Source organism: Bufo gargarizans, chromosome 1 (assembly GCF_014858855.1).
Source record: "Bufo gargarizans isolate SCDJY-AF-19 chromosome 1, ASM1485885v1, whole genome shotgun sequence".
Lineage (NCBI taxonomy): Eukaryota > Metazoa > Chordata > Amphibia > Anura > Bufonidae > Bufo > Bufo gargarizans.
Window position 1 is genome coordinate 653,674,270 of NC_058080.1, and position 121,896 is coordinate 653,796,165.

General features: G+C 44.5%; 1 protein-coding gene across 1 annotated transcript; it reads right to left on the reverse strand.

The window, feature by feature from the left end:
- Positions 1-24,651: 24,651 nt before the first annotated feature.
- On the reverse strand, positions 24,652-118,642 carry LOC122935705 (V-type proton ATPase subunit S1-like protein). Its single transcript, XM_044291555.1, has 7 exons — positions 118,536-118,642; positions 88,815-88,861; positions 88,482-88,540; positions 85,576-85,811; positions 55,257-55,307; positions 30,721-30,964; positions 24,652-25,446 (listed from the first exon to the last, which is right to left on the reverse strand). Exons 1-7 carry the CDS (start codon positions 118,625-118,627, stop codon positions 25,120-25,122), a joined length of 1,056 nt encoding a protein of 351 aa, XP_044147490.1. The 5' UTR covers positions 118,628-118,642; the 3' UTR covers positions 24,652-25,119.
- Positions 118,643-121,896: the final 3,254 nt, after the last annotated feature.

Consider the following 121,896-nt stretch of genomic DNA (forward strand, 5'->3'; position numbering starts at 1 on the left):
TATATAGTTTATTGCTTGTTTCACATTTAGTAAGGGTGCTTTCACACTAGCATTTTTCTTTTCCGGCACTGAGTTCCGTCACAGGGGTACAATACTGGGAAAAAACTGATCAATTTTATCCTAATGCATTGTGAATGGAGAGCATTCTGTTCAGTATGCATCAGGATGCATCAGTTCAGTCCCTCTTACATTTTTTGGCCGGAGAAAATACCGCAGCATGCTGCAGTTTTCTCTCCGGACAAAAATACTTAACACTTGCCGTAATGCCGTATCCGGCATTAATTTCCATTGAAATGCATTAATGCTGGTTCTGGCCTCAAGTGTTCCGGCAAAACGGATCCGGTTTTCCAGTCTGCGCATGCACAGACCTTTAAAAAATGCATAAAACAAAATTACCTGATCCGTTTTTCCGGATGACACTGGAGAGACAGATCCAGTATTTCAATGCATTTGTCAGACGGATCCACATCCAGACCCGTCTGACAAATGCCACCCATTTGCGTCCGGATTGCTGGATCCGGCAGGCAGTTCCGGTGACGGAACTGCCTGTCGGAATCCTCTGTCGCAAGTGAGAAAGTACCCTTAAAAAAACTGAAATAAATATTCCAGGGGGACATAATATTCACTTGATTTGGGGAAAAGTCATCCTCATGCTTTCAGATTACCTGAATGTAAACTAGTATTAGGGTGAGTTCACACATGCAGTAGGTTTTTAGTGCTGTTTTTCAGCAGTTTTGCATATTTAGTGGCGGTTTTTACACCTGACATTTTTGTTGTGATGCCAGTACCGTTAATGGTGGTACAACCATAGGTAGTAATAATGAGGAAGACAGTGGTAAGGTACAACTAACAACTTTTACTTTGGATGTCTTTTGGTTGCAGCAGTACAAATATGCAGTCTCTAGATGGTACAGAGTCAATTCTGCAAATCCACTGTTTCTAGGCTTTTTAGGTTTCGTGGTTTTGGAGCAGTGGGTTAGGTGTACCTGGTTCCTTTAGATGTGTTGGATCCTATTCCTTGTCTTTCCCTACAAGCTGAATATTTTAGACAGGAAAACTCAACTGTCTCTTAGGGCTGTTTCACACGAGTGGATGCCGTGCGTGACATCCGCTCCGTGAATGACAGCCAAGACCCGATGCGGTTGCAGAAGCACGGAGGAGTAACATGATTGGCAATGCTCCGTGCCTCTCTGTGATCTCTTTACTACGAAATCACAGTGAGATAAAGCTGTCACTGTGATTTTGTAGTAAAGAGATCACAGAGAGGCACGGAGCATTATCAATCATGTTAATGCTCCGTGCTTCTGCAGTCTGCATCGGGTCTTGGCTGTCATTCACGGAGCGGATGTCACGCACGGCATCCGCTCGTGTGAAACAGACCTTAGAAGTTTAGTGTGGCTGCTTGAAGCTATAAAAACTCCACCATGCAAAGATGTCTGTGGCCCTCAATAATGGCTCTTATCACCGATGAATTCCTAGGAATGCTTGTTTCTTTTCCAGGGAGGCAAACTCTTCTCCTACTGGTCAGGGATGCAAGTCTATAGTCCAGCTACAGAAGAAAAACGCTCTTCTGCGCCTCACATCTGAGTATCACCTCCTAGTGAAGTTGGCTCCACTCACTAATCTGTGTTATGGAGTCTTCACTCGATCTTTCCTTCCACTAATCTGATCTGACTACCTCAGATCTGCTCTCTTCTCTGACTACATTTTTAATCCTCCCTCACTTGGCCTGACCTAGGTACATATATAGAATCTGAACTATATCCCCATCTGGTGGTGGAATGTATAAATTACACCTAATAGGCCTGTTAACAGGTATTTTGCAGATACATAAATGCAAAGTTATACATTACAACCTAGTGCTTTTAATAATGTGAAAAGTGCTTTTAAGCAGTGCCCATTTTAAGCAGTATTAAAATCATTGGTGGGCAGTGCGCCCCCCATCGTTGGTGGCAGCGACAGTTCCTATCGGAGTCCCAGCACTGTAATGCTGGGGCTCCAATAGGTTACCATGGCCAAAGACGCTACTGAAGTCCTGTCTGGCTGCCATGGTCAGTTAATCAGCAGCATTATATTTACATGCGCTGTGACCGCCCGGCGCTCCTTCTTCTTGTAACTAACAGGTCTGTGCGGCGCATTACTTATGCTTATAGCAATGTGCCGCACAGACCTGTGAGTTACAAGAAGAAGGAGCGCATGTAAGTATAATGCTGCTGACTAACTGACCATGGCAGCCAGACAGGACTTCAGTAGCGTCCTGGCTGCCATGGTAACCGATCGGAGTCCCAGCATTACAGGGTGCACTGCCCACCAATGATTTTAATACCGGGGGGGGGGGGGGGCGCACTGCCCACCAATGATTTTAAAACCTGGGAGGGGGAGGGGGGCACACTGCCCACCAATGCAAACATTGTAGAAACATTCCCGACATCCGACCTCTGACAGGGAGCTGCGGCAATTAACCCCTCGGGTGCCGCGGATGGCAGCGCCATGTCAGAGGTGCGTCCCCATCACCATGGGAACGCCTCAGGTTTAGAATATACCATCTGATCGGAGTTTTCTCCAATCCGATGGTATACTTATTAACATTGGGGATCTTATTGGGGCTGTTAGCTGAGGTCTGATTAACATTGGGAGTCTGATTGGTGGTCTGACCTGAGGTGTAATAAAAAAATATTATTTTCCAGAGCAGCTTGGAGAAAAAAGGCCTCACAGTCTCCCACACTCCTTCTGCCCAGCCAAGCCTGTCAGCACCCCTGAGGCCAAGCCTGCCAGCACCCCTGAGGCTAAGCCAGCCAGCAGCCTTGAGTCTTCAGAACTGTAAGTAAATTATATATAAGGGGAGCTTATAATATAAAAGAGACGAATTACGCCTGAACAGACATATAGCGCAAATTCCAGTTTTTGTTTACGTTTTATGTTGCACTGAATTTTCTGTGAAATATTTATATTTATTTATTTTATTTATTTTTTTATTTTTTGGGGGGGTCGGGGTGGCAGTGGATCTTGGGTGAGTTCCCACACTTTTTTTTCCCAGGACTTGACCCCTGCTTATCTGTAAACTACTAATAGGCCACATTCTTATCAGTAAGATAAGAACTGAGCTATAATGGGTGTTCGTAATGTCAGGGAGCAGAGATAAGGAGCCCATCAGCTCCCCAGATGACAGAAAAGAGAGGAAATCCAGAGGCTGCTACTACAGCATCTCGACTATGTACAGAAAAAAAAGCCTCCGTGTTTTTAATAAAGACCAATTGAAAAAATAATTAGAACAATGCTTGCAACGGTCACGCATACACACACACAGGGGGAGGATAATGACCACTGCGCTCCACCCTCACCCCTGGCCTTGCCTACTTGCCTCACGAGTCCTGATGACAGGGGACAACTGGGCGGCAGTCCCTAACTTAGAATGCGTGTGGGAAGGACAGACAAGACAAATAACGGATAGTGAACGGACCGGGTCAAAACCAAGAGGACAACGCAGTACAGAGGGATAAGCAAAGAAAGGTCAGGAGAAGTCGGGGTCATAAATACCAGGAGAGTCGAGAAGTACCAAAAGAGTCCGCAAAGAATAGTCAGGTGGAAGCCGAGGTCAATATACCAGGAAGGATGCGCAGTACAGGAGGAGCAGGCAAAGGATCGTCAGGGAACAGGATCAGGTAAGTACACAGGTATCCAACAACTGCCAGGAACCTAAATTAACAGGCAACCTGTGGCCAGCAGGCTGCCTGTATTTATAGTGGGGAGTGAGGATCATGTGACGTGGCCAGCGTCACATGACCGACAGACCGACCAGTCGAGCACCGAGTGATCAGCTCGATGACCGACAGACTGACCAGTCGAGCACCAAGTGATCAGCTCAGCGCTCAAGGCAGACCTAGGAGCAGGGAGCCTCCCAGCTAGCAAAGCTGCCCTGGGAACGAGGTCAAATACAGATCCTCGCTCCCGAAGCTAAGCAGCAGGTCTGCGGCTGATGGGAGACCAAGTGCGCCTTCGGCACCCCATTACAATGCTATAATTAAAAAAAAATTGCCCCCAAAGGTGTACATGGCCTTTAAGGTCTATGGGAAGTATAAAATGAAGGACACATTAGCTGTCATTTCTTTGGTATGGCATGCCCTGATGTGTAGGGAATGTGCAGTGAAGTGAGGTGTTCATTGGCGCATGTTCCCAATGCCACTGGAGATGAGTATCTTGGTACGTTGCAGTACATTACACACTAAACTTGGATAATGGCAGCTTTGGGACTCAAAATACTAGCTGCATAATGGCATGTTGGTGGTTTAGTGGCCCCCCCAAACCAGGTGACAGATTTCCATTAATTAGGACTCAAAACTCACATACAATTTAAATGATAACTCTACTTTACATTCTTCGTGCGCGGTAAGGGCGGGCAAAGGAGAAAATTGCTGATGTACCTTGCAGAATGTCTTCCCCGCTGTACCACGTGCAGCAGCAGTTGTTCCAGTCCTGCCACGATACCGCAGCCCTATGCAGTGAGGGATATAGCAGAGCGCTATTGGAGCAATTGATAACGTCACTATATAAAGACTCAAAACTTCTTACAATACCCATATCTTTATAACTACAGAAGCCTTTACCTTAACCCCTGGTAGGCTGTTTCATAGGTCTATCACCCTTTGTTGGTAAAATGGTTGTCTTATGAGTACCCTCCTCAATATATAGACAGTTCTTCTGTCTAACCAACTTAATGTGCCATGAATGAAGACAGTTCTGTAAAGTCGTCTCTTATTCTGATGAAGTCAAGTGGTCCATGGATTACTTGGACAGACATTCTTCTGAGCAATACTACTTTTCTTCTGTAGCAGTCAATGCAAATGGCAATGTCTGGCCAATGAAAGCTTCCCATGGGAAAACCAGATGATGCATGAAGGAGGTTGTCTCTTGGCATATATGTTATTAATGTCTCATAGGTGGTGATTGTACCACTAAAACCCCTACCCATTAAAATAATGGAGTTCCCATGATTTTCATTTTGCAACTAAAGGAGGCTGGTTGCTGCAAGTAGGAAGTGAAGCTGGGAAAAGCTATCACCACATATGTATACAACTGCCCAGCTAGTAGAACATCTTGTATTTTATGGTCATGTATAGTATATCCTGTAGATATGCTGTACATGTCTTTGGTTTGTCTATAAGAAAATTAGATTTTATATGTCATCAGGGGCGTAGGTATAGGGGGTGCAGAGGTAGCAGTCTCTACCGGGCCCAGGAGCCTGAGGGGCCCCAAAGACCCTTGTACCACATGAGAAGACACCTGTTTTATAGAAGGTGCATGCTGGTCAAGTTACACCTCTGGCTGGATGGAAGGTGTTAGGTCAAGAATTTGGCATGGTGGGGGGTGCAGTTAAATTTTTTGCCATAGGCAGCAGGAAGGCAATGTACTTCCCTGCCCGTGGCCACAAAGCAATGAGGGATGGGGGGCCCAAGCTAAACTCTTGCACCAGGGCCCATGAGCCTTTAGCTACACCCTTGTATGCCATTATATAATTTCTACAGGAACAAAAAGTAATGATCACATACTCTATCTGACGAAAAGTATTAGGACACACCTCTCAAACATTGAAAACAGGTGTTTCATTCAGTCCCATTGCCACAGGTGTATAAAATCCAGCCCCTAGTCATGCAGTCTGCCTTTATGACATGGTTTGGTGTTGCAGGTCCCAAACTCATTTTTAAAGAAAATCCTCATTGAATTTGACCTCCCTCAATACACCTTCTCCTCTGTCTATAAAGACATACTGCATAGCTATATAATTCTATGAATTTTGAAGTAGTGATGGATGAAAGAATTACTGAATAAATGAATGAATTAATGGTGTCTGGGCCCTTCACCTGCTTCACTATGAGATCACTGAGAGCAGGGAAGCAACTGCACATGATAGTCCACCACTGAATGCAGAAGGTGTACAAGAAGGATAAACACTAACAGCAGGTGGCGCTACCAGAGAAAAAATGAACAATATTTTTATTGCATCATGCATATTGCAGTAATACTTCATTTGCCCTGTTCATTGCATATTCAATTTCATAGGATTAACCCCTTTAAGAGCAATTCCAACCAAGAAATGTTCATTTACATTGTACATTCCCAATGCTAGGATGCGGAATGGAAATACTATTTAAGATAAATGACTTATTTATTAATGCCATATGAAACATGCAGTATATAAATTTCACAGGCTACACACTGCAAACAAAGGGTCGCTGTCCAATGTTTTAAGACCTAATCAAATAAAGATGAAATTCCTTATCGGTAGTTAATCACGTATTTCAATGGGCTTCCAGTACAAGCCAGAAATTCCCACAACATACCATACATAAAAACCACCGATATGTGGAAGGAAGCCAGGGACCTAAAATGTGTGGACACCGGTGACACAATTTGATGAAATGGTTGATATCAGATAATAAGCGGCAATAGCCTTGACTCCACATATCATACTGTTCCCACCAACTACTTACTGGTAACGAAATAACAGTGAGCAGCTGCCTTAAATAGGTCACATTAATAACATTAAGACAACAAAAGTAAATGGAAATTGGCCTTCATCTGCTGTAATGCCTTGCTCTGTCCCTAAATTAAGATGTTAGTTTTGGGTGTATTACACTGAGAAAGTAGCCAAGTGTATGCACTCATTATACCGAAAGAGCGATCTCAGCTGACAGCAGTGGAAACATGGAAAAAGTAACTGAATCTAAACTATATACTGGTTTCTAACAGTCTATTACCACACATTGTAGTGCCCAAACAAGAAACAGTTGGGGCATGGCTCCATTCATTAGATGTAGCAGAGATATGCTTAAGGCCGTTGTGTCACCATTAAATTGTACTTTAACATAATTCAGCATGAAAAACGAGTAATTTACTCTCTGTTGCAAAAATTCTTAATTTGTGCGATATTTCCTTTACTTAAAGAGCTTATCCAAATTGTATACATTATACTTACCTGCTCTCCAGCGCCCGGGTCGCTCTGGATCCCTGCACGGCCATCGCGCAGATCAAAATATCCGGAGACGGGGGAGCAGCCAACAGCAGGCTGTGACTGGGACGAGCCCCCTTGAGACTGGTCACGGTCACGGCCTACTAATGGCTGCTCCCCCGTGTCGCTGGATGTTTTGATCCGTGTGACTGGAAGATGCAGCGGCGGCTGTGTGGGGATCAGAAGCAATGCAGGTGCCCAGGGGGCAGATAAGTATAATGTATACGAGGGACTCGGGCATTGGGGAGATCTTTTAGAATGTGGATAACCCCTTTAATTATAATAGTGACCCGTGGTGTTTAATCTGTATAGTAATGTGCATGCCCATTTACTGGGGTGGTTGCACATGCTCAGTTCCATCTTTCAGCTTCCACTGGTTATATCTACTGTCAAAAGGGAGTCTGTCACAAAAATGTGGCCATCAGGACATCATAAAAGCATTATCACCATGCCTTTATGTCTCCTGGGTGTTTATTCCATGTCCAGGAAAACCACTTTAATCCCTGAAAAAAACATCTCTCAAGTGCCCAGCTGGGCAGGGAGCCGCCCTTCCCCACAGTCTGCTCCTTCTGCACTACACTGTAGCGTGTCTATAACCGGGGGAGCGATTCCTCCGCATGCGGTCCGCAGACAACGGCAATCCCCAGCAAAATATGAGTACAATGGAGGATGCCGACGCGGACTGCATGCACCACAAGAAAATCTTACACAAAATGATACATTGTGCAGATGAAAAAATATATACATACACAAATCACTGCAAAAAATGCACCAAAATGATACGCAACTGACAATACTAGCTAATTCCTCAGGCCGAGGTTAAAAGCTGAGAACTTTGCCAATATCTTCCAGTCAGGAACATATCGGAGCCCCTCATGCACCACGCCACGGTGTCTCAGCACGCATGGGGTCCTACCACTAAACTGCCCGTGGTGTGTGAACAGGGTCTGAACAGTGCAATTACCTCACAGCCAGGCTCTCACATGCCTCCATAGTGGTATCACCAATGCACTGTGAGGTAGAATAAAGCTGTGAGCTGCACCCACAACAGACCATGTGACACAGAAGCTACCAGGTGCAAAAGAATGTTACCAACAAAATAAAGTGCAATGATGCTCACCATAATGCCCCTGAGTAGTAATAATTCCCCTAATTATATGTGCTAGTAAAAAACATGTCCTTTTATAATGTGTATCAGTAGAAATAAATATCCCCTTATAATATGTGCCAGTACAAAAATACCTCCTTATAATGCAGGGGCAGACATACCGCCTGTGCAGCTGGTTCAGCTGCATAGGGGCCCAGCAAGGGAGGGGGCCCATCCCAGTGCCAGTATCACGATCGGCGTAACTGTCACATACGTGACACGGAGGGAGGAAAAGAGGGAGGCCCTGCCCTAGTGAGAGGGAAGGTGGTGACCCCTGACTCACCTTGCGACTGGCGCCTGGCTGCCCTGTCGTCCCTAGACGGGTTCCTCACCCGTACGCCGATCACGTGCCTAAAACCCTGGCTTTCCCTAGGATGAGCCCTAGATAGTGAACAGGGCGGTGGGAACACTAGTCCGCTCCACTAGCTCTAAAGGAAAACACCAAGGGGAGGACAGACAATACAAACTAAACATATAATCCCAGGAGGGCAACAACAGGAGACAACAAAAGCCCAACAGGGATCCGGAGGGTAGCACTCTGGAACAACAACCAGATTCTCAGCTCCAGTGGGTCAGCATAGATGTCCAGGCAGGAAGCTCTATAACTGGCAACAAGAGAAGTGTGAGAGGAGAATATAAGGAGTTTGGGAGTGGCAGACAAGAAACAGCTGAGGAGGAGAAGCTACGGATCCCTGAGTGAGACAAAAAGGATAGCAAGGCAAACACAGAAAACAAACACTAAGAAACACCGTGATCTTTAGACATAGAGTGCGCAGCCACCCGCTGCGACTTCCTGACCCCGGGTATAACGGAGTCAGACGTGGCTCTTGACACCCTCGTGACAGTACCCCCCCTTTCACGAGGGGCCTCCGGACACTCAGGACCAGGTCTCTCCGGATGAGAGACATGGAAAGCCTGAATCAACCTGTTGGCGTTTACCTCTGACGCTGGAACCCACATTCTTTCCTCGGGACCGTAACCCCTCCAATGCACCAGATACTGAAGAGAGCGGCGGACCCGACGAGAATCAACAATTCTGGATATTTGAAACTCCAGATTACCATCCACAACAACAGGAGGAGGTGGCAGCGGTGATGGTTCTAGAGGTGGAACATACTTCTTGAGCAGCGACTTATGGAAGATGTTATGGATCTTAAAAGTCTGAGGTAGCTCCAGGCGAAAAGCCACAGGGTTAATGACGGCTACAATTTTATAAGGACCAATGAACCTAGGACCCAGTTTCCAAGAGGGAACCTTCAACTTAATATTCCTAGTAGACAACCACACATAGTCATTCACTCCTAGGTCCGGACCTGGCGACCGTTTCTTATCGGCCATGCATTTGTATTTACCACTCATATTTTTCAAGTTAGCTTGCACCTTCTGCCATACCGATGAAAGAGATGAAGAAAACCGTTCCTCTTTGGGAACCCCAGAAGACCCCCCCTCTTTGAAAGTACAAAATTGGGGATGAAAACCGTATGCACCAAGAAATGGTGACTTGCCAGTGGATTCCTAACGGCGATTATTTATGGCAAACTCGGCTAACGGTAAATATGATGACCACACCTCTTGGTTTTCAGACGCAAAACACCTTAAATATGTTTCTAGGTTTTGGTTGGTATGCTCAGTCTGTCCATTCGACTGAGGATGGAAAGCTGAGGAAAAGGATAAGTGTACCCCTAAACGGGTACAAAAAGCTTTCCAAAACTTAGAAATAAACTGGGTTCCCCGATCCGAAACCACATCGGAAGGGACCCCGTGAAGCTTCACGATTTCACTGATAAACACCTGAGCAAGAGTCTTAGCATTAGGAAGTGCGGGTAGCGCAATAAAGTGTACCATTTTGCTAAACCTGTCTACTACTACCAAGATAACTGTTTTACCCGCAGACAAAGGTAAGTCAGTGATGAAATCCATTGATAGATGTGTCCATGGTCTATTGGGGATGAAAAGTGGCAATAAAGACCCTGCTGGACGTGTATGAGAGACTTTCGCGCGTGCACAAGTAGAACAAGTAGACACGAAATCTATTACATCCTGACGCAACCTTGGCCACCAAAAACGACGAGACAATAGCTCCAAGGTTGATTTACTACCCGGGTGCCCAGCAAGTGCCGAATTATGATGTTCCTTCAATAACTCAAGACGCAGGTTTAACGGTACAAACAATTTCTCTGAGGGGCAAGAGGCCGGGGCGTCCCCCTGGGCCTCTAACACCTTTCCCTCTAGAACAGAGTGTACAGCAGAGACAACCACTCCTCTTTGTAAAATAGGTACCGGATCACTAACATTACCCCCTCCAGGGAAACTACGAGACAATGCGTCTGCCTTGGTATTTTTTGCCCCAGGACGATAGGTGATTACAAAGTTAAATCTGGTAAAGAATAGCGACCACCTAGCTTGTCTAGGGGTGAGACGCTTAGCCGATTCTAGGTACAGAAGGTTTTTGTGATCCGTAATTACCGTGACGGGGTGGATTGCTCCCTCTAAGAAGTGACGCCACTCTTCAAACGCCAGTTTAATCGCCAACAGTTCCCTATTTCCAATATCATAGTTCTTTTCTGCTGCAGATAATTTTTTGGAAAAGAAAGCGCAAGGACGCCATTTGCCAGGAGACGGACCCTGAGACAATACAGCCCCCACTCCCACCTCCGACGCATCAACTTCAACAATAAAAGGCTAGGAGACATCAGGTTGAATTAGGACAGGTGCCGAGGTAAATCTCTCTTTTAGAGAGGAAAATGCAATTTTAGCGGCGTCAGACCATTTAGAAAAATCAGTCCCCTTCCTAGTCATGTCAGTAAGGGGTTTAACGATCACTGAATAATTTGTAATAAACTTTCTGTAGAAATTTGCGAAACCCAAAAACCGTTGTAGAGCTTTAAGGTTCTCAGGAAGATCCCAATCTAAAATTGCCTGGACCTTCCCAGGATCCATACGGAAACCTGAAGCAGATAATAGATATCCCAGGAATTGTATTTCCTGAACGGCGAAGACACATTTTTCAATTTTCGCATATAATTTATTCGTCCGTAGGACCTGCAGTACTTGCCTGACATGTACTTCATGTGTTTTCAGATCAGCCGAATAAATTAAGATATCATCTAGGTATATGACTACAAACCTGCCGATGAGATGACTAAAAATATCATTAACGAAATGTTGGAAGACAGCAGGGGCATTGGTCAGACCGAAAGGCATGACTAAATTTTCGTAATGCCCCTCAGGGGTGTTAAAAGCTGTCTTCCACTCATCCCCTTCCTTGATACGAATCAGATTGTAGGCCCCCCTAAGATCAAGTTTGGAGAACCACCTAGCACCCGCAATCTGATTAAAAAGGTCAGGAATGAGAGGAAGAGGGTATGGGTCTCGGACGGTTATTCGGTTTAGCTCACGGAAATCTAGGCAAGGACGCAGGCCCCCATCTTTCTTTTTAACAAAGAAAAACCCTGCAGCCACGGGTGAAGAAGAGGGTCTGATGTGTCCCTTGGCCAGACTCTCGGAGATATAATCTTTCATGGCTTGTCTCTCGGGACCCGAAAGATTATACAACCTGGACTTGGGTAATTTTGCACCGGGAATCAGGTTAACCGGGCAATCATAAGGACGATGAGGTGGTAGCTTCTGACAACCCTTTTCAGAAAAAACGTCCTCAAAGTCCGAAATAAATGTAGGTAGGGAAGCTATGGAGGCGATTAAGCAATTGTTATTTAAGCAATTCTCTCTGCAATGCTCACTCCACTCCAATATCTCCCTGGCCTGCCAATCCACCACTGGATTGTGCGCTACCAACCAGGGAAGACCCAATACCACAGGAGAGGGAAGGCCCTCCAGAACGTAACATGAAAGACGCTCCTTATGGTGGTCCCCTACCCGAAGATGTAAGTTATGGACAACGTGAGTGAGGTTTCTCTGAGACAGAGGAGCAGAGTCAATAGCGAATATGGGAATGGGTCTCTGCAGCGTACAGAGAGACAAACCCATAGTGCGGGCAAAATGGGCATCTATCAAATTTACCCCTGCACCACTGTCTAGAAAAAAAGAAATAGACTCCGTCTTAACACCAAAAACAATAACCGCTGGCAACACAAATTGAGATGTTCGTATGGAGGAAACGTATACCCCCCGGCTGACATCCTCCGCACAGCCTGGGGTTAGTAGTTTTCCGACGGTCTTTTGTTTTTGGGAAAAGGAGGGACAGACATTAATGAAATGACCCTTCCCCCCACAGAAAAAACAAGCCCCCCACCTACGGCGAACCTCAGGAGGACGGACCTGAGGAGAAGTTCCTCCTAGCTGCATAGGCTCATCCAAGTCAGTACAGACTAACTGCTGCTTGGGAGAGGTTACCGATTGCTCAGGAATTTTCGATCTCTCCCTAAGACGTCTATCTATCCTGATAGAGAGGGACATAACAGCATCAAGGGAAAGGGGGGTCTCATACAGCGCCAGCGCATCCTTAACCCTTTCAGATAACCCAGAGCAGAACTGACTCCTGAGAGCCGGGTCGTTCCACTGAGTATCCGTAGCCCACCTGCGGAACTCTGAGCAATATTCCTCTGCTGGCCGATCTCCCTGTAGGAGTCTCCGTAACTTCGACTCAGCCAGGGCGACACGGTCAGGGTCATCATATATGAGACCCAAAGCCCCAAAAAATCCCTCCACTGACCGGAGAGCCTGGGAACCAGGGGGTAACGAGAACGCCCAGGATTGCGGGTCCCCCTGAAGCAGGGAAATAACAATCCCCACCCGCTGTTCTTCATTACCTGAGGAGTAAGGGCGCAGCTTAAAATATAATTTGCAGGCCTCACGGAACAACACAAATTTGTCCCTTCCCCCAGAGAATCTGTCAGGAAGAACAACCTTGGGTTCTGTAACAACCTGGTTACCCATAGCAACCGCTGGGCTTACGGTCTGCTGCATTTGCTGCTGCTGTTGGAGGACAGACGCCTTCAATCCTGCCACCTCCAAAGACAGGCCTTGAAGCTGTTTTGCCAAAGCAGCAATAGGATCCATATTGGATTCTAAGTAGAGAAAAAAAAAAAATTATATATATATATTTTTTTTTTCTCAAAAATAAATAAATAAGGGCCAGTTATAATATCACGATCGGCGTAACTGTCACATACGTGACACGGAGGGAGGAAAAGAGGGAGGCCCTGCCCTAGTGAGAGGGAAGGTGGTGACCCCTGACTCACCTTGCGACTGGCGCCTGGCTGCCCTGTCGTCCCTAGACGGGTTCCTCACCCGTACGCCGATCACGTGCCTAAAACCCTGGCTTTCCCTAGGATGAGCCCTAGATAGTGAACAGGGCGGTGGGAACACTAGTCCGCACCACTAGCTCTAAAGGAAAACACCAAGGGGAGGACAGACAATACAAACTAAACATATAATCCCAGGAGGGCAACAACAGGAGACAACAAAAGCCCAACAGGGATCCGGAGGGTAGCACTCTGGAACAACAACCAGATTCTCAGCTCCAGTGGGTCAGCATAGATGTCCAGGCAGGAAGCTCTATAACTGGCAACAAGAGAAGTGTGAGAAGAGAATATAAGGAGTTTGGGAGTGGCAGACAAGAAACAGCTGAGGAGGAGAAGCTACGGATCCCTGAGTGAGACAAAAAGGATAGCAAGGCAAACACAGAAAACAAACACTAAGAAACACCGTGATCTTTAGACATAGAGCGCGCAGCCACCCGCTGCGACTTCCTGACCCCGGGTATAACGGAGTCAGACGTGGCTCTTGACACCCTCGTGACAGCCAGCACATTTTTTTTTTTTTATCTTATCATATTTTTAATTCCCTCCACCTTTGGTGTGGAGGTTGGGAGGGGGCAGAGTTTTTGGGAGGTCGGGGGGCCTGATTAGCACTCACTGCAAATCTGCTGCCAGATTGTGTCTACACTCCATAGCTGAAGGACCTTCGATGACATCATAGTCATGTGATCTTTTCAGCAGTGGAAGTGGAGGTAGGACTGTTATAGAAGATTGGTGGGAGATGACTGGTGTTATTTACATGGGACTGGATATTTTAGAAGACTGGAGAGTAAGGAGGAGTGATGTTATTTACAGTCAGGTCCATAAATATTGGGACATCCACAGAATTTTTACATTTGTGGCTCTATACACCACCACAATGGATTTGAAATGAAACGAACAAGATGTGCTTTAACTGCAGACTGTCAGCTTTAATTTAAGGGTATTTACATCCAAATCAGGTGAACGGTGTAGGAATTACAGCAGTTTGCATATGTGCCTCCCACTTGTTAAGGAACCAAAAGTAATGGGACAATTGGCTTCTCAGCTGTTCCATGACCGGGTGTGTGTTATTCCCTAGTTATCCCAATTACAATGAGCAGGTAAAAGGTCAAGAGTTAATTTTAAGTGTGCTATTTGCATTTAGAATCTGTTGCTGTCAACTCTCAAGATGAGATCCAAAGAGCTGTCACTATCAGTGAAGCAAGCCATCATTAGGCTGAAAAAAAAAAAAAAAAAAAACCCATCAGAGAGATAGCAAAAACATTAGGCATGTCCAAAACAACTGTTTGGAACATTCTTAGAAAGAAGGAATGCATCGGTGAGCTCAGCAACACCAAAAGACGTTGCTGAAAGCAACTGTGGTGGATGACCGAATAATTATTTCCCTTGTGAAGAAAACACCCTTTACAACAGTTGGCCAGATCAAAAACACTCTCCAAGAGGTAGGTGTATGTGTGTCAAAGTCAATAATCAAGAGAAGACTTCACCAGAGTAAATACAGAGGGTTCACCACAAGATGTAAACCATTGGTGAGCCTCAAAAACAGGAAGGCCAGATTAGAGTTTGGCAAACGACATCTAAAAAAGCCTTCACAGTTCTGGAACAAGATAGACAGATGAGACCAAGATCAACTTGTACCAGAGTGATAGGAAGAGAAGAGTATGGAGAAGGAAAGGAACTGCTCATAATCCTAAGCATACCACCTCATCAGTGAAGCATGGTTGTGGTAGTGTCATGGCGTGGGCATGTATGACTGCCAATGGAACTGGTTCTCTTGTATTTATTGATGATGTGACTGCTGACAAAAGCAGCAGGATGAATTCTGAAGTGTGTCGGGCAATATTATCTGCTCATACTCAGCCAAATGCTTCAGAACTCATTGGACGGCGCTTCACAGTGCAGATGGACAATCACCCAAAGCATACTGCAAAAGCAAGAGTTTTTTAAGGGAAAGAAGTGGAATGTTATGCAATGGCCAAGTCAATCACCTGACCTGAATCCGAATGAGCATGCATTTCACTTGCTGAAGACAAAACTGAAGGGAAAATGCCCCAAGAACAAGCAGGAACTGAAGACAGTTGCAGTAGAGGCCTGGCAGAGCATCACCAGGGATGAAACCCAGCGTCTGGTGATGTCTATGCGTTCCAGACTTCAGGCTGTAATTGACTGCAAAGGATTTTCAACAAAGTATTAAAAAGTGAAAGTTTGATTTATGATTATTATTATGTCCCATTACTTTTGGTCCCTCAACAAGTGGGAGGCACATATGCAAACTGTTGTAATTCCTGCACCGTTCACCTGTTTTGGATGTAAATACCCTCAAATTAAAGCTCAGTCAGCCGTTAAAGCACATCTTGTTCGTTTCATTTCAAATCCATTGTGGTGGTGTATAGAGCCAAAAATGTTAGAATTCTGTTGATGTCCCAATATTTATGGACCTGACTGTATATGGGACTATGTGTTGGAGGGGGGTGAATGAGGAGAGTTAAGTTATTTGCATGGGACTGTAAGGAAGAGAAGTTATTTACATGGGACTGGAGGGAGAGGACTGGTGTTATATACATGGGAATGCATGGTATAGAAGACTGAAGGGAGAGGAGTGAAGTTATTTACATGGGGCTGAATGGTATTGAAGACTGTAAGGAAGATAGGTTATTTACATAGGACTGTATCATATAGAAGGCTGGTGGGAGACGACTGGTGTTATCTACATGGGACTACATGGTATAGAAAACTGGAGGGAGAGGACGGGCATTATCATTTATGGGGGCACTACAGAGATGATTATAACTTAAGGGGGTACGGCAGGAGGTGGTACAGGGGGCACTGCAGGGAACATTATAAATACTGTGGGCCGTGGTGGAGGGCATTACTACTATTGAAGGCTCCATAGAAATGCCTTATAGATTATAAGAGCTGTGGGTTTGGTGGACCAAGTAGGTCCAAAAGAAGTGGACAGAGTAACGGGCGCAAATCCACAACCAATGGTAGAAAACAATTTGGTTTATTCAGGACTTCCGAGGGTGGAGATTCTTGTGTGGGCGACTTCACGGCTGATCTGTTGCCATTATTTGTTGTCCATATTTGTGTCAACTTCTGTCGTTCCAGTAAACGATGATCGCAGTAATCCATTAGTATGGCTCTATCAAAGTAATTGTGCTATATCCGAGACCTAGAGCAGCCGTATCTCAGAGTCAATAATAAGTTACTAACTCTTTACCTGAGAGACTCAGGGGAATACAGCGGTTATAGACAACAAAAAGAGAAGGCGCTCATAGGGTGAGTATGTAAATAATTATTTCCCCTTTCTTACGGAAGGTAATATGCTCACCTGTCAGAGTTGCACCAATTGGGACAATGAAGGCTAAGTACTCGTGAGGGTTGCCGCCGGCTTTGTCCAAACACCCTTCGGTCTGTGCCGAACCGCCGATCGGGTGAGTATGAGAGCTGTGGATTTGGTGGACCAAGTAGGTCCAAAAGAAGTGGACAGAGTAACGGGCGCAAATCCACAACCAATGGTAGAAAACAATTTGGTTTTCTACCATTGGTTGTGGACATGCTTTAGTGCTGCCTTAGCCTGTAAAATGGCTAGTGCAGCACTCAAGCTACCCATCAGTGCCGGTCTGTGTTGGGCCCATGTTCATATATGCCTGCATTATTGAGAAGAAAATAATAATATTTGAATATATGCAAATTATCCTCTAGGAGCAACAGGGACGTTACCATTACACCCTGCTGTCTCTGCAACTGCCGCTCCCTGTCTACTTTGACAGGGCTTGGCAGTGAAAATGTCATCCCATGTTAAAGTGCAGAGGGTGCGGCAGTTACAGAGAGAGCGGAGCCTCTAGGTGTAATGGTAACACCCCCGTTTGTATATAATAAAACATCATTTTTCTCAGCAATGCAGGCACATAAGAACATGGGACCAACACAGAGGCCTTCAGCTGCCAAGCGCACATGTAACAGGTCAGTCCTTTAGTTGTCCAAGTGTATGAGGGAGTCCTGAGGGATAGCTGAAGGCCTAGGAGCATTTTACCATCAGCTATGGACTTCATTGGGGGGAGAAAGCTGGCACTAAAGTGCCTAGGGCAGCATCAAATCTAAATATGGACCTGGCTCCACAGGAGTAGCAGGATGTAGTGTCAGACATCACACTGCTGGTCTGTGTAGGCGGAGGAGCGGTGCGGCCGGGAATCTGCTGTGCTCCTACTCCTACACAGACCAGCAGAGCATGTGTGACACTACATCCTGCTACTGCTGTGGAGCGCCAGCGGCTGAACTGTGATCATGAGGAACTAGGTGAGTATATTTTGACTTCCTGTGAAGGGGGCACATATCTGACCATTACTGCTGTGATGGGGCACATATCTGGACATAACTACTATGTACTGGCACAAAGGGGGAATAAATACTATGTGGGGGCATTAAGGGTTCTGGGTGTGTATAGTTATGCTTTTGGCAGAGTTATAGGCATGACCTAGTATGAAAAGAATATATATGCATATTGTAAACATATTCACAAGATGTTTTTTATTTGCGCATATATGTTTATATTTGTATGTGTGGTTTGGGGAGGGGGGCAGGTACATCCTTTGCACAGGGGCCCTTTGCTGCCTGCGTCTGCCCCTGTTAAAAATTCCCCCTTATAGTATGTTCCAGTATGAAAAATACCCCCTTATAGTGTGTGCCCAGTACAAGAAATAACACATTATAATGAGTACTAGTGCAATAAATAACCCCCTTATAAAGTGTGCCAGTACAAAAATGACCCTTATAATGTATGGCAGTTCCTAAAATACTCCTTTATAATGTGTGCCAATATAAAAATATCCCCTTATAGTGTGTATTGCACTGAGAGCAGCGATATAGTTGAATATTGATAAGCGCTTCAACAATGTAAGTGCTTATTGCCCACGATCCTGCCACAGCCCCCACTTGTCCCAAGGTGGTGCCGCCCCAGGCAATCGCCTCACCTTGCCTCATTGATGGTGCACCCCTGCTTAGCAAATGAACTCCTATGTTAGCAAGATATAGCATATACTGTTCCAAGTACCTACTAAGAAAGAGATGCATACAGTTTTGTCCAGTAGCCTGGAAATACAGTAATGTGTTACCAGGGTTGGACTGGGGTTCCTTGGGTCCACTAGAGGAAATTACTTTGGTGACCCAACCCCTATATCATCAATAATTCTAATAGGTTTTGATTTACATAAATATACCCTGATGGCAATTCATTGTCTATAAAGGGAGCTCCAAATGTTTTGTTTTATGGACATTTGGGGCCCACTATAGTATCAGAGCCTGGACCCTCCGGGGGATCCTCTGGTACTCTAGTCCAAAACTGAGTGTTACATGTCTATCCTCATTATTATATAGTAGTTTAAAATATCTATAGACCAGATTAATCCAGTATTGCAGAATGTCCAGTCCCTGGTTCTGATTTTTTCAACATTGGAGGCATTGGGACATTACATTTTTTGATCCATAACTGAAACAAACCAATGACGCATGGCTGTGTGCATGATATTACTGGTTCTTTTTATAAACTGCACTTTTATATGCTTCAAATTTTAGCTGTAATGGACATAGTTAGCGTGACATACTTGCCATAGTGACACGTTTGTTTTTGTGGTCCCTGTATTTCATTAGTGTAACTAGTATATAAATTACGTAAAAGACCACCAAAGTTGTCACAAATGTCATTTATGGATGAGCAGAATGATTGCGTCCCATCTTTTATACATGTCCCTGTTCTGTCTTGTACTGTGATCCGTTTGTTGCTAATAAAAGATTTTTTGCTTTTGCCATTTAATTCTCGCAGTTCATTTGACAAACGAAAGGCAGCACAAACTGCTGAGTACTACTGCCATCTTGTGGTGTGTAGGTGTAATGACCACAATTAGTCACAGCTACTGTCAAAATACTTATATGGTCACCTGACAGGAAAATAATTGAATGTTTTACTCTGTTATGCGATAATTATAGCTGTGGTATACCAAACAGTTTTTTTTTATCCTGTCTGGACTGTCAATATAGTCAGACTGTATCAGACTGTAGAAATCTTATTGCAGTTACTTCTTCTATTGAATGAAACATTATACTTTTTCAATATAAGATGTCGTTTTTGTGAGACCTAACCGGGGCAGGTAAATGTGGTGTAATAGCAATAGTAACCACCATTACAGCACTTGCCAGTTTACATAAAGCCATTCCTTTCTCATACATGGCCATCTCCTCTCTTGCTTAAAGGGGTTCTCCAGGAATTAAGAAAATGAAAATACTTAAATATTACTTTATTATAAATATATTCCCAAATACCGTTCATTAGCCATAGTGGCTTATTTGTCTGGGGAGCAATCATCAGGGGAAATAAAATGGCCGCCGTCCTATTAGTACACACAAAACCTGTCCTAATCACCCAGGAAAACAAGTTACTTCACACCACTGTGCCAGAGAGCTGCCTCATCCTCCTCTCTGTTTGTTAGGGATTATGATTCTGAATACAGTTGATAAAATTAATCTCTGTAGGTACAGAGTTCAAGAGGGAACATGAAGTACAGAGAGGAGGGTGGGGGTAATGAGCAGTAGCACTTGTATGCAGTCTTCATTACCATACCCCGTCTTGTCCGTCCTCTCTGTACTTCATGTCTCCTCAAGAACTCCATTCCTACAGAGATTTAGCTAAAAATCAGCTGTATTCAGGATCATAATCCATGACAAGTAGAGTAGAGAAGAGACATGTCCTCCTGTATAATTAGGACAGGTTTTATGTGTAGTAATAGGACAGCGTCCATTTTGTTTCTCCTAATGACTGCTTCCTAGACAAAATGACCCTTTATAACTAATGAAAGGAGAAAGAGATAAGTTATCTTGAAACGCATCTTTACATGGCCATGTACTAAAAACTTACTGTCAAAGAAGCGCAGTATCCTTTTATTCTACTCACGAAAGTAAAGATTAGAAACAAACTCTCACGAGAACTAGGACGAGATCCCGGCGACGCTACAAACCGAAGCTAACGCCGCCAGAGTGGAGAGCGGTTGAACTGTGGGACGCCACAGTAGGAATCTCCGTACACAGATCAAGGTGGACCAGCGAGGCATACCGTGAATACAGATATAATCTGGACAGACTGAACTGGGACTATACAGAGATCATATCTCTGATACAAAAGGTTCTGCACACGTGGGTTGACTACATTTACCGTACGGTTGGAACCATATGTATGGTGTGCTCAGGCTCCTGAGAGAGTCGATACAGAAGGACGGTCCGAACACTGTTCAATGTGGAGTTATATATCTATCACCTGAGGTCCTGTATGAATTTAACCTTCTTGAAGAAAAGAATACGTTGCCCGGAATCTGTATGTGTTGAATTTATATTATAGGTCACCTTTAATGAGTATTACAATTTAAAACACAGCTGTGTATACGTCGTCCAAGGTAGGATTTCGCTCTACCACATTAGCTGTGATCCATAAGAATCATCCCTATCGGGAGGATACGGATGCAGCTTCCTTGATATAGCGAACCTTGGAGGCAACGTTTTCGTATTTTCGTATTATTGTAAGATTCTGGTCTCAGATATATCCATATTGTCCATTTTTATATATTTTTATTTATTTTATTTAATGTATACATGTTGACGAAGAGATACATTTCATAATAAAAATTTTACTTTATTCCACGTGATCCTCAATTGTTCTGAGTGCCGGTTCAACTTTTCAAACTTTTCACATTCAAGAACTAGGGGTGTTTCTTCCAACCTGAGCACCAGTCGTGGTTATCCAGAGTGAGCCATCTGTTCATCGTTTACAAATAAGTATTTGGGAATATACTTATAATAAAGTAATATTTAAGTATTTTCATTTTCTTAAATCCTGAAGAACCCCTTTAAGCCCCTCATACACATTAGCTTATTGTTGGCCGAACCCGCTGACAGTCTAATGTATGTGGGGAGCTTCTGACATATGTCGGGGGTGAGAGGGATCGGGAGAAGTTAAAGGGAACCTGTCACCTCTAAAAAACATCCCAAGCCAGCAGCAGTACCTGAGAGTAGCCAGCATCGTGTTTGTAACAATCATTTTCTTCCTGCAGACAGATGAAGCAAAAGCTTTAAAAACGATCTTTAATGCCCTGCCAACGCGCTTCTCTAGTCAGGCTTGATGTCACGGAGGCAGCGGCCTCCTTGCTTTAAGTCACGGTAACCACGCCTCCTTCCCTGCCCCTTCGCTGTGACTGACAGTCGGCAGTTTAGCAAAGCCATCCGAACTGTCATGCATGAGCGCTGTCCATCACAGCAAAGGGGCATGGAAGCGAGCGTGGTTACCGTGACTTGAAGCAAGGAGGCCGCTGCCTCCGTGACTTCAAGCCTGCCTAGAGAAGCGCGTTGGCAGGGCATTAAAGATCATTTTTAAAGCTTTTGCTTCATCTGTCTGCAGGAAGAAAATGATTGTTTTTGCCTGATACTTTTGTTCTCCTAGGTAGGACATAAGCCACCAGGAGTATTTGGCACAGTGGCTTTCTCCACTCTCCCCATTAAAAACACGTGTACATTCAGCGGAGCTGTGTATAGGGGAGTCAGGAGAGATAACTGTTGTCAGAATGATGGTTAGCCTGACAGCTAATGAATGTGTACAGTCGTGGCCAAAAGTTTTGAGAATTACATAAATATTGGAAATTGGAAAAGTTGCTGCTTAAGTTTTTATAATAGCAATTTGCATATACTCCAGAATGTTATGAAGAGTGATCAGATGAATTGCATAGTCCTTCTTTGCCATGAAAATTTACTTAATCCCAAAAAAACCTTTCCACTGCATTTCATTGCTGTCATTAAAGGACCTGCTGAGATCATTTCAGTAATCGTCTTGTTAACTCAGGTGAGAATGTTGACGAGCACAAGGCTGGAGATCATTATGTCAGGCTGATTGGGTTAAAATGGCAGACTTGACCTGTTAAAAGGAGGGTGATGCTTGAAATCATTGTTCTTCCATTGTTAACCATGGTCACCTGCAAAGAAACGCGTGCAGCCATCATTGCGTTGCATAAAAATGGCTTCACAGGCAAGGATATTGTGGCTACTAAGATTGCACCTCAATCACTAATTTATAGGATCATCAAGAACTTCAAGGAAAGAGGTTCAATTCTTGTTAAGAAGGCTTCAGGGCGTCCAAGAAAGTCCAGCAAGCGCCAGGATCGTCTCTTAAAGAGGATTCAGCTGCGGGATCAGAGTGCCACCAGTGCAGAGCTTGCTCAGGAATGGCAGCAGGCAGGTGTGAGTGCATCTGCACGCACAGTGAGGCAAAGACTTTTGGAAGATGGCCTGGTGTCAAGAAGGGCAGCAAAGAAGCCACTTCTCTCCAAAAAAAACATCAGGGACAGATTGATCTTCTGCAGAAAATATGGTGAATGGACTGCTAAGGACTGGGGCAAAGTCATATTCTCCGATGAAGCCTCTTTCCGATTGTTTGGGGCATCATGAAAAAGGCTTGTCCAGAGAAGAAAAGGTGAGCGCTACCATCATGCCAACAGTAAAGAATCCTGAGACCATTCATGTGTGGGGTTGCTTCTCATCCAAGAGAGTGGGCTCACTCACAATTTTGCCATTTTATTTGATTAAAGAATGGTACCAAAACACCCTCCAACAGCAACTTCTTCCAACAATCCAACAACAGTTTGGTGAAGAACAATGCATTTTCCAGAACGATGGAGCACCGTGCCATAAGGCAAAAGTGATAACTAAGTGGCTCGGGGACTAAAACGTTGACATTTTGGGTCCATGGCCTGGAAACTCCCCAGATCTTAATTCCATTGAGAACTTGTGGTCAATCCTCAAGAGGCGGGTGGACAAACAAAAACCCACTAATTCTGACAAACTCCAAGAAGTGATTATAAAAGAATGGGTTGCTATCATTTAGGAATTGGCCCAGAAGTTGATTGAGAGCATGCCCAGTCGAAAAAGTCCTGAAAAAGGAGGGCCAACACTGCAAATACTGACTCTTTGCATAAATGTCATGTAATTGTCGATAAAAGCCTTTGACACGTATGAAGTGCGTGTAATTATATTTCACTACATCACAGAAACAACTGAAACAAAGATCTAAAAGCAGTTTAGCAGAAAATTTTGTGAAAACTAATATTTGTGTCATTCTCAAAACTTTTGCCTTTGGCTGGGAAAGGGTTGAAAAGGGCACCCTGAAAAAAAACAGTTTTCTCACATCTGTGCTGAAGACAAGAGACAGTCTTGTAGCCTAACACCAGGGGCAGATTGTGAACTTAAAGTGGCCCTGGAAAAAATACTAAAAGTGGCTCCGTTTTGTTGTCGGGTCCAAATTGATGGAAGGCAGGGTCAGCAATACCATATTGTGGCACTCTATACCACCCCAACAAAGCCAAATACCGCAGTCCACAAAATACTGCTGCCAGCAGCACAAAATACATCCCCAAAAAATACCACTGGCCGTCCGCCAGGACATTTTCCTGTAAGGTCTAAGGCCAATCTGCTCCTGCCTTACACTGAGATCTACTAGTTCCCATTGTAGATTAGATCATGATCGACCATCTGACCACCAGGCTCTAAAGTCTGAATATGAACAAAGCTGTGAAATGAGCTCTCCTAGTGTAATACTTTTGCAATATGGTGGTGCTGGAAGGGTCTTGTGCTCATATTTTGTTAGTTTATATTTTCCTGCCCTCCATGACTTCTCCTCTGTAGGATTACTGTGTCTTCAAGGTGTGCAGTGCTTCTTGGAGTGGTTGATGTCCCCATTCGATACTGAAAAAGCTGTCTGTGGAATGTAGACAGCTGCTATAACAGAGGTGGACAGCAATGGTGTGAGAGCTACCAAACTAGTTGTCAGCAATATGGATTTCATGGAGCCTCTGTCTCCTTCTTCACATTAGATGCTGCTATGGTCCACCTTTAGTACAGCAGCCAATACACCATACCTACACCCATAAGGACGAGGGTAAGTTATTAGGAGAATCTAGAATTCTAGCGAGTAGAAACCCCCAACTTTAGTGCTCTATACAGCACCACACAAGGTGAGGAATATGACCCTAGTTTCACATCTACTCCAAATAAACTTTCATGATTAGAACTCTTTTATTCTTGTTCTATGAAGGGTCTTGAGATGAAGATACAAAAAGACCATTGTGGAGCTGAATTAAACAAAAGCCAATGAGAGAACACATAGTACCCAGTGTATTTTTAACTTATTTGGATGCTCCTACCCCACTTTATTAGAACGCAGACAATCCCTTTAACTCTAGCCTTATGCTTTCCTAGCATTCTATATTTTGCTTGCGGTCACATGAAGCTTTTGCATTTTTGTACATTCATGTGCTTCATGTGATTTTCACTGGGAAGGCAAATCACGTTCATCTTATGCGACCAACAACCAGATTTTTATTCACCTCATAAATTATTTTTCGTTGGCGGGGACGTGGCTGTCATGATTACCTTTACTGTTTTTGATTCACAATCTAACACATCACCAATATACTGTGGGCAATAAACATCGTTGTGACAAAATGCTCTGTAGTTTCACAAGAGTCTTTCAGGGTCTTTGGTCTCCGGAGTTACTGTGTTGCACAAGAGTTTATTTTATAAGGTCTTTATCTGGGGAGTAATTTCTTGGAAACTGTGTTTAATGTGAAATCAGAATAAGAGAAATACACAAAGGGGAACAATGGTCAATTATAAAGCTAATGAGAAACAGATGCAAACTGCTGAATGCTTAGTCTACAGTGCTCCGGCTGTCTTAGCTCATAGTATTCCTGTCCGTTGCCTCTGAGGGGCTCCCTCTCATCTTCCAGGTAATTGTCCTTCATTTTAGGAAAATAGGTGGCAGAGCATTTCCTCTGATAGTGTCTGTCCATTGATTTCAAATGTATCAGCATGTGGAGTGCGTAGGCCAAAACTAACAGAAGGATAAGTGACATGACTAGACCCATAAGAATTGCTGGTGAAAAGTAGGTAGTACAGTCCTTGGCATATGCAAACTCTCCGGCTTCAATGAGAAATCCCTGTATCTGGAAAACAATAGCAGAAATGTAAAGAATTATAAAAAAAAAAATATTGACATTGATGGGTCTCATACTCAAAACAAGAACATTCACTGAACCCTAATTTACTTAAAAAAAGGTTTGTGAATGTAACTTAAAAGGGTATTCCAGCTTTTAGATACTGAAGATCTATCCTTAGAATAAGGTCATCCTTATCAGATCGGTAATGGTCAGACATCTTTCACCCCCACCGATCAGTTGTTCTCATCACCTGCCACAGGGGCGTAGCTAGAAATACATGGGCCCCATAGCAAAAATAATTTTATGGCCCCCCCCCCCAGTGCCATCCACAGATCCCCCTCCCCTAAACAGTGCCATCCACAGATCCCCCTCCCCTAAACAGTGCCATCCACAGATCCCCCTCCCCTAAATAGTGCCATCCACAGATCCCCCTCCCCTAAATAGTGCCATCCACAGATCCCTCTCCCCTAAATAGTGCCATCCACATATCCCTCTCCCCTAAATAGTGCCATCCACAGATCCCCCTCCCCTAAACAGTGCCATCCACAGATCCCCCTCCCCTAAACAGTGTCATCCACAGATCTCCCCCCTAAACAGTAACATCCACAGATCCCCCTCCCCGACGCTCACAGGAGCACATTTATAAACTAATCAGTAACTTGAACTTTAATCATTGACATTTCTGAATGCTGATCTCTTTACTTGGATTGGATACCTTACTCTGTCTTAGCTCTGATAACGGTACAGCAGGCAGTGCGGGCGGGCAGCGCTCACTCACTGACGTCACGCGCCTGCGCCGCCTAGTGGGAGGAGCAGGCGGGTGACGTCAGTGAGTGAGCGCCGCCCGCCCACACTGCCTGCTGTTACCGTTACCAGAGCTAAGACAGAGTAAGGTATCCAATCCAAGTAAAGAGATCAGCATTCAGAAATGTCAATGATTAAAGTTCAAGTTACTAATTCGTTTATAAATGTGCTCCTGTGAGCGGCGTGGCCCTGTATATTCTGACCCCCAGGCAAGCGTCTCTGTCACCATGGGAACGCCTGGGGGTTAGAATATACCATCGGATTTGAGTATTCAGGCTCACACTGAGAGTGTGAAAACTCAGATCCGATGGTATATTCTAACCCCCAGGCAAGCATCCTAGTCATCATGGGAACGCCTGGGGGTTAGAATATGATCGGATCTTCCTTACTCAGTGGCCTGGCTGGAGCCTCCCCAGCCTCTGTGTCGGCCCGGCCCTGCGTGCGCCTTGCTTCAGTCCAGTCCTGACTCCTTCTCCCCATCCAGGCCCGAGCCGCGGACCGCCCGCACCCCGCTCGCCCACTACACTAGTGTAGTGGGCGGGCGGTCTGCGGCTCGGGCCTGGCTGCCTGTTTGTAGTGTGTAAAAAAAATAATTAAATAAAAATAAAAAAAATCAACAGAAGGCGGCCCGGACGGGCCCCCAGTGGCGTAGGGCCCCATAGTCACTGCTATGGTTCCTATGGCGATCCCTACGCCACTGACCTTGCCAGCTCCAAATGGAAGTTGAACTAAAGTACGCCACCATGGTCACTACACAGTGCATGGAGCCTTCTGCTGCCATCTAAATCCACTGTTTAGTTTCTCGGGGCTACCAAAAATAGCTGAAAGGTGAGGGTTGAGGAGGTGTTAGATCCCCCCACTAATATGACAATGGAATACTCTTTTACTATAGATTCATACAAGGTGGTCAAGGACAGTGAGACCATTCTGCTGGCTTATCTTAACATCACAGTTATTACTCATTGTTCCTTTGGTCCAAAACGTTATCATTAACTTTCTAGGGCTAGAGACAAATGGATATGATTAAAGTGAGGTCAGAAACTTTTACACCAATGGAATAAAAGTGATTTTTTTTTCAATCCAGTGTTAATCATCTGTTTTATCTGTCACTGAAAATATGTTCCATCGTGTCAGACATACATAGAAATTAATGTAACTTTCTAGTGGACAAGTTCATTGGGTTGTCACCTTGGGAATTTTTTTATTTATTAGAAAGGTACACCAACAATTATCTGATCACAGGGTGTCACACGACTAAGACCCACAGTAACTGGCAGTAAACTGTGTGGGAACCTGAACGCCATTGCTCAATTCTCTTGTGGGACACCTCAGGGAAAATTAAGCATTTCACTATGCCCATTGAAATGAATGGCATGTGTAACACATCCACAGGTCTTATAGCGAGAAAGTTGTTCTTTTAGACGCTCTTTGATCTGTCTACTAGATGACTGGCCTGAACAGCCTAATTCTATTAATTCTGAATTTCATTTTCTGGACCACACAGCTGGACACATTGCTGTGTAGTAGAACTGCGATGAGAAAGGATTTCTGTGGAAATCTTATTCACATCACAGATAATATATTTGCATGAATACAAATAATAGATATTCGACTGTTATTTGGATTGCTGGAAAATATGCATTTTATTCTTACAAGATTGTCTGACTTAAAATTAACTAAACTGCAGGAAAGAGGTAAAAATAAGAAAAAGAAGTTTGACTGCTACAGCCAAGAAGATGGCATTATGGCTGCAATAGCAGGAAGGATCAGAGCGCCAGCGCGGAACTGAAGGTGTGAACAGGTAAGTATAACTTGTTTTATTATTTTAAATATTTCCCTGCTAATTGGCAATTTTTGATTTTAACTCGGACAACCCTTTTCATCTTGATTTTCTCCTAAAAAGTATGATTCATTTAAGATATAATATTAAAATATTTAGCATATAACATAGGTGGTCTTAATATAGACATTCAATGTGAGATTGGTGGGGCTGGATCAGACCCTCAGTAACCACACTGATCAACTGAAATAAGGGGCTTCATCACTGCAGTACCAGACGCCATGCTGTCCATGCCCATGTGACTGTGTGCAGTACTGCTACTGCAGCTTAGCTTTAGTCAAGTGAAATGGTGCTAACCTGCAGTACCAGACACAGCCACATGGACAGAAGTGGAGCTGTGCTGGGTACTGCAGTGAAGAAGCCTGAAGGCAATTTCTTTTTTTTTTTCTTTCTTCCCAGCATTACAATGTGCAAATAAATATGTTCAAGCATAAAGTCGGGCAAGATAGAAGAAAAGTGCTTTAGGGATTAACCCTTGTAAAATAGATAAATGATATGACAAGTGATAGACAGACAGGTAGGTAGACAGACAATAGACAGATACATTTATAGATAGATGCTATCATAGACAGCTACACCAGATAGTTCCAGTAGATAGACAGTTGATAGATAGATAGATAGATAGATAGATACAGACATACAGTGAGGAACAGAAGTATTTGAACACCCTGCGATTTTGCAAGTTCTCCCACTTAGAAATCATGGAGGGGTCTGAATTCACATTGTAGGTGCATTCCCACTCTGAGAGACAGAATTAAAAAAAATATTCAGGAAATTACATTGTATGATTTTTAGAAAATGTATTTGTCTTGCACTGCTGAACATAAGTATTTGAACACCTGAGAAAATCAGTGTTAATATTTGGTACAGAAGCCTATTTGCCTGTTTGCAATTACAGAGGTCAAACGTTTCCTGTAGTTCTTGACCAGGTTTGCACACACTGCAACAGGGATTTTGGCCCACTCCTCCACACAGATCTCCTCTAGATCTGTCAGGTTTCTGGGCTGTCGCAGAGGAACACAGAGTTTCAGGTCCCTCCAAAGATGCTCTATTGGATTTAGGTCTGGAGACTGGCTAGGCCACTCCAGAATCTTGAAATCCTCCTTTGGAGCCACTCCTTGGTTATCCTGGCTGTGTGCTTCGGGTCGTTGTCATGTTAGAAGACCCAGCCACGACCCATCTCCAATGCTCTGACTGAGGGAAGAAGGTTGTTGCTTAAAATCTCACAATAAATGGCCCCATTCATCCTCTCCTTAATACAGTGCAGTCGTCCTGTCCCCTTTGTAGAAAAGCACCCCCAAAGCATGATGTTACCACCCCCATGCTTCACAGTAGGGATGGTGTTATTGGGATGCAACTCATCCTTCTTTTTCCTCCAAACACGACAAGTGAAGTTTATACCAAAAAGTTCTACTTTGGTCTCATCTGACCACATGACTTTCTCCCATGCCTCCTCTGGATTATCCACATGGTCATTGGCAAACTTCAGACAGGCCTGGACATGTAATGACTTCAGCAGGGGAACCTTCGCATGATTTGAAACCATGATGGCGTAGTGTTCTACCGACAGTGACCTTTGAAACTGTGGCCCCAGCTCTCTTCATGTCATTGACCATCTCCTCCCTTGTAGTTCTAGGCTGATTCCTCACCTTTCTTATTATCAGTGATACCCCACGAGGTGAGATCTTGCATGGAGCCCCAGTCCGAGGGAGACGAACAGTCGTCTTTAGCCTCTACCATTTTCTAACAATTGCTCCAACAGTTGATCTATTTTCACCAAGCTGCTTGGCAAATGCCACGTAGCCCTTTCCAGCCTTGTGGAGGTCCACAATTTTGTCTCTGGTGTCTTTTGACAGCTCTTTGGTCTTGCCCATGGTAGTAGTTGGCGTCTGACTGACTGTGGGGTGGACAGGGGTCTTTAAAGAGCTCATACAGGTGCTACTAAGTTAGATTAATGAGTGTGGTAGAGGTGGACTTTTTAAAAGCACAGTAACAGGTCTTTGAGAGACAGAATTCTCAATGTTTCTCAGGTGTTCAAATACTTATGTTCAGCAGTGCAAGACAAATAAATTCTTTAAAAATCATACAATGTGATTTCCTGAATTTAACTTTTTTATTCTGTCTCTCAGAGTGGGAATGCACCTACAATGTGAATTTCAGACCCAGACCCTCCATGATTTCTAAGTGGGAGAACTTGCAAAATCGCAGGGTGTTCAAATACTTCTGTTCCTCACGGTATATGAAAGAAAGATAGATTAGATAGACAGACAGACAGATAGACGAGAGTTGCATTTTTCCAGGAGTAATCTCAGGATGTCTCTCTGTCAGACACAGACTGATATTATGTGACAGAGTTGGGCTATAGAGGCGAGACGTTCCTGATGACAATCCTCTCCGCTCATGTCATTGCCTCCAGAATACATCTGTGCTATCAAGGCAGTCTAGTGCAGGGACGTTCTGTGTGGCAGATATGCCTGACACTTGTGACATCATTAATCTAGAAAGCCTCAGGCTTTCAGCAAGTAAAAGTAGAAAGTACATAATACTATAAACTTCACTTTATTCCCCTCCTGTTATTTGCTGTATACTTTCATGCTCTTGTTAAAGTAAATCTTTTATGTCTGCTTTTTTATTACCTGGAAATCCTGGAACGTGACATCCCACAGCCGCGAGCTGTTTTCGGCGGAGCTGGGGACTAACAGCGCATCGTATTTGTGTAGGCTGCTGACATGCTGACAGTGGTAAGAATAGCTGACGGGAGCAAATATTCTGGAGGTGCTGAATGTTGCTTGCACAGAATGGTTAAGAAGTATCTGTAAGCTTTGCAGTTTGTACCAGTTCTGCACGGACAGCTTGTAGTAACTTTTTACTAATACAAATCTAAAACAAAAGAAAAATCAAATCTGACTATACACAATACATAATCATATATATAACCAGTAAGCTGGGGCATGTGGAGGACAGTTTTATAACTGACTATGGGTACTTTCACACTAGCTGCAGGACGGATCCGACAGGCTGTTCACCCTGTCGGATCCGTCCTGCCGCTATTTCGCCGTGCCGCCGGACTGCCGCTCCGTCCCCATTGACTATAATAGGGTCAGGGGCGGAGCTCCGGCACAGCACGGCAGTGCGCAGTGAGAGGCTGCCATACTAAAAAGTTGGACATGCAGTAATTTTAGTCCAGCGGCCTCTCGCTGCGCACTGCCGTGCTGCGCCAGAGCTCCGCCCCGTCCCCATTATAGTCAATTGAAATGGAGCAGCAGTCCGGCGGCACAGCGCAATAGCGCCAAGATGGATCCGACAGTACCCGCATCTGATCCGCAAAAATGCAGAACGGATAAGGACCCATTTTGCGGACGTGTGAATGGACCCTAAGGATGGTGCATACCCCCTAGTTCCAGTGAAGGGGTTGTCCGGGTTCAGAGCTGAACCCGGACATACCTTCATTTTCACCCAGACAGCCCCCCTGACTTGAGCATCATAGCAGTTCATGCTCCGATGCTCTCCTTTGCCCTGCGCAATTTAGGCATTTTCCAGAGTTCTGGTGACGTACTGGGCTCTCCATGGGGCTGCATCTGCAAAACGGCTACCAGGTGCAAAAGAATGCTACCAACAAAATAAAGTGGCACATTCCATACACATAAGGACAAAAACTCATGGGTGAAAATGCTCCAAACCCAGACACTGTAGCGTGTCTATTACCGGGGGAGCAATTCCTCTGCATGTGGTCGCAGGTATAACGGCAATCCCCAGCAAAAAATGGAGGATGCCAGGGCTGACCGCATGTGTATGGAATGTGCCACTTTATTTTGTTGGTAACATTCTTTTGCACCTGGTAGCTTCTGTGTCACATGGTCTGTTGTGGGTGCGGCTCACAGCTTTATTCTACCTCACAGTGCATTGGTGATACCACTATGGAGGCATGTGAGAGCCTGGCTGTGAGTTGATTTCTAGCACTGATTCAGACCCTGTTCACACACCACGGGCAGTTTAGTGGTAGGACCCCATGCGTGCTGAGACACCGTGACGTGGTGCATGAGGGGCTCCGATATGTTCCTGACTGGAAGATATTGGCAAAGTTCTCAGCTTTTAACATCGGCCTGAGGAATTAGCTAGTATTGTCAGTTGCGTATCATTTTGGTGCATTTTTTGCAGGGATTAGTGTATGTCCGGGTTCAGCTCTGAACCCGGACAACCACTTATAAGGGAAGCTGTCACCTCTCACCTCTCCTGACATGTCTGTTTTAGTAATTACTTGCATTCCCCATGGAACATATATATTCTTATGTGCCATTCCTTTATTATTCCTTCTAGAAGTTATGGATTAATCGTTAGAAGTTTGCAATAAAGGCCCAGAAGGGTGTTAACGGGGGGAGGCACCCCCCTCCTGTTAACACCCATCTGGACCATTGTTGCAAATTTCTAGCAATTCATTCATTAAGAAGTATGTGTGGGCAAAAGATGAGAGACAAAAGAGAACAATTGACAATGACACTAATAGTCATGAAGTCCATTTAAAATCCTGGAACTGAAGTATCAGCAGAATTTCAAGGAATGTTATTGCACAACCAGAACTTTAATAATAATACGTCCAGAGTGTTTGAAAGTTCATTGGCAGTAAAATGATAAAATAAACTGTTCAGCCATATAAAACCATGATTTTATAGTTAAAGGGGTTGTCCGGACTTTTAATATTGATGACCTATCCTCAGGATAGCCAGACAAAAAGGGAGGGGGAGTGGACAGCACTCCTAGTAGCCAGCGGTGGGTGCACCTTTCCAGAGAAAGTGGTAAGCTTTCCCGTAATCCACAGATAATACAAAAATATAAAAAAGAGATGATGGAGACAGCACATCCTAACCTTGGTTATTTTATTCCAGATGCAACGTTTTAGCTAAGAAAGGCTCTATAGACTTTATTTATAACCAAGATTAGGATGTGCTGTCTCCATCATCTCTTTTATATTTTTGGACTATCCTCAGAATAGTTAATCAATATCAGATCGCTGGGGGTCTGACAACCGGCACCCCCGCAGATCAGCTGTATGAAGGGAAGGCGAGAGCAGTGTTCACGCGCCATCTCCCTTCTCTCTTCCTAAAAATTTGCCGTAAACCTGGAGCACTTGGTCCCAGAATTTGCTTATAGTAGGGCAAGACCAGCATATACTGTATGTAACACGTTTCCCTCCTCCTGTCCACATCTCCAACATAAGATGGATACATTAGGGAACATTCGGTGGAGAGTCGTCGGGCAGTAATACTACCTGGAGAGAATCTTAAAATTATTTTCTTTTGCGTGGGCCGCTACGGACAATCCATGAGAGAACGCACACATTTTGAGAATGTCCTCGGTGAAAAAGTGAGTTGTAGGTCTACTTCCCATTTTCAATAATAGGGAGCTACATCTGGGCTGCTCTGGTCCAGTAGAATCTTATACATCTGTGATAACAGTCTGAAGTGAGTGTCGGGTTTTATAAAAAGGGTGTCAAAGTCCGTCAAGTTATGACAAAGCTTTTGGCTGAGTAAGCTATTTAGGTATAATCTCAACTGAGCATACATGAGCCACAGAGAGCCTTTAAGTCTCTCATCCAGATCAAGGGATTCGTAGGACACTACTTTTGCATTCTTCATGACATCACGGACCCTGGGATACGAAGATCTATTCAATATTAGGAACCCATCTACCCTTAATCCAGGGGTGATTGCAGGATTGCCCATGAGGGGCGTCATAGGACCTGGTCTCTGTGGTATCTGAAACTTCAGGACCCAGCTGTCCCATTGAGTAAGAGCATGATGAACTAGGAATAGCCATTCCTCTAATGGTGGTCTATCATCCTGAGTCGCCCATGGAGCAATGAACAAGTCCATCTAGGAGAATTCTTGTTCCAACTGGACCCAGAGTATCAGAGATGACCTATTAGACCAATTTAAGATCTGCATGAGGATCGCTGAAGCATCGTATACTTTTAGGTCTGGCAGTCCCGCTCCCCCTATACTTCTGGATTTGGTCAATACATTAATGTTTATCCTAGGTTTGCTCGTACCCCACACAAAGCGTGTTATGGCTCTGTGAAGAGTCAAGAAGAATCTACCTGGTATACAGATGGGTATTGTTTGAAAAAGATACAAAAATCTCTGTAAGATATCTATGTTGACTATACTCATCCTGCCAAACCATGACAGAGATTTCAATGAATATCTCTGCAGACCTTCTAGGGTCTTCCTCTGCAATGATAAATAATTGAGCGGATATTGTAGGTGTAAGTGAGTCAGAATCTGCAACCCTAGGTAGTTAAGGATCTGAGTCTGCCAGCGAAAAGAAAAGTTGCTCTGTAAAAGGAACACATCAGTTGCAGGGAGCGATATGTTTAGCATTTTTACTTTTGGTAAGATTAATCTTGAAGTTGCTGAGTTCACCAGTAGGTGGCAGCAACTCCATTGGCAAGCTACTAGTTCCAGTTTAAAGTATCTAGGCTGGAATGGATCATTCCAGATTAGCTCCCCCTCTGTGAGCAAAGTGGGCTGTTCCCGCATCCTGCAGCATGGGTGGAGAAGGAAGTTAGAGTTAGTGTAGCCCACCCCCTGCTAGGGGTAGGGTGTGTGTGTGAGGAGTTCCCCTGCATAGGGAAGACCGCAAGTCTCGGCTGAGACTTGATTATATACCCAGTCTGAGCACTTTCAGCCTCAGCTGGATGAAGAAGCAGAAAACCACAGACAACCTCCAGAGTTCCAGGAAGAAAGCATCCCCTGAGAAACTATCTGTGAGTTAAGTCCAGAGACCTAGGAGAAGCCATTCCTCCTCAGCTAGTCTGTCCCCATAAAGCAGAAGTTACAGAAAAGTGCAGAAGATTAATTTGTACAGAGCTACCAAGCAGACGACTTATCCTGCAAGTTCCAAGTTTAAAGCAGAAGCACTCATTCCTGCCAATTATTGCTAAAACCTGCTGGGACCAGAGACCAAAGCTGTATACTGCTTGGATACAAGTTATCTTCAGTAAAGAAACGTTTGAACTTCATCTAAAGGTCTGGACATCATTTACTCTGCAAAATTCCTCTATTAATCACTACACTCAAATTTATTGCAAGTGAGCCAGGAGCCAGCCGTACCCAGGTAGGAGACACCATTGACACAATTATCACTATCCGATAGAGACATTTTAGGCCATTGCACCACTCTGGCATTCCTAATCTGGGACGTGCGTTATAACACCTTGGAAGGGCCCTGGGATAGTACCCGGCGCACGCTGCAAATGGCGTCACGACACATGCAGAACTTTAACCACCCTTATCGTGGGCCTGGCCATTGCACTAGTATACCATTAGCTCTTACTCTAGCTGTGGGGTTGGTGTAAAGGGCGCAAACTTTATCCACAAAGCTAGGCCCTAATCCTATTTGTAACCTATCGAATGCTTTTTCAGTATCTATTGATAGGAGACACAAAGGATCCTGATGACTACGCGCCCTGGAAATAAGATTAATAGTTCGAATGGTGTTATCCCTAGCCTCCCTGCCTGGCACAAAGCCTACTTGATCTCTGTGGGTAACCTGCGGAAGCACTTTGCTGAGGTGATTTACTAACAATTTAGAATACATTTTGATGTTGCAATTAATTAACAAGATGGGTCGATAATTATTGCAGACGGTCACATCTCTGTTTATTTTCGGGATCACGACTATGGGGCATGTGTCTCTAAGGCTTTTTTAGGAAAAGGGCAGGAAGGGGAGATGCTATTAAATACCTTAAAAAGGAAAGTTACAAGGAGATCTTGAAATTTCTCTAAAAAAGGTGTGGTGACCCCATCCGGGCCTGGGCCTGGGCTCCCCCCCCCCCCCCCCTTTACAGAGGTCAAAACCTCTTTAATCTTTATCTCCTAGAATGCCTCTTCCATTGTAGAGCTTACCTCTCCAGAGATTGAGGGCAGCGCCGTTTCTTCTACATATGTTTTAATACGGTTGTCTAAGTCTGATGTCTGCATATCAACCAATTGGCCCCTGATGTTATATAGTGATTTGTAATATGATTTAAAGGCCTCAGCTATTTGGCAAGGATGGTGAACTGATGTGCCCCTCGTATATATAATAGTGGGAATGTAATTCCCTTGCTGATGAGGATGTATGAGTCGCCCTAGGGCTTCTCCAGGTTTATTGGAGTTTTCAAACAGGTAACTGCGAAACCTTTCGGCATTTCTACAGGTAGATCTTCTGAAGCTGATCTCTGGCCAGGGTAAGCTCAGTAAGGATCCCAGGGTCCAGTGACTGTTTGTGTGAATACTCTAAAGCAGTTACTTGGGACAATAACTGTTGTACTTTGGCGCCCCGCTCCCTCTTGAGTCTAGCTCTATTTTGAATAAACACCCCTCGTAGTACACATTTTAGTGCCTCCCATTGCAGAGAAAGAGCCGTAGGATCTGATGAGTTATCCATTATGAAACCCTTAATGGCGGATTCCAGATCACCCAAACACACACTGTCACGAAGGAGAGCCTCATTTAGGTGCCAAGTCCATTCCCTAGCCACCAGGTAACTCAGGTAACTCCAAAGATAGGAATATTGGGGAGTGTTCAGACCAGAAGAAAGTCCCTATATGTGTGTTTGGGTGGAAGGCCAATGTACGGTGAGAGATCAGGAACATGTCCAGCCTACTGTATGATTGGTGGGCTGAGGAAAATTAGGTGTAATCTCTGTACTTAAGGTGCAAAATGCGCCAAACATCTACCAGTTGCCTAGAGTGAAATTGCCAAGCTAGGAACCATTGATTTGCCTGTGGAGGAGTCCAACGAGGGCTCCATGGTCATATTAAAGTCGCCCCCTAGCAATACGATCCCTTCAGTGAAGGCGTCTAATTTGGACAGAATACCTGTAAGTACTTTACTTTGTCTTAAGTTCGGAAAGTATAGGTTCCCGATGGTGTACATTCTCTCACGGATCCTCAGCTTCAGAAAAAGGAACCGTTCACATGGGTCTGCCTAGACTCTAAAAAGGTATACGGCAGAGATTTATGCAAAGCAATAGAGACCCCTTTCGACTTAGAGTCAGGATTCGTACTGTGAGCCCAATAGGAGTAGTATTTAGAGTATATACCCGGTATATGGCCTTGCTTAAAATGTGTTTCCTGTAGCAAAAGAATCTGCACCCTCTCTCTGTGCATGCCGTATAAAACCGTAGAGCGTTTCTCAGGAATATTAAATTCCCTATACATTTAGTGAGGAGAGTCTGACACCAGGTGGAGCCATAGTCATGGATGGAAGGGTGAGGTAGGGTATGAAGGGGTGGTTCAGGAAAAGTAAGGATTGAAACAAAGAAAGAAGTGGAGGATATTAAAAAAAAAAGGCTCAAGAGACCACTTATGTGCCCTTACAAAGTGTGAAAATTCTGAGTTAGAAAGAGAGAAGAAGAAAAAAAAGAGAAAAAAAAACGAGCAATGACAATATGGTGTCACTGGTCCTGTGCAGTATCTGATCAGCACAGAAAAATACTCAAAACAAGTAAACAAAAAAGAGAAGAGAAAAAACCCTCTGTGGAGAGGATTGTGACGTCTCTAACTAAGTAGAGACGAGTTCCTAAATAGGAGACGGACTTCCAATGACAGAGCAAAGGAGCCGCCCCGAGGCTGGGACACCGGGTAACAAAACAGATACTTAACAAGAAGAATATCAAAACCCCACAACCAGAGCCACCAAAAGGGTGATGTGTCCCTGAGGGCTGTAGGCCAGGGACACGCTAGAGGACCAAATAAAGAGAAACAAAGAAGAAAGCAAACATGTAGCTTAACGATAAAGGATAGGAGCTCTCTTCCACAAAATCTTCAGATAGTTTCAGGTGGGTTGGGTAGCGCTGCTGTGTCGCTGTAAGTTGCTCCTAGGTCTCCCTGTAGTAGAGAACGAGAAGGTAGTGGAGGCACACCATGCCAATCTGGTAGTTGAATTATAGGGAGATCCATCGCTGTGAGGAACGCCATCAAATCATCTGGGTCTCGCAGCTCAATACGTTGACCATTCTTGCGAACTACTAGCTGAATTGAGAAACCCCACATATAGGGGATATCATTTGCTCTGAGGAGGTCTGACAAAGGTTTGAGGGCTCTCCTCTGGGCCAAGGTGGAGCGTGACAGATCTTGCAGTATTGTTACAGTAGCCCCATCAAAGTCAATGGTAGAAAAGTTGCGGGCCTTTCGCATTATTTCCTCCTTAACTGCAAAATAGTGGAGACGGCAAATTACATCTCTGGGTTTGGAGGAATCCGGGTTGATGGGAGCCAGGGTTCTATGAGCTCTATCTATCTCCAGGTGCTCAAAGACTGGTTTCTCCAGTATGGTGCTAAATAGGGATCAAATCCTCTGTTTTGGTAGATTCAAGGAGACCTCTTATTCTAACATTATCTCTCCTGTTGCGGTTCTCTATATCATCATGTAGGCATTATAGCTGGCAGATATGACGGTCTCTAGTTTCTCACTGGGCCATCAATTTATCTACTTTAGCAGCAGTATGATCATGCATGGAACCGACCTCCTCAACCTTCTCCTCTATAGCTTGCACTTTGGCTTTCACCGCTGATAGCTCCTGTTTTCTAATCTCTCCACAAACTTCTCCATTTCTTGGTGTGTCAGGAGCAGTTTCATATGCTCTTTCCAATCCCACTGAGTATCGGGGGGGGGGGGGCCTCCGACATTTTAGCAGAATCAAGCGCCCTTGCAGTACCTGAGTGGAGCTGTGAGGCCGGGCTGGCACTCCAAGATGGCGGTGACCGCGTGGGAGAGAACTGCGGTAAATGATCCAGCGGCGCTGATGGGCAGGCCCGAGAGGACTTCGAAGTAACACGCTCTGGTGTGCAAGTATGTCTCACTGATTCAGCGGTCGGCTCTGCTGGTGTCGGGGCAGCAATAGGCTGCTGGGATGGGCAGAAAGGTGCGGCACCTGGATTGCAGCCTGCTGTGGTCTCATCTTGGGCCGATCCGGTTGTGAAGAAGCGGTGAATGCTGCTTTGCTCCCCTGAAGTCCCTGCTGAGTGATTGCCAGGGAGGGACTCTTTTCTTGTCCTCACCATTGGTACTCTCAAAGGGCTCTGGAGCAGGCTAGTATGGAGAATCTCTGTGGTGCATGATCACTCTGCCATAGTCAGGCAACGCCCCCAACCACTTACTTTTAGTTCATGAGTGACACACTACTGAAACCAGCAGGTCTGTGACTACTAGAGAGGGCAGCATAAAATTGATCACAGGTTCCCTTTAAGTGATGGGTATAGGATGTTTTTTTTTATTGTATTGAAGTGCTTGAATTTATTAGAAAATCATGGGTTTATATTGCTGAAGCATTTAACTTGTCATTTTACTGCCAATGAACTTTAAAACACGCTGGAAGTATTATTATTGCTACGAGTTGTGGTTGTGCAATAACATTTCTCGAAATTCTGCCGATACTTCATTCCAGGATTTTACATGGACTTCATGATTATTAGTGTAATTATTCCTTTAATCCCCAACCACTTCCAGTGCTGCTGTTCCAATCCTTTACTCCGGTCTGCATTTAGCCAGCTGCAGCAGGGATGTGTCCATATACCCCACACGACCACTGCAACCAATCACTGAGGGCACTGGATGCTGCAAGCATTTAAACAAATCCCGAGGGGGAAGAACCGGAGCAGCAGTGCTGGAAATGGCCAGGAGGACCACAGGGGAGGACCTGAGCAGCAGTGCTGGAAATGACTGGGAGGACCGTGGGGAAGGACCAGAGTAGCAGTGCTGGAAATGACCGTGAGGATCAGAGCAGTAGTGCTGGAAATGATTGGGAAGACCAGAGCAGCAGTGCTGCAAATGACTGGGAGGAACCTGGCAGAGGACCAGAGCAGGAGTGCTGGAAATGACTGGGAGGACCGTGGCGGAGGACCAGAAGAGGAGTGCTGGAAATGACCAGGAGGACTGTGAGGGAGGACCAGAGAGTGCTGGAAATGGCTGGGGGTTAAGTGGCGAGTACAGGATCTTTTCTTACTTTATCACATTTAATGGCTTTGGGAAGATTTCAACCCATTTAATTAAATGCTGTTATCTAAGATAATAATGTCGACATAGCAATAATAGCATCAGAGCCTGATGGAAGAGAACATGTAAAACAAGACTTAACTGTCAACTGTTCATTCAATTTCAGGACTGGGCCTCATGCACATGGATCAGTGTTGTACAAATCCATTATATGGAGCCCAAACTACAGTACACCTCCATATGCCATGGTTTTATTCATTTCCAATGAATGTGGTATGTACGGAGATAATCATTGCTTTTATGGGAAAATTCACCACCTCACAGTTAGGGTCGTTTCTAGAGGCGGGCGAGGGGTGCGACCGCACGGGGCGCATCCCTCATGACAGAAGATGGGGGGCGCAGTCAGCAGGGCCCAGCACCGGAGGGGGGCCCTTTCTGTCCGGAGGCCATTGTGGAAGCGCTCATCTCCAAATTCATCTGTATCGCCGTCCTCAGGACAGCGATACAGATGAATGGTGTGGAGGAGCAGGGGTGAGGCGTCTCCCTTGCCCCTTCCTCTGATAGGCTACATGCCTGGTGCCTGTAGCCTATCAGAGGCCAGTGCAGGCGGCGCAATGACGTCATCGCGCCGCCTGAGCCGTACAGAGCAGGACACAGGCCGGAAGAGGCCTGCATCGCATCACTGACCGCAGCATAAGGTAAGTGGAGCAACGGAGCGAGGTGCAGACAGTAGCGAAGTGCATCTTGACTTGGGGGGAAGTATGAAGGCAGGAAGGGCTTAATTTATGGGAGATTCGGGTCAGGAGTCTGATTGGTAGTTGAGGGGGGCGGTATTAGTTAATTTTGCAGGCTGTATATAAGCTGTGATAGGGGTGGGACTTGCAGAAGTGTCCGGGGTACCTGTGAGTTGGGAGCTGTATGTGAGTAGTGCTATGTTCGGTGTAGTATTTGGTAGTAATGGCTTCCTTAGAGGATTTGTTGGCTGCGGTTAGGGCAGCGGCAGAACAGCATGGTTCTGCGTGGCTGCAGAGGAACTTTCAGGCGGCTTTGGAGGCGCAAGCTGCGCCGACAGTGAGGAGCAGCTTGCGACCCCCCAGGTGCGGCAACGCTTGAGGAGCCCCATCAGGGACCCTCCGCTGCGGTCGGTGCTGAAAGGGTTACGGCCAGCAGTCGCAGCGGGAGGAATCCTGCGCAGCGTTAAGTGCCCGCAGGAGAGGGTCGGGGTAGTCCTTGTCTCCTCTCTCCTTCACAGTGGGGGGGGTCGCGGAGTGGAGCGGCGTTACCCTCGCAGGATGTCCCCTGTGAGGGACGGGTGCGTCGGGCCTTACCTGGAGCGGTGAGCGGGAGCCTGGCCAGGAGGACGTCGGCTGTTGCGGTCTCACTGACCAGTGGTGAGGGCCTGCCAGTGGGGATGGTGACTAGGTCGGAGCGGGTGGCGCCGCGGCCTGTATCTGCGGGCTTCTTCCTGCCATAGTAAAAACAGGACGGGCGGGACAGCGACGCCAGCGGTGAGGCCTGGTACTGCAGGCAGGAGGATAAGGGGAGGAGCGCTGGCTGTGGGAGCCGGTTTGGCCCCGCCCACAGTGCAGCAGGTTGAGCCAGCAGCCTCAGGGATACATGGTGCAACTCTTGGCTGTATGACCGGGGAGTCGTGTCCTGTGAATTTGAGGAAGAGGCCAGGGATGTTCGGGGACGGCGGGCACCTTGCGGTGGGCACTTGTACAGCGAATCATCGGAGCTGCGACCCCGTCTTTTGGACATCGATGAGGGTCTTCTGCCGGAACTGTCACTGGAAGAAGGGGAACTCAACCAGGAAGAGTGAGAAGCGGACGACAGAGCGGTGGACGCAGCAGGCATCTGTCCGTTGACGTCTTCATCACCGGTCGGAGCTACGCCGAGTGGAGTTACAGCGCAGTCTGCGGCTGCTGGGTGGATCCCCCAGGGACAGCCAGGTGAGAGGAGGTCGAGTAAGGTTCATGTGTTGGGTGGGGGTGGGGTTGCATTTGATCAACTGTGCAGGACTGGGTCGGAAGGTTTAGCATAGGAATTGTTGTCGGGCATGCTGTCACTCTTGTTGCGTTTGGGGTCAGGGGCGGTCACATCTCCAGCTGCAGTATGGGCTTCTGCGCCGGCGGTGGGGGCTGGGGAGCGCGCTAGTGTGGTTTCTGTGGTGAGCGCGCCTGCTGCGGCGGCTGGGGGAACGTCAGGAGAAGCGGAGGTGAGCAGGGGTGGGAAAGGTAAGGTGGGGGAGGATGTCAGGTTGGCGGACGCAGCAAAGGGGGAGGTTTATGTCTGCTTTGAGGGGCCATTGGGGGCCCATTTGAAGCCTGAGGTCCGGGAGAAGATTTGGAAGGACGAGTTTGTAGAAATATTTTCGTTGCTTCCATTAGAAAAGTTCCATTTGGATAGGGTCAAGCCTGAGGAGAGCAAAAGAGAGGAGGAGGAGGAGAAGTGGCGGTATAGACTTATACCGCGCACTTTTTCTAATTGGCTGCAGGCTTTCGCTATTTTAGCAAGTGTAGTCGGTGAAAAGATGCCCGAACACTGTTAGGCACTTTTTTGCTATATGGACGCGGTGGGGGAGGCATACCGGACATACGGGGGGGGTGGCTTGGCTCCAGTATGACGAGCAGTTTCGCCAAAGGAAGGTGGTCCGGCCTGGTATTCGGTGGGACCATAAAGACATTAGCCTTTGTATGCGGCTGATGGCAAAAGGGGGTAATCAGCCCTTTCGGGGTGAGGCCGGTGGTTCCTCGGCAGCGGATTCCAATAGTGTAATTAAAAAGGGATGCTGTTGGCAATTCAATGAGGGGTATTGTAGGTATTTGGCCGATTGCCGGTTCAAGCCCGAATGCTCAGGTTGCGGAGGTGCCCACAGCTTGTCGCTGTGGTTTAGGCGCAGGAAAGGGAAGGGATACAAGGCTGGGCAGAAGAGGGGTGACTCCGGTGAGGGTGGACGAGATGGAGCTGTTTTTAAGGAATTATCCAAATAGGGAGGCGGCGGAGTTGTTGCTATCGGGTTTTAGGGATTGTTTTAAGATCCCGTGTGTTTCGGAGGGTTTAGGAGTCGCGGCTCGCAACTTGTCTTCCGCGTTGCAACGTCTGGAGGTGGTTTTGGATAAGATTGCGAAGGAAGTGGCGGCTGGGAGGATAGTTGGTCCATTTGCGGAGTGTCCTTTGCAGGATTTGTGGGTGTCACCGTTGGGGTTGGCCCAGAAAAAGGAGCCGAACAAATTTCGTCTAATTCAGAATCTGTCACTTCCTGCAGGGGGTTCAGTTCACGATGGTATCAACGACGAGTTGTGTTCTGTGTCGTACACGTCGTTTGACGAGGCGGTGTGGTGGGTGCGCCGTTTCAGGGGACTTTGTTGGCAAAGACGGATATTGAGGCAGTGTTTCGTTTACTGCCCATTCATCCGGATAGCTTTCATTTGTTGGGTTTTAAATGGGTTGGGCAATTTTATGTTGATTGTTGTTTGCCGATGGGCTGTGCTATTTCGTGTTCCTTGTTCGAAAAGTTTAGTTCTTTTTTTGGAATGGGTGGTGAAGCATGAAGCGGGTTGGAATTCGGTGCTGCACTATCTTGATGATTTTTTTGTTTTTGGGGCCAGCAGGGTCACGGGTCTGTTCGGTTTTACTGCACACTATGGAGCGGGTGGCGGCCAGGTTTGGGGTCCCGTTAGCACCGGAGAAAACTGAGGGGTCGGCTACCTCTGTTAAGTTTTTAGGTATAGTAATCGTAAACTGTCTGCTGAGGTGCGGGCAGATTTAGTAGTTTGGGAGCGTTTTTTGTGTGAATTTAATGGTCGTTCCATGTGGATGGAGGAGCCAATTTTTAGTGTAGACTTGGAACTGTTTACGGATGCGTCGGGTTCTTGTGGTTATGGAGCGTATTGTCAAGGGCAATGGAGTTCAGGTCCGTGGCCAGAGGAGTGGGCAGTGGCCGGTTTACTGGGTAACTTAGTGTTATTAGAATTGTTCCCGATTGTGTTGGCAACTGTGGGGGGACTTGTTCAGGAATAAACGGGTGCGTTGCGATGTCCTCTATGGCTCTGGAGCATGGCCTTGGGGTCTCATCAAATCTGATTATGCGGTCCGTGAGTAGGAGTACGTAGTCAGCTTATTCTTATGTGTGGTCTCAATGGGAACGGTTAGTGGATCAGGTAGAGGGTGGCGTGGTAGTGGAGGACTTGCATTTGTTACTGGTGTATTTTGTAGGGATGTCTTATAGTTCAGGTGTCTCTTTCTCTGTAGCTTCAAAAAGGGTTGCGGCTGTGGCTTTCTGGTTGCGTTTGCACGGTTTGGCTGATGTGTCCAGAAGTTTTTTGGTGAGCCAGGCGTTAAAGGGATATAGACGCAGTGTAGTGAGGACAGATACTCGTCGTCCAGTTTCTTTTAGGGTGTTGCAGGATTTGTGGGATGAGGTTGGTGTGGTGTGTAAGTCTTGGTATGAGGCGTGTTTGTTTCGAGCTGCGTTTTCTTTGGCCTTCTTTGGTGCCTTTAGGGTCTCCGAGTTGGTAGCCAGCAGTCGGGCGCGAGGTGGGGGTTTGTGGCGAGAGGACATTAGTTTTAGTGATGAAGGTTTGCGATGTGTGTTGCGTAGGTCAAAAACTGACCAGGAAGGCAGAGGGGTGGTCATTTTATTGTGCCCTTTGTGTGTGTCAGTGCTTTGCCCTGTATGTTGCGTGGAAGAGTTTTTGTCTTTGGGGCCAAGTGTGGGGGGGTCTTTGTTGGTGCACCAGGATGGAACGGCCTTGTCTTGTTTCCAGTTTGTTGCGGTATTCAGGAAGTGTCTAGCTGCGGCAGGTTATCCGGCCAAGGAGTTTGCGTCTCATTCCTTCAAAATAGGCGCGGCGACTGAGGTGGCCAGACAGGGTCTAAGTGATGAGGCTATTAAGCAGATTGGCCGATGGGAATCGGCATGTTTTCGGGCGTATGTTCGTCCTCATATGTTATAAGTGTTGGGTTTACTGAGCTGTGTTTTGAGTCATTATGTCATTTGTATTAGTTGCACGTTAAGGCATATTGTCAGGACTCGAACCCGTGGCCAGTCATGTCCCAGGCGGTAGCTCTACCCACTAGGCTACCGTCTCTCCTTGGACTATTCTCTTGCTAACTTCTAACTACCTCTCTTGTCCTTGCCTTGACCTGCTGATTATTCCAATCTCTTGCACCTGCTACTTCCCTATAAAACCCAGCCCTTGAACCCAGCCCTTTGCTGGTTATTGTGCCTCCAAGCCTGTAGCAAGCTTCCTCTCTGCTCCTCCACCACTATTGCTGTTTTACCCTCGTTGCCAACCCGGACCGTTTGACCTCGCTGATTTGCCGCCTGCATTGACTCACTGCTTACCACCGACCACGCCTCCGTCTACTCCTGCTGTTACCTCGCTGCCCTCTCTGCTGCCGACCCGGACTGATCGACCACGCTACCTGCCTTCTGCTTCTGCGGGCCATTGCCACTGGACTCCATACTTCCAGCTCGGGTGTCCTCTGACTCAGGTGAGCCTCAATTGACACTACCAACAGAATAACCAGCCTAAAAAAAAATGGAGTCCGTAATGGCCACCCTGCGCAAGCAGGTGTCTGAGCTGCAAGAGTTCGGCACCACCTACCAGGAGAAATTTTCACTACTCCAAGGCCAGGTACAGAGTCAACAGGGGGAGATCATTGAGCTCCAACGGCAACTCCTGGACGTACGCGGCGCGGCTGCAGACACCCGCATGCCACTACCCTCGAAATTCAATGGAGATCGTCGCCAGTACCGGGGCTTTCTCAATCAGTGCCGTATCTACTTCCGGATGCATCCGGCCCCCTTTTCCACGATAGCTGTCTGCTGCACGATCTGGATGTTTTCATCACAGCTATGAGCCAGGTCTTTGATGACCCCAATCGTTGTGTGACAGCTGAGGCAAGACTACACAGTCTTCGACAGGGAAGACGCTCTGTCGCCGAGTACGCCGCCGAGTTCCGCCGCTGGGTCTCAGACACCAACTGGAATCCAGCTGCTCAAAGGAGCCAATTTCGGCGAGGTCTATCGGAGGCGATCAAAGATGAACTTGCCAGACTTGAAGCCCCGGATTATTTGGACGACTTCATTCAGGTGTGTGTCCGTATTGATCAGAAGCTCACCGAGAGAAGGAAAGAAAGGCTCTGGTTCCAAGGCGACAGACCCACTTACTCTTTCTCCTCTACTACCCAGCAGGTCGCCCAACCTCCCATTGAGCCGATGCTGGTTGACGCAGTGCGCAAGACTCTGTCCGTAGCAGAAAAAGAACGACGACTGGCCGAAGGCCTCTGCCTCTACTGTGGGGAGCCAGGGCACATTGCCATCAAATGCCCCAACAAATCCCGCAGAACCATTGCCGTCACTAAACTGCGAGAGCAGTGGCAGGCCGCAACCCCACCGGTGACGGCAGAGACAACTGAGTTAGCAGCCACCGGGTCCCACTTCACCATTCCAATTGTCATTACCATCGGGGATCGACGACTTCTCTGTTCTGCAATGCTCGACTCCGGAGCTGGCGACAATTTTATGGATCTAACTTTTGCTCACGAGAACAACATTCCGCTTGTAACCAAGACAGCCCCCATCGATCTGGAAACAGTGGATGGGTCTCCACTCTCCTCGGGACCAGTTACACATCAGACCGCAGATTTACAGCTCCACATTAAAACCGACCACCACGAGACGATCCACTTCTCTTTGATTGCCTCCCCCAAGTTTCCGGTGATCTTGGGCATCCCGTGGTTAGCCACTCACAACCCGTCGGTGGACTGGGAAACCCGCTGTCTACAGTTCACATCCGAGTTCTGCTCTTCGAACTGTCTGCATGAACCTGCTTCCCCAATGCCCAAAGAATCTTTCATCTCGGAACCAACTGTCAAGGAGCTGTTGCCTCCACAATATAGCGAGTTTCAGGATGTCTGCGACAAAAAAAACGCAGACAAGCTGCCACCGCATCGACCATACGACTGCCCAATTGAATTATTACCTGGGGCTGAAATACCCTTCGGCAGCATCTACTCCCTCTCGGAGCCTGAACTCAAGGCCCTGAAGGACTACTTGGACGAGGACCTAAAGAAGGGCTTCATTCGACCCTCCACCTCCCCTGCGGGAGCACCCTTCTTCTTCGTGGAGAAAAAAGACTCCTCTCTACGCCCTTGCATTGACTACCGCAAGCTGAATGATGTTACGGTAAAAAACCGTTACCCTCTCCCCATGATTTCGGAACTTCTCGAGAGACTCCGGGCAGCGAAGGTGTTTACGAAGCTCGATCTTCGAGGGGCCTATAATCTGGTTCGCATTCGCCCCGGGGATGAATGGAAGACCGCCTTTCGCACACGATACGGACATTTTGAATACCTAGTTATGCCCTTCGGACTTTGCAATGCCCCAGCCACTTTCCAACATTTCATTAATGACGTCCTTAGGGACATGCTAGATCTGTTCGTAGTGGTATACCTGGACGATATTTTAATTTTCTCGGAAAATCTCGAACAACATCGCGAACATGTCCGCAGGGTGTTACAAAGACTCCGCGAGCAGTCTCTTTACATCAAGCTCAAGAAATGCGAGTTCGAACAGACCACCACCCAGTTTCTCGGTTACATCATCTCCCCGGAAGGGCTGAGTATGGATCCTTGGAAAATTCAGGCTGTAATACATTGGCCTCCCCCTAAGAATGAAAAGGAAATACAGAGGTTTGTCGGCTTCGCCAACTTTTACCGAAAATTCATTCGGAACTTCTCAAAAATCGTTACTCCAATTACCCAGTTAACCAAAAAGACTGTGCCCTTTTCCTGGACACCCGAAGCACAGGAAGCCTTCACCAAGCTCAAATCCCTCTTCACGTCTGCTCCAATTCTGATCCATCCTAATCCCGAACTGCCATTCACAGTCGAAGTGGACGCTTCCGACACCGCAGTAGGCGCTGTCCTATCACAACGTACGGGAGAAAAGATGCTTTTACACCCTTGCGCCTTCTTCTCTCGCCAAATGTCCCCCGCAGAAAGGAACTATGACATCGGGAATAAGGAATTGCTGGCAATCAAAGATGCCTTCTCGGAGTGGAGACATCTATTGGAGGGGGCCATCAATCCCATAACTGTGTTTACTGACCACCGAAACCTCGAATTCATCCGTTCTGCCAAGAGGCTTTCCGCCAGACAAGCCAGATGGAGCCTTTTTTTTTCTCGATTCAATTTCATTATCACATATCGCCCGGGGTCGAAGAATGGCAAAGCAGATGCCCTTTCCAGGATGTTCTCTGAACCTTCACAGGACAACAAGGGCCAAGCCAGCATTCTACCTGAGAAAAAGGTCTTGGGAGCTACCTACCCAAAGGAACTCCTGGGGTCAATCAAGAAGGCTTATGAAAAGGACCCCTTCCTCACCCACCCAGCAGAAGACGTCAACCTCACCCTCAAGGGTGGCTTCTGGGTATACCTGGATCGACAACTGTACGTACCAGAAATGGCACGGCTCGAGGTACTAAAATATAACCACGATACCAAGTTGGCTGGCCATCCAGGTACAAGAAAGACCCAGGAACTCCTGTCCCGCTCCTTCTGGTGGCCGTCATATAAGGAAGATACTAAAAGGTTTGTCTCCTCATGCACGGTCTGTGCCCGCAACAAGACTCCCCGCTCTTCACCCGTGGGGCTGCTGCGACCACTCCCCATCCCCTCCCGCCCTTGGGGTTCAATTTCTATGGACTTTGTAGTTGACCTACCCCCTTCAAAAGGGATGAACACCATCTTGGTTGTCGTGGACCGCCTTACCAAGATGGCGCATTTCATCCCCTGCAAGGGCCTACCCACCGCCAAACAGATGGCTGACCTGGTATTGCGTGAAATCTTTAGGTTACACGGGGTTCCGGATGATGTGGTCTCTGACCGAGGAATGCAATTCACCTCTAAATTCTGGAAAGACTTCTGCCTGGCCCTTGGGATCACGGTAAACCTGTCCTCCACCTTCCATCCCCAGTCTAATGGGCAGACAGAGAGAACGAACCAGACCCTCGAGCAGTACCTACGTTGTTTCATCACTTATTTGCAGGATGACTGGTTGGATCACCTTCCTACGGCCGAGTTTTCCTACAATAATGCGGAACACAGTTCCACTCATTACAGTCCTTTCTACGCCAACACTGGCCTGCATCCAGCTTTCATCCCACGCCTGCCCATCACTTCCACGCTTCCAGCTGTGGCCGAACGCCTGGCAAATTTACAAGAGGCACAAGAGAACATTTCCAATAATCTCCTTGAGGCTCAGAGACGCTTTAAGCGGGCGACAGACAAACATCGTAGACCCGCTCCGGACTTTCAGATAGGAGATCAAGTGTGGCTCTCCACAAGAAACCTAAGACTGAAGGTACCTGCTCAGAAACTGGGCCAAAAATACTTGGGGCCTTTCCGGATCTCTGGTCGGATTAATGAAGTCACCTTCCGACTGGACCTCCCACATTCCATCAGGGTGCACCCAGTCTTCCATTGCTCTCTTCTCAAGCCGTTTGTAGAGAACACCTTCCCTGGCCGCCATCCTCCCCCCCCCCACCACCAGTAAGGGTACAAGGCGAAGAGGAGTACATTGTCTCTAAGATCCTTGACTCCAGACTCCACCGGGGCAAAATCCAATACTTGATTTCCTGGAAAGGCTATCCTCCAGAAGACAACTCCTGGGAACCGGAGGAGAACATTCATGCCCCCAGACTTGACAGGGAGTTCCATCTGAGTCACCCAGACAAACCTTCCCCTGCAGTGCCCGGAGGTCACCTTGGAAGGGGGGGAGTACTGTCAGGACTCGAACCCGTGGCCAGTCATGTCCCAGGCGGTAGCTCTACCCACTAGGCTACCGTCTCTCCTTGGACTATTCTCTTGCTAACTGCTAACTTCTAACTACCTCTCTTGTCCTTGCCTTGACCTGCTGATTATTCCAATCTCTTGCACCTGCTACTTCCCTATAAAACCCAGCCCTTGAACCCAGCCCTTTGCTGGTTATTGTGCCTCCAAGCCTGTAGCAAGCTTCCTCTCTGCTCCTCCACCACTATTGCTGTTTTACCCTCGTTGCCAACCCGGACCGTTTGACCTCGCTGATTTGCCGCCTGCATTGACTCACTGCTTACCACCGACCACGCCTCCGTCTACTCCTGCTGTTACCTCGCTGCCCTCTCTGCTCCCGACCCAGACTGATCGACCACGCTACCTGCCTCCTGCTTCTGCGGGCCATTGCCACTGGACTCCATACTTCCAGCTCGGGTGTCCTCTGACTCAGGTGAGCCTCAATTGACACTACCACCCTAACACATATGTTTACAGGGTCATCATCGTGCTTGGCGTAGATTCTGAGACATTCCTATGTTTACTGGGGTGCGTTGCGAGCCAACGTGAGGAGAAATGGAAGGCAATTGGGGTTCCAGCGTGAGGAGTTGCAAGTGCGGTGGATAGGTTTGCAGGGTCTCTTGTGGGGTCGGGTGTTACCTGAGTTCCATGCCTTTGCTTTGTTGGATAGGCCGCCCGACATTTTGGTTTTACATGTGGGTGGTAACGATTTAGGTGTTTGCCGGTCTAGAGATGTGATTCGGGACATCAAGCTGGACCTATTGCGGTTGTTATGCAATTTTCTGGATTTGTTGGTCATCTAGTCTGAAGTGGTGGCTCGAAGGTCATGGTGATTTGCGAGGTCAGTGGATCACATTAACAGGGCGCGGGCAAAGCTGAACAAGGAAGTCGGGCTAATTGTGCGTCGTCAGGGTGGATTTGTGGTGCGGCATAGAGAATTGATGGCTTCATCGCCTCAATTCTTGAGGGCCGATGGTGTGCATCTGAATGATGTGGGTACGGATTTGTGGGCCTTGGGGATCCAAGAGGGTTTGGAGACAGCCCTGAAGGTGTGGCAGGACGTCCATACATGAGGTGTCACCTATGTTCGTTTGTGGCAGGTTAATGGAGGGTCCTGGAAGGCAATTCAATGTTTGAACAGGTGCATGACACGTTGGAGCATGCATCTCAGGAGGTCGGTAAGCCGATGGCTGGGGCTCCTGTTTGGGCTAAAAGGCCTACAGGCATAGATCGAGAGGTAATTTTGGAGGATTTGGTGCCCTTGGGTCGGTGACTGTGGCTGAGGGTAAGGTGGAAAGTCAAGTGGAGATGGGAAGTGAAGAACGCAGCTTGCTTTGGTTTCCTTCTAGGATCCTTACACAGTGTTGGAATGTTATTGCACTTTATTTATATATTATGTGTTCACTGTTATGATTATCAGTATTAAAAGTTGGTGGAGAATGTGGTGGTTTTAATAAACAGGCTGTTACAGCCATTTATACCAAGAAGTCGGTCTCAGAGTGTTAATTTCGGGAAGAGGGGGTAAGGGGCGAGGGTATTTGTGGGGTTGGTCGGGCAGCTGTCTTAAGTAATCTTACATCCCAATAAGTCAGTGGAGCAACGGAGCGAGGCGCAGACAGTAGCGAAGTGCATCTTGACTTGGGGGAAGTATGAAGGCAGAAAGGGGTTTATTTATGGGAGATTCAGGTCAGGAGTCTGATTGGTGGTAGAGGCGGGCAGTATTAGTTAATTTTGCGGGCTGTATATAAGCTGTGATAGGGGTGGGACTTGCAGAAGTGTCCAGGGTACCTGTGAGTTGCCCACCCACCTGCCCATTGTTAGGTAGCTACGTCAATGGTAGTAGGGGCATGTTAATGGAGGGTCCTGGAAGGCAATTCAATGTTTAAACAGGTGCATGACACGTTGGAGCGTGCATCTCAGGAGGTCAGTAAGCCGATGGCTGGGGTTCCTGTTTGGGCTAAAAGGCCTACACGGGTAGATTGAGAGATAATTTTAGAGGATTTGGTGCCCTTGGATCGGTGACTGCGGCCGAGGGTAAGGTGGAAAGTCAAGTGGAGATGGGGAGTGAAGAACACAGCTTGCTTGGGTTGCCTTTTAGGATCCTTACACTGTTATTGCACTTTATTTATGTGTTATGTGTTCACTGTTATGATTATCAGTATTAAAAGTTGGTGGAGAATGTGGTGGTTTTAATAAACGGGCTGTTACGGCCATTTATACCAAGAAGTCGGTCTCAGAGTGTTAATTCCGGGGGGGAAGGGTAAGGGGCGAGGGTATTTGTGGGGTTGGTCAGGCAGCTGTCTGAAGTAATATTACATCCCAATAAGTCAGTAAATGTGTTTGTTGTTTTTATTATTTATAGTATACTGTGGCAAGAAGGGGCCCTATATACTGGCACAATATGGAGGGGCACTATGGATAAGAGGGGAAACACTATGGGGGCCACTATAGAGAAGAGGGGAAGCACTATGGAGGCCCTATATACTGGCACAATATGGGGGGGCACTATGGAGAAGAGGGAAAGCACTATGGGGGCCCTTTATACTGGCACAATATGGAAGGGGCACTATGGACAAGAGGGGCAGCACTATGGGGGTCCTATATACTGCCAAAATATGGGTGGGCACTATGGAGAAGAGGGAGAAGCACTGTGGGGGGCTCTATATACTGGCACAAATAAAGGGGAGCACTATGGAGAAGAGGGTAAGCACTATGGGGGCCCTATATACTGGAACAATATGGGGGGGCACTTTGGAGAAGAGGGGACACATCTACTGGGGGCCCTATAGCCCTATATACTGGCACTCATGGGGGCTCTATGGAGAAGTGGGGGGTAAAGGAGCACTATGGGGGCATTTACTGGGGGCCCTATTTACTGGCACGCATTATGGGGGGGGGGGAACTATGGAGAAGTGGGGGAGAAGAGCACTATGGGGGCATTATATAGGGGCATTTAATACTAACAACCATTTTGGTGCCACTTTGGGGAAGGGGGAGAGGGGCATTATGGGGGCAGCTATGTGGGGCAGTATATAGGGGCATTTTATACTGGCACATTATGGAGGACACTATGGGGACGGGGGAGGAGCACTATGGGGCATCTTCTGGGGGCACTATATAGGAGTCTTTTATACTGTCACAAATTATAGGGGCACTATGGGCACCTAAGCTCAACTGGGGGCACTAAGTGTTTTTTCTAGTGGGACACAGTACGGATCATTGGAACACATGAGGGCATTCTGGGGACACAACGGGGCATTTTTTGCACTGGCGCACACTATAAATAGAATTATTAATACCGGGGCATTATGGTGGGCTGAATTACAACTAGGGGACTATGGGAGCATTATTACCGTACTTCTGGCACACAATTACTGTTGGGGCACTATTGCTACTAAGTGCACTTTCCTATTGCCCATTAAAGGTGCAGGGTGTGAATCCCGCAACACAAAAAGAGTTAACTCTGCTCTGAGACTCCCAATGAATGTGTTAGTTTATTTGTTCCTTTGTTCTATTGTGTTAGTGATGTGATTAAAATAGCTGACTCTAGGAGTAGCCGCTTCCGGGGTAGAGAAGTAGATCACCCCATGATATACTCAGGAGATAATCCCATCACATGTGTCCTCTCTCTCACTATTCTTTCATTAAGACACTAGGGAGGGGATGTTTGTTTGCATGCAGGTCCTGTTCTACCCTTCTTGAAGTCTGGGCTCATGTTTGGGGGATTGGAGAACTACACTCTGGGGATTGCTATAATCATTATACTCTCCAGAGTATAATCCGTAGCTCTTGTAAGAGCTGTTCCTGTTCCTGTTTCGCTGTCTGGAATAAGCAGAGGTTCCCCCACTGGAAGCTGAATCCTGGTCATGCCCAGGGCGGGTGGAGGACAGCGAACTCCAGCCAAGCTGTAATGCTGGAAGTGCGGACTACAGTGCTGATGGTGTCCGGTGGAGTGCTTGGAAGTACTCGGTGAGCACTAGGAAGCATCGATTGGCGGAGGCAGCCAGTCGGGTGCCAAGCAGTCTGTCACATTGGTGGCAGCAGTGGGGTGACATCCTAGGAGTATAGAAGCATCCTTGAGACACCGTTCATGGATTTATATTTTGGGCACCCATTCAGCGCCCCTAGCTACAGCAGTATGGAATCAGCTAGTTCCCAAACAGCGTTCCACTACAAGGAGGAGGATTACCCGTACTGGAGGGATGCAGTCCGGAAAGGCATATGGCACGAAGCCCTGGAGGACGTACAGCGTCAGTGGGGCGAGAGTCTCCCAAGTGAGGAGCAGCGGTTGCAGATGCGAGTGGCCCTGCGAATGCCCCTCCTGGGAGATCAGTTCCTGGATGAGTGGGTGACAGAACTCGTGAGCCTGGTATAGAAGGAGATTTGGCTAGACGACACCTACCAGGCACTCTAGTGGTACTCAATTCGGCCTTCCCCCTGGATGGCTGAGCACAACAGGCCTGAGGGTGAGGATTACGATGGCTCTGGCATGTTGTTTAAGGCCTTCGCAGAACCAGAGTTCGGAGATGCTGGAGAGCCCTGATTCTGCGATATCTATGACTACAGGGATAGTATGCATGATTGGGCTACAGCGAGAGAGGTGAGACAAGACCTGGCATCTCTAGTGACAATGGAGCGCGAGTTGGAGCAGGATTACCATTACCTCCTCAGCTCAATTTGGCCCCAATATACACTGCAGGAGAGCTGGGTGGTAGTCTCAGACCTACAACCCTACAGCTGGGAGACCCGACTGAGGTATCCCCTGCTTCACTACCAGCTGCGGAGGTAGGGGACCTCATAGACTGGTCCTGGGAGGACCCCCAGTCGGCGGTTGGAGATGGGACTGAGGTCTCTCAACCGCACCTACAGGGATGCTGGGAAGCTGGCCCAGATCCCCAGCAACAGCCAGAGTTCCAGAGAGTAGGTTCAGTCGGTCCTACTCCCCAGCGGGAGAGGGTTTCCCAGGGAGAAGAGGTAGCTGACCTCTGTCCCCAGCGGCAGGTGTCATTCCAGGGAGAAGAGGTAGCCGACCTCTCCCTTCAGTGGCAGGTGTCGTTCCAGGAAGAAGAGGTAGCTGACCTCTCTCCCCAGCAGCAGAGCTACAAGGTAACAGCTGATAAGCGGGGGAACAGTTTTGGACCCCCGCAGATCTGATACTGATGACCTATCTTCAGTAGAGGCCATCAATACCAAAATCCTGAAAAACCCCTTTCATCTGATCATTCTACAACCATGGAAAAGTCATAACCTTTTCTGTTCTGTGGCTAGACAAATTCAAATTGTGCCACTGTGACTAGTGAGAGAGACAAGACATTACATACAGATAGCATAATTAACGAATTACACTGATTTTACCTTAAGGCAAGTCCTTTTAAATGCCCAACCTTGAGAAACTTCAAGGTAAGCCTATAAAAAGGGAAAAAACAAAAGTCAGTAGAGGGATTAATGTACAGTAGGTTCAAAAAATATAAATTAGGGGTGAGCGAATCGACTTTGGATGAAACATCCGAAGTCTATTCGCATAATACTTTGAATACTGTACGGAGCTAGCTAGAGCCTTCACCTATTCCCAGTCCTCCGATACTAATGAGAACTTCCATAATGGAAGCGCTCATTAGTATTCACCCCTTAAGATGCAGTGACATTTTTTTCCCCACTTTGGAGGGAAAAACATGCGTCTCATGGGGCGAAAAATATGGGTATATAAAATTTCTAGTCACTCGCCTTTCCTCAAAATCAAAATACTTAAACTATAAAAAAAATCAATATCATGGGCATCGCTGAGTGCGAAGACGCCAGTACTATTAAAACATTTTAAAAAGACGTTAACGGGGAAAAAATTGATGTTTTTCATCATTTTACCTCCTAAAAATATTCATAAAAAGTGATCAAAAAGTCATACACACCCCAAAATGATATTAACAAAAACTACAGATGGTCTCATCAAAAATTGCAGTTTTTTTTTTATAATTCCATCCCATTTGGAATGTTTTTCCAGCTTCCTATTACATACTATGCAATATTAAATGGTGCCATTAGAAAGTACAAGTTGTCCCGCAAAAAACAAGTCCTCATTTGGATATGTGAACAGAAAACTAAAAAAAGAAATGATAGGGTGGCTCACCCCCTATGTGAACAAAAAACTAAAAAAGTTATGGCTCCGGGAAGGCAGAGAGCAAAAAACTAAAACTCAAAAACTGAAAATTGCTGCGTCAGGAAGGGTTTAAAGGAACATTTGTTTTATGTTGACTCCATACCCTTCTGTCTGCGGAGGAGCAGCAACAGATTGAACGACCTGATATGTCAGCTGTGAACCACCTGACGTTTCCTGAGCAGGTATCATTGATGACTCTGGAGTCACTGCAGGATGGTAACCCACCGCAACCCAAGGTGGAAGCTTCTGCTATTAAAATGGATTGCATTTCTAATTTTGACTATTATCCCATTTCAACACATTCATCAACAATGGACTATTTCAATCTTTGTGGAAAAAGAACTGAAAAGACTGAAACGATTTTTCAAGTTATATGGGCATGATAATGTAACTAAAAAGAACGCCTTGCAAATAGAAAGTAATCACTGTGCTGCAGATGAGGGGTTATCCGTAGTTATTTTTCATCAGGGGTCAGCAACCTTCGGCACTCCAGCTGCCGTGAAACTACAACTCCCAGCATGCACATTTGTTCAGCTGTTCTTGTAACTCTCATAGAACTAAAAGGAGGATTCTGGGAATGTTAGTTTTAGAACAGCTGAAGTGCCAGAGGTTGCTGATCCCTGTTCTAGATAGTGGGTTATGTGAAATGGAGATTATGAAACAACCTAGGCCTGTTTCACACTTGCTTTGTTTTTTCTGGTATTGAGATCCGGCAGAGGAAATTTTTTGCATGTAGTCCTCATGCTTTCTGAATGGAAGAAGATCTGTTCAGAATGCATCAGAATGTCTTCTGTTCCGACGGCATTCCGTTTTGTGACTGGACATAAAACCGCGGCAAGCTGCGTTTTGTATCCGATCATAAAAACGGAAAAAAATTGATCCGGCACTGAAAACAATGTAAGTCAATGGCAATGGATCGTTTTTTTTTTTAGAAGGATAATTTTTTTTCTGTTTTGATTTCACACATCTGCATCATAACAGAACAGATGAATCCTGATGTGCAAAATCACAATGGATCCGAAACATTTAATTTTGGTATTGAGAACTTTTGCTGGATCTAAATACCAGAATTAACAAGGCAAGTGTGAAAGTAGCCTTAATGATTGTGATGTTTATAAGAGTTTATCCACAGATCCCACCTCTGACATTAGGACCAAATATCTTGCACTTGTACAGGAGGATTTAGATTTTTTTTTTTTTATATACCAAATTTAAAGAATATTTGGAGTTTCCCTTCCCGGTGACACTAATATTCCATGCATTACCCAAAGTACACAAACAAACCTTCCCTCTACCATTTTGCCCTATTATATCTAGGATAGGTTTGTTATTAGAAAGGTTTGGGATTTGGCTCGACAAACATCTCCATCCTATCGTTATTCAAATACAAGGTTTGAATATGTAACAATGGCAACCTTGATATATGTGGATTATTGTGATATCACTTTGCTTTATACTGCAGTCCCCCATGAGTTGGCCTTAGTTGCTCTAAGAGATATGCTTGTCAGATATATATGGCAATACATGACATAAAATGCCCCCCCCCCCCACCCAAATTAAATTACCAGCATTTATAAATAGACAATAAGTGATAAGCAAATATATATTTGCTGTGTTTGTATGAGGGGAGGCGGGGTCTAGCCTTTATAAGACTCTGCTTTTCCCCCTCTCCTCACCAGCGTCAGCTCGTTTGCGGCTGGAGGTGCACATCTGCGTCACTTCCTGGTATCGGTACTTTCATTTTCTCAAGCAGCAGCAAAGCTTGGCGTCGGCATTTTCTACCCTAATACTTCGGCAAGATAGCGGTAAGATCGGGGCTGTACGGCCCGCGCACAGGGGAGAGAGAAGGGGGGTGTTCAGCATGCGATCATACGAAACCTCTGCTGTTTTCATTATCGGCTTTTCTCTGCTGTATCATGTTCTGCTGACTATCTCCGGCATATAAGGATCTCTGCGATTAGAAGCGGCTGCGTATTTATCTGACACGCACGCATCCAGGTCATATCAGCTACGATTTATTTTAGAGTAGGGTAGGTTGGGTTATAGCCAGTAGTAGTTAACACTCTGTTTATGTATTTAGTCTTATAGCTGTTTTTGGCATCCAGAAGCAAACAACAGGTATAGTACTATTGTGGTAGTCTTCCACAACTCACGTGTGATAAAAAAAACCACATAGCTTTATATGGGACTTGAATATGTCTGATAGGTCCACAACTACGTTATAGCCTGTCATGACTATAGGCCACACGCTACGGTACGCATGTTACGTCCTAGATACACATAGCTGTCCACATGTCTGTCACGTCCACAGATACGTTAAGTCCTGTCACGACTACAGGCAACGATTCGATACGTCTGTCACGACTACAGATAGGTTCAGGTCCTATCATCACTACAGGCGATGACTTGCATGCCTCATTTCACTGTCATGGGTCAGCCGGTACTCGCTGGGTGCTTCACAGTAAGTTCTATGGTGTCCACATCTTTCAGTTCTGCCGCTGGGGGGGCTGTAGGGTTGTTTGTGTGCTGGGTACGAGTCACGTGTGCAGATACGATGGTTCTTAGCACGTTTTGGCTTAGGTAAATTCAGGTGGTGGGTTTTTCTGTTCTACATTAACCATGTCATGTTTTAGTTAAGATGTCTCAAGAATCCATGGTGGGCGACACTTCATCTTCCCGTGCAAGCGTGGCATCAGGTTCAGCAAGAGACTCCAGACAGTCGTTAAGATTATGGACAGTGCCCAAGTTGATGGCAGAGCTGCCCAAAAGAGGCATCCCATTCCCAGCATCCGCAAGGAAGGCTGAACTCTTTCGTTTGCTGTCCTCAGATCCGGCGGGCCAGAGTCAGGAGACTGTTTCCATAGCTACCATCCAGAACTGCACTCGGCCATGTCGGACTTTCAAACTAGATAAGAGTCGGTCTAAGCTGGCAATATAGCTACTCGTTTGATGGCACAGAGTGTGGCGGGGTCTTCTAATTCCCGCAATAGTATAACTGGTGGGTCAGGTCTAACACCCTCTATAGTACCTTTTCATTTTATTCCTGCCAACATTAGGCAGGATATAATTGATGGCAAGGATGTTAATTTAGCATCCTTGCTAATAGCAGCACATGATGCAACAGACAACAAAACCATAGTCTGTGGCGAGGTTTCGGTTGTGCTCAAATCCAAAGACGTGCGGTTGAACAGGAAACTCAGCATCCCAGAGTTTGTTTTAGCTTTCAGCTTATATAGGGATGTTGTTTGTTCAGGTAATTCTCTGCGCAGGGAAGAGTTAGACCTGTATATGTACAAGGTGGTGGATTTGGCTTATAAGTATGGTGGGTCAGCTTTTTATGACTATCACCGTTCTTTCTCAGCAAAAGCTGCAGCGGCGTTGGCTCGATTCCAATATACGGTGGATTGGTCTAATATTGATACAGAGTTATTCTGTAGACACTTTGCCGGTCTCAAAGCCTCAGCCTGCTCCAAATGTAATTCATACTCGCATATGACGGACTGGTGCTCAGTCGGTGATAACCCAGCTCTGTCACAGGCTAGTAGTATTCCTGGGCCGTCAGTCAGCCGGGCTACATCGGGGTAGACAAGTTGGGGCGACCCATCAAGTATTTGGGCAAATCCCAAATCTGTAATAACTTTAATTTTGCGGTCTGTCATTTCAACCAATGTAGGCTATTGCATTTATGTGCTATATGTTTCAGAGCCCACACCCGGGCATTTTGCCCACAGAGAAACCAGGAACCAGCATGACTAGGGATGGTGAATGTCGACCTCCTTCAGTCTTTTTTAGGTTCTCATCCAGATACCAACTGGGTGCATTTCATCATTAAGGGTTTGTCAGCAGGTTTCCATACAGGTTTTCTGGCTCTTCCTCAGTCCAACTATGAATGTAAGAACCTACTGTCAGCCTCGAAGGATCCCAAAGCCGTTTCTCAGCTTATTCAGGCCGAGCTGAGTAAGGGGTATCTCATTGGGCCATTTGATCAACCTCCCTTTGATTGTTGGAGGATTAACCCAGTTGGTGTAGTGGCTGGCAAATTTTGTAATAAAAAGAGGCTAATCTATGACCTGTCAGCTCCACATTCTTTACCGGTACCTAGCCTTACTCATTAATTCCTTCAGAGGAATTTTCAATGAAATATGCATCCATTGATGAAGCTATTCAGGTTATTCGCAGTCTGGGTAAGGGAGCTTGGCTATCTAAGGCCAACATTACTGATGCCTTGTTGCTCCCTGTCCAACCAGAGTTGTGGCAATGGTATGGGATTAAGTGGTCAAATAAGTACTACTTCGCTAACAAATTGAACTTTGGTTCAAAATCTAGCCCCTGGATTTTTTACCAGTTTGCCATAGCCCTGCATTGGATACTTCAAGACTTGTTCCGGGTCAACCACGTAATTCACTATCTGGATGACTTTCTGTTAATAGAATCCCTGAACCATGCGCCTCAGGACCTACAGGTGCTGCAAGCAACGTTTGCAGATCTCAGGGTCCCCGTTGCCCCACACAAGGTGGAAGGTCCTGATACTACCATCACGTTTCTCGGCATTTGCTTAAACACTGTTAAGATGGAAGCTAGTCTCCCGCAGGACAAATTGATTAGAGTTATGGAGACAGTTCACAAGTTAGCATGCGTCAGGACTGTCACCAAAGCAGATCTCCAGTCACTGCTTGGCATGTTCAACTTCGCTACACGCATCATTCCACAAGGCAGGTCGTTCATCGCTAGACTATTGAAGCTGTTAAAACATGCTCACGATCAAGATAGCCTGGTAGTCATAGATCAGAATGCGATGGCGGATTTAGTCATGTGGGATGAGTTCCTGTCACAGTGGAACGGCATATTGGTATTCGTTCCGTCAGTTTCAAGTGAATCTCCAGTAGTTCATACGGATGCCTCATCCTTACTAGGCTTTGCATTTATTTCCGGTCATAGGTGGATGGCAGACCAATGGCCAGCGGAGGTGGTTAGGTTGGCGGGCTTCACCAGGTGTTCCTCATTATTTGAGATATACCCGCTGGTGGCGGCAGCTCGGGTGTGGGGCCCACTATGGAGGAATCAGTCAGTGCTCTTCCTGACAGATAATGAGGCCTTAGTAGAGATACTCACCAAGGGTAGATCGCCTCCGCTTAGATTATGTCGTTTGTGAGGAGACTCGTATGGTTATCACTTCAATATAATTTCCATATTATATGCGATCACATTAGGGGGCAAGCTAACGTAGCGACGGATGCTTTATCTAGGGGTAACCTGTCGTTCTTCTTTCAGGTCTCTCCACAGGCAGACCGCACACGGGCAACCATTCCCAAGTTCGACCAATTAGTGATGGACTAGCGGCTCAACTTACCACTGCTAGGTCTCTTATGACTAGATCGCTAGCCGATAACACCTTAAGGATGTATAAGAAAGCTTGGGCGTCATTCTGTGATTTTAAGAGAACGCACCCGTCGTGTGGAGCAGGATATGTATCTTATCTGATGGCATTTGGTGCATTTTGCCACTCACACCTGAAGCTGTCTTACAGTACTATTAAATCATATCTCGCCGGGATACAACATCATTTGTATTTAAAGCATCCCCATCTACCATCATTGTTTTCTGCGCATCCTATCAGAATGTTACTGAGGGGTATACAGAAAGGCTCTGCTGTCACCCATCCTTCCCGGCAGCCATTTACAGGGAAGGACGGATGTTCAGGTCCTTGTCTCATATGTTGCAAGGATATCCGTTTGGTGAATATACTAGCTTACTGATGAAGACAACCATGTATCTGGCTTTCTATGGTTTCCTCAGACCAGGCGAATTCACCTGCGCTTCGAGCTGTAAAAATTATCTGAGGAAGAGTCAGCTCTCTTGGGACGGGTCAAGTTACATTCTTGCGCTAACCTCCACAAAGACGACACGCCCAGGACAGCTGACTGAAGTTAAATACTTTCCTACTGTCAGAACCATTCGAGAGTGGTTACAGTTTATTAAGGAAACCCTGGGTGAGGCACATCTGCTTTGGTTAGGTTCTGCTTCTTTGAGTTGCACAAACTTGCTCAAATTCATTCGCATTTTGTTGAGGAACATTGGTGTCGACCCCAGCTCGATTACTGGGCATTCTATGCGCATCGGGGCGGCCTCTGCCGCATCTAAGCACAATGTCCCGGTACATGTAATTAAGAAGTTAGGCAGATGGAAATCGGTCTGTTATGTCCGATATATACCAAACCCGCAGGTTGAAATGTCTAGTGCCTTCAGTAATCTAGTATTGTAATTGCAAATAAACATGTAACATTTAAGCTATGTTTGTGATTTTTGGCCCCTTTAGCCTACCCTCCGTATAGCAGTCTCAGCACACCTCTAACGCTTTAGAAGTAGGTAGGTAGGTCTCACATATATAGAAGACCCGAATACAAGTGGTAAGCAAATATATATTTGCTGTGTTTGTATGAGGGGAGGCGGGGTCTAGCCTTTATAAGACTCTGCTTTTCTCCTCACTAGCGTCAGCTCGTTTGCCCCATCCTCCCAATCCCATTATTACAACAACTCATTGGGGGTGGGCCCCTTTAGCCTATCCTCCGTACAGCAGTCTCGGCACAACTCTACTGCTTTAGAAGTAGGTAGGTAGGTCTCACATATATAGACAACCCGAATACAAATACACAGACTAGAGAGTGGAGGTAAAATTGTCCATGGCCTGTTTATTTAAAAACCAAACTTTACTAAACCAATTATGAGCCTAGTCATAAACTCTGACTCAAATAAAACATAACCATACATCAGAGTCCATCCCATCATGGGATGACTATCTTTAAACCACCCATCCTAATTCCATGACCAAAACTCAGCCAAACTGGGGTGGGTGGATGGGAGGTGCGGCAAAAAGGTGAACCAGTCCACAGAGCTCAAACACTTATAGACCGCACCCAAACCACCTCCACCAATTAGACCTCTGTTGCCAGGGTCCAGGTAACCTTACCCGGAGCCCCGGGACACAATTGGTCATCTAGCTTGACCAATAAAAAGGAAGTCACTGAGCAGAATCAAACTTCTGCCCAGTGACCTTGACAAAAGCAGGAAGATTTTCCCTCCAAAACCTTGGCTAAAATTAGCCTTCTCATCACTAGGCAGACTATCTCTAGCCCATGTGCACCCCCTTAATGTCTGGGGTCCTTTCATTATATTCTGATGTTCTGCGTGAGTATATTTTGGATGTCTCTATTTTTTTGTTTACTCAGGCATAACTTTTTCACATTTAATGATCAATGCTTTTTACAATTTTACCTTTTTGTTTCTTGGTAGGAAAGTTGTTTCATTTTTTTGGGGAATAGCCTCTTTGTCATGGATATTCAATGGTACATTCATTTTATTAATGATTTTGGAGCTGTACGCCATCAACTATAACTGACCTGGTTACATATATGAATAATAACTCTTGCAATCCCAAAATTACAGCACAGTGGTCTGAGCAGGCCATTTCGTTCTTAGATATATGGCTATCTGGTAATTGTAGTACAGGTAAAATGGATGCCTCAGTGTACAGGAAACCTATAGTTGGTAACTCAATTCTACGTGCATCAAGTTGCTATCCACCTCATATAATAAGTAATTTACCTTTGGGCAAGTATATACAAGCTCGCCTGTATTGTAAGGGTATTTTTAAGTATTGATTGGTTCTGTCCCCTTTAATTTTGTCTCTTTTATATTACATTTAGTATTCTGTGTAAGGATAGTCCTTGTAACTCCTTGTAATGTAGTACCCATCCCCCCCATTGTGCTATTTTAGTGAGTGATCTCAGAGACATGCATGATGCAAACTGTATGAGGGGCTGATGGAAATAACTGTGGTCTGCACAGATAATTAAGGGGGACTTCACTTGGAACTTCATCCTAGGTAGGATGTAAGTATTTATTTGCCCTATTTCTTATACAGTTGGGTCCATAAATATTGGGACATCTACACAATTCTAAGATTTTAGCTCTATACACCTCCACAATGGATTTGAAAAGAAACAAACTAGATATGCTTTAACTGCAGACTGTCAGCTTTAATTTAAGGGTACGGATGGAGCAGAGTTAACACTCCTGTTTTCTGAGATTTCTGAGTTGTGTTATCCAATCTAAGCAAACACCTTCAATTGCTTTTCAATGGCTTTTGTCTCAAGATAACATGATGAGTTAAAAAATTTGAGTTAAGAGCTGGAGTGCTAACCCTGCTACATCTGTATTTACATCCAAATCAGGTGAACGGTGTAGGAATTACAAAAGTTTGCATATGTGCCTCCCACTTGTTAAGGGACCAAAAGTAATGGGACAATTGGCTTCTCATCTTTTCCATGGCCAGGTGTGTGTTATTCCCTCATTATCCCAATTACAATGAGCAGATAAAAGGTCCAGAGTTCATTTCAAGTGTGCTATTTGCATTTGGAATATGTTGCTGTCAACTCTCAAGATGAGACCCAAAGAGCTGTCACTATCGGTGAAGCAAGCCATCATTAGGCTGAAAAAACAAAACAAACAGAGAGTCAGCAAAAACATTAGGCATGGCCAAAACAACTGTTTGGAACATTCTTAAAAAGAAGGAATGCATTGGTGGGCTCAGCAACATCAAAAGACCTGGAAGACCACGATAAACAACTGTGGTGGATGACAGAAGAATTCTTTCCCTGGTGAAGAAAACACCCTTCACAACAGTTGGCCAGATCAAGAACACTCTTCAGGAGGTAGGTGTATGTGTGTCAAAGTCAACAATCAAGAGAAGACTTCACCAGAGTGAATACAGAGGGTTCACCACAAGATGTAAACCATTGGTGAGCCTCAAAAACAGGAAGGCAAGATTAGAGTTTGCCAAATGACATCTAAAAAAGCCTTCACAGTTTTGGAACAACATCCTATGGACAGATGAGACCAAGATCAACTTGTACCAGAGTGATGGGATGAGAAGAGTATGGAGAAAAAAAGGAACTGCTCATAATCCTAAGCATACCACCTCATCAGTGAAGCTGTCACAGTGGGGAATGGGGGAAACCCCCTACCGTGTGGTTTCAAAGGGTAAAAGGGGATTAGCCTATCCAAAAGGAGTAATAAGGGAGCAGGTCATCTCCTACAGCGTCCCTAATCCTCTCCCTGACTCCTCGCCGTATGCACAGACCCCAATGGTAGGACGGCTCATACTCTGGATTTCTAGAGACCCTGAGTCGCCCTGGTAATCCCTCACCAAGGAGCCGGGAAGAGACCACCTGTTCATCCCAATCATGGAGGAACAGGAGTCTCTGAGGCCAGGCTGCAAGGAAAGGGGAACACATACAGAATATGGAGTTGGCAGGTAAGCAAAACCCATAACACACCTGCCACAGCCACACTGACTGGAACGCGTGCACAAGTGCTGCCATCCACACCAACATTAAAGGACACAGCACAAACCACAACCACACAGGAACCCAGGACATCCATAGTTGCAGTAAGCGTGAGATAGGGGAATGTCTAGCAAACATGCTGGACGCCAAACATCACCAGCCATGTAACACAACACAAGACAAACAACACCCTGAACATAACCCACGCAAACCAAAAGATAAGAAGGGAAAGAGACACCATAATAACATCAATGACCACAAGGGTGGCCCTCACTGGACAGATGTAAAAGCCAGGAACAGTGAACCACCAGCATACACCAAGGCTGGAGGAACCCCCAGAGCTTCAGGCATCCAGCAGAGGTTAAATAGCCAAAGTAGCCACACCCACGCACACATAAACCCAGTGTTCACAAAACACTAGGAAGGGAGTTAACCCTTCCAACACCAGACAGAGGAAGGAAGCCACTTAAAGGGGAAGTGCACACACAAGCATACCAAACCACACGTTACCACCGGCAACAGCATGCATGGCAACCATGTCACGGCAATCGCCCAGAAGGCCGAGACACTGCCACTGCATGCTCTCACAGCAAAACGGGCAACTGCAAGTGGGGCAACTGTGTCTCAGCGCAAACCAAAGGCCGTGACAGAAGCATGGTGGTGGTAGTGTCATGGAGTGGGCATGTATGGCTGCCAATGGAACTGGTTCTCTTGTATTTATTGATGATGTGACTGCCAGTGTTTCGGGCAATATTATAAGCTCATGTTCAGCCAAATGCTTCAGAACTTATTGGATGGCGCTTCACAGTGCAGATGGATAATGACCCAAAGCATACTGCACAAGCAACCAAAGAGTTTTTTAAGGGAAAGAAGTGGAATGTTATGCATTGTCAATCACCTGACCTGAATCCAATTGAGCATTCATTTCACTTGCTGAAAACAAAACAGAAGGGAAAGTGCCCCAAGAACAAGGAGGAACTGAAGACAGTTGCAGTAGAGGCCTGGCAGAGCATCACCATGGATGAAACCCTGTGTCTGGTGATGTCTATGCGTTCCAGACTTCAGGCTGTAATTGACTGCAAAGGATTTGCAACCCAGTATTAAAAAGTGAAAGTTTGATCTATGATTATTGTTCTGTCCCATTACTTTTGGACCCTCAACAAGTGGGAGGCACATATGCAAAGTGTTGTAATTCCTACACCATTCATCTGATTTGGATGTAAATACCCTCAACTTAAAGCTGACAGTCTGCAGTTAAAGCACATCTAGTTTGTTTCATTTCAAATCCATTGTGGAGGTGTATAGAGCCAAAAATCTTAGAATTGTGTCGATGTCCCAATATTTATGGATCTGACTGTACACCCTGTGGTGTCGGTCCTGTGTTATAACGTGGTAGACAGCCATGTGTTATAGCATGGTCGACCAGAATCCTACCCCATATTGCATATGTAGGCTAGTGATGATTATTTACTTTTTGTTATTCTGTATGTGATTTGTCTGTTTTATCTTATATTTAATCACACTTAGTAAAACATGTATTCACTTAGTTCCACAGAAGCTGAGTGCAATAATATTGCAACTAAGCTTTCACAAAGAAACTTCTATTTCTCAATTAAAATAAGCAGAAAATATAGCTAAACTTAGAATTAGAAAGGATTTTTTACGTCCGTGCAGCAAACCTAGAGACCCCAATCATCAGCAGATAGGTCCAGTCACTTTTAGTACCAGTTCTAGCGCTGAATACCCCAAGGTGGTTAGTTATTAAGAAGTATTTACTAGTACTATATAAAGATGACTTACTCTACAACATTCTACACACAGGTGTGCGTTTTGTTGCCAAGAGGCCCTGTACTATTGGTAACAGAATATCCCCTAGTATGTATAATGTGAACAGGCATCTAACTAAATCAGATATATGGTTACATTTTAAAAAAAAAATCATTCAAAGGGGGGCTCAATAGATGTGCAAGTTTACAACCAAAAGTGATCATATAGTTTCTTATTCTACAGGATTTCAGGTTAAAATTAACTCATTTATAATTTGTTAGTGTACCGCTGATCATGTTATGTCATAGGTTGCGTTTCTTGTAGGATCTAATATGTAGGTTGTAAGACCACTCCTCTCACTCAGTGTATTACTGTACTGCAGCGGCGGCACGAAGCGCACTGCTACCAGTCCGGTATCTCACGGACCATGTTCCATGGACGTGTGAATGAAGCCTAACCAGACTCTTTCTGCATCTACCTGTTTTCAGCAGTTACATCAAGGGAATACTGATACTTTTTTTTCTTTCTGTTAAGACATTTGTATGATATGTGCCTGTTATAACTCACTTAAAACTGGTAAGTGCACACCCCACCCTCATTACCAATTTCAGAGACTTCATATATGTAGATTTTATACCTAAGGTAGGTATGTGTGCGTATGAGTTAATGCTGGTATGTCCTGATTTCTTCTATGGATGATCTGAAGCTGGGCCCTGCAAGACTTTGCCTCTGCCAAAACTACTGCAAAGAAACTTCTCAGTGAGGTAGTCTGCAGGTATAGAGCCCCAGAGGTGAGTGAAAGTGATCAGGGTACATAGATCACTGGAGATGTGTTGAGAGCAATTATTGACAGCTTAGGTATCTCACAAGCATCCCACACACCCTATCACACTCAAAGCAATGGAAAAGGGGAGGGGCTTAAAGGAAATGTGTCATCTGATAATGACCTAGTGGTTAAATCACATTTGTATGTTTAACATAATTTTAAAGAAGTTTTGATTATGTAATTTCTTATTTTCCTTGTCAATATCTATATTTTTGCACTGGCCACTATGCCTATAGTAATAATAATAGGCCCCACATCTTGGTCTATACAGATCGCTTTACTGCAGTTATCTACCATTCTAAACCTGCCTGTAATGATATGGAGATATCACCTCTGTGTATAGATAAATCAGGATCTTTCTGTCACAACCATGGTCATGGTCGTGACTCCTGTATCCGCATGCTGTTGCCTGCGGTCTGGTTTGGTTGTTCAACCACAGATGAGGGCCGCTAGTATGTTGCCTCACTTGTGGTTGCCGCTGGCAACATGTAGTTATTTCGCAGTTTAGGAGCCTGAGCTGGTGCTAGGCAGCTTGCTGCAAAGTGCATGCGGTTGCACCTGGCAACCTATCTTTGTTAGGTGTGTCTTTTGTATGTCTGGTGTGCACAGGGTTTTAGTTATGTGTGCACTTTCTCCTTTAAGTGGCTGTCTTTCCTTCCCTGGTGTGAGAAGGGTTAATTCCCTTCTGTGTGTGTGAACACTGGGTGTGTCTGTGTGGGTGTGGCTACTTGGGCCTATATAACCTCTGCTGAGAGCAGTAGTCAGAGGGGTACTTCAGCCATGGTCTGCTGGAGTCGTCCTCCTACTTTATACCATCTGCCAGTGAGGGCCACCCTTGTGGTCATAGATATTTTTATGTTCAGTTGATGTATTCCTTTTGTTATTTAATGCAGCTATGGATCTGGGTTCCTGTGTGTGTATGTGTGTTGGCTGTGTCTATTTAAGTATGGTGTGGACATCTGCGTGTCAGCACAGGGATCCAGTCAGCAAGGCTGTGGCAGGTAGGTAGAACTAGTGCAGTTCACCTGCCATATCCATAGGTCTGTTTTTGTACCCCTTTTCCTTGCAGCTTGGCCAGTGAGACTCCTGTTCCTCCGTGCCTAGGAGGAACAGGTCGTCTTACCCTGCTCCTAGTTCAGGGCCACCCTGAGGGCTAGCAGGGACTATTAGGTTCCGGTGTATGAGCCCTCTCACCATCAGGGTTGGCTCATATGGTTAGGATTCAGGGTCAGGTTAGGGACGCGATAGGAGGTGACCTGCTCCCTAATTCTGTCATCCTGGCCGAGCAGCCAATAACATCTTCTGGCATCGCACGGCTGAGGGTTTTCCCCATCCTCAGCCGTGACACTTTCATTCACAACAGGTGATTGCCAAAGTTCATCTATTCTTTCCTCTGCACAGGTCTCAGAGCATGCCTAGAAAACTCTCCCACAGAAGTCAATAAGGTCACCTCCTGACCATTGTGTCTATGGTCCATGAGGCTGCCATAAAGCAATTTTTTTTTAAAAGCTTTATAAATCCTGTTAAGAACAGCTCAGGCAAGATGCTCGACCCCATAATCATGTTCAGGAAATAGAATTAAAAAATCTGCAATCAGAAAATAAAACAGATTAGATAAGAAGGAAGTGTGTTACTATCTGGTAAATTTTTTGATGACACATTTCCTTCAATGGGACTCTGAAGTTAACAATCCAGAAAGCCATGGACTGAGTGCCTCCCCATTGCTCTATTTGCAGTTTGCACTGCTCCAAGCAGGAGCACTGGTTGTCCACTTATCAAGTGTTGTTTGGGAATGTTCACCGGATGGGCCTGTACTTCCCCCAGCAGTTGCAGGCCCAGAACAGGGACTTGACTGCTTATGTTTTCGCACTGCATGGTCAACTTAGTAGAATTCACAAAAATGTATTTTCTTCCATTCTGGACTCAGACTTAAAAGAGGGGACCCACCGCTCAACTGTGGAGATTGAAAAACGTCAGAAAATGTCTGGATCCCTGATCTGACGGCCCATACCAAGTCCTGCTTACTACAGAGATGTCTGATAGGAAAGGCCTCTTGGATTCACACCAGCCATTCGAACAAAATTCTGAACCCAGAAGCAGAACTATGCCAGCTTCGATTCCCTACATCTTTGCGCAACTAATTGCTATTTGTGTGGCCATTAATGAACATTTAGTAGGTTATTGGGACAATAAGTTTGTGACTTATCATCAGTCACGTTTATTTAATGTGGCAGATTGCTGAGTCTGCACATACGTATCAAGGCCGATTCATTGGCCTGAATTTGTGGGAGGGGCGCCCTGCCCTATATCTGACACGCACCTCTCACCACAGGGGACGGACGGCAGCGGTGTTCCTGTTCCAGCCGGCGGCGTCAGCATCTCCTAGGCGACAGAACATCACTTCCGGTCAGCGCTTCCTCCTGCAGTCCGGCGTCCTGTTCCTCCTCGTGCGGCGGGTAAGTGGCTGCTGCCTCAGCGCAGCATCGGTTCGATAGTCCAGTCGGTGGGGTCGGTCCCTCTAAGGTATGAGAGGGACATCCTCACACCGGAACGGCAGTCTGGCAGCACGCCCCGCTCCCACGTGACTTGCACGCAGGTAGCAGGAGTCAGCGGGACTCTGTTCATTCAGGTACTCATGTCAGTTTCATTCATCTGCTATGGGGGAGACTTGCAAGGGGCCAAGGAAGGGGGGGGGGAATTGTTACGGCTATGAACGTACTCTATGTATGCATTGTGTTCTCAGGGATTACAGAGGAATGCAGAATTGCTTGGAAATATAAGGTTTATTCCTAACCAGAATTTCTACGCCATATACTCTGATATCATGGAGCTGGATGCTCCACATGGATACAAGCATGAGAAGTTTCAGTCACCTAGCTAGTGTGATGTGCTGACAACTGTTCACATCAGTCTGGAAAATCCAAGCTGTGCATGTGTCGTTCAGCTTGGCAATGTTACATGTGGGGGGGCAAGACCCTTCACATTGCATGGCATTTTATTTCATTTTCTGTTTCAGATTGGCAGGATTTCTCATTTGCCTGTCTTCATGCACTTGTCGCAATTTGCTTTTGCTGCATAGATAGCCGCCTTGGCATGGGCCCGTCAGCCATTCAGCCGACTCCGCGAGACCCCACGGTGATGCCCTGCTTATTCAATAGCGCATGCACGTAGGGGTACAGCTCACGGATGGCTGGACACCTGGGGGGTCACTCGCCAGGCAGGTCTTGGCAAATCTGACACTCGTGTCTCGTTGCTCAGCTTCGGGCCACTTGAACGCAGGCGCAAGCGGTTGTAGTGAGAAAAAAAAAAAAAACTTATTCTGTTTAATTCGTGTGGACAGGTCTATTCCACGGTTGATTCCTTGTTCTTCTCATATCGGCATCGTGTCCCGTTTCGGTAAGGTCCTCTTTCTTTGGCTTCACTCATTTTTTCCACTGTCACACGTCTCCTTTTTCACCGTGCCTCAGCTGTCAGGTGGTCACCAGGGTCAGCTACCTTTCTGGCATGACTGTTTCTGCAGTGGCGGTGGTGGTGTCAATTCACGGGTGTTAGTCAACTAGTCGCTAGACTGTGATAGTGACGTTCCGTCATTTTGCTTGTTTTGACAGTCTGGTCATGTCTCACGTGTCAGATATCGTGGATGCTTCAGGCGAAGACTTGGGTTCCAGGGCATCGGAATCCGGCAGTATTCCGTCTCTGCGCAATTGGACTGTGCCCAAACTCATGTCCGAACTAACCAAGAGAGGCATTCCTTTCCCAGCCGCTGCCCGAAAGGCGGAATTGTATCGGCTACTGGTGTCCACCCCTGCAGAACCTAGCCAGCAAGAAGTCTCCATGGCCACGGTTCAGACCTCCTTGACTCAGCTCCACGTCTTGCTGAATAGTCTGACCTCCTCCGTGTCTGGTGTACAATCCAGGTTGGAGTCAGTGGAGTCTAGGGTCGCTGGCTTATCTTCACCCGCTACTCTGTTACCAGTCACAACGGCACCTGTTGCTAGTACCTCAGGTAACTTTGTTACAGTGCCCAATGTCACTCCAGCCCATTTCATCCCGGCAAATATCAAAAAGGACATCCTCGATGGCAGAGACGTGAACCTAGCCTCCCTGTTAATTGCCACTCGTGACCTATCGGACAATAGGGTCATTGCGTGCGGCGATGTTTCTGTCTTCCTGAAGGGGCGCGATCTCAGGCTTAGTAGGAAGTTGACGATTCCAGAGTTTGTACTTGCCTTTAGTCTCTACCGAGATATCATCTGTTCGGTGCGACCGGATAGGAGAGAAGAGTTGGACCTGTATCTGTTCAGGGTCACTGAGTTGGGCTACAAATACGGAGGCTTCGGGTTTTATGACTACCATTGCTCATTTTCCGCGAAGGCGGCAGCAGCGCTCAGTCAGTTCCAGTTTACCACCAACTGGGCCAATATTGACACAGAGATATTCTGTAGGAACTTCGCTGGGCTAAAAGCCCTGGCATGTTCGTCGTGCCAGTCTATCTATCACACAGGGGAATGGTGTCATAATGCCGCGAATGCCCCGAGGTCCAATCCTTCTCCTTCTATCCCAGGTCCATCGGCTGTTGTCCAGCAGAATTCTGCTGTAGACAAACTCGGCCGTCCAATCAAGTACCTGGGCAGGTCGCAAATCTGCAACAACTATAATTTTTCTGCTTGCAATTATAGTCAATGCCGTCTGTTGCACATTTGCGTCAACTGTTTCCGAGCCCACCCGAAGGTTGCCTGCTCATTAAAAACGGATAAACATTGCATGAGCGTGGTGAATGTAGACCTCCTGGAATTTTACTTGCAGGGGCATGAGGAAGCTTCTTTTCGCGACTTTCTTGTGTCAGGTTTTACTAGTGGTTTCCACACAGGTCTTGTGGCGTTACCGGATGACATCCACGAGTGTAGGAACCTACAGTCCGCATTACACAACCCCGGGTCCATAGATAGACTCCTTCAGTTGGAGTTAGACAAGGGTTACATCATCGGCCCCTTTTCAACATCCCCATTCGAACGCTGGAGGGTCAGCCCCATAGGGGTGGTCACGGGAAAATTCAGCCACAAAGAAAGATTGATTTTCGATCTGTCAGCGCCTCACGGGTTACCTACACCCAGTCTGAATTCACTCATTCCAGCTGAGGAGGTCAGCATGGTATACGCCTCCATCGATCAGGCTATTGCACTTATCCTTGCTACAGGCCCCGGGGCGATTCTGTCCAAAGCGGACATATCAGACGCTTTTCAAATTGATCCCGATCAGGCCACTTTGGCGGTGGCACGGGATCAAGTGGAATTCCCTTTATTATTTCGCCACAAAGTTGACTTTCGGATCCCGTAGCAGCCCTTGGATTTTCGATCAGCTGGCAAAAGCCTTGCATTGGATCCTCGAGAACAGGTTTTGTTGCAAACATGTTATACATTACTTGGACGACCTTTTGCTGATCGAATCTCCACAGGGCTCGCGGCGTGATCTCCAGAGCCTCTTAGCGTGCTTCGCTCAATTAAGGATCCCCGTTTCCCCCAAAAAAGTGGATGGTCCTGCTACCACCATCACCTTCCTGGGCATTGTGTTGGACACAGAGAGCATGTCAGCTAGGTTGCCGGAAGACAAGTTGGTCAGGGTCCAGGAAGTCATTCACAGTTTCGTCACTGGTAGAGTGGAACTGCAATCGTTGTTAGGCATGTTAAATTTTGCGATGCGCTTTATTCCTCAGGGTAGGTCTTTCGTAGCTAGGTTGTTACCACTCCTCTCAGCAGCCCCCTGTCAGGATAGTCCAGTGTTCCTGGACAGTCAGGCGCTAGCGGATTTAAGCATGTGGGACCACTTTTTGAGTCATTGGAATGGCGTGTCCATGTTTGTTCCGGCGGTCTCACACAACTCCCCCGTCATATTCTCCAGCAGCAGGGTGAGCACTGGTTTCGCTGCTATTTTTGGCCCCCATTGGCTGAACGGGGCATGGCCGGGGGAGATGTGCCAGGCCACAGGAATTTCCCAGTCAACGGAGGCAAGGGACTTGTATCCCGTGGTGGCGGCAGCTCATGTTTGGGGTAACCATTGGACAGGCCGTACCGTGATCTTTGTCTCTGATAGCTCCTCCACCATGGACATCCTTGACAGTGGCAAATCCAGGTCTCAACTGGCCATGTCCTTGATGAGGCGTCTGGTACAGTTGTCGCTCCTACACAATTTCTTGTTCTGTGGCTCCCTCATACATGATGCGCAGGTAGTAGCAGTTGACGCCCTAGCTAAGCGGAATTACTCTTTGTTTTCTCAGGTTTGCCCCGAAGCCGATACATCAAGAACCCCGCCTCCTCGTCCTGCCGCGCTCATTCTCAGTTGAACAAATACTTAGCTACGGCCCATGGGCTGTTTGCCAGGTCGCTCTCGGCAAATACCACCAGGGCGTACAACACCGGATGGCGGTTGTACTGCAAATTCCAGCAGGAACACGCCCGAGGCGGTCTTGATCATATTGACTTCATACTGTCGTTCATCGGGTACTGTCATGGGCACATGCACCTTTCACATGGCACCGTCAGAACTTACCTGTCAGGGGTCCAACATCATTTGTCCCTCTCCCATCCAGAGAGAACATCGTTGTTTTCCAGTCACGTGGTCAAGGCCACGTTGAAAGGTTTAGAGAACAGTACCCCAGGTGTCAGCTCCCGTAGACAGCCCATTTCCGGCCCAGTGTTCAGAGGCATGTCTGATTTGTTAGATTTAAGCCCTTTCGGGGTTCTACAAAGCTTGGTACTCAAAGCTGCCATCTATTTGGCCTTTTACGGCTTCATGAGGCCAGGAGAGTTCACCTCATTGTCACTTAGTGGCCCATTCCTAGCCCGTCGGCAGTTGGTCCCCAGCCCAGAGGGCTTTGTCTTGTCTTTACCTGTAACCAAGACCTCCCAGTCAGGCCCCCCTACCCAGATCAAATTCTTCCCCACGTCACACAAATGGTGTCCGGTCCACGTCTTGCAGGAATTGTCAGGGGCACTGGCCGATCGCGGCACTAACACCCCTCTGTTACCCTTCGGGGCAGCAGCATTGTCCACCTCTCAATTCATAGCGCATGCACGTATACTGGCGGTAAATTTAGGTTTAGACCCCCTCACGGTGTCAGGACATTCGTTCAGGATAGGGGCAGCCTCGGCCACTTCCAGGAATCAAGTGCCAGCACACATTATCCGTAAGTTGGGCCGGTGGCGCTCGTCTTGTTACAGCCGATATGTTCCAAACCCTGTTAGTGAAATTTCATGTGCCTTTCAGAGTTTGGCGTTGTAATATGTCAATAAACACGTTTTGTATTTCATGCTGGGTATTTGGCCTCTTTCAGGTGTACTCTCGACGGAAGTGGTTATGGCACAACTCAGACCGCTAGTTCTGTTGTGGGTGAATAAGGGAGTAGGTTCTTTCACGCATAGCCCCGGCCACAAGTATCAAGGCCGATTCATTGGGCTGAATTTGTGGGAGGGGTGCCCTGTCCTATATCTGACACGCACCTCTCACCACAGGGGACGGATGGCAGCGGTGTTCCCCTCCCAGCCCGCCCTTTTCTTTTACTCTCCTACAGGGTATGCCCTCTTTCAGGTGTACTCTCGACGGAAGCGGTTATGGCACAACTCAGACCGCTAGTTCTGTTGTGGGTGAATGAGGGGGTAGGTTCTTTCACGCATAGCCCCGGCCACAATTACTAGTTTCATCTAAAACAATGCTGTACTTGGTTGTTCTCCTGGGAGAGGAAGATTTTCTGCCTTATGCACTGGTTTTTCTCTTTAAGCCCAGTGGATGAATACAAGTGGGCCTCTCCTCCCTAGTGGAAAGCAAATTTACCACAAAGAGCCAATAAGAAGTTTTAGCAGTATAGAGATGTGGATGAGGTGTCAAAGTGAGTTAACATCTCTAACAAGAAGGTGGAAGACATAGAATTCCTAGTGAAGGTTAGTTTGTCCACCCCCTTTTCAAAAAAAAAGTAGCAAGTATAGTATAAAACCCATAAAAAGGCACAATTTTTGCACAAATGGCGCCTGTGCAAAAAAAAAAATGACTTTTTGACACCAGGGGATTGCTGACATCTATACGTGGCACTAGAGAGGAGCACTATTTTGCATATTTTTTCCCAGTAAGTTTTGCCCTAAATAATTTCTCCCCCTAAATAATTTCTTCCTCTAAAAGGAGAATCAGAACCTAGTTTGTCAGTAAAGTAGAACATTTGTATTTACATCTACTGGCTGAAACCTGTAGAAACCTAATATTTCATGTAGCTCAGGGATGCTTAACCTGCGGCCCTCCAGGTGTTGCAAAACTACAACTCCCAGCATGCTCGTACAGCCTACAGCTATCGTCTAACAGCAGGTCATGGTGGGAGATGTAGTTTGACAACAGCTGGAGGGCCGCAGGTTGAGCATCCCTGATGTAGCTGATTGTTATAATGCTTCCAGTCTGAGAAGTTCTCTAGGAGATAAATATCTTGGACTCCATGCTGACAGTTTATTATACCTCCTCTTCCACACTGTAGCAATCTATCAGGACAGGAGAAACATGTGTGCAGCTTTCTACAGTTAAAGGGGTTGACCACTCTGTTAGCACTTAATAAAACCGCAAAGAAAGTAGGGAAATAATGCACTTACTAATATATCTTCTTAAGCCGATCTGCCTGATTTCCTTGCTATTGGAAGCCACGCCCCCTCCTGTCCTGCTCTCACCGCGCCCCCTCCTGTCCTGCTCTCACCGCGCCCCCTCCTGTCCTGCTCTCACCGCGGCCCCCTCCTGTCCTGCTCTCACCGCGCCCCCTCCTGTCCTGCTCTCACCGCGCCCCCTCCTGTCCTGCTCTCACCGCGCCCCCTCCTGTCCTGCTCTCACCGCGCCCCCTCCTGTCCTGCTCTCACCGCGCCCCCTCCTGTCCTGCTCTCACCGCGCCCCCTCCTGTCCTGCTCTCACCGCGCCCCCTCCTGTCCTGCTCTCACCGCGCCCCCTCCTGTCCTGCTCTCACCGGGCCCCCTCCTGTCCTACTCTCACCGCGCCCCCTCCTGTCCTGCTCTCACCGCGCCCCCTCCTGTCCTGCTCTCACCGCGCCCCTCCTGTCCTGCTCTCACCGCGCCCCCTCCTGTCCTGCTCTCACCGCGCCCCCTCCTGTCCTGCTCTCACCGCGCCCCCTCCTGTCCTGCTCTCACCGCGCCCCCTCCTGTCCTGCTCTCACCGCGCCCCTCCTGTCCTGCTCTCACCGCGCCCCCTCCTGTCCTGCTCTCACCGCGCCCCCTCCTGTCCTGCTCTCACCGCGCCCCTCCTGTCCTGCTCTCACCGCGCCCCCTCCTGTCCTGCTCTCACCGCGCCCCCTCCTGTCCTGCTCTCACCGCGCCCCCTCCTGTCCTGCTCTCACCGCGCCCCCTCCTGTACTGCTCTCACCGCGCCCCCTCCTGTCCTGCTCTCACCGCGCCCCCTCCTGTCCTGCTCTCACAGCTGCCTCCCTTGTCCATCCCTGCTTCTGCCTTGGAGGAGCTATCTGGTCCATGCCTGAAGGAGTGCTGCTGTCTGGGTCCTAGAAGCACCATTCTTGTATCAGAGGTGCCTTCTGCCTCTCCTGGCTGTGCCGGGCTGGAGTGGCTTAGCAGGAGGATTCCTAAAAGCTGAGATAAAGGAACTTTTGCAGAAGGAAGGGAGACTGAGGAGAAGCTGTGAGGGCTGATAGGAGCTCACTGTCTGCACACTCAGCCCTCTTTGTATCTCCTGTACTGAGAGCAGGGGCATAGCTAGAGGCTCATGGGCCCTGGTGCAAGGACACCCCTCCCCCCCCCCCCTTCCCTCAGCACTGGTGCACCTAGCTTTTCTGCTGCCCAAAGCAAATATTGAAATGTTAAAGGGGTTGTCCTCTTTTTACTACTGATGATCTATCCTCAGGATAGGTCATCAATATCAGATCAGCCGGGGTTCTCCGGCACCCCCGATGATCAGTAATTTGAAAAGAGGGCAGCGCTCATATGAGAGCTGCTTTCTCTGTTCTGTTCACCTGCTCGCCCTAGCATTTGCAGTCATGAGCAGGAAAACAGAGCAGAGAAAGCAGACAACCCCTTTAAAGACATGCTTGGAAAACATTACATACAGCGCTACAGAACATGCAGGGTAATACAGCGGCCCCATATGCAATTCTTACATTCAGTGACTTCTCTTCTCTGATGTAGATATTCTCTTTCCTCTTCTTCTCATTGCGGACAAGAAAAGGACATGTTCTATTTTTTTCGGGAAGAATGGAATTGCGGACCCGGAAGTGCGGGTCCGCAATTCCGTGTCCGGGCAGCACATCGTGCTACCCCATAGGAATGAATGGGTCCGCAATTCCGTTCCGCAAAATGCGAAACAAAATTGCGGACGTGTAAATGGACCCTTATACTGTATATACTGATGTGTGACCCCCACCACTTTATACTGTATATACTGATGTGTGACCCCATCACTGTATACTGTATATACTGTTGTGTGACCCCCATCACTGTATACTGCATATACTGATGTGTGACCCCATCACTGTATACTGCATATACTGATGTGTGACCCCATCACTGTATACTGCATATACTGATGTGTGACCCCATCACTGTATACTGCATATACTGATGTGTGACCCCATCACTGTATACTGCATATACTGATGTGTGACCCCATCACTGTATACTGCATATACTGATGTGTGACCCCCACCACTGTATACTGTATAAACTGATGTGTGACCCCCAACACTGTATACTGTATATACTGATGTGTGACCCCATCACTGTATACTGCATATACTGATGTGTGACCCCCACCACTGTATACTGTATAAACTGATGTGTGACCCCCAACACTGTATACTGTATATACTGATGTGTGACCCCATCACTGTATACTGCATATACTGATGTGTGACCCCATAACTGTATACTGTATATACTGATGTGTGACCCATCACTGTATACTGCATATACTGATGTGTGACCCCATCACTGTCTACTGCATATACTGATGTGTGACCCCCCCATCACTGTATACTGTATATACTGATGTGTGACCCCCACCACTGTATACTGCATATACTGATGTGTGACCCCATAACTGTATACTGTATATACTGATGTGTGACCCATCACTGTATACTGCATATACTGATGTGTGACCCATCACTGTATACTGCATATACTGATGTGTGACCCCATCACTGTATACTGCATATACTGATGTGTGACCCCATCACTGTCTACTGCATATACTGATGTGTGACCCCCCCCATCACTGTATACTGTATATACTGATGTGTGACCCCCACCACTGTATATAGCAGGGATGGCCAACATGCGGCTCTCCAGCTGTTGCAAAACTACAACTCCCATCATGTCCAGACTGCCTACAGCTATCAGTCTACAACAGGGCATGGTGGGAGTTGTAGTTTTACCACAGCTAGAGAGCCGCAGGTTGGCGATTTCTGGTATATAGAGATCCGTGACCCCCTGCACACAGTATATAAAGATGTGTGACCCCCTGTACATTGTCTATAGAGATGTCTGACTACACTCGTTCCCCCTTTTTCCCCAGGTGAAGGGTCATATATTCATAGATGATTTCTAGGCTGTCAGCTGGGAGTAAGTTATGTGATGATCGACTGGATGCTCCTCTGTCAGCAGATCGATTTGTACACATTTATTCATCAGAGTTCTTGTGCAACAAAGGTTTGTCGCCCCCCCCCCCCCCTTCCCCGCTTTTGATCCCCATCCTCCAGCAGTCCGTCCATCTAAAGAGAAACATATGTGTGGGACGGGTAGTGACCTCTCTTTACTGCTGGGACTGGGGTGTTCCTTCTATTGCTATGTCTGTACAGCTTACTGCTGGGACTGGGGCATTCTTTCAATTGCTATGTCTGTACAGTGCAGAGAGCACTTTAAAGTGAAGCCCTCTCCTGGGCACTTGTAGGAGCAGAGCCTTGCAGAATAAAACTTCATATACACACTACTGATGATGTAAAAAGCTCCAACAAAGGTATGTTTCTTATGCTTTTCCAAACCCCAACCTAGTGCTGTTTAGCATGATCAGAACTGCTGATAGACACCCTAGATATCATTTTTCTAACCTGCTGGGACTGGGGTGTTCCTTCTATTGCTATGTCTGTACAGCTTACTGCTGGGACTGGGGCATTCTTTCTATTGCTATGTCGGTACAGCTTACTGCTCGGACTGGGGCGTTCCTCCTATTGCTATGTCTGTACAGCTTACTGCTGGGACTGGGGCGATTCTTCTATTGCTATGTCTGTACAGCTTACTGCTGGGACTGGGGTATTCCGTCTTTTACTATGTCTGTACAGCTTACTGCTGGGACTGGGGTATTCCGTCTTTTACTATGTCTGTACAGCTTACTGCTGGGACTGGGGTATTCCGTCTTTTACTATGTCTGTACAGCTTACTGCTGGGACTGGGGTATTCCGTCTTTTACTATGTCTGTACAGCAGTTATTTACTGATGACTGAGTTTTTGATAATGTCTGAGGGGCTCTTGTCTCTATGGGAACAGAGGTGGGCGGAGATGTCATGTGAATGCTCCCCTCAAGATGCTTGCTGCAATGCATGCTGGGATTTTTACTTTCCTTTACAGCTGCTCCTCCCACACATCTTGTCTAAGCAGCTCCTCCAGGGAAGCATGTCATGGTGAACAGGTTAGAAAAATGATATCTAGGGTGTCTATCAGCAGTTCTGATCATGATAAACAGCACTAGGTTGGGGTTTGGAAAAGCATAAGAAACATACCTTTGTTGGAGCTTTTTACATCATCAGTAGTGTGTATATGAAGTTTTATTCTGCAAGGCTCTGCTCCTACAAGTGCCCAGGAGAAGGCGTCACTTTAAAGTGCTCTCTGCACTGAGCTTCAGCACAGCCCCAACCCTCTGTTCTGAGTGACAAATATAGTATCCAATCAGGAGACCAGTACATCTGTTACTTAGAGCAGGGAAGAGGGGCTGTGAAGCAGCTCCATGCAAACAATACTTTACAGAAAATCTCCACCTAGTGAACTTGTAGGCGGAGAATTTGGCAGAATAAAACTTCAGACTCACACTACTTCTGATGAGAAAACTCCACAAAATGTATCTTTGTCATGCTCTCCCTAGCCCCCAACTAGTTCTGGCAGCAGTTCAACACGGGCAGAGCTTCTGACAGATTCTCTATAAAAAGCACCTGTCCGCATGATTAACCCTTGATTCTAAGTAGTAGATACTTATTTGTTATGCAAATTAAGACGTTAGTGCATGGGTGAGACCTTGCCCCTCAGTGGAACACCCGTGCTGGCCACACCCCTTGGTGCACTAAAGGCCTCACTTGCGTCAATAATTAAAGTCTTTTTTTTTTAAGGGTGGGTGTTGCAACCGAATCAATTTTAATCAGCAGGATCAACTCTATAAGGGCAGCATGCATGGTTAAACTTTAAATGGATTGGTCTTGCTGAAGGTGCTCTTTAAGGGAATAAATGTATTAGATTTTGCTTGTCAGACATAATTCAATAATATTATTTAACTCCTTAAGGACTGGGCTTATTTTCACCTTAAGGACCAGGCCATTTTTTGCAAATCTGACCAGTGTCACTTTATGTGGTGATAACTTTAAAATGCTTTGACTTAGGCTACTTTCACACTAGCGTTCGTCGGTCCGCTCGTGAGCTCCGTTTGAAGGAGCTCACGAGCGGACCCGAACGCAGCCGTCCAGCCCTGATGCAGTCTGAATGGAGCGGATCCGCTCAGACTGCATCAGTCTGGCGGCGTTCAGCCTCCGCTCCGCTCGCCTCTGCACGGACAGGCGGACAGCTGAACGCTGCTTGCAGCGTTCAGGTGTCCGCCTGGCCGTGCGGAGGCGTGCGGATCCGTCCAGACTTACAATGTAAGTCAATGGGGACGGATCCGTTTGAAGATGCCACAATATGGCTCAATCTGCAGGCGGATCCGTCCCCCATTGACTTTACATTGAAAGTCTGGACGGATCCGTACGAGGCTATTTTCACACTTAGCTGTTATATGCTAAAATAATGCAGACGGATCCGTTCTGAACGGAGCCTCCGTCTGCATTATTATGATCGGATCCGTTCAGAACGGATCCGATCGAACGCTAGTGTGAAAGTAGCCTTATCCAGGCCATTCTGAGATAGTTTTTTTCGTCACATATTGTACTTCATGACACTTGTAAAATGGATAAAAAACTCATTTTTAGTTATAAAAAATACAAAATTTGCCAAAAATTTGGAAAAATTTCCAAATTTCCAAGTTTCAATTTCTCTACTTCTATAATACATAGTAATACCTACAAAAATAATTATTACTTTACATTCCCCATATGTCTACTTCATGTTAGGATCATTATGGGAATGACATTTTATTTTTGGGGGTCGTTACAAGGCTTAGAAATTTAGAAGCAATTCTTGAAATTTCTCCGAAATTTTCAAAAACCCACTTTTCAAGGACCAGTTCAGGTCGGAAGTCACTTTGTGAGGCTTACATAATAAAAACCACCCAATGACCCCATTCTAGAAACTACACCCCTCAAGGTATCCAAAACTGATTTTACTAACTTTGTTAACCCTTTAGGTCTTCCACAAGAATTAATGGAAAATAGAGATACAATTTCAAAATTTCACTTTTTTGGCAGATATTCCATTTTACAATTTTTTTTTACAGTTACAAAGCAAGCGTTAACAGCCAAACAAAACTCAATATTTTTGGCTCTGATTCTGTAGTTTACAGAAACACCCCATATGTGGTCGTAAACCGCTATACAGGCACACGACAGGACACAGAAGGAAAGGAATGAAATACGGTTTTTGGAAGGCAGATTTTGCTGGACTGGTTTGTTTACACCATGTCCCATTTGAAGCCCCCCTGATGCACCCCTAGAGTAGAAACTCCAAAAAAGTGACCCCATTTTAGAAACTACACCCCTCAAGGTATTCAAAACAGATTTTACAAACTTTGTTAACCCTTTAGGTGTTGCACAAGAATTAATGGAAAATAGAAATACTATTTTAAAATTTCACTTTTTGGGCAGATTTTCCATTTTAATTATTTTTTTCCAGTTACGAAGCAAAGGCTTAACAGCCAAACAAAACTCAATATTTATGGCTCTGATTCTGTAGTTTACAGAAAAACCCCATATGTGGTTGAAAACTTCTGTACGGGAACATGGCAGGGCGCAGAAGGAAAGGAATACCATACGGTTTTTGAAGGCAGATTTTGCTGGACAGTTTTTTTGACACCATTTGAAGCCCCCCTGATGCACCCCTAGAGTAGAAACTCCCAAAAAGTGACCCCAATTTAGAAACTATGGGATAGGGTGGCAGTTTTGTTGGTACTAGTTTACGGTACATATGATTTTTGGTTGTTCTATATTACACTTTTTGTGAGGCAAGGTAACAAGAAATAGCTGTTTTGGCACCGTTTTCATTTTTTGCTATTTACAACATTCATCTGACAGGTTAGATCATGTAGTATTTTTATAGACCAGGCTGTCACAGACGCAGCGATACCTAATATGTATACTATTTTTTTTATTTATGTAAGTTTTACACAATGATTTCATTTTTGAAACAAAAAAAAAGAATGTTTTAGTGTCTCCATAGTTTGAGAGCCGTAGTTTTTTCAGTTTTTGGGCGATTATCTTGGATAGGGTATGATTTTTGCGGGGTGAGATGACAGTTTGATTGGCACTATTTTGAGGTGCGTATGACTTTTTGATTGCTTGTTATTACACTTTTTGTGATGTAAGGTGAAAAAAATTGCTTTTTTACACCGTTTGTATTTATTTTTATTTTTTTATGGTGTTTACCTGAGGGGTTAGGTCATGTGATAATTTTATAGAGCAGGTTATTACGGACACGGCGATACCTAATATGTATACTTTTTTATTTATTTATGTAAGTTTTATCCAATAACAGCTTTCTTAAAACAAAAAAAATGATGTTTTAGTGTCTCCATATTCTGAGCCATACATTTTTTATTTTTTGGGTGATTGTCTTAGGTAGGGGCTCATTTTTTGTGAGATGAGGTGACGGTTAGATTGTTACTATTTTGGTGGGCATACGCCTTTTTAAATGCTTGCTGTTGTACTTTTTGTGATGTAAGGTGACAAAAAAATAATGTTTACTTAGCACAGTTTTTATTTTTTATAGTGTTCATCTGAGGGGTTAGGTGATATGTTTATAGAGCTGGTCGATATGGATGCGGCGATACCTAATATGTCCCCTATTTTTTACCTTTTTTTTTTACTTTATTTGTGGAAAAATATGTTTTTGTTTATTTTTCCTCGAAACTTTTAATTTTTGGGGGGGAAAACTTTATTTTTTCAACTTTTTTTCACTTTATTTTTTGTCCCACTTTAGGAATTCAATTTTTGGTGGTCTAATCCCCTTTCCAATGCTTTCCAATACTTCTGTATTGTAATGCATTGGCTGTATGAGTAACACAGTGTGTATTACTCATACAGCTTCCTGCCTGTGAGATCCAGCCCCCGCATCGAGCTGCCTTCCATGCCATCGGGTCCCCCCTACAGCCGCATGGGGACTCGATGGCACTGCCGCCGCCCGCAACATGTAAAAGCTGTAAACCGCAGGTCTGAATTGACCTGCGGTTTGCAACGATCGCCAACACGGGGGGGTCACGGGACCCCCCCCACGCATTGACCCAAGGTGCCTGCTCAATGATTTGAGCAGGCACCTTGTTCCGATTACTGCCCACCGCGCGGCAGTGATCGGAAATACACAGGACATACCAGTATGCCCTATGTCCTTACGTACCAGGACATCAGGGCATACCTGTACGCCCTGTGTCAGGAAGATGTTAACTATATTGATCATTGTTAGGTCAATATTGACTGATTTTATACACAATGATAAGGGTCCTGTCCGAATCGGCTTAAAACTGGTGGTCAGGCATGTTGTACATTATGAATAGGGTTGAGTGCGAATATTCAAAAAGCACATTTTTATCGCGAATATTGGCACTTCGAGAATTTGTGAATATTTAGAATATAGTGCTATATATCCGTAATGACGAATATTTATTTATTTATTTTGTTTTTTTAACACAGTACACATCAGGTGATCATCCCTCCCTTCTTCTAGCTTGTGGGCCAATGAGAAGGCTTTGTCACAGCTTAGCAACATCCCTAGCAACCAATAGAAAAATTGCCTGCCCCTTACTATACAAGTTGCACGTATTGCAAAATATGCACATGATTAATTGCAGAAAATTTGCAAGCGCAAATATATTGGAGCACTCTATCTGCATATAAATCTATTCTAATGTTCTGCCATGCCAACCATTTTCTCCAGTCTCAGGAAACTGATACCAGCTTGAAAAATGTAGCATAAGTGACCCACGCCGATATTTTGCGCGCATTATGTGAATAATACATTGCTGATTTTCACAATCAACAATATAATCTCAAAATCGCGAATATATGACGAATATTCTACAAAATATTCGCGAAATATCGCTAATTTGAATATTACCCCTGCCGCTCATCACTAATTATGAACACAGTGATCTACTTAATATATACAATTTATGGAAAATTAATCCATACTTGCTTACGTGGAATTTTCTTCATTGCAGTTCGAATCAACCACATCCACGTTGTCATACAGGCTGAAATTTGTATTTTTCAGGTCCAGCTGAGTTTGATTCTTAAATCTGATTATTATTCTCTTGACTCCAAACAGAATACAAGTTTGGCCATTTTTGGTGACATTGACAGTACTTTGAGGAGGGAGATCACTTCCATGAGTCATTTCTCCTGTCTCTTTTCTTACTATGTTGTAATATATGCCCTGTATAAAAGCACACATGTGAGACTTATAACCAAAAAATAAATTCATATTTATTAAAATACACATCGATTTTTAACAAGTTGTTTATTTTAAAGGGGTTTCTAGGAGTTAGATATTGATGGCCTATCATCAGGATAGGTCATCAATATTGGATTGGTTGGGGTCTGACTCCCAGCACCCCTAGCAATTAGCTTTTTGAGGAGGTCATGGTGCAACTTGGTATTGCAGCTCGGCCCTATTCACTTGAATGGGCTGAGCTGCGCCTAAGCCACATGATGGATGATTGTGACGTCACTGTCCTAAGAAGAGGCTGCAGCCACTCACTGGAGTTCTGCAGCATCTTCAAACAATTGATCAGTGGGGGTGACAGAAGTCGTACCCCCACCAGTCCATTAGAATAATGGACAACCTCTTTAAAGCCAGTTTTCAATGCCAAGGTATGTTCACACGCAGTGATGGTTAGTTCGCAGTGTTTGCCAGCGAACACATACGGGCTGCCATCTTTAGTAAGGTAGACTCACCCGTCCGGCGATGCACAGGTAAGCCCTTATCTGTGCTGGGAGCCGGTCTGAAATCAAATGCAGTCACCGTGAGCAGACCGTTCCGAGAACAGCCGCCGGGAGCCTTCATCAGGCTGTTCTCGGAACTTCCTGCTCCCGGTGACTGCATTTGATTTCAGACCGGCTCCCGGCACAGGTAAGGGCTTACCTGTGCATCACCGGATGGGTGAGTCTACCTTACTAAAGATGGCAGCCCGAACTGACCATCGCTGTTCACACGTGGTAGATATGCTGTGGATTGCATGCAGAAAATCTAGAATGTATTTACAATACCAGCAAAGTGGATATGATTGTAGCAAATCTCACAGCTAAAACTGACCTACAGTGTAGATTTGAAAAGGACCCCCATCCACAATAGGTTATTGACGGCCAGACCTGGAACCAGTCCCCGCTACTCCCCCTAAAAGATGATGCCGGGGGAGAGAAGGATTGTGCATGTTAATAAACCACCATCGGCAGTGTCTGTGTATGGTGGAGTGGGGAGAGATGGCTATTGAAGATGTGGGCACCTTATATGGGCACCTTAGATCTGTCAATTTGTGCTGCAGATTTGGTTGGTTGGAAAAGTGGGTGGAAGTGCTTTTATTATTTTCTCAGAGCCCAGGCAGTTTTCTAGGTCTGCCATCAATGATTGACATGTTGTAAAAGACAAATGTAGCTCTGCTTCATCTATATAAGCACAGGAGATTGTTTTTCAGCATTAGGAGAAACACGCAGGCAATTACAGTAAAAAATATCGATATAACCTATAGTGCAAATGCTTATACAGCAATGTCCTCTTATGACTTCTATGAAAGAGAAAGCTTTAGAGTGCATTAAATCTGGACTGCTGTCGTTTTGTGTGTTTTATTCATATGGTAATGTGACCTTCATACAAAAAGTGGCCATAATTACTTTCATAAAGCAACTTTTTTTGTCCTACAAAGTTTGTGAAGAAACATCAACTGAGACTGATATCAGAGCCAAGGCAATAACGCAAAAGTTTGTAGCAGGCATTCTCTAGGGTTAATAGGTCCTTGATAAAACTTGCAAGCAGCTGGGCCTACTACTTAAAGGATGCTCTGTGAAGATCAGTAAATCCGCTATATATGTAAACTTCTGTGCCTCCTGCTCCCTGTGTAAATCTTCAAAAAAACATCCTTTCTGTCTCCCTGGTACCATATTCACTTAAGATGCATTGACAGCCTTGATAAATATGGTACATACCACTTACAACAGTTGTCAGGACCCTTTTAACCCCTCACAGATGTGTCCTAGTATGGACCTTAAAGACACATTTGTTTTATTCATCTTTTGATTCTAAAAGCCATAACTGTTTTATATTTTCATCAACCTTGCAATATATTGTCTGTCAGTGTTACACTGACAGGGAACCTATTAGACCCTGCTATTAAAGTACTTAGCTAGAAAAAGTTAAGGTTTAGTCCCTGTCCATATATTGTCTGTGATGAGGGTTTGCATACATCACGAGAAGTTTATTTTGTAACTTTATTGGAAATAATAGTTTACTGTGGTTGTCAATAAGAGGGGGTCCTGCAAAAAAACATACATAATACAATATACCATTTTCCTTTCAGCCTTAAAATGAATGTCCTGTGTGGTTGAAGCTCCATGTTTCTGATTCAGAGCTCTAAATTCCTTTTAGAGAATAACATGATAAAATGCTGACTACCTGCAGTCACCACTAGAGGGAGCTTTATGCATGCTGTGTTGTTCTTCTGATATGGAGCTCCAAATCCATTGCAAAGACACTAGCTGCTACCACTGGAGGGAGCTCTGTAGTTTACTGAATACTGTTTTACATTGATCACAAGAATAACACAGTATACATTAAGCTCCCTCTAGTGGTGGTTGCAGGTAGTCAGCATCTTATCATTTTATTCTCTAACAGGAATTTGGATCTCTGAATCAGAAAAATGGAGCTTCAACCACGCAGGACATTCACTATAAGGCTACAACATTCAGGCATGTGCCTCACTGTGTTCTGCTTTTTATAGATTTACCAGATAATAATGAATCACGTCACATCACATTTTGCCATTTTAAGTTAACAGTCTGATATTATAATATGATACAATTTATCATTGTCATTATTAGCTCCACATCTCACCTTGTTCTTTCTTTGAGGTAATGTAGAATCCTCTTGTGTGCTTACCATGATAGGATATCCTACGAAAAAAACAAGATATTAAAATACATCCTATACACATCTCCGGTGCTCTTTATTTATGTAATATATATATATATATATATATATATATATATATATATACTATGTAATATATATGCAATCTGAGTATTGATTTACATCAGGAGTAAACTCTGATAGGAGTAGTAGTTCAGATAATTGACATGTTTACAATCATAAGAAACAAGGCAGAGTAAAATAGTAATAATGTCAATTATAAACTATACAGAATATTAAGGAAAAAAAAGGTCTTACCATAGCTCTGCGTTATTTCTTTCTCTGAAGATGTTTGAAAATTATACCTTGGATAATAGACAGAAAGAACAGAGCAATCACTGTAACAATGTCTATTAATATTTACATTATTACTATTGCTGTTTGAAGTTTTGTTAAGACTTTAAGGGGTTGTTCGCTAAAAGAAACCGTCTCTAGTTATAAGTAGCAGTTTACTTCCTTCTGCGGGTTTCGGGTGGTTCCAATGCTATGGTGGGTCCCCTGGACACTGTTGAGCTGTCACCATGTGTTTCTGCTCTCTCTGAGAAGGCTGGTACCCTTGTCAAAGTGTCAGAAATATTGGGCAGAAAAGAATCAATATTGTAAAGGCCTATACATCTTGCTTTACAGATTGATATAGGGACATTATGGTAACTATTTTTGTCTGCTTTCTAGAAGGTTAATACAAGTTTAATTTTCTTGGACAGAGAATTATTAGGAAAGAGTTAGAAATCTTTACATAAACATTGCCAGGTCGTAAACTGTGGGGGATTCCGACAGGTACCATAAAAGACACTTCATGCCTTTACAAAAGACAATGAACAAACAACAGAATCTTTTCTCCATCAATGAATAGAAAAGGGGCTTATTATTGTATTATATTATATGCAACATTGATATGTTTATTTCATTAAAACGTATTAGTATGTATTATTAATGTGGGAGCTTATATTTTCAAAATACATAGAATTAGGTAGGATATACTAATGTAATTTTGTTATGTGTAAAAGGATAATGTTTAGAAATTAATTACCTAATTTGCAAACTATTTGGAGAAAGAAGATTGAGTGTTTTGGTAAGATAATTCTAAAGTAATCAATCTATACGGAGACTAGATGTGTGACAGTTCGTATACATTAATGCCTCTTCTACCTATATTTAGGGCTTTGTCCAGAGCCTAAGTCAAAGGTTATATTTTGGCTAGATCTTTGGAAAATATTAGAATTAAATGTAATTACGCAAACATTTATATAAAACATTAGTGTCCCCTTGGACAGTGGTGGTGGTGAGTAAGAGATAAGTGGCAAATTGATGCACTATGATCTCATTAGTGATGTGAAAGAACAGACCAAGCCCACCTTGGGGGGGGGGGATAAAAGATAGCAAGGGGATCAATGCAGGGAGAATCCATCAAAGACGAGGCAGAAAGAGAACCTGACTATCCCTCATTTCTGAACCATGACCACTGACTTCTGAACTAAATTCTAATTTGCTGGTATCGTATAAATTTATGTCTTTTATATTTGAATAATTTCAACTGCAGTACAAATTATGAATGTCAACCGACGGAGATAAAGATATAAATTTGTATAATCTCCAGAAAACAGATTTTAGTTTCTAGTCAATGGTCTGGTCGGAGATATATATATATACTACCTTAAAGTGGTGAAAGTTTAATTTTACTTTGTATATAATAATGGCTTATAGCCAGACTTGTGCATAAGGAGACAATTCTGCCATGTGCTGTTAAACTTTTGAGTTATGAATATCTGTTGGCTGGGAGAAGTCACGTGTCAATTCTGAGTTGTTTTATTTTTTTTGTTTCCTTATTCTGTGAACCACTGATAAGCTACCCATTGTATTTGAGAAGTTTTTTTATTGGTTGCCTTTATAACTTATATGTTACATATATTCTCAAATTGATTGAACCTAATTGATCATTATTCTTTGTTTATCACCAATTATATATTTTATTATTATTTTGCACTAAGAATGTTTATAAATAAATATACAATTTAAATATACAATATACAATAGTTTCCCTCTTGTCTTAAACCTAGCACAGATAACAAATTCTTGTTAAATTTTGATTTGTGGAAATAAGTTGGAATCTCTTCCATTACAGATTCTGGCTTGTTTTCATTAATAGAAAATTGTTTATGAGAGAAGTATACACATTCTGACATATATGGAGGCACTGCCAACATCTGCCCAAGTTGAAACAAAGGATATAGTTGTGCAAAATATACAGTACAGACAAAAAGTTTGGACACACCTTCTCATTCAAAGAGTTTTCTTTATTTTAATGACTATGAAAATTGTAGATTCACACTGAAGGCATCAAAACTATGAATTAACACATGTGGAATTATATACATAAAAAAGTGTGAAACAACTGAAAATATGTCATATTCTAGGTTCTTCAAAGTAGCCACCTTTTGCTTTGATTACTGCTTTGCACACTCTTGGCATTCTCTTGATGAGCTTCAAGAGGTAGTCACCTGAAATAGTCTTCCAACAGTCTTGAAGGAGTTCCCAGAGTTCAGGTCCAGTGACTGTGGAGGTCAGGTCATCTGGCGCAGCACCCCATCACTCTCCTTCATGCTCAAATAGCCCTTACACAGCCTGGAGGTGTGTTTGGGGTCATTGTCCTGTTGAAAAATAAATGATGGTCCAACTAAACGCAAACCGGATGGAATAGCATGCCGCTGCATCACACCTCCTCCATGCTTCACGGTGGGAACCAGGAATGTAGAGTCCATCCGTTCACCTTTTCTGCCTCGCACAAAGACACGGTGGTTAGAACCAAAGATCTCAAATTTGGACTCATCAGACCAAAGCACAGATTTCCACTGGTCTAATGTCCTTTCTTTGTGTTCTTTAGCCCAAACAAGTCTCTTCTGCATGTTGCCTGTCCTTAGCAGTGGTTTCCTAGCAGATATTCTACCATGAAGGCCTGATTCACACAGTCTCCTCTTAACAGTTGTTCTAGAGATGTGTCTGCTGCTAGAACTCTGTGTGGCATTGACCTGGTCTCTAATCTGAGCTGCTGTTAACCTGCGATTTCTGAGGCTGGTGACTCGGATGAACTTATCCTCCGCAGCAGAGGTGACTCTTGGTCTTCCTTTCCTGGGGCGGTCCGCATGTGAGCCAGTTTCTTTGTAGCGCTTGATGGTTTTTGTGACTGCACTTGGGGACACTTTCAAAGTTTTCCCAAATTTGTAGGATTGACTGACCTTCATTTCTTAAAGTAATGATGGCCACTCGTTTTTCTTTACTTAGATGCACATTGCTGACACTCTGGTATAAACGGCTGCCATCTGTGAATGGATGTCAGCCGTTTAACCCTTTCCATACAGTGGTCCGTACGGACCGCTGTATGGAAAGAGTTAACAGTAAGATGCGGCTCCCTCCCTCTCCCATTGGGGGGCTGCTGTGCCTTTGCAGCCCCCCGACAGGATGGGGTGACAGAGGGAGGGAGCTCCAGTCCTTACCCTTCCCCATCTGCAAAGTTGTGGCCACAACTTCGCAGACGGGGAAGGTTCCCATGGCAACAGGATGCCTTCTCAGGCGTCCTGCTGTCCATGGTGCTGAACAGATCTGTGCTAAAGGCATAGATCTGTTCAGACAAAGTGTAAGTAAAATACAGTACAATATATATTGTACTGTACTGTATTATACAGACATCACACCCACTGGATCTTCAAGAACCAAGTGGGTCTGGGTCAATAAAAAGTAAAAGAAAAGTGAAAAAAAAGTAAAAGTCAAAAAACACATTTATCACTGATTAAAAATGAAAAAAAAAAATTCCCTACACATGTTTGGTATCGCCGCGTCCGTAATGACCTGATCTATAAACCGGTCATGTTACTTTCCACACACTGTGAACGCAATAAAAATAAAAAAATAAAAATTATGAGAAAATTGAAATTTTGCCCACCTTACTTCCCAAAAAAGGTAATAAAAGTGATCAAAGAAGTCGCATGTACACCAAAATAGTGCCAATCAAACCGTCATCTCATCCTACAAAAAATGAGACCCTACCCAAGATAATCGCCCAAAAACTGAAAAAACTATGGCTCTTAGACTATGGAAACACTAAAACATGATTTTTTTTTGTTTCAAAAATGAAATCATTGTGTAAAACTTACATAAATAAAAAAAAGTATACATATTAGGTATCGCCGTGTCTGTATCGACCGGCTCTATAAAAATACCACCGCAAAAAAATAAAAATAAAAACGGTTTTAAAAAAAGCAATTTTTTGTCATCTTACGTCACAAAAAGTGCAATAGCAAGCGATCAAAAAGTCACATGCACCCCAAAATAGTGCCAATAAAACAGCCATCTCATCCCGCAAAAAATTAGACCCTACTTAAGATAATCGCCCAAAAACTGAAAAAACTATGGCTCTTAGGCTATGGAGACACTAAATAATTTTTGGTTTTAAAAATGAAATCATAAATAAAAAAAAATTGTATACATATTAGGTATCGCCGCGTCCGTGACAACCTGCTCTATAAAATTACCACATGATCTAACCTTTCAGATGGATGTTGTAAATAACAAACAAAAAAAACGGTGCCAAAAATCTATTTCTTGTTACCTTGCCGCACAAAAAGTGTAATATAGAGCAACCAAAAATCATATGTACCCTAAACTAGTACCAACAAAACTGCCACCCTATCCCATAGTTTCTAAAATGGGGTCACTTTTTTGGAGTTTCTACTCTAGGGGTGCATCAGGGGGGCTTCAAATGGGACATGGTGTCAAAAAAACCAGTCCGGCAAAATCTGCCTTCCAAAAACCGTATGGCATTCCTTTCCTTCTGCGCCCTGCCGTGTGCCCGTACAGCAGTTTACAACCACATATGAGGTGTTTCTGTAAACTACAGAATCAGGGCCATAAATATTGAGTTTTGTTTGGCTGTTAACCCTTGCTTTGTTACTTGAAAAAAATATTAAATTGGAAAATCTGCCAAAAAAGTGAAATTTTGAAACTGTATCTCTATTTTCCATTAAATCTTGTGCAACACCTAAAGGGTTAACAAAGTTTGTAAAATCAGTTTTGAATACCTTGAGGGGTGTAGTTTCTTAGATAGGGTCACTTTTAGGGAGTTTCTACTCTAGGGGTGCATCAGGGGGCTTCAAATGGGACATGGTGTAAATAAACCAGTCCAGCAAAATTTGTCTTCCAAAAACCAAACGGCGCACCTTTCACTCTACGCCCCGCTGTGTGGCTTTACGGCCACATATGGGGTGTTTCTGTAAACGGCAGAGTCAGGGCAATAAAGATACAGTTTTGTTTGTCTGTTAACCCTTGCTTTGTTAGTGGAAAAAATGTGTTAAAATGGAAAATTAGGCAAAAAAATTAAATTTTCAAATTTCATCCCCATTTGCCAATAACTCTTGTGCAACACCTAAAGGGTGAACGAAGTTTGTAAAATCATTTTTGAATACCTTGAGGGGTGTAGTTTATAGAATGGTCATTTTTGTGTGGTTTCTATTATGTAAGCCTCGCAAAGTGACTTCAGAGCTGTAGTGGTCCCTAAAAATTGGGTTTTTGTAAATTTCTGAAAAATTTCAATATTTGCTTCTAAAGTTCTAAACCTTGTAACCTCCCCAAAAAATAAAATGTCATTCCCAAAATAATTCAAACATGAAGTAGACATATGGGGAATGTAAAGGCATCACAATTTTTGGGGGTATTACTATGTATTACAGAAGTAGAGGAACTGAAACTTTGAAATTTCCAAATTTTTCCAAATTTTTGGTAAATTAGGTATTTTTTTATGTAAAAAAATATTTTTTTTTTTACTTCATTTTACCAGTGTCATGAAGTACAATATGTGACGAAAAAACCTTCTCAGAATGGCCTGGATAAGTCAAAGCGTTTTAAAGTTATCACCACTTAAAGTGACACTGGTCAGATTTGCAAAAAATGGCCAAGTCCTTAAGGTGAAATAGGGCTGAGTCCTTAAGGGGTTAAACCTGACAGGGCACACCTGTGAAGTGAAAATTTCAGGTGACTACCTCTTGAAGCCCATCAAGAGAATGCCAAGAGTGTGCAAAGCAGTAATCAAAGTAAAAGGTGGTTACGTTGAAGAACCTAGAATATGACATATTTTCAGTTGTTTAACACTTGTTTATGTATATAATTCCACATGAGTTAATTCATAGTTTTGTTGCCTTCAGTGTGAATCTACAATTTTCATAGTCATGAAAATAAAGAAAACTCTTTGAATGAGAAGGTGTGTCCAAACTTTTGGTCTGTACTGTATATTTTACCTTAAAGTGGTGAAAGTTTAATTTTACTTTGTATATAATATTGGCTTATATCCAGACTTGTGCATAAGGAGACTATTCTGTTAAATACTATTGTATTTGAGAAGTTATTTTATTTGTTGCCTTTATACCTTATATGTTACATATATTCTCAAATTGATTGAACCTAATTGATCATTATTCTTTGCTTGTCACCAATTATATATTTTATTATTATTTTGCACTAAGATTGTTTATAAATAAATATATATATTTTGTAAACAATTGCTTCCCTCTTATCTTCAACTAAGCGCAGATAGCAAATTCTTATTAAATTTTGATTTGTGAAAATAAGTTGGAATCTCCTCTATTACAGATCCTGGCTTGTTTTCATAAATAGAAAACTGTTTATCAGAGCAGTATAAACATTCTGACAAAAGACTAGAGGCCCACTGTCTGTAGCTCAGTATTCCGGCTGGTTACCAATCGTCTGTGGCTCAGCGTCTCCATCTCAGTGTTTTCTTCTGCTCACTCATGCAGACTGGCAGTCTTCCCCTCCAAATACTGATCCCTAACTGCAGAACACTAGGGGCTCTGACTGCTCTCCTTATATACCATTTATGTAATGGTCACGCGCACACACACACACAGGGGGGAGGATAGTGACCACTGCGCTCCACCCTCACCCCTGGCCCTGCCTATTTGCCTCACGAGTCCTGATGACAGGGACAACTGGATGGCAGTCCCTAACTTAGAATACGTACAGGAAGGACAGACAAATAACGGATAGTGAACGGACCGGGTCAAAACCAAGAGGACAACGCAGTACAGAGGGATAAGCAAAGAAAGGTTAGGAGAAGCCGGGGTCATAAATACCAGGAGAGTCGAGAAGTACCAAAGGAGTCCGCAAAAAATAGTCAGGTGGAAGCCGAGGTCAATATACCAGGAAGAATGCGCAGTACAGGAGGAGCAGGCAAAGGATCGTCGGGGAACAGGATCAGGTAAGTACACAGGTATCCAACAACTGCCAGGAACCTAAATTAACAGGCAACCTGTGGCCAGCAGGCTGCCTGTATTTATAGTGGGGAGTGAGAATCATGTGACGTGGCCAGTGTCACATGACCGACAGACCGACCAGTCGAGCACTGAGTGATCAGCTCGGCGCTCAAGGCAGACCTAGGAGCAGGGAGCCTCCCAGCTAGCAAAGCTGCCCTGGGAACACGGTCAAACACAGATCCTCGCTCCTGAAGCTAAGCAGCAGGTTTGCGGCTGATGGAAGACCGAGTGTACCTTCGGCACCCCGTTACAATTTCTAGTACAGTACTGTTGCAGTACCCCCCCCCCTTTTACGAGGGGCCACTGGACCCAAGACTTCAGACGATGGCCTTTCAGGGTGTTCTAAATGAAATTTTCGAACAAGTCTAGGAGCATGAACCTCCCTGGCAGGTACCCAAGATCTCTCTTCAGGTCCATACCGCTTCCAGTGAATCAGGTACTGCAAGGAATTACGCACCTTCCTGACATCCACTATTTTAGACACCACATACTCAACAGCAACATTAACAAGAACCGGCAGAGGTGAGGCTTTCAATGGTACTACCGGTTCAAAATATTTATGGAACGCATTATGAATGTGGAATGACTCAGGCAGCTCAAACCTAAATGATACCGGGTTAATCACCTCCATGATCTTATATGGTCCAATAAAACGAGGAGAAAACTTTTAGATTCTACCTTAAGAGAGAGATTCTTGGAGGACAACCATACCTTATCCCCAACCTGAAAATTCACCCCCCTTGAACGTCTCCTATCGGCCTTGAGTTTCTGAGAATTTTGAGCCTTTTCTAAGTTTGATTGAACCCGTGCGCAAACTGTGCACAGTTCAGAGGAGAGCCTATCCGCCTCAGGGTTAGAGAAGGAGACGGATGACCCAGAATGAAAACGGGATGGAAACCATGGTTACAATATTAAGGTAAAACCCGAGCAGAAGAATTGACACGGTTATTTAAAGCAAATTCAGCCAATAGAAGAAATTTTACCCATAATTGCTGGTCATCAGCAACATACAACTTCAAGAATTGTTCCACAGACTGATTAAGGCGTTCAGTCTGCCCATTACTCTCAGGGTGGTAGGCAGAGGAAAAAGACAATGGAATTTGACATTTTTGACAGAAGGCCCTCCAGAATTTGGACACAAACTGCACACCCCTGTCAGAAACAATATTTTCTGGGATACCATGCAATCGAACAATTTATTTCACAAAAATAGACGCCAGGGTTTTGGCATTCAGGAGTTTAAACAGGGGAATGAAATGGACCATCTTGCTAAACCTATCGACCACTACCCAAACTACAGTCTTACCCTCCTCCGGCGGTAGGTCAGTTATAAAGTCCATCGAGATATGGGTCTACTGGGAATGGGTAGGGGTCGTAGGTTACCAGCAAGGCGAGTCCTAGGTGTCTTGGACCTGGCAAAAACCTCACAGGCTGACACGTAGAACTTGACATCCCTAGTTAGAGTGGGCCACCAATAAGATCTAGAAACCAGATCCTTAGTGCCCTCAACACCCAGATGTCCACAAAAGGCAGAATCGTGACACTCACCCAACAGCTGGAGACGAAATTGTACGGGAACAAACAACTTATCTGTTGGGGATACCTAATGTTGTTACCTAATGCGAGCCGAGATATCCTGGGTTAGAGCTGCTATGAAGATTTTTGCTGGCAGGATGGATACAGGTGGTACCTCAGTAGGTTCAAAAGCATGGAAGCTCTGAGATAATGCGTCCGCCTTAACATTTTTACTTCCCGGCCTGAACGTAATGGAAAACTCAAAACGAGTAAAAAACAGAGGTCATCTGGCTTGACGGGGATCCAACCTCTTAGCAGACTCGAGAAGCATAAGGTTTTTATGGTCAGTGACAACAGTTACACAATGCCTTGCCCCCTCCAGAAAATGCCTCCACTCCTCAAATGCCCATTTAATGGCCAGCAGCTCCCTATTCCCTATGTCATAGTTTCTCTCAGTGGGAGAGAATTTCCTGGAGAAGAAGGCACATGGTCTCAGGTTAGTGAGGCTAGCAGGACCTTGTGAAAGGACTGCTCCTGTGCCGTCCTCGGACCCATCCACCTTCACAATAAAAGGTCTCTCCTGATCAGGCTGGATCAGAATGGGAGCGCTACTGAATGCCTTTTTTAATTTTTAAAATGAAGAAATGGCCTCAGTAGACCAATTCTCCAAATCAGCCCCTTTCTTAGTAAGGTCGGTCAACGGTTTAGCAATTACGGAAAAATTCATAATAAATTTACGATAGTAATTGGCGAAACCTAAGAACCGTTGTAAGGCCTTTAAGGATGAAGGTCTTACCCATTTCTTAATTGCTAGTACCTTACCAGGATCCGTCTTGAAGGCGTGAGGAGTCAGAACATGCCCTAGAAACAAAATCTCCTGTACACCAAAGACACATTTCTCTTGCTTAGCGGATAGCTGATTCTCCCTCAACACCTCTAATACTTGTTTAACATGAGACACATGGAATTCGAAGTCAGGAGAGAATATCAAAATGTCGTCAAGATAGACAATAACAAATTTGCCTAAGAACTCCCTAAGAATGTCATTCATGAAGTTTTGGAACACAGCTGGGGCATTGCTGAGTCCAAAAGGCATCACCTGATATTCAAAGTGTCCTACCGGAGTATTGAACGCCGTCTTCCATTCGTCTCCCTCCTTGATTCGGATTAGATTGTATGCCCCTTTCAGGTCAATCTTGGAAAACCAGGTTGCCCCCAGAACCTGGTTAAATAAATCCGGAATCAATGGGAGGGAGTATCTATTCTGGACAGTGATTTTATTTAATCTCCGGTAATCGATACATGGCCTAAAACCACCATCTTTTTTCTAAAAAAAAAAACGCCCCCATAGGAGAGACAGAAGGTCTAATATGCCCTTTACCAAGGCATTCCTTAATATAATGTTCCATGGCCTTGCGTTCGGGCTTAGAAAGATTTATAAATTCGCCCCTTAGGAAACTTGGCCCCCTCTACTAGCTCTATAGTAGAATCATAAGGTCTATGGGGGGGTAGAACCTCCTGGGTTTTATCACATTTTCTTCTATGTTTATATTGGAGAGAGTTCAGAGAAGAGCTACTAAACTGGTACATGGATTGCAGGATAAAACTTACCAGGAAAGATTAAAGGACCTTAACATGTATAGCTTGGAAGAAAGACGAGACAGAGGGGATATGATTGAAACTTTTAAATACATAAAGGGAATCAACAAGGTAAAAGAGGAGAGAATATTTAAAAGAAGAAAAACTGCTACAAGAGGACATAGTTTTAAATTAGAGGGGCAAATGTTTAAAAGTAATATCAGGAAATATTACTTTACTGAGAGAGTAGTGGATGCATGGAATAGCCTTCCTGCAGAAGTGGTAGCTGCAAATACAGTGGAGGAGTTTAAGCACGCATGGGATAGGCATAAGGCCATCCTTCATATAAGATAGGGCCAGGGGCTATCCATAGTATTTAGTATATTGGGCAGACTAGATGGGCCAAATGGTTCTTATCTGCCGACACATTCTATGGAAGCCGAGGTCAATATACCAGGAAGGATGCGCAGTACAGGAGGAGCAGGCAAAGGATCGTCAGGGAACAGGATCAGGTAAGTACACAGGTATTCAACAACTGCCAGGAACCTAAATAAACAGGCAACCTGTGGCCAGCAGGCTGCCTGTATTTATAGTGGGGAGTGAGGATCATGTGACATGGCCAGCGTCACATGACCGTCAGACCGACCAGTCGAGCACTGAGAGATCAGCTCGGCGCTCAAGGCAGACCTAGGAGCAGGGAGCCTCCCAGCTAGCAAAGCTTCCCTGGGAACAAGGTCAAACACAGATCCTCGCTCCCAAAGCTAAGCAGCAGGTCTGCGGCTGATGGGAGACCGAGTGCACCTTCGGCACCCCGTTACAATTTCTAGCTAGACTGGAACCTTGTAGTGTGGTGACTGAAGTGGAGAAGCTCAGCACAAACAGTTATAAGGTTACCACTCCCGTCTGTCATAGACCTAGAGCTTTAATGGTACTCAATGGCAATGACACAACAGTTTTTCCAGACAAAAATGCGTTTCCAGACATAACAACAGAGCTAAACCAGACATTCAAATTGTCAGGCTGTCTGGTTTTGGCGGTAAACAAGTCTGGCTTTTCCCCTCCAAAATATGCTCTTCTTTTAACTCTATGGCAGCTTTGAAAAATTGCCAGCTTCTAACTCAAAGTCCCAAAAGTCTCTCAGTATTCATTAACCCTTTCTACAGAGCCTCGCAAATACAGTGCAAATGAACAGAATATATATCACAACAAACATATTAAATGCAGTTAAACAATATTAAACAGTGCAATTTAACCATTTCAAGTCAAATAATGTAAGAAGGTTATAATTTAGCATAGGGTAAACAGGGGCAAATGTCCACAAATGTCCAAACATCAAAGTAATCCTGCTTCAGGGTGCTACGTTTACCCATGAATCATTGCCTGTAAGGATAGTTTTACACTAGCGCTATGTATCTGGAAGACTGTTCTGGAGAGAACAGCATGCTGGATCTCTCTGAATTCAGGCATTGCCAGAAGCTTGAACTTCACCGTCCGGCCCCATTAACTATAATGGGGACCCATTGAAATCCAACCACAACCTGGAAGATATGCTGTAATCAAACGGAAGAAAACTGCTGTGTACAAGGAAAATCAGTACCTTCCAAGAACATTTGTATATAAATAAAGCTTAATAATTGGTTAAAAAGGTGTTATACAACTTTCTATCAAACTTCAATCCTTTAATTCTCGTTTTTAAGATCTATGTTGCTGACAGTAAATAAGACAAATATTCACATCTTAAAACCTCCACCAACAAAACCCATTGCAACAACCTTCCCCCACCACCCACTTTCACCATTGCAATGTTGCTTCACTACTCTTCACCTCCTGATCCTAACTCAACACAATGGAAGTGTTGGGAAGGAACTGCTCAGCCAATTACTGGTCCCTTCACTTATAGCATATCTTAGATGGTTTACTTTAGAACATTCATCTACACCAATAATAAATTATATAAACCTGTTGAGTCTGGTGCACACAAATTTTATGTTTATTGCAAAATCTTTAAAAAAAAATTGGAACTGAATTTTGAGGGAAGTGCGCACAACAACCTTAGTAAATGTTCCTCAATGTTCTCTTACTGTATATCATACAACCAGCATTTTGCTGTAAAAGTGACCAAAGAAGAGATGTTGGGGTGGTTAGGTTATATGTAAGGATGATCGAACCAGATCAAACTTTGCGGCATGTAGGGCCATTTAAGTGCACATGTCGTGGGAAAAAAAGCACTAGGGAAGGGCTCTCACATGACCCCGAGAGGAACTGGGGGGAGGCCTTGCCCTGACTGGCTCCCAGGCTGACAGCCTAGATGAGCCAATCAGTGCTGCAATAGGCAGGGAGGTGCCCTAGCAGAACGTCATTCTGTGCTGGGCTATGAATGAGCGTGGTTGGGTGTAGCAGGTTCTGCCAGGAAAACGATCTTAGGGAGTCAGGAAGAGTGCAAAAATCAATCAGGGACAGTCAGAAATAAATCGAGCTTGTATTCTACTGCCAGGGAGAGTGTAGGGGGAGGCTAGAGTTCCAAAGAAGAAGCAGAAGAATTGTGTGTGTAGAATAGGGACAAGCAGGGCAGCTGTCAGCCAGTTAGTAAGGAGTGAGGAGCTGAGGCTGGCTGTGCCTCCTAGCAGAACTGCAGCTGCTGCAAAACTTCAAAAGCAGCTACCTCCAAGAAAATGCTTTAATCCCTCTTTCACATAAATCCTTTTTTTTTGAGGGGGTAGGGGGTGGAATAAGCAAAAACTGTACAACATGTGTTTTACCATCAATCTAGCATAGCATATAGAATACTAGTGAGAACTCTGTGTCAGAGGCCAGCTTGTTTTAGTATAAATAACCTTATACATCAGTGATTGAGAATAAAATATTAGGGCTAAATCTGTTTATTATCTACACACACAAACACAGTTCAGTACCAATTTTCTTTTTTTTGGAGGGGTTATTAAATTTAATTAAACTAGCATATAGGTGATCAGTACACCAATACACGGACTAGGTTAACAATTTACCTGTGAGTGTTAACATTAAATTGAGCATCAGGCCTGGCCCTCAATCATCCATTTTCATTTATTTTATATCTACAAGGTTGGAATTACATTTTTTGGGGATTGTACAATTTAATGAAAATAGCATATACAGTGCATTGCAAAAGTATTTACCCCTTGACTTTTGTTTGTGTGTTTTGTTACATTACAGCCTTAAGTTCAATGTTTTGTTAATCTGAATTATATGTCATGGATCAGAACACAATCGTCTAAGTTGGTGAAGTGAAATGAGAAAAATCTATAAATAAAACTTGTTTAGAAATAGTTTTTTTTAGTTTTTTTTGAGAACTGTATATTTTTTTTTAGATTGTTCAATTTCATGAAACCTGCATATAAGTGATCAGTAACCTGGGGTAAATAATACATGCACCCTGAATGGCTTGTACAAGGTGCTGGTGAGGAATGCTCTCCTGGACCTGCAGCATCTGCAGTACAATGCTTAAAGGGGTTGTCCGGGTTCAGAGCTGAACCCGGACATACCCTTATTTTCACCCCGGCAGCCCTCCTGAGCCTGGCATCGGAGCATCTCATGCTCCGATGCGCTCCAGTGCCCTGCGCTAGATCGCGCAGGGCACAGGCTCTTGTGTTTTCAATAACACACTGCCGGGCGGTAACTTCCGCCCAGCAGTGTGTTCGGTGACGTCACCGGCTCTGAGGGGCGGGCTTTAGCTCTGCCCTAGCCGTTTTACTGGCTAGGGCAGAGCCAAATCCCGCCCATCAGTGCCGGTGACGTCACCGGGCTGCCTGTCAGCCCCATAGAGAGCCCGGTATGTCACCGGAACTCAGAAAAATGCCTTTGCCCTGCGCGATTTAGCGCAGGGCAAAGGAGAGCATCGGAGCATGAACTGCTCCGATGCTCATGTCAGGGGGGCTGCCGGGGTGAAAATGGAGGGATGTCCAGGTTCAGCTCTGAACCTGGACAACCCCTTTAAAGGGAACCTGTCACCAGTTTTATGCGGCATCTTTGTGTGTATATTATGAGGTAACCATCTGTCACACCAGTAAGTGAATACATCTAAGGTACTTTTCAGTAGTTAATGATTGTATATAATTAGTTAGATTATAATCAAATATCCACATGACAGGTTCCCTTTAAGCTGCGACGTTCCAATGTGCTGGAATTCAACTTTGTACATGTTCAAGCATTTGTATGAGCAGTGGAAAGTCGTGATTTTTTTTGTCATACACCAGATTGCCCTAGCAGGGAGCATGTGTTGTTTCCAGGTCAGGCAGTGACAGTTCATGCCGTTCATGCTGCAGTTGTTCCTCATCCGCCTCATATATATTTTTGAAGAGATGCTGACGCTCATGAAGCAGGTGGCGACAAAAGAGAAGGAAGAAGAATAGCTAACACATCTTGCTGTCCGCCCTGTAGCTGTTGGGGACGCACAATGTGAAACTCCCATGGGGAGAAAGAAGAGAAAGAAGGGGTGCTGCCACTTGAGGACGAGGAAGAGAATTCAGAGGAGAAAAAAAGATGACGATGATGACCATGACTCCGGCCACAACACCCAATTGTCTCAATGGGGGGCCGGAGGTGGAAAGAATTAGCTCCTCGAGCATGGTGGCCAGAATGGCGACCTGTAGGCTCACTTACTTACGCAGTGACAAGTGGTTCAGTGACATCAAGCAGTCTGATGATTACTGGATAGCCATGCTTTGAATTAGAGATTCAAAGCTAAACCTGTGTATGTATATGTATATAGTTTTAGAAACTTACTATCTGTAATTCTAGAATTCTCTTAGGTCTCATACACAGTAGGGCAGCCATAGCTGTGCACAAGGCCTCCTCTGTACCTCCTTATACCTCTGATTACATAAGGAGGCTTTCTTTGCAGAATTTCATACTAATACAATAATAAAAAAGCATTGTTTCTATGACATACCTCAGTGCACTGCTGTGCAGGCTCCATACTATGCATAATGGTAAGGAAATGTATTTATCTTGCTTTAAGTGCTATAGTCCTTCACTCTAGTTGTAAAATGTGAACTTATAAGCACATAATACCAGTTCATTTTATAAATCATGAGCCTCACAGCAGAAGGTGCAAGTACAATTTGCATTAGCTGGAAAAGAGTGTGCTTTATCCAAATCATCCTAATCACTAAGCGGAATCTCTTTAGGAAGGAGTATTAGTGCCTCTAAGTACTGCGTCCAGCTCATTAGGCCGTGTTATCCAATAAGCAGGTTACCCCTTACATAAGATGTCATTTTCATTGATATTATAGACTGTAATAAACAATCATATTTTTCTCTGAGACCTCTACATAATACAATGTCATTTTTAAGGCACTCTCAGCATATATACTGCATACACTTGTGTTCCGTTTACCAAAAGGATGTTGTAGTGAATGCAAATAAGAGGAAGGCGTATAAGAAGAGTGGAGAGAGCACATAAGGTGAGGCAGGTTTGTTGTGCCTTTTCATACGTATACAATATTATCTAATGACATTATGGTCAAGATGTATGCTCATCTCATTGCCTTTAAGAATAAAATCAGCCTGAACCAAAGTTCTATTATGTGGCTGAGGAAGCCAAGATGAGTTCATGGCAAGTTCAATTTATAAAAAAATAATTGTGAACATAAACGGTCATTGTGTTTAAAAGTTATTGCTAAAGATATGGTACCATCTGTAAGGAGTAAGTCAACTCCCTAAAACATATATGTCTGGGAGGAACAAGGTCACTTGATAAGGTTTCATGTCCTTGAGGCACACCTGCTATATGAAGTTCAATTTATATATTCATAATTATATTATATATATATATATCTGCATGGTATATTTAGTTTACAACATATGTTAATCAATAATTCATATAATGTATTATCTATGTATAACAATGTATCGATTTATATATATATATATATATATATATATATAAATATATATATATATATATATATATATGTTATACCATGTATTTATCATTTAGAAGGTATTGTAGAAGGTATAGAAACAAGTACGTTTATGTTAATTGGATTTTCTGAGAAGAGAAAATGTTATTTCAAAACAATAGTTATTCAAGGATGTAGATAAGCGAAATGTACAAGTTCCGATGCCAAGCATCAAAGCCGCTATATTAAATTTTCATCAAGTCAAACTATATTTCAAAAAGATAGGAGAAGACAGTCAACTCCAACAAGTCCAGGATATAGGTAATTAAAAGTGTCAGGGAAAGACTTCCTCAATGATTTATATAGAAAGGTCAACAAGGTCCTGAAAACATATTATTAGATATTTAATTTTAAATGCTTAACGTTGTGATGTTCATTTACAATACCGCAGTGCCATCTGGAGGCAGATGGACAATATTATATTATTTCATTATTTGTTCTTGACCATATTAGGCGTTGATATGACATCATGGTGTTATTAGCATGCAAGTACACCCACCTTACCTGATTGGGAATCCCTAATCTAAAGGGGATGATTCTTAGATAAGGGGGGGAATAATTACTCGTGTGCGGGGTAGCAAAGGAGAACTAGAGAGAGAGGGAAAAAAGATCCATATATCCATTGATCCATTCATTCAAAAAGAAAAACTTTATCAGAAGAAACTTGGATTATTCTTTTTGGATTACTAGGAAAGTTCTTCAGAACTGGTCCCATCTGAACTCTGTCTACCTTTGACCCGGTAACGTATATTTTGTTTACTACTCATGATATTAATAAAGATATTTCTCTCGGTAAATAGCCAAGAGTTCCCATACTGTGGGAATATATAGTCTTAGGTGCCTCCATAATGCTGATTATTCTATTAGCAAAGATGCATATTGTTAATGGAAGATCTGAAATTTTTTGAAAAGAGGACTAAACCCTCGGAAAGTTATTTTCCTTAGTCTGATTGCCAAGCTGAATATTTTATCATATTAATATCATATATTTTTGATTGGTCATAGGAAAACAGAGTCAAGGGATAACAGTTATTTTCCTGTAAATCCGTGTTTTATTGTTATAGCCTGTTTAATAACAGAAGATCCTAAGTTTCTCTTGGTATATGAGTCCGTTTGTTAAAAGTATGACACTGGTTGTCATAAATCACCAAGTTATACTGTGCTGATCAGATTGGGGTGTGTCAACACCACCGTGTGCTACATTTTGGGTGTTACTTTGTAACTTCATCATTTATATTGCAGTTGTATTGTTTTTATATTCTTGGTTTTTATAATAAACGATTATATATTTTTGCACATACAATTGTCCCTTTGTTTCACTGCTTGCACAAATCAAATTAAGATACTTGATAAAAAGAACTTAGAGGCGTTTTTATGTCCGCCTGAAGGATAATATAATTTTTTATTTATTTTTTATCCTCTCTTTTATATGAAGATTCTTTCATATAGAAGATATATGACAGGTTACCAACCCTCCTACCGGAAGGGACCCTGCTTGTAAATCTACCCTCTTCAACCCTTTATCTTATTTAAATAATCCAATTAACAAAATAAAATCTTTGTAATCCGAATACAGCATGACACAGCCAATGATTTGGACGTTTCCACAGACCACTGTTCTGCTAATCACTGCACCTCTGCTAACTTGTTGGTGGATAAATCATCAGTTTCTTCAGTAAGGCATGCTTCTTCACTACCTTATACCTTCTGGCGGTTTAATCGGTGCACCCTCAGCACCACAGCCGTTAGTGATATACTCCTCAACATGGCTTTTTTCAGCTATGACTGGAGGAGAAACGATCTACAGTGTAATCTAATAAATATAACATACAGACTCCAGCCAACAGAAAGACTATACACAGTCTCTCATCTTGACCCACTACAGTAGTTACTGGCCTAAAAGGTCAGTAGCATGTATTTGGGGACCCTTGCTGGGCTGACAGTTTTTCAATGCCACCCCTGATGTCAGGGCAAAGCATACAATGGAGCTGGATAAGTTTCTCCACATAGCCCTAAGTTATCTGCATTGTTGGCTTTAATTGCATGGTGCCAGTCTGGCTGTTCTGAGCAGACTGCCATGTTATGGAGTCACACATTACAGACAGAATCTTTTGGGCTCTAATTGGTATGTAGGATGGTGGAAGGGGTCTTTTGAACACTGTTGCAACTTAAACGAGGCAAACTTTACTTGACACACCTGGCGCAATAAATAGTTTTTTGGACAGACAACAGGCGTTACAGTCTCTCAAGGAGGGCAGAGGCTAAGTTACAGGCAACAGATTAATTAGGTACACTGTATCATTAAGTGGCAACAGACAAATATAGCACTGTGCCTTTAGGAGGCAAGAACTCACTCTCAGTCTGGCTTGTGATGCACCCAACACCCTGGGCATCAATATGCTGGCTTTGGTCTCCAGAGTAGCATAAAATAAGATGGTCAGCACGGTGGCTCAGTGGTTAGCACTGGTGCCTTGCAGCGTTGGGGTCCTAGGTTTGAATCCAACCAAGGACAACATCTGCATGGAGTTTGTATGTTCTCCTCGTGTTTGTGTGGGTTTCCTCCAGGTACTCCAGTTTCCTCCCACACTCCAAAGCATACTGATAGGGACCTTAGATTGTGAGCCCCATTGGGGACAGTTGGATGCTAATGTCTGTAAAGCTCTGTGGAATATATTAGCTTTAAATAAGTGCAATAAATAAATATGCAGTTATTATCACGACTATCACTCTGTTTGGCGTAAGACTGCACAATATGCACTGTTATTTAAGGAATTTCTTTCTCACAGCACACAGTCTTTCATACAGTTTGTTTACATGTGGCAGGCTGGTTAGTCTTGGTTGGTCTCTTATATAGGTCTTCGCTGCTTGCAGGATGTACAAGATATATAGTTTATTTTCTGGCCTTAACTTCTCTGCTGTTCTGTGGCCTTACCTATGCCATAAGTTGCTGTACTCTTATGACCTATACCAATTACCTCCACTGCTACCTAACGGCATCCAGAACTATTGCTGGCTTTGTGTCCAGCAACAGCTTCCCAGTTAAGTCTCAATGACTTCTCCTTCTGAACGCGTGGCTTGGCTGCTCTTCAATTTATGTTCTACAATCATGTAATTTCTACAGCTGAAGGACCTAAATAAGATTCAGTTAAACGTTCCCCAAAAGGTCCTTTTGTAAGTAGATGTCAGCATAAGCTTACTTTTGCTTACAACACACATATTTACAGTGGATGCATTTATGTCATACAGCACAATATACAGTGCCTTGAAAAAGTATTCATACCTGTTGAACTTTTCCACATTTTTTCAAATACACAAACGTAAATGTATTTTATTGGGATTTTATGTAATAGGCCAACATAAACTAGCAAGTATGTGTTAAGTGAAAAGAAAAAGATACATGGTTTTAATTTTTTTTTATAAAAATCCGAAAAGTGTGGCGTGCATTTGTATTCATCCCCCCTGAGGAAATACTTTGTATAACCACCTTTCACTGCAATTACAGTTGCAAGTCTTTTGGGGTATGTCTCTACAAGCTTTGCACATCTAGAACCTGAAATGTTTGCCCAATCTTCTTTGCAAAATAGCTGAATCTCAGTCAGATTTAATGGAGAGTGTCTGTGAACAGTAATTCTTGCCACAGATTTTCAATGGGATTTAGGTCTGGACTTTGACTGAAACATTCTAACACATGAATATGCTTTGATAAACCATTCAATTGTAGCTCTGGCTGCATGTTTAGGGTCGTTGTCCTGCTGAAAGGTGAACCTCCGCCCAAGTCTCAAGTCTTTTGCAACCTCTACCAGGTTTTCCTCCAGGGTTGCCCTGTATTTAGCTCCATCCATCTTCCCATCAACTCTGACCAGCTTCCCTGTCCCTGCTGAAGAAAAGCGTCCCCACAGCATAATACTGCCACCACCAGGGTGGGGATGGTGTGTTCAGGGTGATGTGCAGTGTTAGTTTTCCTCCACACATAGCGTTCTGCATTTACACCAAAAGTTCACCTTTGGTCTCATCTGGCTACGTGGCTTGTGGAAAACTGAAAACGGGACTTCCTTTGGCTTGCTTTCAAGTATGGCTTTCTTCTTGCCCCTTTTCCATAAAGGCCAGATTTGTGGAGTATATGACTAAAAGTTGTCCTGTGGACAGATTCTCCCACCTGACCTGTGGAACTAAGCAGCTTCTCCAAAGTGACTATGGGCCTCTAGGCTGCTTCTGTGATTAGTGCTCTCTTTGTCTGGGCTGTCAGTTTAGGTGGACGGCCATGTCTAGGTACTGTAGGTTTCTAGTTGGGCTATACTGCTTCCATTTTCAGAGGATGCATTAAACAGTGGTCCGTAAGATGTTTAGAGCTTGGGATATTTTTTTTATAACCTAACGCTGCTTTACACTTCTCCACAACTTTATCCCTGACATGTCTGGTGTATTTCTTGGTTTTCCTGATGCTGTTTGATCACTAATGTTCACTAACAAACCTCTGAGGCCTTCATAAAACAGCTGTAATACTGAGAATAAGTTAAATACAGGTGGACTCTTTTTATGAATTAGGTGACTTCTGAAGGCATTTGGTCTTACTGGATTTTATTTAGGGGTATCAGAGTACAGGGGGATGAATACAAATGCAGGCCACACTTCTTCAGATTTTTATTTATTAAAAATTTGGAAAACCATGTATTATTTTCTTTTCACTTTACACATACTTGCTACTTTGTCTTGGTTTATCACTTTAAATCCTGATAAAATATGTTTAAGTTTGTGGGGCTAACGTGAAAAAATGTGGAGAAGTTCAAGGAGCATAAATACTTTTTTAACACACTGTACATTAAACCACATTGCTGTAGTATCTTCACATTTACAGTGCATCATATCAATGCAGCTCATCTGCAACGTCCATTGCATTCTGCCCAACGTATATGACTCCCTCAGAGTGGTGGCATGCCATTTAATAGCTATGTCCAGGACATAGCGCAGTGTCTTCCCTTGTGCTACCCTAGCAGGCGTTTCCCAGCAGTAAAAGACCCACATAGCACATACAGTATGTAACATATCAAATAACATATAGAGCCAAACCTGGCAAATGAGCATCCAGTTGCAAGTTCATGATAAAGGGGCCCCCCAGAGCCGTTAGCTTGGGGAAAACATGGCGACACACTCTCCCTTTTCAGTTATAGTGAGAAATGTTAGCAAAAGCTCCTTCAGTGGGCAATTCAGATTTTTAAGCATGCTTAAAAAATCAGCATTTGCCGGTAGCCATTGCGATGTCTAATAGCGATCTTCTGCCGTTAAACCACTAGACAGTATGGGGATGAGTGATGGCATAGCGATCGCTCCTCCCCATGCTGTGTAGGAGATCGCTGCATGTAATAGCAGTTGTCTCCTCATCTGATGCATCGGCCATTCTAATACAGGCTTTACTTGTGGGAAATCTGCGCGCCGGTATGAACTGGTTCTGGAATCTGCTTGCCCGATGCTGAGAAAAGTCAGTGATGTTTCTGGATTGATTTCCAGAGGCAGCAGCAGGAAGAATTCTGCATTGTTATTGGTGTGAGGGGTCAATGATGGGTATAAACCCCTTTAGATATGTCCACGTACGTAAGCAGTCTTGGTCAGTCTGTAAAAGAGCGATCAAGACTGAAGCCCCGCCCAACACTCCCCGTTTTTAGTCCTGATGTTTATTTGTTGGGGTGCAGTCGCCCAGCGTGGGCTGGTTGGATTTGGTCCTTGAGTTTTACACAAACTGTTGTTTTGTTTATGAATTTTTATACATTTATTGGAATAGATTAATGAATTAAATTATGGTTACCCTAAATAAATATTGCAACCATTTTTATCCAAAATCTGGTGTCTGGTCTATTTAGTTAATTTTATTGAATTTAATTATGGTTGAGGTTAAAAGTGGGACCTGTGTCATCAGGACATGCTTAAAGGGAACCTGTCATGTGGAGATTATAATCTAACTAATTATATACAATCATTAACTACTAAAGTGCCTTAGATGTATTCACTTACTGGTGTGACAGATGGTTACCTCATAATATACACACAAAGATGCGCATGCCGCATGCTAATGAGCTGATTGGAGTCCGGCGTGATGTCATTGAGTCCGGCGTATATTTAATTCAGAGCTATAGCCACTCCCCTGCCCACCTGCTGCTGATTCTAATGGAAAATAATTGTCATTCAGCAGCAGGTGGGCGGGGAGAGTCAGGAGCTCATGAATATTCAGGACTCATCATTATGAGCTGGAGCTTTTCAATACAAGATGTTGGCAGATTGACTGGGTCAATTAAAGAAAGTGACCCAGCATTTTGCTAAGCGAATCAGTCACTTATTTATGTTGCCCTTAGTTAGGACACCATAAAACTGGTGACAGGTTCCCTTTAAGTGCAGAGCTCTCCACTTTCAGAGCTCTACTTTTGTAGCCCTGTGTCTATCCTGCTGGCATGTTGTTATGTGTGTATGGCAGGTTAGTAGCATAGTTGCAGTAAGGTGCTGACTCCAATTAAGTGCCTGAACTTTACTGAACACGGACACGGCCATGTAAGGGGACATCAACAGGGTAAAATTTCTATACTTCTCAATTACAGGTTCTTTCAGCAGTGTCTCTGTAAAACCTGCATATAAGTCTCTTCAGAGGTAGGCTTCTCTCCGCTTCAGTAGAACCAATAACTTTAACCACTTCAACCCCCCTAGCTGAAACACCCTTAAGGCCAGGCCACTTTTTACACTTCTGCACTACACTACTTTCACCGTTTATTGCTCGGTCATGCAACTTACCACCCAAATGAATTTTACCTCCTTTTCTTCTCACTAATAGAGCTTTCATTTGGTGGTATTTAATTGCTGCTGACATTTTTACTTTTTTTGTTATTAATCGAAATTTAACGATTTTTTTGCAAAAAAATGACATTTTTCACTTTCAGTTGTAAAATTTTGCAAAAAAAAACAACAACATCCATATATAAACTTTTCGCTAAATTTATTGTTCTACATGTCTTTGATAAAAAAAAATGTTTGGGTAAAAAAAAATGGTTTGGGTAGAAGTTATAGCGTTTACAAACTATGGTACAAAAATGTGAATTTCTGCTTTTTGAAGCAGCTCTGACTTTCTGAGCACCTGTCATGTTTCCTGAGGTTCTACAATGCCCAGACAGTACAAACACCCCACAAATGACCCCATTTCGGAAAGTAGACACCCTAAGGTATTCACTGATGGGCATAGTGAGATCATAGAACTTTTTATTTTTTGTCACAAGTTAGCGGAAAATGATGATTTTTTTTTTTCCTTACAAAGTCTCATATTCCACTAACTTGTGACAAAAAATAAAAACTTCCATGAACTCACTATGCCCATCACGAAATACCTTGGGGTGTCTTCTTTCCAAAATGGGGTCACTTGTGGGGTAGGTATACTGCTCTGGCAATTTAGGGGCCCATATGCGTGAGAAGTAGTTTGAAATCAAAATCTGTAAAAAATGGCCGGTGAAATCCGAAAGGTGCTCTTTGGAATGTGTGCCCCTTTGCCCACCTAGGCTGCAAAAAAGTGTCACACATCTGATATCATCGTACTCAGGAGAAGTTGGGGAATGTGTTTTGGGGTGTCATTTTCCATATACTTATGCTGGGTGAGAGAAATATCTTGGCAAAAGACAACTTTTCCCATTTTTTTATACAAAGTTGGCATTTGACCAAGATATTTATCTCAACCAGCATGGGTATATGTAAAATTACACCCCAAAACACATTGCCCAACTTTTCCTGAGTACGGCGATACCACATGTGTGACACTTTTTTGCAGCCTAGATGCGCAAAGCGGCCCAAATTCCTTTTAGGAGGGCATTTTTAGACATTTGGATCCCAGACTTCTTCTCACTCTCGGGCCCCTAAAATGCCAGGGCAGTATAAATACCCCACATGTGACCCCATTTTGGAAAGAAGACACCCCAAGGTATTCAATGAGGTGAGTTCATAGAATAATTTTTTTTTTTTTGGCACAAGTTAGCGGAAATTGATTTTTTTTTTGTTTTTTCTCACAAAGTCTCCCTTTCCGCTAACTTGGGCCAAAAATGTAAATCTTTCATGGACTCAATATGCCCCTCACGGAATACCTTGGGGTGTCTTCTTTCAGAAATGGGGTCACATGTGGGGTATTTATACTGCCCTGGCATTTTAGGGGCCCTAAAGCGTGAGAAGAAGTCTGGAATATAAATGTCTAAAAAATTTTACGCATTTGGATTCCGTGAGGGGTATGGTGAGTTCATGTGAGATTTTATTTTTTGACACAAGTTAGTGGAATATGAGACTTTGTAAGAAAAAAAATAATAATAATAATTTCCGCTGACTTGGGCCAAAAAAATTTCTGAATGGAGCCTTACAGGGGGGTGATCAATGACAGGGGGGTGATCAGGGAGTCTATATGGGGTGATCACCCCCCTGTCATTGATCACCCCCCTGTAAGGCTCCATTCAGACGTCCGTATGTGTTTTGCGGATCAGATCCATGTATCCGTGGATCCGTAAAAATCATACGGACGTCTGAATGGAGCCTTACAGGGAGGTGATCAATGACAGGGGGGTGATCAGGGAGTCTATATGGGGTGATCAGGGGTTCATAAGGGGTTAATAAGTGACAGGGTGGGGTGTAGTGTAGTGGTGTTTGGTGCTACTTTACACAGCTACCTGTGTCCTCTGGTGGTCGATCCAAACAAAAGGGACAACCAGAGGACCAGGTAGCAGGTATATTAGACGCTGTTATCAAAACAGCGTCTAATATACCTGTTAAGGGTTAATAAAATCGCATCTCCAGCCTGCCAGCGAACGATCGCCGCTGGCAGGCTGGAGATCCACTCGCTTACCTTCCGATCCTGTGTGCGCACGTTCACAGGAAATCTCGCGTCTCGCGAGATGACGCGTATATGCGTGACTGTGCGCAGCGCTGCCGCCTCCGGAATGCGATCCTGCGTTAGGCGGTCCGGAGGCGGTTAAAGGAAGGCACTCAGAGCACCCCGACAGCCTCGGCTAGACCCTGATAATACCTAGGTTCCACCCAGTTGGGGAATGTGTCTTCCTCACACCTTGTGTGCTCTGACAATGGCATGGCAATAAAGATAATCAAATAGATTTAAATATTCAAGCTGAATTTTTCTAAAAGCTCTGATTCTAATGAACCTGCATTTTGGTTGATTTGATTCAGGAGAAGATAGAGAAACAGAGAGGGAGATAGGGAGAGAGAAAGAGATAGTGAGTGAGACAAAGAGAGAGAGAGAGAGAGATCCCCAAAGCTATATACTTTACCTAGGTATTTTGAAGAATGTCTACCTTTTTTTTTTCTTTTTACAAGGTGTAATATAATAGACAATGGGGGGCACTTTATTAATGTCTTAAAATCCGTGAAAGCCATTGTCATTAAAATAGAATAGACAGCAGAGATGAGAGAATTTTATGAGCAAACTATTTTGAAATCTGAAAGGTAATATTACATGATGTATTTAGATTTATTAGGGTTAGAACAATGTTCGTACAACCTGTGGTCCTTCCAACCTTTCCTAACAGCCTGGAGTATTCAGGGTGTGATGGGAGTGAGTAGAAATTAGGTACTTTGCACCCCGTTCTAGTGACTGATGGAGGTCCAAGTGGCGGGCCCTCTGCTATAAGACATGTATTATCTATGCCGTGCTTAGGTGATAAATGTTGATTATGGGACAACCTGTATGAAAAGATCTTCACAAAGTAAACATAGTATGAATAATGTGAGATTTAACTGCATATGAACTTTGGTAACCAATTTTATATTTCAACAGTGCACCTACATTACATTGACAAGGTCCATTTCAATGGCAGTACCCAGGTGCAAGAGTTCAGCTTGAGACCCCTTACCTCAGTGCTTTGTTGCCAGGGGCACGGAAACACATAGGCTTCGTGCTGCCAGAGGCAAAAATTTAAATGACAACCCCCCATGCCAAATTCTTGAACCTAACCTCTTCCCTCCGGCCAGAGGTGTAACTTGACCTGCATGAACTTTCTATAATGCCGGTGTCTTCCTATGCACCACAAGGGTCTTTGTGCCCCCTCAGGCTCCTGGGCCCTGTGGCGACTGATACCTCTGCAGTCTGCACTCCCTATAGCTACGCCCCTGGTGGCACCATGTTCTACTATATTCCCCTTGCAGCAGACGTGATCACCATGCTAGCTTCAGGTTAAAAATAGCTACAGAACCGAACTACTGTATGTGTTTGCATGGTTACAGTCTGACGAAATGTGTGTTACTCCCTTTTGTCTCCTCTTCTACTGTATGTAGGTAGGTAAGAAAAAAAGGCAGAAAGAGGAGAAGCACAAGACTGCAGGATCAGATCACACACAGGGTTTGTTTTAAATAAGAAAAAAAGGTGAACATTAAAAGTAGGCATGTGACCCTAATCATCCAAATATTCTGCTGGTGCCTCCTTCTGGATGAGCTTTGACTTAGAAAATCCTTGATTGCAGTAGAGAGCATTACAATTACCTCACCTCTCACACAGTACCGAATTGTGAATTACTGTGCTTGACCCATGTCTTGAACATTGTCTAAACAAGTCTGATAGCTAAAGTTTAGCTCCTCATTCTGAATAGTACCTCATTTCTCTGCTAGTCTGGTATTTATTCACGTGGGTCTATGTTTTGACCTCTCAGCACTTCATCACAATGAAAGTGCCACTGAGCTTTCACAAAACTTTTGATATGTCATAGAAATATATCAAAGGTTTTGATTGGTGGAGCGGATAGCACTCTCTCTTCTCGTTGTAGTGCAAAAGGGAAAAGATTGTGGGTGCACTGGTGTGGTGCACCAATTGATACCTTCTGGCGGAAAAACACGACCTCAGTGGATAGATAAAGGGGTATTTTATTGATGATAGACTATCATCAATAAAAGACCCCTTTATCTATCCACTGAGGTCGTGTTTTTGCGCCAGAAGGTATCGATTGGTGCACCACACCAGTGCACCAACAATCTTTTTCCTTTTGCAATACATATCATCCCTCTGGAGCTTTGGCTACTCCACCTACGAGGACTGAGAAGATACCGGCTGCACCGACCCCCTGTCTTCACGAGTGTTGTGCCTACGTATGCACAACACCAGAAGGTGAGCATAACTTTCGATGTCTTGATCACATACATCTATAACTGAACTTATTACCCTATGAGCGCCTCCTATCTTTTTTCGCCACTATCGCTCTTCTCGTTGTAGGAGATGAACTCAGTAGAAAGCCTATGGCCCTGATTTATCATGCTTTTACTCCAGAATTCAAAAAGTCGCAATAGGAGGCTTTTTCGACTTTGTGAGCTTATTTGCACAAGAAATTTAGCAACTTTTTGCATTTTTACATCACTCACTCCATTTTTGAAGTGTGGTTGATAAGGTGGGTGTTTTTAACTATGTGAATGAGTTTCACTCCAGATTTGTCACTGAGACTTTTTTTTTTAAAGTAGCAATATCTCTTCAGTAGGAAGGTGGAGTAGGAAAACTGGAGTAGCTTTCCTAGACAAAAGTTTTAGGTTTAAGGATAAGACAAATTTATCAAACAACATGAGACATCTGATAAATGTGGCATAAAGTACAACGCAGACTCAAGCAAAACTGACTTCAAATATTTCACTTATGATAAATCCCCCCCTATGAGTCTGTCTCAATTCTATCTCCTGCAGTGAGGACAGAGAGTGTGCTTCTCTCTCCTTGTTCTAGTGATCGGTGGGGGTCACAGCACTCGTATCCCCCGATCATATGACTTATCAAAAGTTTTGTGAAAGTTCAGTGACAATTTAAGGCTAAAATCTACAAGTACAAATGCTAAAAAACAATTTTACACAAACCCCAAAATTTGATTTCCTTAGGCCACTTGTACACCGCCTTTTTTTTATTAATATTCTTTAAAATCTTGCCTACTCTTTGGAGAATGTAGAGTTAGACAGACAGTCTGAAGATGCACCAGATTCGTGGCTGATGCTGCATGATAAAATATGCTAAACACTTCTAACGTTACACCATCTGTTGGCTGGCTTACTTTGTAACAAAATTTTGATCGAGATTTTTTCACAAACGTGCATTCAAGCTACACCCTTCCTGTTAACAACACCCGATTCTCTTCTTAGGGTCCATTCACATGTCTGCAAAATGGGTCCGCATCCGTTCCGCAATTTTGCGGAACGGGTTCGGACCCATTCATTTTCAATGTGCTGTACGCATCCGCACTTCCGTTCCACGGCCCCGCAAAAAATAGAACATGTCCTAATCTTGTTTGCAGACACGGACAAGAAAAGGCATTTCTATTATAGACAATGCCGGTGTCCGTGTTTTGCGGATCCGTAATTTTGGGACCGCAAAACAGTTGTGGACGTGTGAATGGACCCTAAGCCACACCCTTTTTCCAGCAAGTTACAAAAAATATTTGAAAGAGAACTATCAAACTAAAGAATTAACTTCAGTGTAAAAGTATACAGCAGTTGTATAAAATATATCCCTTTTGGTCATACACTTTTTAATTTATTGTTTTTTGTAAGTTTTAACATTTCATGGTCTTATGGGAACTTCCATGGCACAAATAGCACAGCATGATGCGCTATTCTTGCCAACACAAAATAAACTTGATTAGGAGCCCTCCTAAACCCCATTCAGTCAGTGGGGCTCACCAGACCTGCACTACTACTATTGGAGTAAATTTACTTCAGATATCTTCTAGAGTAGGTTTGCAAAAAGTTTTCCGTTACTTTAAGCTTTTATAGTATATCTGACCAACATAGAATATAAAATAATTCAAGGGATATACAATATCTGCATTTTTTTTTAAACAAATGTAATAGGTAAAAAGAAATCCAAGAAATGAATCCAGGAATACCAGAATAAAACAGACGTTAATAGACTATCATGAGATGACTGCAGGCCCATCATTCCCAGAGGAGATGGATACACATCTAACACAGGAGCCACCAGTTATTCCCGCCATCACATGTCTATTAAGCAGGTTTAAATGCCCGCTAATTAAAATGTGCAGGATATACAGCGGTAAACATATTGTGGCTTTTATCCGTTATTGACCCAAAGTCATCTTAATACAAGATTAAACAAATCTCCAGTCTGCCCTATATCCAGAGATTTGATTCTCATCTCTGCCGACCTCTAGGATATTTTAACCTGTGCAAACCTGTCTCCGATACAAATACATAAAAAGATAATACAGACTAAAACAAAAATATAACGAATGATGTTAGAAACCTCATAAATTGTGCAGCAATGTATTCATCCTAACACAGCGACCTGATCAGATACAGCATATTTAACCATGAAGATGTAGCAGGGCTAACTTTGTTAGCATAGTGGTTCTGGGTTTGTCACCTGGCACAGCTGATCGGGATATTCTTACCTATACTTGTACAGGTAAACAGACTGCATTGTTCTGAACGCATTATCGCGCTGCTCGGAGGAAAGAGTTAAATTACATATTCTGCACTGCTAATTTTATGTACTACAATGGTAGGTAGGTTTAGTACGGCACTAATATAATGGTAGTTCTATGCTGCATTGCTTCTACATCGATTAATGCTAAAGTAATAAATGGCTTCTGAGTATTAGATATTATCAAGCATTGAAGCTTGGTGCTCACCTGTTCTCCAGCCCTGCAGAGACCCCTTCCTTTGAGCGCACAATTCCCATGCCAATAATAGCTAGAAAGAAGCAGAATCTATTCTTTTCCATTGAGAAAGAGCAGATCTTGTCAGATCATGCACATTTGTTAATCTGGGGTAGCAGACTGAGAGAAATGACCTTCCAATCACATGTGACATGTGACAGCACGTACGCCAATAGGAGGCAATAGAAGGCAGAAGTTCTCATCCTCATTAGTGCTGCCCCCACACTCGCTCACAGCTCGCCTGCATTTATTTAGCACTCTGAAGTCGCACATCTCTAAGCTATTATCTCCATAGAAATTTTTAATTGGTTTCACCAAGTTTTATTGCAAAAGAAGGAACCTATGTATGTGTTCAGAAAGGCAATGAGTGCAGTAATACTGCCGCTGCGGGCAGAGCCGTGCTTGTCATAGATATCCAAGGCGTGATATTATACATGGCAAACTGTAATGTAGCAAAAGAATGCACCAGATATTGTAAATGAATTGCTAGCAAATAGTAAATTCTTCAGTCACAGCAATGGATTGCATTTTTAGAGCTTTATTTTAACACTAAGTCTATGACACCTCATGTGCAACTATTACGTCTTCATATAAAAGCTATATATTGTGGCGGGGTTAACTCTTCTACGGGGGTCATTCACACAAGTATTGTCGCCAGACACCAAGTTTCAGGTCCAAACATGGCTTTATTTAGCACCTCAGCAAACCAAACATAAATGATACAAAATAAACACCTGCCCGGCTGGGCTCTAACTAAACATATAATAACCTGACTCACCTAAAGGACCGTTCACACACGGTCATAACATGCGGCTTTCTCAGCCCAATAGTCAAGCAGCCTCCAGGCTGTAGCAAATGCAAGTCTCTTTGGGGGATTGTGGTCCAGCAGTCCTCCCGACTCTGACCTTGTGGCCCTTGTGCCGCAGGCGTCACTGCATCTCTCAAATTATAGGCTGTCACTTAGCCTCGTGGTCCCTCAGCCTAGCCCGGCTGAGACCACACACACAGAGCCTCAACAGGCCTCTGTTTTTGGAAAACACACTCTCCTTTCCCAGACTGGGAGCCACACCCAAGTCCAGCAACAGGATTAAATACCATCCCTGGACATGGGCATATTCCAAAATCCCGGACTGGAACATGGGAAACAGGCACCCACCCAACACATTGCCTGTTCCCAGTAAAAGCCCGCCCTGGACTAGCTGGAGCCAGCTAAGCTAAGTAGCTTGGTGTCCACCAACTAGCTTAGTGGCCACCTATATCTAGGGCCTTTACTCCACGAAGGCCGGGCCCCTTGGTGACACGCTCCTGGTGCAAACAGCCCTTTTTCATGCTTCCCCGGGACTTTACTGCACCCATCACAATTCACATTGCCACAATATTTATTGCCGTGGATGGGATCTAAAGGTACCTGCACACAGTGCAGATTTGTGTGCAAAACTGTGCACCAAAATGCATGAAAAAAGGCACATAAATCTACACCATTTATGGAGGTTTTGGAGTGGTTTTTGGTTCAGATTTTATACCTTTTTTTTTTGAGAATTTTTGGGTACATTTTTTGTTAATGTAACCAACCCCATTGAAGTTTATGAATTTGCAGAGTCGCACGCAACAATTGACATGCTGCTGATTTTAAAATCAGCACAACAGGTCAATTTCTGCACCTAAGAAAAAAATGTCTCTAAACTGCGCAGAGACACCATGCATTAATCTGCATCGTGTGCAGCCACCCTAGGGGGTCTATTCATATGCAGTGGATTTTGTTACAGACATGTTTATGACTGCCCTATTCAACTGAATGCAGCTTGAAGAAATCTATGCACATGCTGCAGAAACTACCCCATTCAGATGCATGGAAATGATTTTTAAGCTCATACATTCCTGCAAATCTGCCATTTATGAATTTACCCTACATCTTCATGGTTGCATCTGTGCCACATAACATAATAACATAGTATGACATCACATCAAGACTGGGGTAGCAGGAAGCAGGGAGCAGAACCAACAGGTTCTTTTCATTACCTGTTGGATTCTGGAAACAATTCCAAGTACAGCATTTTCAGGAAGATTGCTGGTTCAGTTTCTCTTTTTGAAGTGGGGAAATCGACCACAACAGCAGGGCATGTTGAGGACTTCCATTTCCACACCACATACCATAGTTACATACAATTGGGTCACTGAAAGTATATTTTTAAGTGTGCCAGCGGTCCACTGCATAAGGGGTTAATGTGGTTACATTTTGCACTGTGTACCTCCAAGGTTGTGTGAGGCTAATAGGGAGTTAACCGAACAGCCCAGTCCCTTAATAAAAATTGTCAAGTGTAGGCTGGTTCCACCTCGTCTTCTAGAAGGGGGCAGTTGAGAGTTGCGTGTATCTGGAAAGAGAGTGCGAGAGCGCGCAGCAAAAAATAGTGAGCTGCAGATCTAAGCTAAAAGCAGGAAAGAAGGTTTAGTGACCATGCAATAGAGTGCCGAAAAAAAAGTCAGTGAAGGGAACATATACAGGTATAGGGTCTGTTTTGTACTGCATTATGGTTGGGACAATAAGCTTCAGTTCTCCTACTGGACTGCACCGCACTGAGGGTACTGTGGATATATACCGTGGCATGCAAAAGTGTGGGCACCCCTGGTCAAAACTTACTGTTACAAAGTGTTTTCAAGTTGCCATTTCCTCAGTTCGAACTTTAGTTAAGAAAAAGCAGTTAACAGGAACAGAAGAGTTCAAGAGAAGGGCTGGAAGACCAAGAAAAATTTCAGCTCCTACAGCTGCTTGTAGGATTGCATCCTCACCACAAAATTCTGTGTCAGAGGTTTGCAAAAGAACATCTAAACAAGCCTGTTGCATTCTCTGTTCCTTTTTAGTTATTTTGAAAATGTAAAAGATAAAAAAAATATGTTTTTGCCTAAAATAAAAAGGGAATGTGTCTTCTTTAACTCCATGTCTTTTGACCAGGGGTGCCCAAACATTTGCATGGCACTGTAGATTTTCTGCATAAATTTAAATGTTTCTATGACCGTTGGTTTTCTGACAGCTTTCAGTCACACAGGGATGGTGTCTCTTTGGAAAGAATTCTCCTGCTTTCGCTTGTGTAGCTTACACATCAGTATGCACGTTCTCTTGGCTTGCTAGCAACTCTCAGGGGAGAATACAACCAGCCCACCATACAGCAACTATTACTAAGGGCTGCAGTTAACAATTTCTTAACTCATTCATAGCATTTTTAAATAGATCACAGTTAGCATCACAGTAAGCATTTCAACAATTTTATTACTGAAAATTAATATATTGTAGCTTTAACCCTTTAGCAGTAAACTAGTGGGTCACTACAGAAGGAAT

Bases quoted from the DNA above. Each gene is read 5' to 3' on its own strand.
- LOC122935705 (XM_044291555.1), bottom strand. From the start codon at position 118,627: ATGGAAAAGAATAGATTCTGCTTCTTTCTAGCTATTATTGGCATGGGA. The intron at 88,541-88,814 runs GTAAGACCTTTT...TTTTTTTCGTAG, and splicing joins AGAAATAACGCAGAGCTATG to GATATCCTATCATGGTAAGC. The intron at 30,965-55,256 runs GTAAAATCAGTG...CTTTTGTTTTAG, and splicing joins TTAAAAGGACTTGCCTTAAG to ATTTGTATTAGTAAAAAGTT.